The sequence below is a fragment of the Tauraco erythrolophus genome, chromosome 7 (assembly GCF_009769465.1).
Source record: "Tauraco erythrolophus isolate bTauEry1 chromosome 7, bTauEry1.pri, whole genome shotgun sequence".
In the NCBI taxonomy this organism is placed as follows: Eukaryota; Metazoa; Chordata; class Aves; order Musophagiformes; family Musophagidae; genus Tauraco; species Tauraco erythrolophus.
Genome location: NC_141471.1, coordinates 29294169 through 29422555, shown reverse-complemented (window position 1 = coordinate 29422555; position 128387 = coordinate 29294169). Strand labels below are relative to the sequence as shown.

Below are 128387 nucleotides of genomic sequence, written 5' to 3'. Positions count from 1 at the left end.
CTGTTTAATCTAGGGCCTTTAAGCACCTGGTTTAATTCCATTCACTTAAGCAGTACCAAGCATCAATGATACTACGAGCACTCTTTAAATTAGGCACACATTTAAATGTTTTCAGGGTCACAGCTTGTATTCCTGCAGGTACGTGACTGGCTGTGTCTGCAGGTATAGGCATGTACAGCTCTGTAAAATGACTGACAATTGAAACTGTGCACTTGCAGAAGTCTTTACTACAAAAAACTCCATGTTTGGACAAATTACATCATCTTTTCCTGAGGTGCTGTAAAACATAAGATTCCCAACCAAAATTAATTTCACACTATTTACCCTACCCAGCTGCTGAAGTTTCTGTAGTGAATACTTTTGTCTCTTCACGACACTGCACAGACCACTCTGTAAGCCCAAAAGGGAATCTTTCATATCCCAGATTGTCTCTGGTGTCTTCTCACAAAAGGAATGGTGGGTATCCTTCTTAGAACTCTGCTCACCGGGCAAATGTGCTCTGAACAAAATTGTATCTACACTTTGGATTAACTATAGTAGCATCTGGCTTTTATTTATTTACCTATTTACAGAAATCATTAAATCCTCTGTAGAAGTAATTTCCTGGAAAATATAGCCTTTAGGATGTAGCTGCAGGCACAACTAACAGAGTTTTCAGCGTATTTATGTCTGTGACATGACAGTACTTTAACAGACCTTAAACACAGAATTATATAGTGCACAGTGCTTTACTCTCAACTGAGGTGTTCATGTGTTTTAACATTCAGCATACACAGAGATTCTCAAATATCAAACAGCTCATTCTCACAACGAAAACTGAAGCAGAGAAGTTTCATTATACAAGGGAATTGCAAGCTGGAAGACATATGGACTTGAATATACTCTAACCTCAACAGAAAAACAAACTCCAGTTTATTCAACGTAAAGTTATGACTAGCTCCAGCCTCAAGGTTAAACCATCGTTTGTACTTGTTGAAAGCAACTAACCTGGTGCATCATTATGCCAACAGATGCTGCTATAGATCTGATTTCAAAAGTATTTTCTAGGTTTGTGATACAAAGCAAAATGCTTCATATTCTTCACATCCCTCTGTGCACTTTGGCCACGAACCAGGGACATTTACCCTCAGAGAGACTGTTCAGCTGATCCCTCACTCTTAAATAGTGTTATTAGTACAGAAAGCCAAATATACGAAGTGGATCTAGTTTGGCAGTATGTTCATAGCTATCATTTCTGATAGGGATTCATCACACTTAAATGTAGCCACTAAAAATTCAGCCTGTAGACTTAGCTAGCTGTCTAGGCTTCACAGTCAAAGGACCAGAGCAGGAAACTCCAGAGGGAAATTAATCTCGCCTAACTCAGACATGAAGCTTTAGAGCACTTTGACATTTGATTAGCTTCCTGGCACCAATTAGGCAGCTACTTTAGTCAGAGCATATTGCGTTTTGAAGATGCTGTCTTTCTCCATTGGCTGAAGAAGGTGGACAAACATAGGTTATATTCTATTTTTCAAACATAGAGAGAATTCTCTCATAGAGAGAATGAAACCCATTTCTTGTGTCTTCTAACTTGCTGGAATCATTAATTGTGGGTTTTAAATCTATGCAACCCCTTGCCTGACTTTGCTTCCAGATACATCATCCAGACACTAAAATCCTAACCTTAAAGTCTAAACTACTTAATGATCAAAATCAGAAGCTGTTTTGTAAAAAAAAAAAAAAATTGCCTGAGATGCCAATCTGAAATCACCTTGAAAGTCAAACTTTGAAGCCTTTTGCTTTTTCTCCAATACAAATGTTAAGCAGTCACCAGCAGAGGGATAATGTAAAGCTCTTGCTACAGGCATCTACATAATATCACCACATGCATGAAGGGAATGAACCAGGAACATTTACTGTCAGGGAGAAGCAGTTTTTCTCAAACACAGTTGAGGTGCTTTCAGCAGTGGAATTGTTCACATGCTGCTTCAGGTAAACAAGCTGCTTTTTAATAAGCTCCCTTGGACAGAGATCTATTCTGCTGAGAAGCCCACCTCAGCCACCCAGTTAAAAATAAATGAATACGATAATGCATAAAGACTTCAGGGATACCTGAATCTGCCATCCAGAGGGACCTTGACAGGCTTGGGAGGCTGGCCAATGCAAACCTCATGAAGTTCAATGAGATCAAGTGCAAGGACCTGCACATGGGTTGGGGCAATCTCAAGCACAAATACAGGCTGGGTGGAGAATGGATTGAGAGCAGTCCTGAGGAGGACTTGGGGATGTTGGTTGATGAGAAGCTCAATGTGAGCCAGCAACGTGCACTGGCAGCCCAGAAAGCCAACCGTATCCTGGGCTGCATCGAAAAAAGTGTAGCCAGCAGGTCGAGGGTGGTGATTCTGCCCCTCTACTCTGCTCTTGTGAGACTCCACCTGCAGTACTGCCTTCAGCTCTGGGGGCCCCATCATAAGAAGGACATAAAGCTCCTGGAGCCGGTCCAGAGGAGGGCCACGAAGATGACCCGAGGGCTGGAGCACCTCTCCTATGAAGACAGGCTGAGAGAGTCGGGGCTGTTCAGCCTGGAAAAGAGATGGCTCTGGGGAGACCTAAAGGCAGCCTACAAGAAAGCTGGAGAGGGACTTTTTGCCAGGTCATGTAGTAACAGGACAAGGGGCAATGGCTTTAAGCTGAAAGAGGGGAAATTTCAATTAGATCTAAGGAAGAAATTCTCCCCTGTGAGGATGGTTCCATTCTAATTCCAGGCAAAACAATCTCAAATTCAGTTTTTAACACAAAGATTTAAGCAGATGAGTAGTGTAGTCATACATCTACTCTAGATGCCACCTTTGTGCAGCAAAACGGAACCTGGAAATTCCCAAATTCCAGATTTCTGTCTGGGTCCTTTCTTCACTCTCTTAGACTGAGATGCCCTAGTAGGCATCAAAATGAATGGATGGATGCTACGACAAACAGTCTGAATATGGCAAAAATCAGTGTGGTGCAGCAACAACTCAAATTTATGTAGCATTTGGCCTCTTCTAGAAGAGGAATAATAGATCAATAGATTAATAGATTAATATTCACTGTGTAGCTCTGCTGACAATGTTCCCTCCAAGTTTTACTGCTGCCAATAAGCAAACTTATAAATAAAAGACCTGTGTACCATTTGGCTGAGTTATATGCTGTCCGCTTCACTCATCCATTGTCCTCATTAGCAAAGGCCTGAAGAAAAATGACTCCATTTGTATCTATTTCTTATCCAAAATTCCCACTGGATACCCAGCTGTCAGAACATCCCTGTACTTGAAGGCATTCAAGCATTTCTGAACCACGATTTCAGTTTTCTCCTGTGTTAATTACAGGAACAACATGCTGAGCTACTCTTCAATGAGAAATCTCCTTTTTGCCAGAGAAGAATGTGTGACACATAGCTTAAGACTGAAAGGAGAAGTAAGAAGTCCCAGCTGTATTTAGCACACATAAAATTGAATTTGCACTTTCTAGAGGGCATTGCAAAAGAATTTGAAATAATTTCACTAGATTAAATGCTGTAACAATGATCTGCAGTGGTAGCATGATGTTGGCTGAGCTTCACTTGTGCTAACTTTGTGCGAGAATTCTGAATTTCCCAGTGATCTTACTATAGGTACCACTGTGTAGGGGTGAAAGGAAAAGAAAAAAGAGATACAGGACCAGTTCCAAATAAAGAGGTAACAATGCAGCAATGAGATGTGACGTGACACTGTCCTTGCAAGGGAAGAGATTGGAAATGGACGAGGCAAGCGAGATGAAAGCAAGAAATGGTTTATGATTGTAAACAGGCTCATTGTAAAGGGAAGTGAAAAGGTCACTGGACTGGTATCAGTGACTGACAAAGATGAAAGAGAATGCTCTGTGATGAAAGGATTCCTATCATGTATAGCAACAGGTTCTTGAAAATGGAAATACTGTACTACTGTGTATCAGCTGATGCTAGAAAAGCTGCTAGTGAAAGACTGTACGAGAGTGATATTACTCAAGGAGAAACTAAAGGAAAAAAAGAGTGAATGAAAAGACTAGAGCATGTATGGGGTTGCGGTCAAACTGCTTAAAGAAGTAGTGAGTGGCAGGAAAGTGTCTGCCACTGTATGCCCTTATAAAAATATTACCTGTTCATCAGAGCACACTGCAAGAGCAGCCATTGAGAAAGAGCTCCAAGAAAGCTTTGTTTGTTCAGTGTTCCTGACAAACAAGTTATTCAACCCACCACTACTGGTCGGCTAGTCTGTGTGAGGGTATGTGGGGCTTAGCAAGAGATGTGGCTGGATGTGCAGTATGTTGCCAATGATGCTGGTAGTGAGAGAGATGTTGGCTTGGAGTTAGTCATTCTGTGAAACCATGGAAAGAAGGTGTGTCAGGCTACTGAAGAAAGTCAGGGAGCTGGCAGGTGACTGCATGGGTTCAGATGTTGTCCAAAATCTTGTTACAGGGGCTGATACTGAGTTGTCTGCCTGAATTTCACTTCAGTGCTAATCAAAGAGAAGAGCAAGAGTAGTAAGCAGTACGAGAGTGAGTAAGAAAGTAAAAGAGTAAAAAAGATTAGTAAGTAGTAAAAGAAAAACCCTGTAAATGTCTTTGGAATAAGCAAAGTTGTGCAAATGGCAGCGTCACCTCCTAGATAGTGCAGCGGCAAAAATGTGAGGCATTGGTAGGTAAGCTCAATCAAGCAGCTGTGTGAGCAGATGTGTGGGGAAAGGACATGGAAGAGGAACTGCCAGCAAGTGAAATGTTGACTGGAGAAGAGGATACACAGACTGTCTAGGGGAGCCTGCAGATTGCCCTCTTCTCTTGCCTCACTCTGCTCATACCACAGACCTGCAAAGTCTGATCGAAACAACCCCCTCTCCTTTTTCATCCTGCAGGACGGTCTGCCAGAACAGCGGGTGCTTCAGTGCGTGCAGACCCTCTCACTTAGCCATGTCGCTCTTCATGAGTCTAAGTTTGCCTGCATGATCCTGCCCACATAAAACAGGGGAACATGACTCTGAAGACAGTCTTTTGTCTTAGCTAAGCTAAAAGAATGAGAGATGCTAGCTAAAATGATGCCTGAAGGTACAGTGAGATTAGTTCGTAGTGCTGAGTCTCAGCTGGACTCTGGAAGCTGCAGCTGCTGGGTAGTGTGGCTCTGAATAATAATAGGAAGAAAACACAGAAATGTCACTAGTATTTGCACCTTATAGAAAATGTATTAGTTGTGTCAGTTAGCTACTTCTGTGCTGTACTCAAAGGGTGGTGAGACCCTCTCTGTCCTTCACAGGTCTGAAACCTCTGTTTTCCTTTTAATCCCTTAGCTTCCCATGGTGCTTCCAATTAAGAAATGATCTGAAATACCCCTTGGTTAAATTTGCACAGATGCAAGATGTTCTGTCCTGAACACAGTGAGTGTCTGCTTAGTCTTTTCCCTTTGGGTCCAGGCTTCTACAACACAGCATCCTTCCATATTACACCTTCTGATGACAGCACCTGTTTGGCTTCCCCGAGTAGGTGTGTGATTACCTGAGAATGACTAAGTAGCAACAAGTGGCCTATAAAACTCCTAAATAAGCTAATATTTTGTCAATATGCTTCAGCAGACCCATTTTAGAAGGGAATCCTAGTTGTTTCAAGTAAGTGACACTCATATGAACTGACATCTCAGGTTATCCACAGTCCTATTTTAACTTTCTAATTTTTTTATTGATCTTAATCTGAAATTTCTTTTGCCTTTGCAGTACTTTTTTTCTGCATTCTTCATCGAGCGTATAATAAAATATGCATTGCTATAAACTCTTTGTTTGTTAAGTACCATAATGATTTCAGGATGATTGGTTGTGACAAATGCAAGATGCTCTGTGCTACAACTATCTTGAGAGGGCTGTGAGCATTAGCTGGCATTCCCTGAGTGTATTTTTCATTACGTCCCATCATTTTACTGTCTTTCAACAATGATGTCCCTTGTCTTCATTCCAGTGTTGCCTTGGGGATAAAGTAATGAGTCCTCAGACCATTTTCCTCTCTCTGTCTAAAGAGAAGGCAAACAAAGTACCAGACAGAGTAGAAGATAAAGAAGCTCACATAGTAGGCAAGCAGAGAAGGAGATGAGACTATACATCAAAGAAATTGTGAGAAGATTTGATTCACACTGAGTCCAGGCATCACTTGACTAATCTGTAAGAGACATAAGCTTGGTCTATTCTGCAAAATTCCGTTGAAATCATTTTAGGTTTCTCATGCAAACTGACTCCTTTCTCACTGTCTCAGCTGCTGGATTTCGAGTATCCCCTCCGAGCATTAGACCATGGACTCAGAACAAATATTGTATCTATTAGAGAATGGTATGATAGACCTTGGCATTTATGAAATAAAAGGAAAGACAGCTTAGTTAATTTTTTTACACTGCCAACTGGCAGACCTTTCCATGGCTATTGCATTATCATAGATCTCCAGTATATAATATTGGAATTGAATTACGAATAACACACACCATTTTCCACATCTTTAGGCTTCATCTCTTGGCAGACCTGTGAAAACTGCATCTTGGACTCTTTATCATTTTAAACACAGTATCGTCTCTGTTTCAGGGCGCCATCTCTGTTCCTTTCTGTGTGGAGATCAGCATAACCATTCCCTTTCTTCCCCTTCTCTCAGCATATCTCCACCTGCATCTCACTTTGCAGGCAAGGTGAAGGCTTCACTGCTGACCACTGGAAGGTAAGTTGGCCATTGCTTCTCCCAGCTCTGCTTGCCTTGCTGAAGCAGGGTCAGATCTGTTCCTCCCCACTTTCTGCTGCTGCAAGACTGATCTTGGGTTCGGGAAGCTGACAGGGCTGCAGTGGGCACTGCTGTCGTGGCTGCCAGCTGAACGTCCCTCCTCAGAGCAGAGGCTGACTTGGTCGATGTCATTGAGCCTGCATCCTCAGGGGTCTTTATTTTCATCACCCAATGGGTATTTCAGTTCCCACTTCTTTTGATCTGGAAATAAAAAACACTGGCTCTTCTTTGTGTAACTCAGAAATCAATATCTATTTGAAGTCCCCACAGTTATCAGTGCTGTTGTCCTCTTTAAACTGCAGAACATTTTACAGCTTTATGCCCATACAAAGCGAGGCAGACTTCACTGTTTAAAATAATTTCCTCTTGCTGGGAACATGTAGAAGCCGCATGCGTGATACAACACACACCTTCTCACCGTGGTCCCCCGCAGGGCCGCAGACTTCCTAACCTCAGAAGCTCACTGCATGGGGAGGCGTGGAAATGCCTGTAACTTGAGGTGGGAGGCATGAAGGCCGCTCGTATACAGCACAGCAGATTGCCTGGGTTTGCCCAAGGAAGTCAGAAATAAATGCACGATTTATAGAAGAGGTGTGCAGGAAAAGAGGTCATTCCAGCTCTGAATGCAGCTGCTGTGGCTCCTGACTAATCATTTACATTAAAAGACACTTGGTTTCCTTTCAAACTTATTCATAAAGAAAAGGCACAAAGCAGAGTTTCCATAAATGGGTTTCATCTGTTTTTTTTTTCATTTGTCCAAAACACTGCCTTAATGACTTATTGAAGGACTATACCATTCCAAGGTAAAGAAGCCACAAGCACATCCAGACAAAGAAAAGGATACAAGCACACAAATAAGAACAAAACATCCCGCCTCCTCACAAAAATACATCTTGAGTGAAATCCTGATTTTCTCAAAACCAAACACCTCTGGCTGTAATCAGGGCAGGATTTCTTTAGTTGTGTCTGCTCCCCTGCCCCAGCCCACCCCACCCCATGGCCAGCGTTCCAGCCTTCCTTGTCAGACAGGCTCTGCTCGCTGCCAAGGCCATTGGTCTCTCTAACAGCACCAAGGATTTGCCCTGTGGCTGCACCTTCATGATAACTCCCAAAAAAGACAAGTGCAGCACAAACGCAGCAATAGTTTATTCTTTGTCCTCATCTTCCTTCCTTCCAGTTTCTTCCACTTCAATCCAACATGACCAAACTATATATTTTTGTCTCCATTATTGCTACTTCTACTTTTGCTTACACCTTTGGGCCTCTTCAGGGCTATAAAGTGCAATTGCTCATTTTTCCATTCTCAGCTGGACAAGACTGACTGTCTTCCAACCTTGAGAGCAAAAGCCCATTCCCAGATGGGCAGAATCACCCAAATGACCCTAAGAAATCTAAACATTTCTAGTCACTACAGAGCTATGGATAAACAGGCAGCTGTGGGTTGTGGGACTCTAGAGAAAAGGAAAAAATATTTTTTGGTAGCTAACCTTTCCTCTGGCATTATTCTGCAATGGCACTTTCAAACATCTGCTGCATCCTACCACCTTGCACTGTGATACTGTCCTAACTCATCGGCGATGCCCAGGCGGTATTTGCACAGCGAATCTCTAAGGAATATTTAGATTCCTCAGGAAGGGAAAATAGTAATTTGGTAGCTTGCGTTTTCCCCTCTAACACTAATTCTCAGGCTGATATTGCAGGACGATATGAGGAGAGTGACCTGCAGAGGGTTCTGGCTTCCAGGTAAGGTGTAAAACCAAGAGCCTACTACTTGCAGCCACTAAAGATACTGTGCTGCTTTTCTCTGAGGTGTATTATTTCCTCTACTCTGGTGAAATCCCAGCTGTGAACCTTACATTCTGCCTATCTATTTTCTCCTTAAAATTAAATTGGCTAGGATGGTTTTCATTTCCTGTCCCCTCACTTCTTGTGTTGTGTGGCTACAGGCAGTTAAACAACCACAGTGTTTCACCCTGGAGGTGCCTGTATCTCAGTAAAGGGTGAAATAATCCTTTTATGAAAAGATTTACCTGCCTCACAGGAATGTTGTGAAGTTTAAGGCTTTTTCTTTTGTGAAGACGATTGAGATAAAAAGCAGCATGGGTACACAGATGACCTGCGTATTTACAAGGAACTGACAAATTTCAAACACAATTAATGAAGATCATAATTTTTTGAGATTTCAGTTTCCTTCATCATTTTTTGAGAGGAGGAAGTTGGTTTTGATTAACCAAAATGAAAGCAGTTGAAAGACAGGAATCCAGACAGGAGCGAAAAACCAACCACAGTGCTTTTCTTTGAAGGAAATAGCTCTCTCTGCCAGGCGGGATCTCTACAGGATGCATAAAAACTATTGTGAAGGATGGCTGTCATATTACTGCATTTTCAGGTCTTTTCCTGCAGTCACTTTGAAGACATGTGACTCAGCTCTATTCCTTTCTATTCAGCAATACTAGTGCTTGCTTTGAATATCAAAGGCAAAAAAAAAAAAAAAGGAAACACAGAGAGATCTCTGTTAGCAGTCACACAGCCAGTGCAGTTCCTGATGAAAATGATGGCAGATGCTTAGTTTTCATTGGTACCTTGAACTCTCATTCCTATTTCATTGAGTCTTGCAGATCTGGAGACTTGCCATCAGAGAAAAATTAACCCCTTGAAGTGAAACAAGAGAATGTGCTTAAAATCGAGTGTTAACATGGATTTCAACAAACTTTGCAGAGACAGGGAATGTTTAGATGTTATTCCATGCAACCCTGGCAGGGGGAGACATCAGAAACGCCTCTAGTTATTACACTGGAGGATCATCTGCCTTGGAAGGATAATGGCTATTATTAATCCTTGTTTCTGGTAGTGTCCAACATGACTGAGAGACTTTCAAGTAGCAACAAAGACCAGTTTCTAACCTTAATATTCCTAAATTACATACAGAGTCAGAGGTAAGGGAAAGTGGTACAATGTACAGGGTGCTCCTTAAGACAGTCTGAACTAGACGCTGTAAATCAGCCAGGCAGTCTCATAAGTAAGGTAAGGGACTACTTTGAGAATCTTCCAGTCTGTTTTAGTCATACAGTGTTTGTGGAAATGGACTGCTTTATTCTTGATGTGTTTTGTCAAGTACCTCATGTGAAAATAGGTATACACACTGTAGGGAGAAAATTAAGTGCAGTCTATTCTCATTTATTTTCAGGAGAATTTCCCAACTTGCAGTTTAATAAGACTTCACAGAACAAAGCCAAATCTTTCCTATTTAATCTCTCTTTTTAAAGTCTTAACTAACTTTTTTTTTCTTTCCCAAAAGTAAATATACTGACTAAGGGCTGGCCTCAAACACTAATTTACAAATGTTTTACATTAACCAGGTGTTTATTTTGTTTGCATTATCTCATCCCCTTCTTCCCTGGATATCTGAGGATTAGCATATGTTGTGGACGAGATCAAAGAGATCAATTTACAGTTTGTGAGCTTTATAAGGGAATTATTTGATTTTTGCAAACACAAGACAGCTGTTGCTCATGCAAAAATCTACTTACTTAATGGCATGTAAAGAAAAGATTTCTATGGACTATTTTGTTTGACAGAATTCACTCCTCCATCTCATACAAAAATCAATTAAGATGAAAATGAAACTGGACTCTGTGTGTGGGTTGTGGGTTTTTTTAATCAATAGAACCCCATGTCTCCAGATTCTATTGAATTAGGTTTTCAAAGCTCTTTTGTTCTCACCTGTCTACGAAAATTCATTCACAGCATCCTGGATCTCAGCTCACAGTGACTGCCTGAATCCAAAAGGTAAAGCGCTCCATCCCCAGGGAGGGCGCCAGCTGTCCCATTGATTCAGCGTGGCTCTTGGCTGATGCTGCAGTAGCACTGGCATCATTTCCAGAGAGAGGTGTATAATGAGGTAGTGCCATGTTAACCATTACCAGGGAGAAGTAGAACATCTGGTCTGGAAGAAAAGAGGAGTCCAGAGCTGAACTATCAGCATCAAAGCAAGCATTTGAGGGGCAGCTTACGCCAGGATTCACTGCCTAGAAGCAACAGATTTAGGGATGAAATGGGATGTATAAGTAAGAGTATAAATAATAGGGAGAAAACTCCTTTTCCACTATATTTATTTTCTAGGAGTTATGTTCTTGCTGACTTAAAACCAGCACTGTTAAAAGTCTTGTATTCTCAAAAAAGAAAGGATGCTCAGAATAAGCCTCACTTTGTATAAATGCATGGTTATTTCCTCAACATTGTATGTTTTTATCCAGCTGCCTCTATTCCTATCACAGACCAAGCTGCCATTTTGATGTAATCCCACTAAAAGCCCAGCTCGGTACAACATTTTCTGCCCTTTGCAGGTTGCAATTCTACAGCAGAAGTTTGTAAATGCCAGGGAGCTCCCAGTCTGTGGGCTGGGAGCATCTCCTCATGCACTGCTCCCACAATCTGGAGTGATGATGATGTAAACAGTGAAAATTCTTCATCAACAGTTGGTGGAGATGGCGGGGAGTGTTTTAAAAACAGAGACAGAGGGAGAGTAAAGGAAGGAAGTCATCTTAGGCAGCCCTGGCTAGCAGGTGTGTTCACAGCAGGTGCTGGCTCTGCTCTCCACTGGCTTGGTGAAATCCCTGTCTATAGCAGCAGGACGCTGGCAGTTTTTGCAGCGGTATACAAATGCCTGGGTATGTTTTGCTTTATTTTTGTTGGGTTGGTACTTTCAAGAAATCTTGGGTTTATATTAGCAAAATAAAAGGAGGGGGAAAGCGTCTTCCTATCATTTGCACGGGATAAAACGGTCTCTGCATCAGCTTCCAGAGTATGGCTTTCTCGCGGGCTGCACTGTCAGGTACCTGAGCGAGTGTATGGTACCTTCACAGCTCTCTCATCAGCATTCTGGACATCCTTTTTGCTGGGCCGAGTTGTTTCCTAGAGGACCGATGCTAGGGAATCTGGTCAAACACTCATGGTGCCAAGCCCTTGTGGCAGGCACTTCACCATGAAATTCATCACTCTCTTTTACAGTCATGGTGGGGGTGACTGTCCAGAGTTTTGCTGTTTGCTTTGGCAGGGTTAGGATTCCCAGCATTGCTCTGTCTCTTGACTACTTTAGGATTCACTCTCTGACTAACACGAAGACTTGTCCTTTTGCCTGTTCATCTCTCAGCTGGGATCTTTGCAATGAGGTTGATTGTAATTTTCTTACGATGCTAAATATGGAATAGTGAAATATTCCAGGGACTTTTTAATCAATATCTCTACCAATTTTCCTGCTGTCCCATCAGGCTGTTCATAGTATGGATTTGATACAATGTGCTTTAACTGATACAGCAAAGAAAAGCGTGTTGGAACATAAGACTCCCATGACCCCTCTCAACCCCAATCAGGACTCCTGGAACTCCCTTATTTCCCATCACAAGGAGTCAGATGCACAACAGTAAGTTATAAGCTCCTAAACCAGAATACTAATCCTTCATCCTCACCCATTTTCTCCTCTTCTGTTCACAAATTGCTCCAGGTAGTTTTCTACTCTGAACTGCCTATTCTTCCTCTACTCCCCCATCTGTCTCCTCAGAGCAATACATTATCTCCTTTGCTAATCATATTTTCTTATCCTACTTTTAAACTCCAAAATATTCTGTGCCTTTTTGGATTTGCTAGGCCATCTTTTTCTATTAGTGACTCTGCTTACCAACTGTTTCAAGTCCTCCTCCCTTTATAAATATCAGGAAGGCTGTGAGCAGTTTAGCATATATGCTTTATTACCCAATTTAGTGTTATGAGTCTATATCTATATTATCTGTATCTGCAGACGTGAACTCTGCAAAACATATTCTCTCCACATTCCCTGATTGTTCTGATAGGTGGATCTCTTGGTGTAAACTGTGTCCTCTCTTCCAGTCAGTGCATGTGAATATCTTTTTGCATGGACACTGAGGCACAAAGAGAGGGAGGTATTTCTCCTCAGTTTTAGCTCAACAAGGAGCTGGGACACTGCTGATGTGTGCCTCCACAGCCAGGAGCTGCAAAATACTCCCAAATCCTAAGATACAGATATAGCAAAAAAAAAAAAAAAAAAAAAATTCCACTGCATTAGAACACACCATATAAAAAGATTCTTTACAGACCCATCTGTATGAATGTAAGTGGCTGATCCATTTCTCTATAACAATTCTGATATCAGTTGCCTGACAAGTTACTCGGGGGGAAGAAATAACATGTCATCAAAATGAACTCCTTGAGTATTTCCATTTTGGTGCAGAGAACATTTGATAAAAAGAGGCACTTGTCAACTCTTCCTTAAACATAGTCTTCTGCCTCTTTTGTTCAAACCACTAAAAGCTAGATAGTGTATGCACAGGGAGTAAATTCTTCGCAGGCGGGCATCTGGATCAGTATATTGAAATTGAGTCTATTTTTAGGTGACTGATGCTAGCTTCCCCATGAAACTGCATATTCGTAGTTTTCAGGCTCTCTGAAGTGGATTCTTGCCATAAATTGATTGTAAGTCATTTTGAGTGCATGGGAGGAAGGGCCTGCTCCAAAGTCTATTGAAAATACATTAGAGTCTTTGTATTGATTTGAAAAGCTGAAGATCAAGCCAGCAAGGATTCATTCTGTCCATGTAAAATAAGGGCAATTTGCATTAGAAATGCAACATAAATGCATTTCTTATGCAAAATTCAGCTGAACAACATACTTCACTGCCTATCTAGCGAATTCCGCAGCTGGAAATATTGTTCTCTTTTTATATCCTTATTCTTCTTATCCAAGTAGTTAACCAGATATTTGGGGTTTTCTCAATTGTTTCGTTAGGGGGATAAATTGATGAGAGAGTCTGTGATTGCTTTGGTACAACCTATTTTCTTTACCAGGAACAAGCATAAATCCCTGATACAGCAGGAACAAGCAATAGAATGTCTTTTTTTTTTTTCCCTTTCAGCATCCTAAATCTGTCTTTTTAACAATCATTCTGCCCCCAAAGCTGCTTTTTTTCCTTTTGGCTTTCCTTCAGTGGTGCTACACGTATTTCTCTGTCTCCTGTTTCTCTGGTCATTTCTGCTTGGTCTTCTCATGGGTGCTGATTCTCTGCTCTGTTCATTAGATGCTTAGGCTCTGAGAATGCTTTCCAGAAATTTGGGGCTGGTGGGATCTGCTGTCAGCGTTCATAGTAGCAATGCCATTGTGTCAGTTGCAGCTTAATACCTACTATCACTTAACTCTTCTCATTTACCTTAAGAAATAGTGATTGTCATGCCCAGCAATTTCAGTGAGGTCTGTGATCGTTTCTGAATCAAGAAGCTCAGGTCCACGATTAAGTTACAACATGTAAGTAGTGACCTTGCACTAGATGATCTACGGTAAGTGTCCAAATGTCCTTCTTTTAGGCCGTGTCAAAAACATAGGAAATTCATTTAGCCAAGTCCCCAAAGATTGTCATTCAAATCAAAATAGATTTCATATTGACCCACTTAATGTTCTCAGGCCACCAAGGCTCAAAGAAGGCTGTATGTAGATCAATAGGTTCACACGGGGTCAAATGAGAGGAGCATATGGCTTTAAACCTCTTCAGGAAAAATGTGAGCTACCAATCAAGCTGTTCCTCATTTTGTGAACTAGTATTATCTTGAATGATCAGAATGATCACACATTGTGAAGCAACAGATATGTATTAAATTATTACCTTTTGGGAACAATGTAACTTGTCTAAGCCAGAAACTGTTAGAAAAAGAGAAACTCAGTGTCCAATGTAACTCTGTTATATTATTTTTTCTGAAGTATTTTTATTTCTTAAAGTTTTGAAACACATGCAAAGTCAAGACATATTAATAGAACTTATTTTAGCAAATAGGTGCGGTATTTGATCTTGACGGGAGCCAGTAACAGAAATTCCTGGAGTATATTCTAGGGTCAATCACCAATTTACACAGAGTTTTGAAAACTCTTCATATTCTAATTTTTGGTCTTGTGTGATGGCCTGGAAAATATTTGTCAGTAGACTTATGAATTCTCATTAATTTATGAACTCTATTTATATAATATTATTTTCAACGCAGGACAAATTTATGCACAAAGATACCCTGCCTGAGAGACAGAAATGAGTCCTCAGGGCCTTGTACGGCTTCTTCTCCCCAGCAAAACAATGGAAGTCACTGCCTAAGCCATTAACCCTTAATAATTTCAAGCAGCAAATTAAAGAAGGAATGGAAAATGGAAAGAACACAGAGGAAGGACAGGAGGAGGAGATATTAAAAACTGAATTTTGCAAGCAACACTCTAATTAAAGTAGCAAAATAAACCCCTAAAACAGGAAAGAGGATCTGGCAGAGAAAGACTCAGAAGTCCTGAGAAACCTTAACTGTGACATTAATGATCCTTAAAAAAAGTCCTAAATTCCACCAATTTATGTCAGTTATTCATATTACTATTTTGTTTAGATCTACAAATCTTCTTTGTTTTCTATTTCTTTCATTATTGGTATGCTTAAGCTCTTTTGCAAAAGCTGAATGTGTTTAGCTTCAGCTATCACAGAGCTCTGCAGAGTTAAATAGCCTGTCAGAGCTACCTCAGGAGAGCTCTTCTTCTGGGCCTTGTTGAAATCAAAACTATTTCATCAGACTGCGCGTGAGCACAGCAACATTCAAATGTTTCTGGAATCATATTCATATAAAAAGCAATGCTTTTGTATGTAGGTTTTATATGCTGCCTTCCCCTTCCTGCTGAATAGAAAAAGCCTATTTACACCAAAAGTAATAGATTGTGACATCCTGCTCACAGAAAAAGACTATTGAAATTAATGACAAGAAAACCACAGCGTGTCTCTTTCCCACTCATTTTGGGTCTTTGCTAGGCTTTATCAAGACAGAAAGTTCTAAACACCCACACAATCTGTTTACCCAGGTCTTCTACTCCCCGATGGAAGGCTTTCACCTCTCAACCACTATATAAAAGATAGGTACTATTGCTCTGCCTATCCTTTCTCTGTACCTTCAAAGAAGAGAAAGATTTAATTATCTGTTCTAATGAGTTGACATGGAGCCATTAAAAAAACGAATCCCTGCCTGAGGGGCTTAAATTTCCCCATACATTAGGCACCTAACTCAAATTTGTCAACTCCACTCCCTGAACCAGTCTGGTTTCAGATCTGAGCCTGACTATATGTGAAAAGCTAGGTATGAAAGATTTGACCAAGGCCATGAAGAAGTCTGGGATGGAGTGAGGGATTGAAATTATTTCCCTTAAATGGCTTGTTCCCTTCTAGTGCACCTGGAACGGCCCTGAGGACCAAAGCGCTAGCTATTCGTATAATGAATAACTCTTCCACTAAAAACTGCTCTACGCACACTCAGCAACAGGAGCTAGGAGAAGTGGGAGGACTAAGCTAGCTGATAACACTTGGTAAACTATTAACCAGCCCACACATGGGTTTGAAAGGTTTGTATGTGTATATATTAATCTCTTCTGTAAACACACAAAGGACAATTACGGACACAGTGGCTTAAACTGCCAATGTTAATAGATTACTGACCCAACACAATTACTACTGCACAACTCCCACAGATATCTGTCCTTTCTGCTGAGAAGGACATCCTAGCTGAGTCCTTACATCCTGTAGAAATGGATGGAAAAGACAGAAATCAGTTGGGGGGGGGGGAAACGAACAAACAAAAAAAAAAACCCAAAACACAAAATAAGGGAGTGTTTCTGTATATACATATGTGTATAATTGGTGTTTGGTTCGCACTGAGAAATACAAAAAATATCACAGAAAAGCTCTTAGTGACACCCAATACAGAAGACCATCTTGAGAAGTGACTTGTCCTCGCTTGAATCCAGTAACTCCAGCACATACAATGCACGGAGGCTGCAATTTGTTGGCAATGGTTGCATCAGGAGCTTCATCATACTGCTCAGTGGCCCTAGGTTAAAAAGCAGATTCCTTCTCTGTAGACCATTTGTATTCCATCCACCTAAAGCCCAAATACTCAGGCTAGAAAAGCTGAGCAGCTCTCAGTGAGGGTGGTTAAGTAACAAGTATCAAAAAACCTGAACGTACATGAGTATTCATGTATCTGCATTTGAGTACGTCCTGTGTGTCATGGAAGCCCCAAGATCCCAGGAAAACTATACCATCCGGATCCAGTTTCTCTGGGCATTCTGTTTTAATAGTTGTATGATATTGCTGATGACTCCGAAAAAGGTCTCTATTCCACCCCACAAGTACATACATATCAACTCTGAAAAATGTCATTCCTCTTTATATCAAAGCATCTGGCTTCCTTTCGCAATAGAAGGTGCTACATAAGGTGAGATATGACAATCTAAGCAATAAAATTAGAAATCCTAATCTCTCCATGCTGAGTGCAGAGAGAAGTTCATTGAGGCATTGGTTTACTGTAGTATATTATTGACTTGTGATAATGCAGATAAAAAAAGGAATGGAAATAGCAAAGTTATTAAACTAATTGTATCTGCAAGGATATTAATTTAATTTATCTCATTTGATTATTATTGCCATCTAGCTCAAATGCAAATCCTGAAGTGTGAGTTAAATAGATGACTGAATCTAGTTTAGGGGGGTGGGGAAATAAAAGATTAACAATTATAAATGCCACTTCCTTACATGAATTTGAAAAAGAAAATCTTTCTTCTAAGTGATTCTTTGATATGCGTCCTGTTTTCTAGTCTTCTTGTTAGGAATTTTTCAAGCTCTGACTTTAAAGGAACCCATAAAGAGGACTAGAGGACTAGTACGTACAATTTTGCTTTACTGGACATTAATATGTTTGCCTGACATTAGAACTTAATTCTCTGGTGTTTCAGTAGATGCTCAGAAGCATATGGAAATCAGAAGATCTAATGACCTCGAAGAGAAATGTGAATGGTTCTTCTTCTGCCTATAAATAAACAATATGCTCTAATTAGTTTTAAAATTTGTATTAGGTTATTGTGCTGCTAGAATTAAAAGAATTAAAGAATTAAATTGTGAAATATATGTTTTCTGGTTTATGTTTCCATTTCAGTGTATGGGATTCTTTCTTTACAGAAACAGTTAGGGTTGTGTTAGATGTCTTATACTGTACATATTTAAAAGCCCATTTCCAGGGGCTAGCACAATAAACCAGTGTATTCTGATAGATTGAAAGTGAAATTTGGTCTTCTTTTAAAGAAATGGCTAAATTCCAAGGTGTCACCTAAGGTAGAAATACTGGAATCAGAGATTGTTAACCTCATCCTGACTGAGGATATATCTATAATATGTACTACAATTTCAAGTCACCTGCTGAGAGTAATTTAATCTTAGAAAGACTGTTTTATTAGAATGACTGTGGTGCTTCTGGTACGCAAGTAGGCTTGATCAGAGCACTGTGCTCTGGAGATATAACCAGAGACCTGCAGCAGAGCCTTCAGTTATCTACTTAATCTCCCTGTACTTTAGTTTTCTTGTTGACAGAGTGGAAGACAGGTTGGAAGTCAGAGCTGGGGCATAAGATATTAGGTATAATTAACCTTTATAAAGTATTATGAAATTCTTAAATGAAAAGAACTAAGAAACAAATCCACACAGCAAGGAACAAATCTCAAACTTCATTCTGTGAATTCATTCTCCTAGCCCAATTTTACCTTTGCCTCTTTTTATTCCTTGTCCCTATCACTTCTCATCCCTGGAAAAGTATTTATTTCCAGAAATTAGATTGATCATAGGCATAGTCCACAGATATATTTCTTAATACTGGACTGAAATAACTTCAAATAGTCTTGTTTTTATTAGGATTTTCTAAATGGAAAACACCTGCCATCACCACCCCAACATCTTCCAAAAGAAACTGTAGTCAACCCTAGAACCCAATTAAACAATAGAAAAAAGAAACAGTATAGATTATTTGCTACGAATTTGGGTCCTACTGTTGTATTCTCTGGTATTTCTTTCAGGTAACAGGACTACCTTTACACTGCAGTCCTTCCTCGGGCCAAGAAGGAGACATTTCTTTGTCTCCATCCAGCTACATATTTCATAAAGTGTTTGGAAGCTTGTCTTTGGAATTATTGTTTTTCTCTCAAACTGGTTGGAATAGGCTAAGAAATTCATTGGTTATAAGTAGATGAGAGAACGAAACAGTAAAACACACATATTAATCTAGCAATTATTTCATTAGCCTCCTTTCTTTAGGAAACTGAGCTGGACCTGGTTGAAATAACTTCAGATAGTATAAGAAAAAGAAGAATAAACATTCAGAATCATAGGAAGGTTGATTCACCTCTGATAAAAATCAAGCTAAGGTGTATTAGATCAAGTCTTAAAACCTCACTCCTGCAAAACATTTAACATTTATTCCTAAGGTAACGTGTTTAAGATGTACTACATGCTTAAAAGACTTGATAAACTGCAGTCATACTTTGTGCTGAAAGTTAGGATTCAGATCTTATAAATTTAAACTAATAGCTGAGCCAAGGATAGCCAAGGTTTATTATTATAGCTGTGTGCGGCATGGTAATCAAACCCGTGGAAACGTCTGCAGCTGTACTCACAACATCCCTTCTGAAGTGCTTCCTTCACTAAGCTGAGCTCTTGAACTAAACGTGCCTATCATGCAACGTACACAGAAAAAAAAAACCCAGAGAATAGAAGGCAAAATATCACTTTGGCTGCCATATCCTTAAGTTAATAATCATTGTAGGAGCACATGTTGAGTTTTAGTATTAAAACGAAGGGTTTCATATTACAGATTATAGGGAGACTCATGTGAACAAAGTGGCAGATACAGACAATCAAAGTGTCTATTGAGGCATGGAGCTGCAATACAAAAGCAATCAGTGCAGAAAGCAAGGCAGTGACAATACAATTCTAAATCCATTTGATAGGCAAACTATATGTGTTGAAACTTCTCAGAGTGAATGAGTATAAAACTCATTATCAGTATTGCAGCATGTCCCATGACACCACTTTATTTATTCACATGAAGATTGGAGAATGTGAGTAAATACAGTATCCCTGCACTCTAAAAATTCTTTGCAGATAAATCCTTTGCCTATATTTGTTCTTTGTGCACTTTCCATGAGTGTCTTGTGCAATATCCCTGCCCACTGTGGGAAAACAAGCTTTACAGAAAGTACAGGGCATATGCCTGTAAAGTGTATTTACCATTTAGAATGGGCAGTGAACACATTCAGGGTTTTATTGAAACTGGAAAGTACTGAATCCTTAACCTCAGCTTTTATCATTTAATATTCTTGGCTGAGTATCTCAGATGTCTGTGAAGCATCACATGCATCCGTCATGCCTTTAAATAGTGAGAGTTATTTGGCTGGCAGAGTCCATTCAGTCACACTGTGTGGCAACATACTCTGCATCTTGATACAAATGCTTGTTTTTTACTAAGTATTTTTCACATACCAATTTTCCCCTTGGGACTATGGATCCCAAGCAGCCTGCAACCATTTCAATCCATATCACTGGCCAGCACCTTGAATCCTAATGTAAAGGGATCCGTTCTTCTCCTCTCATTTGAACACAAAGAAGTCTCAAAAATTATTAGAAGTATTTGAAATGCACACAATCAATGCCACTTCTACGTTTTTCAAGATGGCAAATTTTAGAGATCACAGTGATAGTGATTGTCAGTGTTTTGGACTGTGATTTTTGACCCCAAATCCAGCACTACCTGACTCGGTATTGCCTGAAGCCTGAGCAGTCCTTTATCATTGATATGTGAGGATCTGTGATTTCCAGTGAGCTTTGCATCAGACTCACATACAATGATTACTATTGTTTGCTCTGCTTTGTAGTGGAAAACTAGTGAAGATTCTGACTGTGCTGCTTCTTTCTTTTTTTCTCTCATCCTTGCTACAATCTCTGTAATTGTCATAATAGCAATCTGAACTACCTTGCTCTTTTCCTTGTTGAGTAATTTGATTTGAAAGCAAATCCTATTCTCAAGTACAGTAACCTTAGGGAAGTGGTGAAACAGAGAGGTCATTCAAAATACAGAGACTATCAAAAAGGTTTAAATAATGGAATCATCAAGATTCTATAACCTCCTCTCCATGACAAAGATGGTAATGAGAAGAGGAAATAGCATACTATGCAATGTATTCTTGGGAAAATTACTGTAATGAAACTTAAGCACAGGAAATAATACAAATGTAGCCTGTTCTCATTATACTCTAAAGATTGACATTTCTGTACCACTTTCTTCCTGTCATTGTTACTCTTGTATGAAAATCAAACTATGCTTTCATCTTAAAAGACACATTTTACTCAACATACAATACAAATGTGTCACAGAAAATTTTGAGACCAGATATGCGGTCAAGCGGTCAGAGTATTTATTTACCATTTATACAATAGAGAAACAAATCTCATACTCAAATCTCAATACAGTATCTATCATTCATTACAACTACATCAACATTTTAAGGTATAGAACAGCCTTTGGAAATATCTAAAATAAGTCTCTATGTGCAAACTCTTCTTGGACCACTAAGGAAATCATCTTCTATGTCAGCAGATACTATTTCTCAAAGTCTACAAAACCCAATACGTTCTGCTAGAAAAATACCTTACAGGTCAATTTATTATTTCCCTGGAGAAGAACTGACAAATAAACAGTCTGCTCAGGGAACAAGGCTATAACTATCGCAGATCCACCTGTTTCAATGCCTGTCACTTAAAAGGTACCATGCATGACACTAAGATTCTTTTAGTACATGAAATTATTTTTTCTTAGTTATTCCACTACACCTTAATTTAAAAATAGAGAAGGCATTTTTCTCCTCAGATATTCCAAAGTCGATTCAATGTCAGCCAAAGCCTAGTTCTGAAATCTTAACCTTCAAAGTTGAACATCTCCAAAAATGATGATCAACTTTGGAAAAAACCTAACTACTATTAAAGGAAACACATCAACTTAAAGGCAGCTGTCACTAGGAATCAAGTTATGTTAATTATTTTCATCCTGTATGATTCCCAAACACTTTAAATATGTAGTGTTCCTCTAAATAGTGAAATGCAGTCAATGGAAGTAAGGGTAGAAAATTCAACAAATGTTTCTTTGCAGTTACCAGTAATTTTTTCTGATTATTTTTGATGAATTTCTATAAAATTCAGTTAAACTGGATTTTGAAGCCATAGAATTCAAAAGGGGTTTTGTCCTGTCAACCTCTTTTTTCATCAGCCTAATTCTGAACCAACAATCAACAACGCCTCAGGTAAATTGAACAGCTTGAGCTTTTCTGATGATAATCCAAATTGGTCTTTCTGTATTGACTAGAGTACAAAGGTCATTACCATAAAAAGCTACAGTCCTGAATTCATCTCTGATCTAAACCAAGGCTCTACGAACCTGTTATATCCTGTTGAGGCACTAAGTCAACTCAGGAGTTTTCCTTAGGAGACTTCCATGCAGATGATTACTCCAGTCAGCCACAATATTCAGGGACTTGGCATCTGCGATGCAAAATGAGTAAGATGTTACTGGTACTTCCACAGCTCACTCTCCTTATTGGCCTTGATCTAAACTCTTTAAATGTCCTATGGTCATGAGCACAGAAGGGAAACAGGCATAGTGGGGCCAAATATTCCCTACCTCATAAAAGATGATATTAACACAGGGAGTCATGTTGTGTTTAACTTTTTCACAATCTTTGTCTAAAAATCGATTAAATGAATTGAAGGCGGCTGTCATCAAAGGTTTCCTTGTGCAGAGGCACTAATGGACTGGAAGAAGATACTACTTCTTATTCTTTAGACTCACCTATAATGATGTGACACTTCACAGCCGGGGATTTCTTTTCTCTTCCCATCTGGCTTGCTTCCTCTGAGCAGAATTCCTGCACTCAGTGCCTGGTGGCCCCTGCATCAATGAACATCCCTATGTTTCTAGTGTTACATCTTCACTTGACATAACAACAAATGCAAGTGTTCTTCTGTATATTCAGTTCTGTTTCACATAGCTTTGGCAGCTGCCAGCTGGAATAGAAAAAGATACTCTGATTTCAATAGTTGACAGAACTGATATGCAGAGAAAGCCAACCTGTGCCAACTGAAAAGAAACAGGACATTACAGAGGACCTGTATGTTAGTACCAAAGTCTAAGGCCAAACAGATCTCTAAATAAAATTCAAACCTCACCCTTTCCTAGCCCCAGCCGTCACCAGGCATCAGAGCTAAACAATCACTATGTTCATGTTTTTCTTCACTGACTCGTAGTGCTCCTATATGTGAGTAGTGCAGTGGCTGTCAAGCACATATCACATAGAATACATTCTAGAAAGAGAGGGGGCAAAATGGCTATAACTCAGCACCCATCTACTTTCTGGATGGGTGTGCAAACTTGGGAACTACTCCACAGGCAATGTGGGGTACCTAATGTACCAATCACACACCTGAGACTTGGGGTCCTTTATATAGTCAGAGCTCCCAGCCACCTCCACACATCGGCTCTCTCAAACACTGCAGTAGGAGAAGGCAGGAGTGAGAATCAAGTGAAAAGACGTGGATGCTCTTCATGGCTTCAGTTGTTCTTCTTTTCTTCTATCCCAGTGATGAAGTCTGTTCCAGTGAAGAAAGGGGAGAAAAGGGAAAGAGGCATGTAAGGAAAATTTTGAGAACTGCTAGTAGAATATACGGAGGGCATATAATATAACATTTCCTAGTGCAAAGTCTTGTCTTACATCAGCATATTATTTTTCCCTATTTGAATTCATGGCCATGACTGCATACATACATTTGTCCCTAGAAGGTGCAGGTGTCACTTTGTAGGCACATCTAAGGATTTGGGGAGTTGGGGTAAGGGCATAGGACTTGTCATGGACATTTTTCCTACCAAAGTCACACATTCTGATCTGAGTGACATAAAAAGGCTCTGTGACTCTAGTAAAACATGCAGAGTTTGCTGCAGATCTCACTTATATTAATTTATCTTTCCTAAAATTTCAGTATAGCAAATTCCAGGGCAAGCTTGTCTAGAGAATTTTAATGTGTGCAGAAACTTCTTGCCAATGCTTCACATGATATTACCAGGCACGTGACAAACCCTGGATGGAGGATTTATGACACCTGACATCTAGAGCATTCACATGGCTTTTCAGTGACAGCTGCTGAGAAGAAATAGCATCCTCCAGCTGCACAACTTTATCCTTCCCTCACTTGTGAATTGAGATGTTTGGCTTTAAAGTGGTACTCGGTACTGTACTCTTAAAATTGCAATTGTCACTTGATGAAAGGAAGCCAAATGCTCCATCAGTGACATCTGACAGCAAATAAAAATCTCCTTCCTAAGGGCATAATGGGCAGGATGTAGCCATATCATTCTTTCCTCTTATTAAATCACACTATCAGTGGGATTAACTATTGGGCAGTAGACACATGGACTCCACAAAAATATACAAAACAGAAGTAGGGTACAAAAGGCAACCGCACACTCCTTCTCAGAACTGAGCAACATGACATTACATGAATAAATTAAGGTGATTACTCCTCCAAAGAAAGCCCAAGGAAAACAGTTGGCACTAATGCAAGGCTAGGTACCTTATCACCTTAAGCTTGGCCTTCACAGTGGGGTGAAACCATGAGGGAGGAAAGAAACAGCAGTTCTTCACTATCTGCATTCTCTTGCAGGATAAACTTGGAAAAAAAACCCACAAGCATATGCACAATAATTGCCAGATAGTTAAACAAGGATGAAAAGCATGACCAGATGAACAAAAAGTCTGAGTTTGTTCATTCTTTCCTCCCACAGCTGCTGTCTGGCCACAATCTCCTTCTCAAGTCTAATTAGCAGGCCAAATGAAGCACTTGTGTTAGTCTGCTCAGTGGAGTTTGCATGTGGCATACATTTGCACTAATACACTACCGCAGAGATTTTGTTAAGTGACTCTCTGCTGGTATTTAGCCTCTGAGGAATCTGGTTTCAGAAAGGGCTGAGTGTCCTGACATCCAGATAGCTTCTCTGTATAAGAACTAAGATGTCAAAGACAATTCAGAGTGAATCAACTTGTTGCAGCTCTAGAGGAGCTAGATCTACTGTGGTCCCTGTATCAGACCTACCAGGCACACATACCCTACAGCATCTTCAATGACACTAGACACCAATGGTTATGAGCATTAAATCCACGTAAGTCAAACAAAGAGATTTTTGGGTTTTATGTATGCTGTATCCAGACACAATGACCGAGAGTTATTTATCATATTTCTTCAGCATAATATACCAAAAATAATGCTGATAATAAATATCAGATTAAATTTTGATTTTTTTTTTTTTTTACTTTTAAATCTTTCCTTTATTTACTCCTATGATGCTATTTTCAAATTATAGCTCAATTCCAAAGGACTCACATGAGACTAGCAAAAAGATCCCCTCTTGAATACAAACAATAGCAAGGTCAAGACCAGAACTCCCTTCTCCTACCCCACCAGGTCAAAGAGGAGCAGCTTAGTTGAGAGACACACTGTGAAAAAAATCTGACTCAAAGACTATCCATGTCCCTGCTACTTCCTCCCTAGAGAAAGGCTGACAATATCTTCTCTTCAGCATAAGCAAGAAAACACAGGAGCCAGCAGAATCTGTCTAGTTTTACCCGTCTTCACTTAGGAGGATAGGAGGAAGGTGTTCTCACCGTGAAAAGCCCTTTTTCCTTTATTTAGTGATACAGCTTGGACCTCTAAGACGCAACGTTTCTGTTTCTCTTTTGCAGAAGGAAGGCCAAATTCCGTGTTGCATGGGATAAGTGATAAGTGGATTTAGGCTTTCCTAGGCAGATATCTAGTGCAGACCTGAAACTAGAAGTGTCTCGCGTAAGAAGGACTTACATGTAGGGCGAGGAAGGAGAGGACAGACATGAGTGCACTTATCTCTAACAGCACAGCAAGCCCAGACCCCGGTGCTCCAGTCAAAGGCACCATGCAAATTACCTTAACTGACCTCACTTATTCACAGGGCATTTTATTCTAGAACATGCATCCTGTGAATCCCTTTGGCAACTAGCTAACAGCCAGCAAAATATTCTCTGGCAAATGCCCATTAAACTTCACATAACGTTCCTACACCAAAGAGGTTTATCTCTAGTTTGTAGTCTCTCTTTTTTTTTTAAAGCATCCTGCAGTACCAGATAAGCTTTTTAAAAAGCTGTTCATTATTTGATGTTTCCTTTGTTCAGAAAAAATTACAACAAATAAATTTTGTGGAAAAAAAAACCAGACACCACTTTGATATTTTCAGTGGTGCTATTGACAAGACAAAGAAAAGATATATTTTTAACATTCTTGCCCAGAATATTAAAGTCTTAGGTTTTGCCAGAGATGATTTGGGTATAGAGAGCTTCATTATCAAAGTCTCAGCAGTTTCTCGTATCTGCACCCTCCCCAGCAGCATCCTGGATGTCACTTTCTGGGAAAGCAATTTTGATCTTCCACAGAAAGCTATTAAAAGTAACCTGGATCTTAGATATAGCACTTTAACCTGATAATTTTAAAAAGCCAGTAGCCCTTCTTAATTATTTAATGAAGATTTAGCACTGAGTATTAGCTCCTGGGCAGAGCTGTATGTCAAGTATATGTCGTATAATTTGTTACTGAAGGATGAACATTAATGTCTGTTGTCACCTCAGGAGACAGGCTCAACCCGGACAATACTTAGCTAATAGTTTGCAGGGTGGGAGGATTTTGAATTTCCATCATTTTTAATGATTCATTTGTGTTTTAATGGGGATCCAGGTTCACTTCACATCCTTGGGCCATTGCAGACATTTTTCCTCCCTGAGTTAATCCTGTGTTCATTCCCCAAAATGAATATTCATACCATTCAAATGCAATTTTTAATTAACTGCACCAGCAGCATTATCATTATTGCACCTGAAAGATCCAAAGCCAGATCAGAGAAATGTTGCCACAATAGAATTCACTAAATTCTGCTCACATTCCCTGCGAAGGCTGATCACCTTTAAAGTAATGAGAATAAACTGTGGGATAATATAAGACAGATCTAATTAAGATAATGAACTAGAGATTATGAACATTGCTACTCTGTGTCTGCAGAATTTTAATATATTAGTTTAACAGAAGGTTAAGAATTTACAAAAGGAAAGATATAGAAATATACAATGTGGGTTTTTTGGACAAAGCTTGAGATTCGGCACCTAAAACGTATAAATAAAAGGGATAAAAGGAAATAGAAGAGTATATTTCAGGAAATACACATCATAATGTCTTTTAATTAATTTACTTCATACTTGCATAGAACATAGGATGAGAGAATTCTCCCTACAAAGTGAGGAATAAAAAGAAAGCAGGCAGAGAAACATTATGACAAGCTGAGAGGCACTTCCATAGCTATACTGTGGAGAGTTTTATCCTAGCTTCCATCTGATATGGCTATTATGGCCTTGGATTAATTTTTCTTGAGGGAGCAGCCTAATTAGCTTGCCAGCAGCAGCAAGGAGAGGAAAGGGAGGGAGGCAGGCAGAGAGGAAAGGGATAAATGAGCTGTTAGGTAAAATAGAGTTGATATCAATAAGACCTACTGTTCGGTTTCTGAGAAGCTTCATCCTCCAAAACAAGGCAGCAGAGATACAAATGTTTGAGGGTGAAACTAGAACTAAACAATTTTCTGTAATCAATAGTGGATTGTCAGAAATCGTCCTTCTCACATTTATAGAGGTACATTCTTCAAAGCAAGTGCCTGGGAACTGCTGCCTTGGAACGCTACCTCCAGCTAATTCACTATAATTATTCTGCTACGGATAAAGTTTCACTCCAGAAAGAATCATTATTACCCTTCTAGAATAGAAACATCAGTTTTTCTAGCACATTCGTTAAGGAGCAAGTAAAATCAGGCCAGGCTGTGTTGGCTCAGTGCTGCGCACGGAGTGCACACCAGCCTCTGGCGAGAGGGAACGTTGGGAAAACTGCAGTCTTGAAGGATAAGTCAACACAGAGGCATGACTACCGCTCAGGTGGGCATAGCCTGCCCATCACTGGCAACGACAGCAGCATGTCTGTAGCAGCACAGCTTCTCTCAGACTGCACTGTCTTGCCTAAAACTGTGGTTAAGTGCTGAGCTGTGAAGCCTCAGTTGCTGTAGAGGGACTATTCCTCATACTCAGCTAGCTAGTGTAATGCCCCAGCCTCAGTGGGCCAGGAGTCTTCATGGTGTGAGGAGCGACACAGCTCCTGGAGAGCCTTTGCTCTGTGATGTATGCTGCTACTGTAGCCTAACAGGTCCTTTGATGTGCCCCAGTACCTGTGGAAGTATACAGATGTCAAAATGCCCTTTGTAGTATTCTGACTCATCACAGACTCCTTCACACAGCTAAGCTAGCATCGCTAGAGGCAACAGGAGGCACTGGACCCTGCACTCAGGTGAGTGCAGAGTCCATAACAGAGACTGGTCACTGGACATGACAGGGGAAGCAGTTGGTGATAGCCAGCCTAAAAAGCCATTTCGTGTTGTGTTGCCATAGCAATACAATATAAGGACAATGGAATCAAATTTTGCCTGATTAAAGACAAGGTTTAGCTTAGAAAATATCCTTTGACAGAAAGAAGTATCTGAGAATACAATGACAGTAATCTCATTCTAGTTCATTTCTACTGCTCCAATACGTAATGGCTCCAAAGTTCTTTTCCAAAAGAACAATTCTCACTGCTGCTTCCTGTCCAATTTTCTTCTCGTTCCAGACACAGAGATTGTACCATAGATAAGCCTAATTGTCATTGGCTTCACTGAAGTAGCAGCGCTATTTCTCTGTATTTAGGAGCATCCACTTTCCTTGGAAATATAGCCATCTATGGATCTGGAGATAGATAAACTCAATTTTTTTGAGCTTTCCTTCAGATTATTCTACTAAAAAAAACCCAAAACCAACCCAAACCCAACAGCTTTTTCTCCCTAAACTAGCAAAGAGATAATATCTATAACGTCTTCTCTACACAGAGTAAAGCCTGTCTGTGAAGTAGACAGGTATTTCCTGGAGGCTTGTTCAATGCTTGGGATAAGCAAGAAAATAAGGACATAACCAGCCTCACTGCTCATACTCTGAACACCAAGCACATTGCTTTCACCCTCACTTCTCTCTTATTAGCACAGTATTAAAAATAATTTCAAATGAAAACATTCGGCTGCGCACACTCATCCCCTCGAGGAGAGGGTGAGAGAACAAACATACACCAGCTGTTCCTCGTGCTGCTCCGTGCTCTGCTGCACGTCACTCTGCTGCTTTGGTCATGAGCTCAATACAAATCCCAAAAGAATAAACTGGAAACGAAGACTGTCCTAATATCACTGAGAAAAGCCTTAAAAGATGAGAATGAGAGCACTGAAGCAATTGCTGATAGGTCTGCTGGCTGTGTACTACACACCAGCACACCAGGAGAGGGCAAATTAAATGAGGAATCTTCATCACTTCTTAAATTTTAAAGTAGACTCAGGGCATGTCTTGAAAAAAATCAGTAGACTTCAGGGGTGGGAAAGCCTGATCTTTTAGAAAAATCTGGTTATTCTGAATGACTTGTACTGATTAAATTGACAATGCACTATTAATATTGCCCTGATTCATACAAATTCAATATGGGCAGGCACTAAATGCAAGATGCTTCCACTAGGATTATGGAGGATTGAAACAATTGGACAACAAGAAACATGGACAGTCAGTGAAAAGACAAGGCACATCTTGGCGAACGCTTGGGTGACGGGAGGTTCACTAGCCCTAGGAGGACTGTCTCAGCCTGCCAGTGAGCCTACAAATTGTCTTCTTTGAACACAGGAAATAAAGTAAGTCTGAATACATAAAAAGTTACTATCTCCTTACCACAAAAAGGCAGCTAGAAACATGTAGGTATGTTTAAGCAGATATTGGCTAGGCGGGGGTTGAACAAGGTAGGTCTGCCTGCCTTTAGGAAAAGGAAACATTATTTCAGTGACTTCTTTTACAATCTTTTTCTCTAACTGCTGTATTCTTACTGCTACTTTGGATTAGAAGTGATCTAATCACTAAACTCAGTCTAGTCACTGTCCACTGGAGGTGAGGACTTAGTCAAAGTGCAGGAGGATCACTTGATTTATTCCCAAGAGTTAAAGGTACAAAAGCTAAAATATGAAATCTGAGAAAGGAGAGAGAACACAGGTAAGTTTGCCTGCCAGATTGTTACAGGCTAGTGAAAAATCTTAGTGAGGAAAAATGTAAAATAATCTTATTTTCCTGTATGATAATTCTGGTAATTTTTCAGACCAGTAATATAATTATATTTTATAAAAATATATATAAAATAGAAATTCAAAAGAAATGTCTAAATATATTTATGAATACATATATAATTTTTCATTTTTTAGTATAGCTCATAATCATTATGGAGAGATGAGACAGCACTTGTCATCCCTGATTTGCAGAGCTGAAGTATTTTTACCAGTATTTACAGATTCGCCCATCCTGTCCAGGATTTGATAGGCTTAAAAAAATAATTTAAAAAAAAAAATCCAAAGTGGTCTTAGTTCACATAGATACTAACTTACCTCTTGAATTTTTTCCTCCATCCTCAAGGAAGACAGAGAATTCCTTCACAGATGGAGAACGAAGACCTATTTGCAGTGTCACTTAGGAAGATGATTTCTTCTGATTAAACTGGAAATGAAGGAAATTATTTGTTGCAAAATCACAATCTCAACTCCGAAATTGTTGATTTACCAATTATTTCTCTTTTGTCATCAGTGTTTATTGTCTTTTCAACACCATTGGATTTCAAGGATACCTTCATTTATAAATATTTTCCTTCCCTAATATTTAAATCAATAGTTCAAAATACTCTTTTATTCTCCATTATCTTTCCAACATTTTTTTGCCCTCAAAACCTATTTCTATCCCATGCATATGCATAGAGATGAAAAGATCAAGAGATATGAGCTCATTCAAATCTCATCATCTGTCTTATATCCAATGTACCGTACATTAATGGAGCATTAAAGTTTTTGAGTTAAATCAAAGTAAAAAATCAGTTATGATGATAAAGGCTGCTATAATCCAGCAATCACAATTTTAACTGCTGCATGAATATATGAGTAGGACATACAATTTGAATGACAATGAGAATATTGACAAATATTGAGTAGCTGTCTGAAAGTGTAACATTTAATATGGTAGCTGTGTTATCGTTAAAAAGTGAAGGGGGACAGACATGTCACCAGGCCAAGGACAAATTCTGATTTTCTCACTACCTATATACTGATCTTTAATTAGCTCTCATACAAGCAAACTCCAGGTGCTGAAGTGTACCTCTTCACAAAAGTTTTAAAGGTCTTTGGTATTGTGCTGTTCTGTTTAAAGTAAACCAACTTAAGGAACAGTTACTTGGCAAAAAGACCAAGAAGTATCCCAACGAGAAGAAGCTAAAAGACTCTGTAACTCTCTTATCACTCCTTTAACTCAGCAGCTGCAAAGGCAACCTGCATCAAAATTACCAGGACGAGGAAGTGCAACTTCAACTTGGCACGAGGAGCGTGGGGAGCGAAGCCTTACCACTCTGTCAAAGGCAGAGAGCTCTTAAGGGAAAGTTTCCATAAGTCTGGACTTACATTGCCACTGCGGTGACATTTCTGGAAGGTGTCCTCACAATCAGAAGTCACCGTAGCAAAATGAGTCATTTGCTGGCCCCTTGTCCTTTCCACTCCCGAAAAGTCAAATGACCTAATACAAAGTCAAGTGTTGCGGTTTTGAATTATTTGTCCTAATTATTTACTCTCCAGCACTGGTAGGAATCCCTAGAAAAAAAATGGGCTCCTCTCTGCTAGGCCCAATGCATGGAATGAAGTTCAAACCTAATCCAAAATCTAAACCCAATCCAAAAAGCTTACAACTTAGGGACAAGTCTCAGGCATCTTATACCTGAAACTTAGAGACATTAAACAGAAAAGCCTCATCTTCACTCTTTTCCATGCAAAAGCAATGTGGAGGCCTAAAGGGGTCCTAAAAATCCCTCACACTGAGTCAGGTTTCTTTAGGAGAGGCACTATGAAAGGACGCAATAAGCCTTATTTCTAACATCCTTTCTCAAGGTCTTGTGTAAGGAGCATGCTACAGTTTGGAGCAGGGACAAGAGGAACAGCATTACGGCTATTTCAGCCATGACATTTCTATTTCATGCAATCCTATTTCACATCCCCATAGGACACTGCAGAGGAATGACAGTTTGAGCTGAACAGATTACGCTAGAGCTTTCACCAGATCCCAGGGCAACTCAAGGTTAAAGGAGCGCAAAAGCGTCTTGAAGTTACTTTAGCCAATCTTCCTTCTGGGTCATGATTTCTATGCTTCTACTCTAGAGACAGGACACAGAATTTCACTCTAATTTGCTCAAAGTTGTTAGTTCCAGAACTGATTTCAGATGTCCTGTGTTCCCAGCCTGCCTGCTCTACACTGCAATAACTGGGACTGCCCAGCCTGGAGAAGAAATGGCTCATTGGGATCTTATCAATATGCAGAAACACCTCGCAGGGAGAAGTAAAGAAGACAGAGACAGACTCTTCGGAGAAGTGCCCAGTGGCAGGATAAGAAGCAATGTGGCACAAACTGAAATACAAGAAATTGCATTTTTAGCACAAGGAAATTTTATTTTTTTTAAATTTTTTTTCTTATGGTGAGGGCTGTCAAACACTGGAACAGAGATGTTGTGAAGTTTCCATCATTGGAGATAATTCAAAACTCAATTGGATATGGCCTGAGCAACCTGCTCCAGCTGACCCTGCTTTGAGCAGTGGCGTGGATGAGACAGTGTCCAGAGGTTCCTCTCAACCTCAGCCATTCTATGATGCTGTGAGTTCAAGAACACTCCTAGACAATAACTTGAGACTCTTTACTGTGAGTAACTGAAAGGTATCAGCATCTGTAACGTTTGCTTCAAAATATTTGCCTCTCTGCTTCTCTGAAGGAATACAGGATGTGCTGACATGAAAGTTCAAACAGAAAAACGCAACTATGAGCTGCTCTGAGAGAATTCAAAACTATTAATTATGAACTGCTAATGCAGAACACAGTGCTGGATGAATTTCTTAAAAGTTAATATTTCTGCCTGCTCTAGCTCCATTCTCAAGGATCTCCGAGTGGAAGAAAGGCTGCAGAAACTTGGAACTAAAGAACTACCATATGCTCCTGGGTCTTTAGTGATCCTTCAGCTTTATGCTTAGTTATATACAGGCTTTCTCAGGAAATTGCGCTCAAGAGACATTCTTCTCCGGATGGGGAAGGGATGACTTGTAGGGTGGGGTTTTCAAAGGCATCTGAGGGATTTAGGAAACCAATTTACACTAGAAATTAGCAACTGGGACATCCTTTTCTTTGGCTGGTGATAAAAAAGCTTCCCATCATATTTATTCCTTGCTGTGTATGATTCCTTGCAATGAGAACTACAATTTCAGTGATGTAAGACCATGTTAGCCTCACATGCTCACACTCCTGTAACAATAATAACCTACTGTGCTTCTCATCACCCCAGATGCTTCTGTCTAGTAGCTATCCACTTTAGGAGTGATAGACATCCAGGCTAGCAGCATGTATCAGGTAAGGAACAGAAATTCTTTGCCAGAAAATAATAAACAACATGGTGAGGCTGTCAGGCTTCCTAAAAGGGTACAGTCCTGCAATGGCAGATGATGAACTTACCAGGATTTTTGCACAGAACCAACAAGACTGGCTTTCTTCTTACCTCCTTTTTTCACAGCCTCTATAGCAGCCTGTACCGCTACCGGTCCCTCACCTTGGCAAGCTGTCACTGAAAATTACACAAATTAGGAAGTCTAACGAAGGCCACACGCTTTGTATCTAGAAATAGGTTCAAATCTTCACAGTGGCTTACCTCCATCCTAACAAAAAATTCTCGCCTTTCACTTTCATCTGAGTCCCTGCCAGAAAAACGTGAATTACATGTAGTACCCACATCCTGGACTCTCAAACCCTAGAAGAGCAGGACCCATGAGACCACTTACATAATCCTACTTTATCACGACACTTGGATCTACGAACTTCAAATGGAAGATGAGGCAGGAATAAAAACACCAAAACCAATGCTGTCTGTCAGGTCTGCCTGTCACAGATAGGAGCTTCTTTGACACTGCTGCAGAGCTAACAAACAGAAGGGACATTCATGGCATGCACACGCTTCTCAGGGCAACCCCCCCCTCCACCGCCTCTCCTCTCTTTGAAAAGCCAGAGCTCTTTGTATCTCTACTGCACACACAGCTTCAATGATGCTCAGTTCCTTTGCTTCCACACTGATATTTCACAGGTTCTTAATAAGCCCTTATTAAACCAAAAAGTGTAATTTCATACACGCTAATGAGAAAAGCATAATGTTAGCTCAAGGAGTGGGAAGTACAGCCCTGCAAGGAAGCACTTCGCCAAAATACCTCAGTATTCACATGGGCAGGTGAAATATCTACTCGGAGACAGAGTAATAACAAAGTCATATTCACATGTGAGGACATCTGAGCGTACATGGCATATAATGAATTTGTGTTTAAACATCTGAACAGAGTGTCTCTGCATAAAATGCTATAAAGGGATTAAGCCAAAAGAGTCATGTGGCAGTAACTCAATAAGAAAGATGATAAAGCACAGTCATTTAGGCCCCAGCTTCCCCCCAAACCTTAGCTTCAGCTGCTCGGGCTTCATTTACATTACCACATCTTGTGCTTCAGCTATTAACAGCATACTACATTGTGACTGGCCTTTTGTGGGGGCATAAAAAGAACGAGTGGTCACAAGGAAACCTTTGTGCCTCTTCCACGGTTGCATAGGAGAGCCAGTCCTTGCAGTCCACAGCTGTATAGGGAGTTTCAGAGTTAATAATGCCAGCAGCAGAACACTTTTCAAAGGAAAGTGGAGCAGAAGGGAGGGCAGTTAAAGCTCTGCTCTCTTTCTCTCACATTAGCTACCAAACTAAACAGAGGGAGTTTATGCTATACCCTTACAAAGGAGACGTACAAACTACTTGCCATTGGAGAAATCCTTTCCATGACACTGACACTCTCCGTCTGCCCTTGAGAGCTGACAGGCACAGCACTTTCAGGAATTACCAGCGCTGCAGTGCACCTGCAGTTCCCCCATGATTTTGCTGTGCCCTTGTTAGTGCCTGGAGAATAGGCATCACACAGGATTTATGTGTGTCCTATTGCTGGATTTATTTATGATACTTTTAAGCACTGGCCATATGTATGATGCTTAATAAGACATAAGCTTCAGATAGGCTCTGCCTGGAAGAGATTAGTTGTTACATATTCATTCATTCTTTGCCTCAAAAATATTGCAAAGAGTATTTTAAAAGGAATATAAAAACCCTTATTCACCCTTGAATCAGAGAGTCCATCAGCATGCCTAACTAGCCAGTCTGCACCACTGATCTATCCTAAACATCAAAATTTATGAATGAGCAATCTGGGAAGTTAGAATCGGAAGCCCTAATTCTGAGTGGTTTTGCTAAGGATAAGCTTACGTTTTGTAATATGTGCTATAAGCCCTACAAAAGAACTGTTCACAGCTTGTAGAAAAAAAAGGATAAAATAAGAAATAGGGGACAATGCTAGAAAACCAAAACTCTCCTGATGCAGAGAGAATTAAAAAGACTATTTCAAATAAAGCTAGATGTGTCCCACATGCAGAAAACGCATTTATGTCAGAGAGAAAGAGCCGGCAGGTGTCAGCCTTGGTTTATACAACCAGCCTCTCCCTGGCTCGCAAGCAAATTCTTGCAAATTTGTTTGATCTGGTTATTAATATTGACAGTAATTTTATTCTGAGGAGTAACAGTTACACAAGTTAACTATGTTATCAAAGAAGTCTCCATCCAGCAATATTTATATAGGTTAAAATGTTGAAACAGCTGTTACCATAGCAACTGCTGCATCAGATGGATTATAACTAGGTGAATAAGGAGACTGGAACAACTTCCTGATGAGAAATTCAATTAATATGTCAGTATTTGTAGGCAGCAGCTAAATAGCAATTCCTCTGAGTTGGCAGTCACATTTTACATGTGATGCTTTTCTCCAAAAGGGAAATGGTGTCCATAACACCATTATGCTTCCTTCACGTTTATATGTACACCTGTTTTCAATGCATTCACTTGAGCACAACATTTATTTTCCTCATACTGAATTCTAACCGATGAAATGATGTGTAGGCTTTCATTCACCATATCCACATCGCACAGGTAGCATTTTTAATGCCAGTGATCATTCTGCTGTGTCACAACATGCAAATAAAATATATAGTGTTTCCTTTATTAAAAATGCATGGAATGTGATTTTTAAGACTTTATAAAGACAAAGTGCTGTAAGTCACTCTATATGCTAAGGGTGAAAAAAGCCCAGTCCTTGTGCAATTTAGTTTCTGAAAGACTCCTTATCTCCTGCTATGCTGTAATTTCCACAGCACTCTGAATTCCCGGGGACGCTGTCAGTCTCTCTGACGAGTGCAGCACCCAACCCTGTTTATTTTTGATGTTCTTTTCTGATGATCTTTTAAACCCACTCTTCTAACTCCCTGCTACAGTCTAACCCGCAGGAAGCACCTGTAGGAAACAGAGTAAAAATGTGTCTATGGAAGACTTCTGACTCTTCATTCTTTTATCAGCTTTCAGTCATTTCAAATTTGATGTAGGGACTTGTAGTCATCTCTTCTGAGATGCCCAAATCATTTTTCAGCCTATCCTCATATGAAAATGTCCTTTGGGTCCCATACTTGAAAACCCTTTAATCTGCCTTTTCAACCAGAAAAACCTCCAAATGTTAGTTAATACCTCAAGCCATCTTGTTTCCATTTGAAAAAGAAATATAGTACAAGACTCAGATTATTTCCATGGTCTCATCGCTTTTATAATTAATGCATACAAAGAACATAAACAAATTTCTCAGAAGCCAGTATGAAAATATATTGGAGGGTTTCCACCTATAAACTTCAAAGTTTAGCTTTCCACCTAATCATCTGCTCAAAATAAGCTGCTGCTTCTCTCACGGGACTTCCACCCAGGACTATATTCACAGTTACCCTCATTTTCTAGTTATTTTTATTTTCCATTCCTATTTATCTTCAGGCAGACAACTGCACGATATTGATGCATTAGTCTCTGAACTTGTGGTCAATTTTGAGGCAAGTCCCTTTGGCTGCCCAGCTAAAAATCTACCTGGGCCTTGTTCAGCCTAACACTAGTATCTACAGCTTCATCAGTCATTAAAGAGAGGGGAATTCAATGGCTTCCTCATTTAGAATAAGCAGAAACAGTGTAGTAATACACACCTGACAATACTTTTTAGACCAGTCAACAAGCACCATCATCAAGCAGAGCTACACCCTGTGTCACGCAGGATATGGTCATAGTAGATGTTCATAGTAAGCACATACTCATTATGAAGCTTGATACTGTGTCATGAGTAAGTCAGTATCAGCATTGTCTATATGACCTCCGAAAAACATGCTTTTCTTTGAGCCTGTGTATTAGTGCTTCCTTATTACCACAGTTTTGCAAATTTGGAAGGTTTTCTGTGCAACCACAAGTACTAAAAATAGCCTTTAACATTGATCTGTTAAATTTTGATTGCTGGGTATTGCAGTTAGGTGGGATCAAGAAGTATGTGAGAGACAGATTAAACTAATGAACAAGCCACTGGACTGAGACTCAGCTGGCTGAGGCTCGAGAGACTTGTCTTCTTGTTTTCAGCCTTCTCACTTATGTATGATGGGACCACAGATAAGTCACTTCCTCTCGCTGTAATTCTGTTTATTTTCTGTTATCCCTCTTCTGTCTTGCCTGTTAAGATTATTTAGAGACAGAGATTGACTTCCATTTTATTTGCACCATGTTTACACAGAAGAGACCATATATTGTCAGAATGTCTGAGTGCTCAAGCAATGTAGTTATTCTGCTAACAATTACAACATTATTAATAAACCATGCATACCATGGCAAATCTCAACTCACTGAGAACAGCTTTACAATTCTGGTCATATAACCAAGGCCATCCATCTCGTGCTGTATTGATCTTTTAATTATTTGTTTTACAATGTTATAGCGAACATTTCCTGAATCAGACAATTTTGTCCAAGTTTCCTTTTCAGTTCCCTTTGTGTAATGAAAGAACCAGGTAAAAATATGTTTATTTTTTAAAGATATAATATCAAAATCGAGTCATATTGAGATTTCATGCAAGGAATTGCTGTTTGTATGTTAGAATGCAATAAAGGAGTTAATTATTTGTCATATTTTAACGTCAATGTAGTTTCACCACATCTAAATTTATGCACCTTAGACGTAAAAGACATTGATTTCAATGACACTAATGACATACGTGCATTTCTTATTATGCAGGTTATTATGAACCAAATTATATATGTAATTTGATTTGGATTTTTACATGATATAAGACCAGAATAGACGAAAGTTTAATCACATCAAATAGGTGATACTGGCGAAGATAAAATATTTTTCTATCATGCTGGCAACCATACTAATGAAACAATAGAGGATAAATGTGTACATTCTAAGTACTCTTTGGGCATATTTACCATGCAGTCAGAAGACTGTGAACAGAGGCAGCAGCATAGCTAAGTAGCAAGGGAACCTAAGCAGTACCAAGATGCTGTCAAAACGCTGCCTCTGTATTAACTTGCCCTCTTTTATTAGCTTGGAAGCAAGGCCATGCCTACAGGATGACAGCACAGTCAGACATCACCAAATATCTCTCAACTTGGAGCACTAGACAGAGTTTGCACACAAGCAGAGGCCAGTATGAGACCAGGCACTGCTAGTAAGCTCCACTGTGCTTTCTAGACATATCCAAAGAAACTGGTTTTGCTGGGCTGATGCTACGGAGTACCAGCTTAACAAATACAAACAGACAATTACTAGCACTTCCCCTGTTCACCAAAAGAAAAATCAAAGTCGCCGTCTTACCTCGCTTGTTCTTGTCAGCTGAAAATGCTTGACATAATATAAAACAGAAGGTCTAGAGAAATTCAGGTACTTGCTAACTTTAACCAGGTGCTTAGAGATCTTTGCTACATCATTTCAGGCCAAAGATCTTTCATAATCTGCTGCCATTTCCTGTGCTGTAATTATGAATCTTACATCTTGACACAATCTACTGCTCCAGGTCTCCCTCTTCACTTTTTTTTTTTTTAAGATGTTTTTCAAGACTTAGTTTGCAGAAATACGCTGGTATCTATGGATCAGGCTTTTCAGCTTGTGTAAAGTTATATAGGTATGGGGCTTTTTCAATAACACAAATTGCAGTGAGCCTTAGATTTGTCCTGGGAGCTGGTTACCTAACTGTCCTTTGTGCCTTTGAAAATGTCCTGTGGGGCCCCATATTTACTTTTCTAATTATTTTAAACAGTTTGGTCCTGAGGCAACAAGGTTCATTAAGAGGCACTCAGCCAGGTTCTTCATGTAAATTTCAAATGTCTTTATAAACGCAAAGCTTGCAAGAGCAAAGACAATGTTAAGAAACCAGGTTTCCTTTGGACTAGTCACAATGTCCTCTGAATTAAAAAATTCCAACAAGAAATGGAATACAGCTAATTATTTTATAACATCATTTCCATTTCTCTTTGTGGTATGTTGCGAAAGAGAATCCAAAGCACTGTGCTAAAACTTAATATTCCTCTATGACTCTCCGGTCAATCTAAAAATTACACAGGTTTTACATTTTGGAAACACAGTTACGATTAATGAAGTCCAGAGTAGTTGATGTGGGAGTTTAAGGAATTCTGACCAAAGTAGACAAATGGGTACTCTTACAGTACAATGTTAACAAACGTAATATAGGCAGAAGTGACTTTTATGATAAAGGTAAAAAGGTAAGCTTCTGTTTAATGTGCATCTATTCTCACAAAAACAGACAAACTGGCAGGTGGTGTGAGGAAATGGCTAGAGAAAAATCAGAATTCTGTTAGATAAGCTGCAGAAATAGCCCTCTGTGTTGGGTATGCATCTGATCACACACAGCATCTCAAGAAGACTACTGCAGAATTACAGAGATTCAGAGAAGAATGAAAAAAAATAAAAGAGAGAAGGAGTTTTACAAAGGGAGACTGAATATACTGATACTGCTTTTCTTAGAAATGAAACTAACAAAAGAGTTACAGTAAAGGCACTTCAATTCTACCCCATTGTAATTCTAATCCTAATCATGTCTACATACTAGTGATATCAGGGTTATAATGGTCACTATGAGTAACAAACAGGTATAAGTAAGAAAACTTCATGGTTATGGTCTTGAATTGAGGGATCAGGGATCATGCTGAGATCTATATGTGACCAGCAACTAGCTTCTGTACAGCTTTTTGCATCTTCCCCTAGTGCTGGCCATGGTTAGACACAGGACAGCATACAGGCCCTGTCCAGTACTGCCATTTCTTTGCTCCTTTAGCCAAGGGACACAGTTTATGAAAATGTGAGAATGGGCATATTCCCAAGGCTATAAACTGGAATCATTAAAATGAGGAAATAGCAGTTACAACACTACTCAAGTCTGACTGACTTTCATATCTGAAAAACAGAACTTAAAAGTCATTCATAATGCATCCTGCTTTCCCTGTTCTGTGCAGTCATTCCTTCTAGCTCTTTATCTCGAAAATATCTTGGATAAATCCTGCAGGAACTAAAATAACAGTATTAGCTCATCACCACACTCTGGTCAATGAGTTGAGTAATGCAGACCTTATGAAAATGTACGTTGAGAGCTCTTTCAGATGAGCTGCATAACACAAGCCATTAAACACAACTCTATTGATCTAATTTCATTATTTTCAGCAGATTGGAGTTTAGAAATTATGAGCTCCACTAATGAATATCAACCACAGGAGAAAATGCCTAAAATTTATTAAATCGTTCTTGAAAACACCTATGATGAGATAATTATAGATAAAGGTTTACTATAACATAAGTCTATGTTGATGCAAAATACTCATAGCTTACTTTTGTTTGAAGAGCCAACATGCAGAAAATTGAGTAATTATTTCACACTGACATACTATTGCTTTCTAGTGATAGAGTTAGAGAATGATATCTTTCTGGGAAAGTATACAAGATAATAAGTTTAAACAAGTCCAGAATATTAAGTTCATATTTGTATGCTGAAAGAGAAAGCAGCACTTTTATATCTTGCAATTAAATAAGCCATTTTTTTCAGAAGTGGAGAGAACTAGCCATACAAAGCAATCATTTGCTCACTATAAAAGAGTATTTTTCTTCTTGGCAACAAGGGCCTTACGGGGCTTCCTTCCACAGTCGTGGAAGTTCATTTGGAACAAATGAAAATTCATGTTACAACAATACGCTGGCTGTAGTGCCACAACAGACCACCTAATCTTACCTCCCATCCATGACAAATACCAGGACTTTTTTCAATCGATTCCTACTGAACTTGAGTATAAGCTTTACAAAAGAAAGACCTACTGCCCTCTTTGTGATTCTCCACATAACAGCCACACTTGCTTGACACATTAAAGATCACTGAATGTCTTCTGACTGTTTCGTTGGTTGATTATTCTAGCTTCATGGGTCAAATTCTGGCTTCAGTTAGAAACATTTACCTGAAACTCTTAAGTCCATTCATTTCACATTTATAGCAATGTAATAGAAGAATCTGGCTTTGATGTGATGAAAGAGAAAGCAAGTAGCAGTGTTTATGTATTTCTACATCACTGAAATATATATATTTTTATGATAAAGTTTGTTCTGTGCTTTTGAACAACATGATATAAGGTAAATTTGTGTTATTTTCTCCAGAAGCTGTACCCATTTGACATGATTGTACCATTAGAAGTAAAATCCTGGCATGACTGAAGTTGGTGGAAAGACATTCACATTACTGCTCTTTGGAAACCTGTCTATCAAATCTGACTATACCTGCATGCAGCACAGCCATTTTAGAATGCATTATGTGGTAGGTGTTCTGCTTCATATCTTGAGTGCCAGGCAGAGCATAGTGGTGTTCAGAGATTTGAACCATGTCACCGATTAATAGTTCTATTAAACAGGAGTAATGTTCCTACACTTAAACCACTTCATCATAATTAAGTCATACTGCAGAATAGATAGACACTCCTTCCTCCAGTCTTTCAAAATGCTCCTATATGGCAACTTTGCCCTCAAGTGTATCAGCTATTTCCTCTAATTTGGTGGCAGACATGAACTTGCTGAGGGTGTTCCACCCCATCATGCAGGCTATTAATGAAGACACTAAAACAATGTTAGCCCAGGATCAATCTCAGAAGAGCTACACTAGTGGCTACATGAACTTCAATCACTTTAAACCACTAGCTCTTTGAGCCTAGTGATTAAGTCAGTTTTCCAATCGCCTTGTAATCTATCCATCTCTCTAATTTGGCTATAACGATGCTAGGATAGACTTTGACATAAGCTTACTGAAGTAAAGGCATGCAACATCCATTGTTCTCTCCCAGGTACTAACGGGGTCAGTTATTTCATCACAAAAAGCTATCAAATTTCTCAGGGATGATTTATCCCTGGCAAATCCATGCTGGTTATTTCCTTATGACATTCTTTTCCTTCAAGTGCCTGGAAACGGCCTCCAGAAGGATTTGCTCTACAGTCTTTCTAGAGACTGAGGCCAGGCTGAGCAGGCTGCACCTGCACCATCACAGGTGTGATGTTTGCCTTTTTCCCATCATCAGAAGTCTCCTCCAGTCATCACAGCCTCTCTGGGATGATAGTTAGCACCCTCTCCATGACATCAGCCAGCATCCCATCCTGTCCAATGAACTTGTGTATGTTCAGCATTCCTAAGTGGTCCTTAACTTAGCATTTCTCTACCATGGGTAGTACTTCCTTCCCCATGATTCTGCCACAAGGCATAGGTACTTGGGAGACCTGCAAGCAGATCTTGTCAACAAATACCAATAAAGATACTTATGATTGTACACATTCCTCTGTAGCTCTGAAAAAAAGTTTTATAAAGGTATTTATAAAACCAATAAGAAGGGAGGAGGTTTTTAATTGATTTTTTTTTTATTTGCCATATTTTGTAGTGCATGTTTGTTGTGGCTAGAGCTCAATGTTTTCAACATTACTCAACTTGAATATTTGGTTCTGTATTGTTCTTCCTGGTTAAAAAGAGAAATGTTAACCTGAGAGATGAGGTTATAGACATCATAAATGTATCTTGGTTTAGTCTGAGTCACAGTATTCATATTTGGTTTACATCATTTAGATTGCATTCATTTCGATTTTAAGGAACTTGTGAAAAAAACCTTGCCAAGGGATTGAACTGAGCTCCCTGGGTCTGAGATTATAAAATTACATAAACAGAAGGACTACAGGAGCTTGAACCACCAGTCATTCAAGGAACCGAGACTTTGGATTGGACCTGTAGCTCCTGAAGACAATGTTTAAGGGGCTCAAACTCTACATTTTTACTTAGCCGCAACGAATCTATTCAGTAAAATTTTGCACTGTGCTATTACTTGCTCATCCCTGTAACACATACTGTTGAACAGAAAAAATATATAGCTAGGTGAAAAATTTTTAACTGCATTTTCAAAAATGAAAGATAACATTGGGGTTGTGTTCCTCTATCAGAGCAGCTTGGTGTGTAAAAGGTTTGCCTTTGTACCAATGAGCAGGCTGCTTAGATCTTGTATTCTAGTAGACAGAAATAGCAAATATCACATTTTCCACCACTCAGATTCATTGGGAAGGAGAATAGATAGAGCTCTCTCTTCTTTATATAGTACAGGAACAATCTCTTATAGGGGAAGTTAAAATGAGCTGTTGGTGTAGACCAGAGAGAAGCAAGACCATAATATACCAGAGAAGAGTGTCTCAAAGGCACAATGTCTTCGAGCTGCACAAACTGCACATCATTCGTGGATCAAGGCTGTGTGAAAGGAATGTCTAGCCCTGAATATTTTATTTTCCAGAATTCAGCCTAATGAATTCTTTTGCTGTAGAGGCAATAGATTAGAAATAGAGCTGTGAGAATATGACATATTTTGCATTTCCAAATTCAAATTTAAAACTACCAATAATACGTATTATAAGCCAAGTTTTATCCCGATGGGAATTGAAATGAATGAATTAGGATTCTCTCCAAAAATGGATGTGATAATGGAAAAACTGACAGATCTTTCACTGTAGTAGCTTAGCACAGTAAATTATTGTGGTACAAATCACTGAGCTGATCATGAGAAAATGGCAAATTTTAGCAGGCTTTATCTCTGAAAGTATTAAGATGATCCACATTTTTGATAACTCAAAATGACAAATAATCAATCTGATCTGCTTTCACAATAAATAAATTATTATTATTTCTCAAAAATTACGATTATATTTTAAGTCTTCTTACTAACAGTATCTGTGGACTTCAAGAGCCTTTTCGAACCCTGCACTAGGAGGGAAGCTGACTCTCAAGATTTATTTTAATGTATATTTCAAGTAAACGTTGATCTTTCTTCAGCGGGAATGAACTGAGCTACATCAACCTAGTGAGCAAAATGGTTTAATTGCCCACATTTTCACTTTTGTTAAATGTTCTGAGGATATCAAAACACTTCTCACAGAATCAGACTGAAGATAATCTCAAGAGCAACATGCAGGAAACCTACTCGTCCTTAGTTGTGTGGACTACACATATATGTGATAGAAAAACAGAACAGCACAAACAGAAAATCCAGACTCTCTGTGAGAGTAAAGCTTGTCTCCTGGGACGAATAATCCATGCTGTTCCCAAAAGAGGAGTGGAAAACAATCATTGATGAATGAGAGATGCAGCAGTAATTTGAAGAACAAATACTTCCTCTATTTAAAAGAACACTTCAACCTTTTTTTCTCAGTTCAGCTCAACAATATACTTATGGTGAGGTGAAATGCTTTTCAAAAGCATAGTATGAAAATGATTGGAAAATAGAATTTTCAACAGTAATTTCTATTTCCCATCACTTAAAAAAGAAAAAATCTGCCTCATACTTCAGAAAATCAAGTGGTTTGTTTTTCAAATGCAAAGATGTACCGAAGTTGGACTAAGCAGTATTTTCACAACAGCAGCCTCCACAACTCCTGTTGGAGCAGTTAAAAAAAAAAAAAAAAGGGAAAACAATTGGTAAAGATATTTCTCTCAGATAGCAGATCTCAGGATATTAGAAGATGAAACTTCACCAATGTTCTGTTCCTTGATTTCAAGCAATGCCACATATTTTCTATTAGATTGTAAAAATAACATGAAGTCTTTAGGTCATAAGAAACCCAAAAATATCTTCAGTTTCAATGTGCTTATTTTGGGACAACCAGATCAGACTGCCTCGGAGGGCAAAGAGATTATACAGCACTGGAGGATCTGATTCAACCTGTCGAAATCGCAGAGATTATTTAAACCGTTTTACTTGGGTTTTCTTACATAGAATCATAGAATCATAGAATGGTTAGGGCTGGAAGGGACCTTCAAAGGTCATCTAGTCCAACCCCCCTGCAAGGAACAGGGATATCTCCAACTAGATCAGGTTGCTCAGGGCCTTGTCCAACCTGGCCTTGAACGTCTCCAGGGATGGAGCATCCACCACCTCTCTGGGCAACCTGTTCCAGTGTTCTACCACTCTCATGGTAAAAAATTTTTTCCTAATATCCAACCTGAACCTACCTCCCTCTATTTTAAAACCGTTACCCCTTGTCCTATCATAACTGGCCCTCCTGAACAGCCTCTCCCCATCTTTCCTGTAGGCCCCCTTGAGGTACTGGAAGACCGCTATAAGGTCACCCCGGAGCCTCCTCTTCTCCAGGCTGAAGAGCCCCAACTCTTTCAGCCTGTCCTCATAGGAAAGGTGCTCCAGCCCTCTTATCATCTTCGTGGCCCTCCTCTGGACCCTCTCCAACTGGTCCATGTCCTTCTTATGTTGGGGACTCCAGAACTGGACGCAGTACTCCAAGTGAGATCTCACGAGGGCAGAGTAGAGGGGGAGAATCACCTCCCTCGACCTGCTGGCCACGCTCCTCTTGATGCAGCCCAGGACGCGGTTGGCCTTCTGGGCCGCAAGAGCACATTGCCGGCTCATATTGAGCTTCTCGTCCACCAGTACTCCCAAGTCCTTCTCCTCAGGGCTGCTGTCGATCCATTCACCACCCAGTCTGTATTTATGCCTGGGATTGCCACGACCCAGATGTAGGACCTTGCACTTGGCCTGGTTAAACTTCATGAGGTTGGTACGGGCCCACCTCTCCAGCCTGTCGAGGTCCCTCTGGATGGCATCCCTCCCTTCCAGCGTGTCGACGGCACCACACAGCTTGGTGTCATCGGCGAACTTGCTGAGGGTGCACTCCATGCCACTGTCCACGTCACCGACAAAGATGTTGAAGAGGGCCGGGCCCAACACGGACCCCTGAGGGACGCCACTCGTGACCGGTCTCCACTTGGACATTGAGCCGTTGACCACTACTCTCTGAGTGCGGCCATTGAGCCAATTCCTTATCCACCGAGTGGTCCATCCATCAAACCCATGACTCTCTAGTTTAGAGAGAAGAATGTCGTGCGGGACAGTGTCAAAAGCTTTGCACAAGTCCAAGTAGATGACATCCGTTGGTCGACCCTTGTCCACCGATGTTGTCACCCCATCATAAAAGGCCACCAAGTTGGTCAGGCACGATCTGCCTTTGGTGAAGCCATGTTGGCTGTCACCCACCACCTCCTTGCTCTCCATGTGCCTTAGCATGGTTCCCAGGAGAATCTGCTCCATGACCTTGCCAGGCACAGAGGTGAGGCTGACCGGTCTGTAGTTGCCCGGGTCCTCCTTGTTCCCCTTTTTAAAAATGGGGGTTATGTTCCCTCTCTTCCAGTCATCGGGGACCTCGCCAGACCGCCACGACTTCTCGAATACAATAGCCAGTGGCTTGGCAGTGGCATTTTATCACTAAGAATTCTTTGGCATATGTGATAAAGTTTATCAAGTACAGTGACTTCATTTTAGTTTCTTTTCAAGCAAATACCAAAATACTTTACAAAACTGAACATTAACATGTTTTGGAAAAAAAAAATGAAATATTTTAAATTATCCGTAGCTTGGATTGTTGAGGATGCTCAATAGGAACCTGAGATACCAAGCCATAGTATTACTTGGTAACAACTATTAAGAATCATACCTTCAGAAAATTCAGTAAGTACACATTTTAATATAGAAGTGTTCATATGATACAAGTGGTTGAAAGTAAATCAATCTCCACAGTTGCTTGCAATAGTTAATGTCCCCAACACAAGAAGGACATGGAGCTGCTGGAGCAAGTCCAGAGGAGGGCCATGAAGATGATCAGAGGGCTGGAGCACCTCTCCTATGAAGACAGGCTGAGAGAGCTGGGGTTGTTCAGCCTGGAGAAGAGAAGGCTCCGGGGTGACCTTATTGCAGCCTTCCACTACTTAAAGGGGGCCTACAGGAAAGCTGGAGAGGGACTTTTTACAAGGGCATATAGTGATAGGACAAGGGGCAATGGATTTAAATTGAAAGAGGGCAGATTTAGATTAGATATAAGGAAGAAATTCTTCACTCTGAGGGTGGTGAGGCACTGGAAGAGGTTGCCCAGAGAAGTTGTGGAGGCCTCATCCCTGGAAGTGTTCAGGCCAGGTTGGATGAGGCTTTGAGGAACCTGGTGTAGTGGAGTGTATCCCTGCCCATGGCAGGGGGGTTGGAACTAGATGATCTTTGAGGTCCCTTCCAACCCTAACCATTCTATGATTCTATGATTCTGTGTGCTACAAGATTTATTTTTGAAGTAGTAGAATTATTCTCACACTTCTGAGAATAAGCAGGATCTACAGCTCACAGCATAACAGCTGTTAGTTTTTTTAATAGACTTTCATCCTCCTAACACATGAAACGTCTCCAAGAGAGCTTCAAAAATAAGGTGACTCATATTCTTAATAGAAGAATATTTTAATAATATAATTGCTTCAAGATTTTCTTTTTTAGATGGAACAACTCTCATGAACACATCAAAGATAACATAGTTATCTTCTCTCTTCCAGAGAGTTGTACTTAATAGAAAATGTGCCATTCAGTTTATATTACTACCATGCAAATCTATTCAATGAAGAACTATTTTGTTGATACAACCTTCTCCCAAGAAGTTTTATTTATTAGATATAGTTTCTGTTAGTACCCTGCTCCCTTCTCCTCTCCAACCTTGTGAAAAGGCAAGCACACATTATGAATTTCTAGCCTCTGAAATTACTGGAAGGAAGATGGGTTGGTTAAAGATCGTGGTAAATCAATGTAAGAACCTTTGGCCAGCTCTGCCATAGGCTTTTTTGACAAATCATTGTATCTGTGTCTCAATTTCTCATTTACGAAGAGGAAACAATGATCCTTGTTGTCTCTCTCCCATTTTGCCTTTTCTTTCATACTGTAAGCCTCTTTGGGAAAGAAATTACTACTTGCAACATGTATGTATAGTGGCCAAAACGATAGGGGTTTTTTTTTGCGCTGGGATTATTTTGTAATGCTGTTACAGACTATAATAAAATAAATTCCTAGCATACTGTAGGGGCTGGATTGCTTACCCAAGGCCACAGTAGATGAAGATAACCTCAATTCAAGTATATTTGCATTTCAGAATACAACTGATGACTTCAAGTTGTGTATAAGTTTAATATTTTCAAGTAAGTACTTAAAAAGGATATATTTTTAAAAATTATTATTCTTCTCAGATGGAAATCAGTACAAATTGCCACCATGCCAGTTCTCATGCCCCATCCCTGGAAGTGTTCAAGGCCAGGTTGGATGAGGTGTTGAGCAATCTGGTGCAGTGGAGGGGTTCCCTGCCCATGGCAGGGGGTTTGGAACTAGATGATCTTTGAAGTCCCTTCCAACCCAAACCATTCTATGATTCTATGATTCTATGATTCCTACCACCTACTGTCTTTATTAAGGATAAACTTGGTTCTTGAATGCCTCGTTACTTCTCTGGTGAATTTCCGCCAACACCAACTCCATTACATAAACAACAGATTAAATAACACAGCTCTTTTGATTCAAAATGTCAAGTATGAAAAATAGATGGCCGCTACACATACTCCATCCCTGCCATTCAAATGAAAAGTATTTGACAGGGAAGAGTACTTTGTGTGCTGTTTGCAAGACTATCCAAGGAGTTTGATAATGACAATAAGGGAGGGCAATAGTGTAGGAAAGTGGAAGAAAGAACAAAAACAACAATGTTCAGTGTCAACCAGACAAGAGGAAAGAGAAGTATTGCACAGCTGACTGATCATGATTTGCCAAAAAGAGTATATTAACCTCCACTTGGACAGCAACATTAAAAGTCAGGAGTTTGGACAACATCTAGAGTGAAACCAATCCTGCACACAAAAAAAATCCAGCAAAGTCTTTGTGCTCACAACTGTTTCATTTTAAGTCTGCAGTATAGGAGAGTAATGCTAACTAAACATCATGAAAGCCACTATTACAGGATGACTCCTATTTGGCAAAGCTTTGGTCCTGCCTTGATGGTCAGAGATGCTGGTACCACTCCAATCTGCAGCCCTCTAATTCTAACCTTGGCTGCCATTTCAGCAGCTTCACTATCCTAGTACATATTTTCCAGCCTACAAAAGCAGAAACGAATGATTAATTAATTAAATTTCTGAAGCTGCCAATAGGCTAAACGTTTTCAGCAGATTGCTAAGCTGGAATCGTGTTTATTAGAGACACAAGTGGCCAAGCAGTCCTTACATTAACATAATTTCCTCAACTGATGACTAGAATTGGTCTACAGTAGCCTTTCACTAATCTGCTTGTAGGAATATAACACTCTCTAGAGTCTGCTCCATTCTGTATGGATTGGCTCCTTCAGTTCATAATGTTAATGCCCAAAAGAATATGCTCTACTTTCCACTGGCCTTTCATCTACAGATCTGTCACACAAACAATACAAACTAAATATCTTATAAAACTAAATTATCCAACTATAGCAATAAATACAAAACGGCAGAAGATGAACTGAAGAATTAAACAACATTAAACTAGACAGATAATTTTGCTAAGAAATTTAAAATCAGATTAAAGATTGAAAAAACATTTATAAACTGCAATGGTGTTTCAGACACTGAGAGCATTGTAGCAAGAAAAATAGAAGACCAGCAGATGGATTAGAGAGGACAGAAAAGACTGAAAATATTGATATAAGGGACTGGAGGAAGTTTGACGGGAGCATAATTTCCCTCCCCTTAATTTCCAAATTTTGAGCAGAAACTCAAACAGGCAATGACTGTGTCCACAGAACACAGCATGAAATATTTGTACTTCCTTACATGGATGAGAAACAGACAGTAAGTGGAGTGTTATGGGAAGATTTAAAAATACATTAATGTGTGCAAGTTCAACCTTCAACTAATAATAATAATAATGTTACAGTCTAGGGAAGATGAGAAACCTTCACTGTTGTCTGGGATATCTGATACTATGTTACTTTCTGAACTAAGTAATTCACAGATACACCTAAACGGCGGATAGAATTTAAGCACATGGAAATCTTGAGAAATCTTAAGATATAATATACAAAAGGAAAATTATCACTCCTATGGCTTCAATTGACAAACAGCTCACTATCACTGGGCTTCCAAAATACTTGAATTTCCAGCTTACTCTCTCCGCCTTCTAATGGTGTTCCATTTTCTTATTTGAATTTCTGCCTTATTACTTAAAATGCAATATCCTTGGTTTGGGGAGGAAAAAAAAGCACACACGTTTGTTGAGATTATGTTAGACAGACAGCATGGAATGCAGGAGAATGTACCAAATTAAGTGACAAGAGAAGCATATCCTATAGTATGCTGTAGCAGCCATGTGATACAGTAAACACAACTGGAAGGTGAGTCTCACAGAGTCAACATGTGATTCCAATCTTTATTTGTCCTGTTACAAATCAAATGCAGCTGGGGCAAAGTGAAACACAAAGTTCAGTTGCAGAAAAGATCTTACAAGAAAAGGGCTAATATTTATTCCTAGCTCACCCTTTCAAAAGCTCTAGGATAGTGTGATTGAGGGCTTGGAAAGTCAGTTCTCTGCCCATAAAATGTGACATTTCCAACTGTGGTGTGGTTAACAGTTACATCTCAGAGGGCTATACTTTATTTTTACTTGAATCTTACAGCAATTTTGATGATGTCATCCAAAGAATCTCAGTTTGCAAGAGCATGGGAGTTCTATAAAGCAGCAAAAATGGACTTTTTTAAGGTCTGTGGATCGATTGGTTAGTTGATTTAAGCAACTACTTTGCCCAAATGGGTGAAAAAAGGTTAGTAACAGGATGAATATAGCACCGTGTTTCAGGGTGTTTCATGCATCCAGTCAGCCTTGCCAAAGAACTAAGTAGTATGTACACCTTATTTCAGGCATCACTTGCAATGACTGCTTTCTGTAGTTACATTTCTGTATTTCTGCTACACTAAAAATATCTCCATGGGAGATAAGAGAGGTGCTAGAACAACCAGATGGAACTTGCTTGTATTTATAACTTTCATGTCTGGTGATAAACTATATGAAACAGGATAAAAGATTAAGAAATACCCACACTATAGCAAGGAATAAAGGCTTAAAACTAATTTTTTGAGGTTATACAGTAATCTCAGCTCACACTTTTAGTGTTGTCCAGCTTAATGCCTTAAAGTTGTCTGTAACTTGAAGAATGTTGGCCTCATGAAAACTAGAGATGAGCTAGCCTAAGTCCCTGATTCTAGGTATATTCACACACATATGTAACTGTTGGCATAAAAATAGTTCAATGATCACAAAAGTATGTTTTTTTCATAATCAAGGCTTATTCAGGACTATCTGCCCTCCTAACTAACCCTGATGCAACTAGGAAAAGTAGTATTTTTAAATTTACCAAATAAAGTCCCCCTTTGAGTCTTGGTTCTCCTCCTGCAATGGTTAAAGTTCTTCCTTCACATGCTGTGAGATTTTCTTTTTTTCGCCTTCCTCCAGGGGATCTGCACACATAAATCCCATAAAAGACAGAATGAGTTCTTCAGGTTCCCTTATGAAGGGAAACTAGCAAATACCAGCGTCAGACCAGGCTCAAGGGATCTCAGGTCCTCATCCACTGCAGAGACACCTTTTATTACTTATAACACTTCCTTTTGGAAAGGTAAGAAGTAACTCCATGAACATTTTTCTCTCAAAAACAGTAATACCTGTAATGCAAAGTACTTTACACCTAAGCCTGTTACTCTTTCATTATTAAGGTAACTTGTGTACAGGGGGTGATTAATCTCACAAATAAATCAGATAAACCACACCTTAAATTGTGTCTTTTTCTATTTGCTCTAAAAAGAGCTCTAGATGACCAGCACAACTTAACAGTGTCTACAGTATAACATCTGAAAGTAAATGAGATATCTAAAATCAGATTTCCTGCATGCCAAATTTTCAGCTGCTGAAGTGTTATAGCTTTTTCTTCAAGACTAAGGACTCCATGAAGAGATTTGTCTCCCATTAAAACATTTGCGCACTGTTGCTGTGCCTAAACACAAAGACTATCCTATTAGTGTCTCTGCACTTGTGGAAAGCAATCCAGTATTTCTTGCCATAAACCTATTTTAGTTTGTCAGCACATTGGCTGTGCTATGTACACCACACTCAGCTATGACCTGCTGTTAGTGGTCACATCAGTGTCAAATAGGGAAATTATACAATCTCCCAACTCTTACCTGGAGCTCCTCGGGTTATACAGCTGTTAATTAAATTATCCCTTTTGACTTCTTTAGTGGCCTGGGAGCGTATGTTTAGCCACCTACTCATTCGGATCCCAAGTGTTTCAAGAGCTATCATCCCTGTTGCTGTAAACATCTTGTATTTTCACTCCCCCATTTCTCCTTTTACCTCCCAATTAACCAACAGATCATTTCAAATGCCACCTGTGAACTTCTCCCCTTATTTCAAGCTCTGAAATCAGCTTAAAACCCACCTCTAGTATTTTACCCAAAACACCTATCATAAAATCCCAAATAGCCTATTTCTGACCAGAGCTCAAGATGTCTTCTGATCCCCTTCAACGTCGTCACCTGCCTGCTAAGACAAAGGGTTTTTTTCTCTCCAAGTTTCCACTTCCTTGATGCTGTGAGAAACAAGCCCACATAAATAGTTTTCACGTATTTTATTCGGGGACAAAGTCAGTGGAGCAAAGATGACAGCATTGGGTGCGTGACCGTAGCCAGAGGTGCGCCGACACAATCGTCAGTGGGTGATTTATACTATAATCTGTTACATACTCATAAATGCTATTACATATTTATTATGATTTCGGGGACAGGGAGGAGATATTACAATTAGTCCTGGGAACTTATTTACATAAGTCTGCCTTACACCCCCTCCCACCAGTCATGTGCAGTTGGTCCTGGTGGTTGTCCTGTTGTGGATGAAGTCAGGAGTCTTCATCAGTGTGAACTTTTCACCATGGATGAAGTCAGGAGTCTTCATCAAGTCTTCATCAGCATGAACTTCCCGCTCCTCTGGTCCTAGCTGGCTTCAGTCCGTCAGTTTCTTATCTCGGGAGTTACTTCTACCTATGCTCAAAGATTTTCAATGTACTTTCAACCGCTCTCAGGGATTATGTATATTTCCTTTTGTTTTGTTTTTTTTTTTTTTTAAACCATAAGCGTCCTTGTTATGCCTCCTTAATTAACCCTAGGTGAAAGCAAAATTTTATTAACCACTTCCTTACTTCTCATGATGCCAACTGCCTACCCACAGCAGCCAAAACATTTTAATATTTCCTTGACGCTCCTCGTGGGACACCTGCGGTTTTGGTCGAGAGGGGAAGGGGAGCCCAGGAAGCGCCCAAAACCGGGCAGACTTTCCCACCGCTTACCCCTCTGTCCTCCCTCACAGCGCAGCCGGAGAAGGAGAAGAAAACGCGTCCCGGCCGAGGCCAACGCCAACGCCAACGCCAGGAAGCGACGGACGGCGGTGGCGGCGGACCCGCCAGGCAGCGCCCTCCTGCCTCGGGGGCTGGGCGGGCGGCGGCGGCTCCGCCCCGCTGCGGGGCCGCCCGCGCCAGCAGAAGCGACTCCGTTCGCCGCTGTGACGCCAGCGGCGCTGGAACACCTGGAGGGGCGGCGGCGCCTCTGGCTCGGCCCTTCCCTCTCCTCTCCTCTGCCGCGGGCGAGGTAAGTACGGCAAGGGGGGACCCGGTAGGCTCCGTGCCGGAGCCCGCCGGGGAAAACGGGTTCTACCAGCAGCTGCTGCGACCGGTGTCGGGCAGCCCCGGGTGGGCGCCGCCTCCCCCGCAGGCTGCCCGCCCGCCTCTCGACGGGAAGGAGGCGGCGCGGCGGCCGGGCCTGAGGCGCTGGTGCCCGTCAGGGCTTCGAGCCGGGTCCGGACTTGCCCAGGGGTGAAATTTCTGAGGCACAAGATGGCATCTGCCCCTCCTTTTTGCCTTCTGTTCCCCCTGTCGCCTTCCCTCCTTCTCACTGTGCTGTTATCTCGCCATGATTATTGCATTTACCCGTTTCTGCCTCCCTTCCTTCCTCCCATACGTCCTCTCTGGCTCCCTGCCCGCTGGAAGCGGGGAGGATGGGGAGGAAAACGGCCGCTTCTCCTCAGCGGTTTCCGGCGGGGCTGCCAGGCGCCGGGCTGAGGCGCAGGTTGTCGGGCTGCGGTGCGCGGCGCGCCCCGGGGCGGCGGCGGCGGCCCTTGTTTTCACCTGAGGGCCTCAGGCCGGCTGGGTCGTGGGGGGCGGCAGGGCTTCTGCTGGCTCAGCGGTGAAACCAGGCACCGAGGCTTTAACAGCTAGTGAAATCTGGCATAAAAAAAGCCGAACTTCCGACATAAAGCTTGTATGTTGTAAAAGGTTGATCTTGATGCTCAGATTTGATCTGCATCCCTCCACCTGGCACATGAATGTTGTTTATCTGCTCTAGTCGTTTAGAAGAAGGAAAAAAAAAAATTGCTTGTGACGTCAGGACAGTTTTTAGTAAGAGGAAAGGGTGAAGGGCACAGTGCTCTTTTATTCATGGGTATCCTTGTGTACCAAATGTAAATAAGTCTCCTGTTCCATGCTGATTTCCCTAGTGCTGATAGCCTCAAAGTCCTGCATGGGCTCTCTTAAAACAGTAATTCGGTCTTGCCTCAGTTCAAATTTATAACTGTGAAACTGAGTTGGATAATCTTAGGAGTACATCATTTAATCCTCTATTCCTAAATTACATCGTGTGGATATTATGGAAGCTTGGTATTGGAGTCATTCTTCTGTTTGGTTGTAATATTTTGCCCCTGCCTGCAAGCCTTGCTTTAAACAAAGGTGACAGTTTATTTCCAGGAAGCATCTGTTTGTTGTGGGTTTTTTTTCCCCTCATGTTTCATTCTTTTAGCCTCTTTCTTTCAGTTTCTGGATGGATTTTATTTAATTTGGGTCTCAGAAAGCAGCTGTGGCTTTTGTTTTAGAGCAGACTTCTTGGAATAAGTTGTTCTCAGGTTTTGGTCTGGCAAGACTGTTGGCATAAGGAAAAAACTGTATTTGATCACTTTTCCAAAATGTTGGGAAGAGAAAATGGCGGGCTGGGTTTGGGGGTCTGCAGTGCAGGCTGTGTTTGGTGTTATGGTCTTTGATCAAATTTTTCTGGTGATATACTCTTTTCCCACTTCGTCTATCCCGGCTTCCCAAAGAGTGAGTGGAAGTACCACTTGACAGTGCTATCCACCTGGCACTGATCTAGGAGTTGCATTTTAGTGGTACTTAGCATGAAGTCCAGAAAAATCTTATTTGTATATTAACAATTTTTTTACACTGCTCTTTGAATAGCCTATTGTTTTAAACTGAGTAACTTTGTGATTTAAGATTTGTGTTAATACCACTGAAGAAGAATTTTAGCGTAAAGCCACAGAGATCTTTTGTGAAGTAAACTGCTATAACTGGTATAACCAGTCACACTTTTCCCGTGACAAGCTCTACTGGAAGATGATGTGGCAGTTAAATGCTGCCAAACCTTGGTCTAAATGAGCTTCTAAAGTTTCTTGACTGTCAAAACTTCATGTGTGAAACGTTGTTATTTCCAGAAAGGTTTAAACAACACTGTACTCAAGAGTTAGATGCTGGTAATTGGAATTTGCTGCCTTCTTAATTGAGAAAGAATTAAGTGCTTTTTAGATAATGGTGATTTCTTCCACTGTGTCTGTGGGAACTGATATTCAAATAGGCACATTACTGAGGGTTTGCAGGTTCAAGAATACCAGTTATAACTGTGTGGAAGTGGGAAGGTTTCTTGAACCTTCATTTTCACCAGATTGTATTATTGAGATGTGGAGGGAATCACATAGTGGGAAGTAAAATTCCTGTTGAACCCTACTACAGGTTTGGGATTTTTCCCCTTTGTAGGGTTTCAAGCCTACCCATGTTGCCTATTCTTATGCATACTCTACAGGGCTGCCAAATTGTTCTGATGAATTCCCAAATAACCTTTTCTGGAATAAATGAATGTTAACAGCTCTTTTCACTCTTAAACTAGTGTTGGTACGAGTTGGCAGGAAAAAAATGTGCTAATATCTCAGCTAAGCTAAAAGTCAAGAAAAATCCTCAAAGACTCTTTAATACTTTTTTCAAAGTCTCCTACAACAGTGTTGCTTTGGAGTCATCAATTCTTCAAGATGTTTTGCCACTTCTCAGCCATAAAATCACTCTAGAGACAAAAATCATGCCACATGATGCAGAAACATTAGAAATACAGAAGCCTGGAGAGCGAAGAATGTTAAACAAAGAACCCAGCAATCAAGAACAGTAGAAGCATTTGACCTTTTATGTTTTGCTAATAATAATAGTCTTACAGTAGTTTCTCCTGTGGCTATTGTTCGCCATGGCAAACCGAGGGGCGTTTTGACCGGTTATGCAATTGCTTACATCAATGTTGGGAACTGTCTGTTTTGAGTCACTGAAACAGTACTGAGGTCCATCTTGTGAGTAGCTTCATGGAGACCACCACTGCTCTAGTAACAGTCGGCCGTGCCAGGATCTGAGAACAGTATTACAAAAGTTGAGTGGACTGTACATCCTCTCAAGAATATACAGGCTGTATTGATCATGGTGTTTACTCAAAGGGCAGTGAAAGAAGATCACCATGTATTGTTGTTGCTGTGCATGCTACAACTGTTTCGTTAATCAAATCTCTTACCCATGGATGTGAAATGATCTCCTGAGGGAATCCAGAGAAAATTATTTTCCCCTGTTCCCTCCTTGGCCTTGTTTCTCCTCGGGTATAAAGGCATTGCTTCCTGGCTTGTGCGTGTGTGAAAAGGGAGGAGGGAGACAGAGACTTGAGAGTGTTGACTGTGTCAGCAAATAGAGTATCTAAAGAAGAGAGAGTGCCATTAGTCTGAACTTCTAAAACCATGTTTGTTTGTATTTATTATGGTATACATGTGAAAAAAAGTCTTTTTTTGTTTGTTTGTTTTGTACATCCACTGCTTTTCTCATGGGTTCTAAAAAGGGAAGGTTTCCTGAAATTAAGACTGTAGACTGATTATGAGTAGAATATGTCACAAAAAACATCTTCATGTTGTCTTCTATAATCTATGCACAGCAGGTGTTCCATATGGCATTTTTTTAATAGCATTCAGCTACTAAGTTTAAAAGTAACTTTTTTTTAAACTAAGAGAACAAATGTGTACTACAAAACAATTTGATAGTCGTTTCAGAGAAATGAAGCAAGTCTGCATTTAGAATGAGATTCAATATTGGATGGCATATATCCCTAGCTTTGCTCATTTGCAGAACGAGGTTAGACCTGCCACTCTGACTTATATTCAAATTGTTCTTCCATGAAACACACACAGTACTTACGATATTTACCTGGTGCTTTCCTAAGGACGTCCGCTCAGTGTTCTTCACAAATGTAAGTGGAAAACTAGTAGTCAAGTAAAAGATGTTATGTGAGGGCAAACTGATACTATGTGCTGTTCTTATATTATTTCACAATAAGCAGCTGAAAAATCAATATAATCTGAAAAAGAAATTTAAAATTAATTTTATGTGTAATTAAATATCTGTGTCTTTATGTAAATGATGCAAGTTAACTTACCTGGAAAGGCCTTTTATTTGATTGTTATTCTTCCAACTGTGAGTCTACCAGCATGTATTTGAAATATTTTGTTCCGAGACTACATGTACTATGTCATGGCTACATGTGCCATTCTTATCAGTGTTTTTGAGATAAACCACTGGTTTTAGGAATTCGTCATTCAACTGTTTAAAAAACAAACAAAAACCCCAGCTCTAAGTGTCATTTCAATACATGTTATGCTCTAGAAAGGAGGAGATCACTTATGCCTATAAGTTTGTGACTTGATAGTCTTTGGAATAGTATGACAGGCATATAGTACCAAATAGGCATAACATTGTTTTTTAGAGAGGAATACTAACGGTTGACTTGGTCCTTGCACTTTGTGGGAGCAAAAACAGGTTTTGAAAAATAGTGACATAGCACCAAATTTCTGCTTTTTCACATTGACTAGAACTTACCTCTAACCACTCAAGTACTGAAAACCAGTGCATTTTAGATGGATTGATACTCTTAAGTTCTAGGTATAAGTGAGCAAGGTATTTCCAATGTGCAGATTTGCTCTGTTTATCTGCCACTGTCTTCTATTAACTTGTACATATCAGAGTTGAGAATAGAAAAATAAAAGACTAAATGATAGTATAAGAAACAGGGCTATAGATACCATCTTCTGTTTAGACTACACCAGGAAATTAAGCAGAATAATTTCCTATGTTAATTGTGTATTTTGAAATAATTATTCCACATTAGGGGCATGCTAATTGTTTTTGGAATAAAGTAACTCTGGACAGTACTCTCTACCGTAGCTACTGGTCATCTGCCCTGCGTAGAGAGTATTAAGAGTGTACAATTCAGTGAAAGGCAGATCATTATATACTTAATGTCAATAGTACTACTTATTTTGTTGGATTTGCTGTTTGCAGACAGGAGCCTAGGTAGTTCTACAAAATGACAGAGGGAAGACCCAAAACATCCAGATTTCTTTATACCTTGTACGTGGTTTCTAATGGTGCAAGTCCTTAATCACACAACCTCAGTCATTTAAGATACCTGCCTATGTTACAGTGGTTTGTTCTCAATGTAATTTACTAGCTTGAAAAGAAGGGAAAGGGAGTGTTATTTTGTCTCAGACTACCTCCTTGAAACAAAGACTCCAAATTCTCTGATACTAATGTTGAAAGAAATGTTAGTTCCAGAAGTGCTTGCAATGAAAGAAAAATTTGTTTCCAGTGGGCTTATGGGATATGGCTGTGTCTCAAGCACGTTGTGTTTGATTCCCGCCACCTCCCCCCAGTAATTCAACAAACCACCGTGAAATCCCAGTTTTAAGAGAAGTGGAGTAGAGAAGTGCTCTTGTTGCATGATTTAGCCATGTAGTTCAGGTGCTTTATGCGGAAACCATCATTTCTGTTGTGCTTATAGAGGACCATGGTGCTCTTTGGAGGTTCTATTCACTATCTGTACAGGGGCTTAGAATTGAGAGGCTTGTATGGTAATTTAAGCACCACAGTTAGATAATTGGGGTCAAACGGCATGAATTTCTTTCCCCCTCAGCACCTCGCAGGTGTGTGGATATAGCAGGATTCCCTCTCTGTTTAACAGATGCCATTTCCCCCATGCTGTTTCTAAGAATGTACGCGTCATGCCAGCTTCTGAAATAGGTGGAAAGAGTAATTCTGTTGATATAACTCCCTTACAAGATTGCAGTATTTTCTTCTCCTGAGAAGCTGTGGATAATTTGTAAGGTATATGCTTCCCAGGATAAGTAGCAAAGCTGTGGATCTGTCTGAGGCAAAGGAATAGACAAAAAGTTGCAGTACATGGAAGGAACTGCTAATGCAGCACTTGCAGACCAATTCTACAAACTTTTTGAGTTAATAAAAAAGTGCATCAATGAGTAGTTGAACAGAGTGAAAATACTCCTGGATTTAAAGCTAAGCGCGGATGATTCTGCAGGATTAGAACATCAGTGATGAGTGTTAAGGGTTTTAGAGGAAAAATTAATCTTGCTATTTGTCATATTGATATAACTTAAACTCTAGATTCCTTTTTGCTGAATTGCAGTGGTAGCTGTTCATGTAGTTAGAGTAAGAATACTTGTAAGTCAGTGTATAATCTTGGTGCAAAATGCTTATATGGACCCAGACTTCAGTTTTCCGTCTTTTCCTGCATTGACAATATGGATAATTCAGACCAATAGGCAGCTGCTCTGTTCTATTTTGCTTGGGAAGGCGAAATGAAATGCAGTTTACATCTCCTGACTCATTGGATCTGCGTGTTTGTAGACAGACCAGAGAAGATATAACTGTGCCCTGCCTCATCCTCATCTTGGAATGAGACTGCTGCTTATTTGAAGGCCCATTTACTTGATTCAGTTTGATCACTGCTCCTAGGGAGCAGAGTGGGGGAAACAGGTTGTCAGCCAAGAGCTGTTGAAGAGGCACAGATGGCATTGATCACTCACCTAAGTACGTTTTCTTCCCTTCAGAGTATTTTCACATAAATGAAACCATCACTCTTACCTTTTCAGATAGAACTCCTTAAAATTCTCCTTATTTTTTGTTACTTAGTACCACTCTACTATTATCGTATTAAAAGTTTCTGGGAAGATTATTCTTTGTAATAACACTGTTATATTAAGTAAATTGACTGCACTGCACGATTCTGCCATATTGGAAGTTGTAAGTTGCAGGATTTTTAAGACGCAGAAAGTTTATTGGGGTTTGAAGGACCTCAGAATGTATTAGCTGCTTTTAAAGGACAGTAAACTGCAAGAACAGTGCTGTGGGTGAAAGCGCAGACTCATCTGTGTCTTTTTTTGATGAACACATTGCTTTCACAGAAGGCTTGCTGAATTCTTCTCTGCCTCTCATTCAGTTCCCTTTTGTTTCTGGATGCGTCTCAGAAGAATGTGTTGTTGAATCTACTGCCTTCCTACGTAACTATGATAGGTCATCTTTGGATGTTAAATTTGACCTGTAGATCAGCATTTGTAACATTTTTTGCAAAGATTTCAGCTCATTTCTTGGTTCTGAGAAGTTGTGATTAGACCAACAGTTTAGTTTAGATACAGTCTTCACAGTTGTAAAAATTCCTGTTTGCTGTTGATTGTTTCCTTCTTTATTCTGTAAGATCTATTGTCTAAGCTATTAAGAGCACAGTAAGAGCTGTGTAACCAGTGCTTCACCAAGGACAGATATTTGAATCAGGGGAAAAGATTTTTTTTTTTTTTTGAGTTCCCCATAATCTAGGAGAGCATTAAGATCTGAATTTCACCTTGCCATATGACTCTTCTTATATTTACACGTGTTGGAAAAGAATTATGAGTGACATTGATATACAGAGTTATTATCAATTTAGCTGTTGGAGAGAAGGCACTCATACTGGCTTTTTCTTATGAATGATCTTCAGATGCTGCTTGTGTAAAGTTGTTCAGCTCTTGGGAAACCAGTCAACTTATGCTGCAAAAAAGTATAATATAATAAAAAGCTACAAAAGAGAAGCAAGTGTGTACAAATGTCATACAGAACACGAGCTGGGAGGTAATGTAAGCCTAGGTTATGCTGGAGTTTAAATCACTCAAAACACCATGATAGCATTTTCCTGTTTGCACTGAAAAATTTAGATGGTCTATCCAAATGGTCTTGGAGAATATAGAGAATCAGAGCATTTTCCACAGGAATAAAAATGCCATTTGCCAGTGAGGTTGCCCTCCCATCAAGTTTCATTCCAGCATCATGGCTAATAAAATATGTCGGTAGAAAAACAAGGTGATGCAGTATGCCAGAAAAATTATGAAGTTCTGTGTGCATTCCAGCTATTTTGCCTACTTGTGGAAATAATTTGTGGGTGAATAGCCTACAACCCAGATAAACTCTGCCACAGGTGCAGAGGTGCCATAGTTGGGTGTTTGCAGGGCCATCTTGGTTTCAGCGTGTCTCGTTAGCTGTGGCAGAGCACTGAATGAATGCAGCTGTTCCGCTTCTGAAGCCAGGCTGAGTCAAGAAAGTTTGTCTGTATTTCACAGTGCCCAGGCTGATAGGCTGTGCCAGTCCTCTCATGTCCATCTGTGAACAGGGAGGTTTGTGGAACATGGTACTGAGGCTTCTTGGTGGCACCTCAGAGGGCCAGATCAGGATTTTCAAAGTTTCGGCAGGTTTATGAACCCAGCTGGTTCCGTATGGAAACGGCTGTTTCAGCGCTGGTCCCTTGTGTTCTGCGCCAGCTCAGGCTTAATGCTGAGACCGAGGTAACATCTGTTTGTCTCAAAACAGTGGGAAGCACTTGCAAAATTACTGGAGCTATGTGTGGACTTTGTCAGGAAACCTCAGATCCAGCACTGTGCAGCAGTAAATGTGGATTTGTGTACAGTCGGCTGTAATGTAGCCCTGCTTTCAGTAGCGCACTAAAGCACCTATGTTTGCCTTTTTTTTTTTTTCTTTTCCTCCCCATATGTTATCTAGAGTATCCCTGCCTTTTGTTAGCTGAGATAAAGGCTGTCATGGAGATCACAAGTGTTGCATAACTCTTTATCATAAAACATAATGGAAACTTTCTGATACAAATGCTTTCCGATGGGGTGGTGAATGCTTTTTTTTTTTTTAATCAGTGTCAGCATAATATTATTTCTTGAAACTTTTTAAAGTCTGAATACATTGGGAAGAAAAAAGAAAGAAGTCCCTTACATCAGTTCCTTGTGGCAGATCAAGCTTGTTTCTATATATAAAACTGTGTGATAACATAGGTTAATTTTGACTGCAGTTTTTGGGGTAGGTATTGGTGGACTCTGGGTAGTGTCATGTGCTTCCATTGTAGTCAGCTTTGGCAGAGCAACTCTCCTGTTACTTCTGTTCGGGACATTTATGTCTTGTTCTTTGAAAGCATAACTGAGTTCAAAACCTAAAGTCAGCAAAGGTTATGTGTTCATTTCTTGGTCTCTCTCTGCAGCCTCAGGACTAGTGTTTCACGACTAGGAATTCTTTGTTACATGGTTATGAAGTGTTCCTTTTAATTCCTCACTACTTCCCTGGGCTGTTTCTAGTCCCCTTTTGTTAGCATCTCTCACTCTTTGAGGCTCCGCTTAGGACTTGATGATTTCTGTTAAAATTCTCACTGCTTTCAGCTATCCCAGATACTTTTAATAATGTCCTTCGTTACAGTTGAACCGATATCTTAACCCTCTTTGGATCCTGGACTTGGAATAGACAGTAACAAGACCTGAAGTTAGAGATCATATAAAAAATAAATTATAGCTCTGTTAAATGACTGCAGGGACAATTTACGTTGTACGTGTAGCAATATCTGAAGAATTAATATTAAAAGTTTCAGCTATGAATGAAAATAAACAATATGACTAAAAGCTGAAAATATTGTAGATAACTCTTAAAAAGAAAACTTGCTATACTTTGTTTTTTTTTGTTTGTTTTTGTGTAGCTACATTGGTCATGGTGCAACATTACTCTGCTCTCCACTTACACCATTCTTGTGGAAAGTCTTCTGTATTATACAGATGGTAGCAGCAAACGTGCTGCTTTCCAATCTCCTCATCTTCTACATTGTACAGATTTTCACAGAATCACATAGGGTGGAAGGGGGCATTGGAAATTACATAGTCCAGCCTCCTACTCAACCAGGCCCAGTTAGAGCAGGTTGCCCAGGGCCATGTCACTAGAGTCTTTAGTGTCAGGGGGGTTGGAACTAGATGATCTTTGAGGTCCCTTCCAACTCTAACCATTCTATGATTTTATGATCTTCAGGAATATTAAAGACTTGAACAAGCTGCCTCACCTGGCAGCTTGTTCCAGTGCTTGACCATCCTCATGATGAAAATTTTCCTGCTTATATAAAGTTGGAATTTCACATGTTCCTACTTGTGTTCATGGCCACTTGTCCTTCTTTCTGGTGTGCGTCTTTGAGAAGAGTTTGACTGTTTGCTCTACGTCCTCTCATTAGGTAGCTGTAGACAACAATAAGGCCTCCTGTTAGCCTGGTGGTCTTATAGCTGAACAAGTATGTTACGGAGTCCAGACGCGGACCGATGGACCCACTCCAGTATGCCAATGTTTTTCTTGTATGGAGAGCGCAAAACTGGACGCTACTCCAGGTGTGGTCCCATAAGAGGCTGTAAGGGTTCTATGGGACACCATGACAAAGGCATTGCTAAAATCAGCATACAACATCCACTGTTCTCCCTTCATTGACCAGAGGCAGTCCTCTCGTAGTAGAAGGCAGTCAGGTTAGCGTGGTATGATTTGTCCTTAATAAATCCCTGGTGGCTGTTCCCACTCGCTTTTTTGTCTTTCATGGGGCTGGGAATGGTTTCCAGGAGGGTTTTCACTATGATCTTTCCAGGAACTGAGGGTGAAGTGGAAGGCCTGAAGTTTCGCTGATGTCTTTTCTATGTTTTTTGAAGATGGATATGGTGTTTGTCTTTTTCCAGTCGTCAGCCACCTCTTCTGATCACCGTAATCACCAAGAGAACAAAGAGAACTTGTTGCAATGATGTAAGCCAGCTCCTGTGGCACTCCCAAGTGTATATCCAAATGGCTTAGCTACCTCTTAACTCAGTCTTTCTGTAATATGGGTAATGATACGTACTCACAGACCCTGACAATAGGCTTGGAGAACTAGACAGCCACAGTGCAGACCTTCCAGTGAAAACCACGGTAAAAATGTACCTCTGCCTTTCCATATTTTTTGTCATGCAGTGGGCCTATGTCTTCCTTAGCCTGCTTTTTGGTGCTACTGTTTTTACAGAGAACTTCTTGTTGCTCTTTGTGTCCCTTCTTAGGTTCAACCCCATCATGGCTTTAACTTTCCTAAGTCCACTCAATCCGTACATACTCAGGCAATGCTTTTGCATTCTCTCCTGTCCCTGCCTCTGTCTTCTACATGCATCAGTTTTGCATTTGAGTTCATTACAATTAATCTATCCTGGCCTTCTGTCACAGGTGCTCAACTTTCTTCCACATAGAAATGGGCTGTTTATGTGCTTTGAGGAAGTTGACCTTGAAGATCACACAGTTCTCCTGGGCTTCTCCTGAAAGCCCAGTTAAGGATATGATCATCTAGTAAGACTGGATGTTTCTTAAAAATAAAATTCTAACATGAAAGCTAAAATTGATACATTCTCAGTAGAACTCAGATACACACATGAGAATTCCTGTAACAGCACGTCAACTACATTCAGCTCAAATAAATATTCCTTTATTATGTTCTTCTACCTTTGTTTCTGATTTTAATATCTATGTTAATATGCACTGTTTCCATTTTAGTAGAGCTTAACTATGATGCTGAAACATGAAATGTGAAATAGTTTACAGTGCTGCAGATCTTACCCAAGTGTATCTAACTTGAAACAAGGTCTGTGTGAATGGAAATCATTTAGGGTGCCATTGAGATCAGTGAGACTCAAACCAAAGGCACATTTGTGGTCTAAATTAACAGCTGAAAGAATGGCATAGTAGTATGGGACATTCAGGTTTTCCAAAGTGTTCTCAGTCACTGAGAAAGGTGAAACTCGGCTGAGACTTCTAGGGCATAACTGGTTTCTTTATGAAAGTTCCTCAAACAGCATCTGGAATGAATAGGATCCAGGAACATTTTTGATGGAAATTGTAGGTGAAATACTGCAAGCCTTATCAAAAGTCATTTGATTCTTTTTGAGCAACCGCATTTCTGTTTACTCAATGCCAGTGCTTACGAAGCTGTCTTTGTGCAAACTGAATTCTCATTTAGGATCAAAAGCTAGCTCTGTACTGGAAATAAAATGGGCCCAGGGTCGAGCTTGATCACTGGACTGCTTCTTGTTCATGCTATTTAAATTGCTGCAGTCTCCCTGGCATGGTTTTTGTCTATACCACCTAGAGCTCTCTGGGACCTTCCTCTCTCCTGGCATGTTTTGGGTGCTGCCACATGCCAGGAGCCATTTCCAGAGGTAGGTGTAGGTAAGGCTCCGCTTTTGTTTCCTTCCACCCTATATGGCTATACAACATTATCGCAGCATGCCTCGTAGCCTCAGACACCTCAGATGCCATCGAGTCACACAGTGGGATATGTTCTTGTTTTCATACCATGAAAACACTGTCCTAATGGCTGTGGTACAGTCCTCACTTTGAACTAAAAACCAACGCAAATAATATCTGAGGGACATAGGGATACTATGTATGTTATACTCAGAGGAGTAGAACTAAGATGACCCTAGAATCAAAATATAAGGTTAGATGTTTAGGAAGAAAGAGTGTGAGCTATGCTTGCAAATGAGAACTGTTTCACCATGACCCCGATATCATCTTATTTTCTTTTTTTCGGGACACTGGTTTCCAGGAGAGTCAGGTAGACATGTACGGTCTGTAAGGTCAGTGCCTTAAACATGTTCCCTGTATTGGTTGTTTACACTTTGTTCCACATAATGTGCGTGTTATTCCATCTAGATAGACTATTTTTTGCTTCCTGTCAAACCAAGTGTGCTGCTGAATAACTTGAGTCATGGATGTGTATACAAGCTAAATCCTGTGTTCTTATCTCTCTCTCACACACCCACAGTTGACTTAAGGAGGACCAGTATTAAAACAGTGAAGTCAAGCATAAAGGTGTTAGAAAACTGGAGTATGTTGCCTGTGCCTTATGGCTCTAGAAACTACAGCAAAGCTATGATCGATGCTGTCTGTTCTGTATATTGTCTGACTGAATGGTGCTGTAACACAAACAACAATCTGAAACAGCCCTTTCTTCCTCTTTGTTTGTTTTTTGGCTGTTGGCTTTTACATTCGAACTCTGCTCTGAAGACAGTTACAAATTTTCTCGTGGTCTCTCCTGCAGTGCTTATGAGCACTTTTTTTTCACAAAAATTCCAGTTCGGGAAGATTTCCAGCTCTGATATAATCTTGCAGCATCTGACAGAACTTTGCCAGGAAGCTTCACAGATACTGACAGCAGAGAGGTTAGAATTGGAAATCTGGAATTTGGCTCGATTTGGCTCCTAATGGAAGTGTGCGTGCTTCACGGTTGCAGGAAGCACTCAGGTTGTTTGCATTCCCTTCTTCGGGTCCCTGCGATCTGTTCCAGTCCCTTTGCCATTCTAGTGCTAACCATACTGTCTGTAAGCAGCACCATGCTAGATACGTCACATCTCCCAATTGCAGCCCCTTTTCTCTCTTGCTCAGATTTGTGCTAAAGCTCAGTTTCAGCACTGTACCTTCCTAGCTGCTTTTCCCATTAATGTTTTCTCAGTCAATCAGCTTCATATCTTAGTGCAGCCTGTTGGTGTGTTCCTTCTGTGCCTGGTCTTAACAATGGCCGTTCCCCGGCAGCACCATCTGACTGGCTCCTATTTGATCTCATTTATGATCAAGCTGCAATGCCTCTGTTCGCATGCTGGCTGTATGCTGGAGAACGGAGTCCTCCTCTCTGAACGCAGCAGAGGAGAAGGCAGGTGCTTGTTGTTTATAAGGAGAGTCTGGCTCCGCTTGTAAATTTGGCCTGGAAGGAGTGTGCTCAGTTACTGGTGGGAAGAGATATGCGTGCCATCTGGTCAGCTCAAAATATAGTGGGAGACTTGAGTATCCAAGATGGAGATTCTAGCTTATAAACTCTAAAGTCCAAATACATACAAATCATACTCCATCCTCAGGAACTGTGGTGTCCCTCCTAGAAAAACCACTTGGTAGTTAAATTTTGCACCCATGGCTCAAGACATGACGTAGCTAGTGTTTTTTAAAAATAAATCAGTGGGACATGGGCTAAAAAAGTGGCTGAACAGTGTTATGGCTAAAACTTTGGGGAAAAAGACTTGACTGAGTAAGATGCCTAGCACGGACAATTTTGGCTTGCCTTGTAAAAAGTCACTGAACTTATGCCAAGTAAATTTGCTTTTGCCTGGAAAAATTGCTGACGTATCATAATTGCCAACATCAGCGACACCACTTAAATGTGTTTGTCATGAATGTAAGCGAGAATTGGGTGTTACAGGAGGAAAGCATTTGTCCACAGATTGGAAAGTTTTCTGTTGTAACAGAAAACAAGTGTAAACAATATGCTACAACATAGTAATTTTCTGTGTGAAAAGGTAGACGTTTTCTAGTGTCAAACTTGAAAATGATGTTTTAAAGATGTTTGTATTAACTGATAATTTCTCATTTTATTTAAGTGTCTGAAGAAAGCAAGAAACATGGAAGGTCACAAATAGTAAGTACCTTGGTCATTTTTTTCTTATTATAAAGAGCTGATGGTATTTGGTATGTTGATTTGTCACTGCCTGAGCCTAACCACACATTATGTTCTGGCATCTAGTGTTTAGATGATGTCACTGATAGGCATTCTGTTTCAAAAGAATAAAAATAAAAAATGAAAAACTGCTGAAGAATGGAAAAACAAGTGAATTGACTAGATAGAAAAATAGCATGTATTATCAATTTCCTGCTTCACAGAAAGAAGTGTGTGAACTGTCGTGTTCCAAGAGGTTTATCCATGGTCGTCAACTTCAGAATAAAGTACATCCTTCTTTTAGTTATGTTTTCTGATTGTTTAACAAAACCTAAATATGTCCATGATTGCTTGATACAAAATCCATTTCAAAAGGTATTCCCAGGTGTCTAACAGTAAAAATAGTCCACCGGATATTTCAGTAATGTGATTATAAATCTTCCATTATCTTAAGCATAAGCAGGAGCCAGTAAATTCTCCAGATGAAATGAGAAGCTGAATTTGTCTGTAGTGGTGAAAGATTGTATTGCTCTTTTTCCTTCAATTGGTTTACCAGTCTCAAATTCAGGAATCTGTATTAATCCCAGTTTGGTGTTTTTTGTGACCTCATATTAATAACTCACTTTTATTCCTTGCGCCATGCCCCCAGAATTTCTAGCGACCTCAAATGAGGTAGATATCAAGGCTGGTTGACATCAGATGAATTATGGTGTTTTCTTCACTTGACCACTGAACTGAGATATCAGTTATTTGCACAGCTGTAGCCAAAGTTAAAGCACACAACTACCAGACAGCTAGAGTCTTTATACTGCCTTGTGAGTGGTTGGATTTTTTATTATTATTATTGTTATTATTATTTTTAAAGTAATGCTATTTTTATTAAACTCTCATGTTCTGTTTCCTTGTAATGCAGGGAGATCTTCTTGTTATTTATTAGAGATTGTAGATTTGGTCTTTTAGAAGTGCAGCATGTATCAGGTCAATATAGACTTCACCTAACTTGATAGACTCTCAGTTGTCAGAGTGCGTAATGGTTAATTTGTGCAGAATTCCACCTGAAAAGTTTTGCAGGTGTTGTTTATTTTGTGCTGTAGCACCAAAAAGGCCTTTATTTTAATTTCAACGAAATTCATAAATTAAACTCTTGGAACTAATCCTTGAATAGAATTAAATGGGTGAATATCTTTGCTTTTAAAGTTTGGGGAAGAGGCCAAGAAGTTCTGTGTATAAGTGCATTTTGAATTTTGTCCTTGCTCTCTTACTAATCTCTTCGGTTTAATCTCCGTCTCTTTGGTGATTAAGGCGCTGTCTCCTAACTCACTGATTTAAAATAACTAAAGCAAATAACAAATCCCAGTGAAATAAACTTCCTTTTCAGATTAAACTGTGCCACTAGTAACCATGTAGAGCAGATGTGCCACCGTTTTGGGGAGCACGTGTAACAATGCTTTGTTGTTTCAGAATGGCCGTGGTATTTCATAGCAAGCATATATATATGTGTGTGTGTATGTGTCAATGCATGACTTGATGCATGTGTTGAGTCTGAAGACCTCTTAGACAGCTTAGGGATGCTACTCCATGTGTTGTGAGCAGAGCTAGTTAGCAATATCTCAGTAACGAACCACAGTTTGTCACTCCAGGGGTGTTTTCAAAATAAACCCAGCCTCTTTAATTTTCCTGGAGTGTTTAACATAGCAAGGTTTACGTGCCTGCAGTTTTCGTGTGGTCATTGCATAAAGAAAGAAGTGACCTATCCGTCTTGCAGATAGCATGCTTGAAAGATATAAGTATTCTTCTAATTTTTTATTATTCAGTTGCAAAAAATGGGAGGAAAAGTAGTCGAATTCCATTCATAAAATGAACTTTGTGAAATCCTGACACTGACAAAATTGCATGAAAATTACTATCTGCTCAAGCAACTCTGCCAGTTCACTTGAAACTCTCTTATTAATTACATAAGAATTCAATTCCATGGACTATAAATCATTCCATAATGCATTTGGAAGAATTCTTTGTAGCTGATTATTTGGCAATACTATGTGCTAAAGACATTCAAATTGAAAGCAGTATATTGTTTTCCGAAGTAGGATGGGAAATATTTGTGGAAATATAGTGCTATTTTAAATTGCTTTGTTATTAATGCGTAATGAGGGAACACGTGTTAGAATACATATCTACATGCAAACACAGTGTTCTTGATGGAAGTGTATTAATCTGGCTCGTTCGACTTATTTTTTTAAGCATCCTATTGAAGTTTTATAATTTTGTTTCTTAATATTTTAGCAATTATCCAAGGGAATTTTACGACCAATATGCTCAAAGCCAAGAAAAATCCGTGGTCAATAAAATGCAGCAGAAATACTGGAAAACGAAACAAACCCTTATAAAAGTCACAGGCAAAAAGGAAGATGAACATGTTGTGGCTTCAGATGCAGACCTGGATGCAAAACTAGAGGTTTGTAATATCTACATAATGCATATTCTTTCTTTGTCAATCTTTAAAATGTTTTCATTTCCATCAAGCCTCCAAGATGTGTGTGTATACATATTATATATAATATATGTACATTTTTATCATTATTTTCTTATAGTATACTTTCCAATTTTTAACAGAAGTACCTGTGTAAATACAGGGAGTGGAGTGGCGCTTAGTAATACAAAAGCCCATGTCCCTCAAACTTTATTTGGAACCTAACATCTTTCCTGGAGGGAGCAGGAGATCATCCTTTGTGCTTATATCAGTCATCCTTGTCCTTTGGTAATACTGGTTTAAAACATGTTTTTTAAGTAGTGCTCTATAGTATATACAAATGACATTCTTTTCTGCAGTGATAAAATGCCACATATACCAGAAAAACATGAAATACACAAAGAAGGAGCAAAGTGCATAGTGAAGTCTTTTTTCTGGAACTTTTGTGCAGTTTACTGGTTTTTGACACGACCAAAGACAGCTTCTAAAAGCCTGTAAAGTATAACCAAGAGAAGGAGTCCTGCTGGGCAGCAAATACACTCCTGCTGTCAGCATTGTCAACCCCACGGGGAAAAAAAATTAAAGTTCTATAAATTGAAGAGCTTGAGCACCTTTGACACAAAGCAAAAGATAGAGAATGAACTTCTAAAGTGTGATAACCAAGTTAGCGTCCAGCTGAGTTTTATCAGTATTGTTTTGTGACATAGGGGTAAATGTTTTGCCTTACTGTTTTTCTTCATCTTCTTAGAAAATTGTTAAGATTCTCAGTTTATTTGCGTTTTAGCTGAAATACAAGAGGTTGTTTTACAACAAACAAATCTTTGTGATTCTAGCTGTAATAGTGATAACTTACAAGGTGACAATTCTAGCTATGGAGTCTTCATGATGGGTTATAAACCAAGAGTATGGTTGTAAAACAAGCTATAGGGATGGAAACAATATTTTATAAATATATACCTGAGTTTCTACCATGCTTACTGTGTTGCAAATTCATCAGTAAGGATGCTCCGTTAGTTCGGGTGGGATTGGAAATAGGGAAACTTGTGTTTACCAGATAGAAAAGTGTAAGCATGTTTTCACTTGTACAACTTCTCAGCTGCAAGTCACGCTCTCAGTTTAAACGACAAGACCCATGTAAATACATAGGAAGTCAAGCAGATGCGAAGGAAGACAGTTACTGTGCCAGCAGTCCGTTTTGCTTATATTTGTGTAGTGCTTGATACAGTGGAGTTCTGGTTTAAGTTACAGATTGGAGGTTTTAGATGGACAGGCAGAAAGAGTAATAATTTTTCTATTTCTTAGAATCTGCCTTCAAACTTAGTGAAGACTTACTTTTTTTTTTTTTCTCCTCTACTTGATTTGGAAACTGCTGCTTTATAAATCTGGTTAGAAAACCAGAGCTATGCCAGTAAAAAGTCTGGTTTAAATCAATAACTTTCTATGTTGACATACCCATACAAGTTTGTTCCACTAGACTTTATGGTATTAAAATTCCATATGCATGTTGTCACTTAACACTTGATAAACATGGTAGACATTTTGATAAGTTTTTGCTCTGGTGTGGGTTTTTTAGAAACAAAGATTTTTACTTCTTCATGTTTATCCAAAGATATCAATAACAAAAAAAATCATGAGTAGTTTGGTTAACTATCAGAATGTTTCAAAAATATTTTTGTCTTTGTTTTTCTTTGTATCTTATGAATGGTCTGTCTGTAGTTGCAGTGGACAACTTAATTGGAAGGAAACCACAATTGGTCAGGAAAAATTACTTTCAAGCCAGAAAGATTTCTCATTGTTTAAGAAGGAAATAGTGATCCCTAATAATTTCTACAAAAAGTTGAGCTTTTTCTTGTATTTTAGTCATCAGTGTATCTTGCATATGCTTACAAATTTTTTGTGTATTCTGTTTCCATATCAGCTTTTCCATTCTATTCAGAGAACATGTATGGAGTTGCTGAAAGCAATTGAACTGTATCAAAAAAGGATTTGTTGTAAGTATGATCAAATACAGTAGTTAAAATGGTAAGGTCTGCAATATGATATCGTTGAAAAAGTGAAAGAGTAAATATAAGAATGTGGAGCTACTAGTTTCATCCTAGTTAAAAATAGAGATAACATTCCTTGCAGACAGCTAAAGGCAAATTTGCTTATTTGCTTGAAGATCTCCTAGTTCTTAAGTTTTATATTTGATAATATTTAGTGATAGGTAGCAATAAATATGGGAGAAAGCTTACTTTTTAAGGGTGGTTGGTTTTCTTCCATTACTTGCTTGACCTGTCTAAATAGAAAAGGGTCTTGTCTTAGAAGTTCTAACTCCATTCTGAACTGCTTTATTTTTGTATCATAGAATCATAGAATGGCATAGGCTGGATGGTATCAGGATTGACTGAAGAAAACTGGACTTATTGTTAGTTTTATAATTAAATAATCCATGCTATTATGATAAATTTCATAATGCTGACTTGGCTGTAACAGGTGTACAGTAATTAGTGGCAGTCATTAGTGGGAGAGAGGAACCTCATTTGGGAAGTTTCCAACAGCCGGTTGTATTAAATGACCTCTGAGGCTTCTCCCCAATCAATATTGTTTGATTCTCTGCTGCTCTGATTTCTGGCCTGGAGGAGAATCCGGTTTTGGAGGCACCTTTTAATTCACTTTGTTTTGTTGAATGTTATGCATATTTTCTCAGTCGTTCCTTTTTCTCTTGCCTATTCAAAGAGAGTCAGCGATAATGTTTCAAGATATGGAGATAAAATACAGAGTAGTAGTGTATTGAGTTCAAGAAGCATTGCACAGTAGCAGGTGAAATCTGTGATGTGAAGATGTGCATGCAGCATATTCAACCAGAGTATGCTATGAGTTTGCATTGGATTTGACTGTCAACATTTGGAAAAATGACAAGAGAACTTCAGAAGATCTTCTTTTATTATATTAGGCCATTATCCCTGTTGGTAGTGGGAAGAAACAGACAGCCACTTTGGAAGATGAGTAGATTAGGCCATAATGAAATATATTTGGGTGTGAGATTGTGAGGACCCCTGGTCCCAATTTGGAAATAATCAACAAGTCACCATAAAAAACACTTTTGGTTTTTCTTCATGTTCTTATTTAAAAACAATCACTTAATTTGAAATTCAAATTAAAAAATAGTGTTTGAATTGTGTATAACGTGTTGCTTAGTTGCCAACTGGCATTAAACCACGGCACCAACTTAATTCTTTTGTTCAAGAAAGGAAAAGCGTGTTTCTCCTGTTGTGTTTTAGCATTGATGAAATTTTGTGTTTCTTGAAACATTTGTTGATGGGTTTGCTGTACTTAAGTGAATAACATCTTCTGTTTAATACAGGAATTCCATGAAATTATTTTTTTTCCGTGCTGCTTGGATTTGGAGGGACTTAACCTGTTTGATGTTAGGCTAGTTTTAAAGCTGTTTAGAATCTATTAACGCATTTGACCACTCATTTATTTTTCGTTAGTTCTATCTCAGGAAGAAAATGAATTGGGGAAATTTCTTCGATCACAGGGTTGTCAGGATAAAACGAGAGCAGGAAAAATGATGCAAGCCACAGGAAAGGCTCTCTGCTTTTCTTCTCAGCAAAGGTATATACGTAAGAATTACTATCTCATTTATAAAATATGTGGGATAATGGTAGTTGATTCACTATTGACATAATTCTTTTTGCCATTTGAAATGTGTGAGGAATTAAATGATATGAAAGTTATTACTGACCAAAACTGCTGTAGTATTCTTCATATTACTGGCTTGCTCTGTGTAGTTTTGCCTGATGCTGTTACTTGTCCTGTGGACCTGCTATGTCTGTGTCTATCTACAGACTCTCCACCCGTGCCTGTTCAGCTCAGCAGTTCTAAGGCCGTACAGGTGCATCTGCAGAGCCTCTCTAGCAGTGGGGTTGTAAAGGAGCTGATGTCAGGTCCCTCTCCTGCTTGATGGCACTTCTCACTCTGCAGAGAAATGCTACAGCAGGCCTGTGGTGGAGGTTTCTGGGTCCTGGGAGGGCAGGTAAATGGGTAAGGGAATGCCTTTTTCTGGGCTATGGAGTCTCATATCAAAAGTAGACAGAGGAGAACAGAATTTAAATGCTGTTCTCTGCTTTAACCATGAAGTCCTCCAGGAGATCACCACTAAGCTCATGTAGGTTGGGTAGGAGCAAATCAGTAAAAGGTAAGGAATACAGAGGGACACACATACGCACAAACACATGCTGTTACCCAGAGCCCTTAATGTCTCACTGACCCTGTGTTTGCTCAAAGAGTTTAAAAGTAACAGTATTTCGTGGCATTATGAGTATTATGATACTTTTTTTTTTTTTGACAGTATTGGGACTATAGAAGTTTAAAATTCACCATCATTTGCAAGGGAAAATGCTATTCCATTATATTTTACAGGACTTTTTGGGGGCTGTGAACTACTGTGATACTTTCCAGCTTTAGCTTAACAGTGCAGCTATTTGGCTTAAAATAAAACATTGCATACAGAGCACTGAGAATTTCAGCCATGAGTGGGATCTTTAAAACACGTGAGGCATCTTTGAGCAAAAACCCTGATGATTTGCTTCTTTATAAAACTTAACTGTTTATAGAAATACCACTGTATGACATGTCTACAAAAACTGAATTTTCCTTTGATTGGCTAGGAAAGTATTTGTAGAATGAGGAAAAAATAAGGGAGGGGAGTCACAATAAGAAGCTCACGTTTTATTGCATCTCTTACTCAATGCATTTTAAGGCATCTTTTTTTAAATAAACTCACAAAAATAAAACCAGTTGTTTCTCTTTCTTCTCTTGAGCCATCTTCAAGCTTGTGTTGAAGTTGGAGCTGCTCTTATTTACTGCCAATAGCTAGCTCAGTAGCTGGAGATCAAGAAGACATAATTTGCTGGTTACTGGAACTGAAATTAGAAATTCTCTTATGCCTAGAAAGTCCCTGAGTAGCACATTAAACTAACTCTGCACTGGTGTGGAGCTGATTGAACCCATTCCAGTGAGGTGGCTGCTGGCAGTCAAGAGGAAAGCAGAAGCAGCAGGAGGAAGCAAAGAGAAAGTTAGAGTAATTCTGTCTACTTCTGAGATCTCATTAGGCGCTGAAGTGATGGCATAGGGAAGACAACAGTGTCCCCTACTGCCTTTCCAAAGTGTAGTGACTGGAAGAAGTATTTAAAAAAAATGCCTAAATTCTTCCAAAAGATGAATGTTCTTCAAAGGAATTGTTCATATTCCTTAAAAAAAAAAAAAAAAAAAAAAAGGTGGGGGTAAATCAGATAATTATCTACTTGACAGATGACTTCTTTATTTACATATACATTCGAAGATTAAAAGGCTAACAGAATTACTTTTTCTGAGGCTTAACATGACAATCCTGATACATCTGCAGTATCTTTCCAGTAATAAATTACCTTGAGTACCTTTTTGGAGTTGTTAAATGCAACTTGTGAAGAGGAATGTTAATAGGACACACACAAGCAGCCTGGCTAACAAAAATACATACATGCATTAGAAAAGGTTCCTTTTCCGCTCATGTGTAAGTGAAGGGTCACTACTTGAATAGGAAGATTGCAAACACAATATTAATGCAAAATTACCCTGTTCATGTGTACCTTCAACCAAGTTGTAGAACCATCTGAACATACAGTAGCAGTTAATTGAACTGTTTGGCTGTGTATGTTTTTTTGATTGCTAATAAAGTGTTAGTAGTTGTATTAATCTGTCTGCCCTTGTGGAACAACTTCTTTAACATGTTCATCTCCTTCCTTTCTTTCCTTCATGCCTTCTGCCAGATTAGCACTGCGTGCTCCTTTGAGTAGATTATATCAAGAAGTGGAGACTTTCAGATATAGGGCCATCTCAGACACATGGCTGACAGTAAACCGAATGGAACAGTGTCGGACTGAATACAGAGGGGCTCTACTCTGGATGAAAGACGTGTCTCAGGAGCTGGATCCAGATCTTTATAAGCAGATGGAAAAGTTCAGGAAGGTATGTAGTTTCCTAGAAGGGAATGCCTGGTGAATGGCAATGAAGCATGGTTTTGATTCTTCTCAGGAAGACATAATTCAGCAGCACTAAGGATGCCATTTATCATAACTAATCTTTCCTGTGTGACAGAACTCCAATTAATCTGATATGGAATACAGTATCTGTCACAGAGTAAGCTATAAGGAAAGATACAGTATTAAGAAACAGCATTTTTCAGTAGTCTATTCAACTTCAGCCTAAATTTTTATAATTTGAATAATATATTTTTTTAAAAAGGTTATCTAATTTTAAATACTTAGCTGTGATGCCTGAATAACTAATGGAAGAAGACATGCCTGCTGTCAGCCAGGGAAGGGAGAGTCGATTTTTGCAACTAAAAAGTACAAAATAATTATGTAGTATCTGCTGCTTAATTTTTGGGTGCAGTTCAAGACCAACATTTTCAAAACTGAATGTTGTTGGATTTTGGGGAGGGGTTGCAAATTTAGAATTTCTTTTTAATTGGTTCATGCAGTTCAGCATGACTCTGAGGCAACTGTGAAGAATGCACTCTCCATAAATCATCTTCATTCGGTGTCACTGAAGTTTGCCATACTGTTCCCCTCCCAAAGGGCTCTCAAAAATCCCAAGTTCTAAGTAGTAGTCTGCAGATTTGCTACAAATTGAGAGTATAGAATTTATTTGGACTGATCTTGTCCCAGTCGGTTCGGGAATGCTCATGAGAGCTTCACATTTGCTAGTGAGGCTTTAGAGACAATTTTGTTAAGAGACAATAATGTTCAGTTTGCTGGTTATAAATCTTGATGATTAGGAGGAATTAGGATCCTATGTATAACACAGTGGCTTGTGCTTCAACTAAAGGCAGGAAAAAAATTTACAGAAATCGTGTGACAATTGAAAACAGGCCTAATAACAGAAATTATAGTACAATGTACGTCCATATATACATGTGCATGTGGCCCAGAGATGGGTAATGTGCAAAAGAGAATCCCTGTTCTTCAATGGCTTAAGCAGTCTGTGACCAAAAGTGTTTGGAGGCGGAAGATACTTAATTTGGGATTTTAAAAGCTTGAATGAACCATCCAAGCGGGAAAGGAGTGGCATGCATCTAGACTATGCCATTTTTTGTAAACTGCAGTGGTCACAGTAGCAATTAAGGAAGGGGTGGAACAAATGAAACCCCAGCTAGTCATCTAATGTTTATTTAATGCTTCAATACAGTATATTCCTGTAAGTCTTGTGGCACCAGACATGTATTTTATTATGCCTTGTGGGAAATGTTTACAATGGCAAGTTCTTGCAGGTAAAATAATTGGTACGGTCTTGGCCTCAGCGAATTGCTTATGTATAATGTTTGATTTATTAGAAAAACACTTAAAAAATGGAATGTTAGAATGAATAAAACAGTACTGGTAATGGTCATACAAAATTGATTTATAGCTTTCTTGCAAAACAAATGCTATGGAAGGTATAAATTATATAAATGGCAAAGTAATTAAAATAACGTATGCTTTGTGCAACAAGCTGCTGTAGTTAAAAAGATGTGAAATTTCTACCATCTTGGGTTGCTGTGCTTCAAAGTCAGAAAAAATAAGATGTTTGGTTTTTTAAAGCTCTCACAAAACTTAGGAGTGGAAATACTAAGTATTTTGAAATATTCCTAGGTCTGAAATGAGTTACATTCTGATGTAAAGGGATAATGAATGTAGATTCTAGAATTTTAATGTTACCTCAAATAGTTTAAAAAAACCCACCAAAACTTGGAGAAGGTCTTTTGAATCCTTCTTTCCTCTGACTGGCTGTCAGCTGAAAACCTTTTCAGTGTAATGCAGAGAACAAAAAGGTCTGTATTTTGTAGCCAAGAAAGTAAAGAAATGCCCTTGTTTTCCACCTAGCTGCATATCCCATCTGTGCAGCAGGCATATCAAGCTAGTCTTTGAAGATTTTAACACTTGCAGAAAGTACACTTTTTCTTTTTTCATTTTGGGAAAAAAAAAATTACAAAAATAAAATCCTCAAGCATAATGTACCTACATAGCTGTTGCTGAAAAAGACACAACAGTTTCTTTTTAGTGCTTTAAAAATGTAGTAGGCAAACAAAACTAATGGTGAATACTGTAATCCTAAATAATTAAAGTGAAGTTATTTTTGTTACCTTTGTGTTCTATTCTTGCTTGCAGATCTTAATTGTGCCATAGTGTGGCAGTGTAATGCTGAGATTTTAAGACTTATTTTGAATCTTTAACAATTTAAGAAATCATGCTAGTTTTGTGTTGAGAAATGTATCGTAATTACTGATGTAATGTTTTTGATTCTAAAAATATTCCATCACTGGAAAGAAGTGTTTGACCAGTCTAGAGCTGCATATCTAGCCACACACCAGCAAGCAGTTAGTGAAGCTGATCCTGTCAGAGCACTTGAAAAAAAGTTTTCTTCAGACTTCTAGTTGTAAAAGTCCTGGGTATTACTTTAGTAAACATCTTTTTTTATTTCAAGTAAGCAGTGTTGGTTTAGTGATCTTTAATGTACCTAAGTGCATCAGCAGTATTTATATCACTTGGTTGTAGGATTGTTTTTCAAGTATGTAGCCTTTTATAATGTAATCCTAAATGTATCGTTATGTATACAGATATGGTGCTTGTTTTTGAAGACCAAAGCTAAATCAATCCAGATGGTTTTTCATACCTTCTCTCAGAATAGCTCAGGCTAAAAGATCAATAGTTGAGTTGGTATTTTCAGAGCTGATAAAATCTGTGTTAAAACATTGGAATTTTTGTAGCTCTCTTTCAAAACAATGAGGTACTTGACAGAACTTTTTAATGCTGTTCTCAAGGCATCAGTCTAAATATGCGAGACCCAGCAATGATGCCACTTTCCGAGTGTCCCAGAACACTGCAGAGCTGCCTTTTAACATTCTTATTTGAAGATATCCATGTGATTGTAGCTTACTTGAGTCAAAGCGAGGAAACAGATGAAGTATTTACTTTTCCCTGCAGAGTTCTATAAATGCTATGAACCTTCATTCTTTTTTTTTTTTCCCCCCATATTAACGGATTTTATGGATACTCCAGTGCTGTTCTAGGTATAGAAGTCTTCCATCTCAAGTTAAGGGTTTGAAGTGTTGCTTGAGAGAATTTAAACAGCACCTTGGCAACACTGTGATATTTAAAAGAATTTGAATGCACGAATACCCCTTTACCAAATTCTCCACTGCTGATCAGATTTTTAAGGTTCTTAAATCCAGGCTGTTTTATCTGTCTAGTGACTGTACACTATAGTATGAGCTCTGCTATGGTGTTGTAAAAACATAGACCAAATTACCCAAGTGCTGATAGTCCCCCAGTGTCCTTCCTCCACCTCTGAAACAGTTAAGCTTTTCCATGCATTTCCTGAGAAGGAATATGCCAATGTGCAGAGTAATAGGCTATGCCACCAGGCAACACCCTCCCATGTGCAGCCTATAGGAACACCAAAGAGGCTGTGCTGTTCAATTTTACTTGCTAAGCTATCTCAGATGCTTATACAGTGCAATATAGACTTTCTCATCAAACCTAGACATTACAGTGCCACCCATAACAAGTAAAAAGTGAGAGCTGAAAAAATTACTATGCTGACCTTTAGGCTAACTATAGGAAAAATTATATCTGTGACATGGCAGGATATATATCACGCTATGCTGATAGAGCAAATGAATCCTTTCTATATTTATTTTTTGCTTCCATCATTCTTCTACTCCTCTGCTTCCCCTTCATTCTGAGGCTTGAACCAAATCTGAAATAGCTTTGCAAATACCCAGAGGCCACGGTGGGATCCCCGAGACAAACTGCATTGCAGCAGTGTACTGAGAACTGGGTACCTGAAGGGTTGGGCTCTGCTTCTCCCTGTTGTCTAGTCCTCTCTGCTTTGTGAAAGCTGCTTTCCTAGAAGCTCTGTTTCTGTATGAACCAAGTGGAGCTCAGATGGGAGAAAGACTAGGTTGAAGCTGTGTAAGGCTAAGGAGTGATGCATGGGCTAGTTGCAGCACGGCTTTATAAATGCGATGAGATTCATCTGCTTGGAATACAGTGCAAGTCCTGTATCTATCTTTATAGTACTTGGATATTACAGCAATAAATATCTGAGTTTCTAAACCAGTATGTATTAGATAGGGTACTGTCTGGAAAAAGAGTTGGAGTTTGATCAATATATTTGCATGGAATACGTGGGGGAAACAAGCAGCAGCATGGTTTGTGCTGGGCCTCCTTGTTCTGGAAGATTAGAAAGGCCCTACTCCACAGTGCAGAGCCTTGAACTGCTTCAATGGTGTTATAGAAGTGCCATAGATCCTACCACAGAAGATGATTGTCGGAGTATTCCCCAAAAGATCCTAACAATTTTAGGACCCTTAATGCCTAGCTGTAACTTTGTGTGCAGCTGTTGAAAAACTTGCAATCTTGCAGCTGAGTCGTATGCGCACAGTTTATCTCAGGTTGTTCTTAGTCGTGGCACTTGAAACAAATCTAGTTCCCTTACATTACACTTTAAAGATAAATCTGGCAAGAGAAAAAGGAAAGTTCTACAAGAAGAACTCGTAATGATACAGCAATAGCTTAAACTGTTGTTTTAATATATGCACTAATGTAGGGGAGTGGTTGATTTATGCCTTTATGCCTGGTTTATACCTTTTAAGAAGTAGAAGTTAAAGCTTGTGTTGACAGCTATGAAATAATGAAGATCTAAATAAATCCATTGATTAAAAGGTCAGAAGGGAAATGCTGAAGTATATGTATTTATTGTAAAGATCTCGGCAAGTATGGATGAGATACATCTGCTGCAGACTTACAGGGAAGACTCAGGACCTATATCTCTGTTCTCCTGCTGCCTACTAACACTGCCTGCTAGGATTGCATTTTGGCTTGTCTGATGCTGAAGAGGCTGTACCATGTTACAGCATCATCTGCTACTCCTTCTACTCACCTGTCTGTTAACATGAGCTGCAAACAGCCCTGCAAACCTGGAGGCGCTGTGGAAATGTGCTGGAGGATTATTTTTTCTTAATTTTCTGTTACGTTTGAAAACTCTTGGAGAACTGAGAAAATGCAAAAAGTCTGGGGAGGGAGAAAAAACAAGTATGACTCTGATCTTTGAAATAAGAACGGACTTGGCGGTTGCCATCCTTGTAAACTTAATTTCAGTTCCTAGTAAAAAAAAAAAAAAAAGGAAAACTGTAGCATTTAGAGGCTAACAAACTGAAGAGTAAGTAAACAACACAGGTTTATAAATAGCATTACAGGTTTTCCTTTTTTGTTATTTTGCATTTTTAATCAAATTATTAAATTAGTAGGAAAATAAATGCAAATCTGGATTGTTGCTGTTCCTTGTGAGTGATTACTGGAAAAATGAGTTTAACTTTGCTAGAAAAATAAGAGCTCTCAGGAACTGAGAGTTTAGAATATTGGCTGAGGGACACCAAACAAAGTTTCAGAGGATCGTAGAATATAAAGATGGAAAATACCTTAAAGATCAACTAAACTCTCCTCTTGCCAGGACAAAATTGTGCATTTTTAATATATTTTCCAAGTGTTTTTCTACGTCTAATAAATGTAATTCAGTTGCGAGTGACACGCTTAGACGTTTTATGGGTATTGGTGGTGTTCTAGTTCAATTATTAAAAAGGCAACCAAAAGAAAATGTGCTAATGATAATTACATCTGCAGACTGTATTGAGCTGGTTTGGTTTTCCAAGCAGCAAAGTATACAGCGTCTCACAGAAAAATTTCTTTGGCTATTGCATTCACAGTGGTGTAATCAATAGACTCTCAGCTGCTATGGTTACAAATAGCAGTGTAAGCGATTGATGTTTAGAACCAGCTATTGTAGTCACCATTTACTAACTTTGTTTTTAAAAAAATAAAGAAAAAAGTTATAGACAGCAGTTGTCTCTTTTTTTAGGTGATACTTCCGCATTAAATTCAAAGGTTAACGTCATCTGGAAAACTTAGAGCGCATTTGCCTTTAGATGACAAAAACATGGGCCTTCGCATGTGAGAGAGCAGATGACAATTGTAGTGCTCTGGAAATGTCAGAAAGATCTAAGTAGCTTTAGCAGACCACACATTAGATATGAGATGTGTAGCACTGTAATGTAAAAAAATAATGCTGGCTTTCGTAATACCTATTAGGAATATGAGATGGTAAAATTATTGCTTCGATAATCCATCTTTATCACTCTTGATTCAAAATCTTCCTTTAAAAAAAAAAAAAAAAAAGCAGCCCCCCCCCCCCAGTCTGTTTGCTGATTTGGATTCCTGCTGCTGATTAGATGAATAGGTGAGATTCCAGGATACTCGCCACAAGATCGCTGCGTACTCTGATATTAGTGAGGCAGAGTCGCACTGCACTAGTGAGGTGCACGTTTTAGCAGAGCAAAGTGATGGCACAGAGGAAGAGATAACGGCGTGTTCTTACAGTATGATGATAAGCGACACCTGCACTTAGCACTTCTTGTGGTGTGCCTGTGCCACCAAGAGTTTGTTTGGTTTCATTCTGGTAGGGAATAGCAGTAAGAACATAGGTTTTTTTTACATGTTTTTTTAATATGAAAGCATATGGTGTTGGAAATGTTAAATTTAGTAATTATGGTAGTGAAAAACAAAACCACAAAGAAGTGCTCTTTATACAAAATTGTAGATTTTGCTTTGTCATTATTATATCTCCTTTTAAAAGCAGATGTAGTTTCAGTGCTGAGCATGTTTAGTCTGTGCAGTTTCTGCTGTAATGTTTTTTCCGGGTTCTCCAATGTCAAATTCAGTAACATTAAGTGGAGAAACCAAAGCATTCCAAGATGCTTTACATACAAAAGGCTCAAGTATTTTAAGGCAGTTGCAAAAGATGCATCTCTTTTGAAAACCTGACCTTAAGCAGGAATGTTCTTTACAGTATAAGCATTTTATAGTCTTATAACTTTAAATTAGCATGTCAAGTACAATTTGTAATAATCAAGGTAGACAATAAGATAAAATCCATGATTTTCTGAAGCCATTTCATGTGTATTAAATATCACTGATGATTGTTACTGGGTTAAAAGCAAAGTAACAATCTGTGATGAAGATGCCCTTTTAAAAGCATACTAAGAGTATGCCACTTAAAAATAGAAACAGGCTTCCTGGAACAGATTACATCATCTTAAGAGGTATTGCATGTAGAATATAGTTGCTCCCAGAGACTGATGCTTGTCCTTGAGAAGCAGTTCATCATCTGTTCAGTTATTTTTAAGAAAGAAGAGTCTGAGATGAGACTCAGCAAAATGGCTGTAAAATAGAATAAAATGAAGTGCTAGACTGCAGATAATATATATATTTTTTTAACAACCTTTTTTGAGTTAACCTAGCTGAAACCAAAAAATGGTAGACAGTTTCGTTGTTGTTTAATTCAGACTTCTATTTATTTCAAGAAAAGACAGGCAGACACATCCTAAATTCTGTTTACATAATTAGCAGAACATACAATGTTTCAACAGAATACAACAATGTATAAAAAACGTCAGTGATTTAAATCAGAAGTAATGTTGTCCAACTCTAATATAATAATTGTTATTAGCCCCAATATTAAAAAGGTACTCAAATATGAAGTGACAAAAATTAAACACCAGTAATTTTCTCATGTCTAGTAATTATAGAAATGTGTAAGAATTAAATGTAATATTGATTTTTTTTTTAAAAAAAAAGGAAATAAACAACTGAGCACTCTTTTCACATAATTATTCTGCTGTGTTTGGTCTTAAAATCAGAAAAAGATACTTGCCTAGATAATTTCTGTTCCTCACATGAAGACTCTAACCCTGCAAACTGGTCTGTGTGGGCAAAGCCAGCCCCTAACCCATGTGGATCATTATGTGAATTCAGAACCTAAATGAAGTGTAAAAATGTAAACAGAGTAGGTCGTGAAAGAAGAAATGAGATTTGGAAAATTCCCTTAGCCTTAGTAATCTGAAAAGGCGAGGAGGATAGCTAAAGAAATATTTTTTAAAAATAAATGAACTGCAGATGTGACCGAACCGAAAGAATTCTGCAGGAGAGAAGAATAAACAGGAAAGGGAATACAGCTGTTAGGGAAAACATTGTTTACACTAGAGAAACAAGTTTTTCTATGGTCACCACTGCCCAGGAATTCTTCTTAGACTTTCCTAAAATGCCTGGGCACGTACACAATGTAGTCCATCTGCTTTTCCTTCATAAGGCCTTTGCTGTTCAGTTATGTGCTACACAGGCTCTGAATGATTACAAAGATGCTATGTTGGATTTTTCTCCTTCACTTAGTGAAACCAAACTGAATATAGGTTTAAAAAACCCAAAAACCAAAAGGTACTGTTCTAACTAGAAACAGGGCTAATATGCCATTTCATCTCTGTTTTAGGGATATTCTACATGAACTATGCTTAGGTTTCAAATGTTGTTTCTTCTGTGATAGCACAATATGAAGTCTGAAGAGCACTTTAGAAAGATTTGAGGGTGTTTTTTTGTAAGTACAATCTTTGAGTTTGTATCTGGACAAAATATAATTAAATTGTTTTGAGGGAAATAAGGCATACGTATTAACGTGTATTAAATGCCAACCAGGAAACTTACTAATCATAGTGTATTTATTTTCATATCTAATAACATTTTCAGTTCAGGTAATATAACTTAGTTGTGTTTATCACAGTCAAACTAAAGCAATAACAAGGCACAGGATTATGTACAGCTGACATTGTGTTACAAATGAATCATGGTTATTAGTGGATGCCATTTCATATTCTGTGCTGAAAGAGTTTAAATACAAAACAAAACTCAAAACTTCAACTATAGGACTTCTGCACCTCCGTGAGCACTTGTAGACAGCATGGCTTTGCGCTCAGGACAGTGAGGACATTTGAGGACTAAATATTAAAGGCAACTTGGTCATGGTGATCTTGTTACAGGTATCTTTCTTGCAGTGTTTGTGTAACATCCAGCTAGGATTTGCACTGTGTGTGTCAGTGGCGTTCCTTGGCACTTCGTACATCCACCCATCCCACCACTCTTTGCAGTAGCCAAGATGATCTTGCAGGCCAGCTTACTGTTTTATAGTGCTTTCACTGGGGAAGATGTTACTTTATCTGAACTTGAGCTTTTCACATCCCTTTACCTAAATCCAGCTTATCTGCATCTGCCTACATAGAAGGGATCAGAGTCAAGTAAAAGTCTTGCTTAGGCGCTGAAGAATTTAATTTGGATGAAAGAAATGAAAAATATAAATGACATTTTTCTAAGAACGTTCTACATAAAGGATTCAGGAAGACCTCCAAAATATCTTCAGTAAATGAGATAAACTGGACTGTGTAATTACTAGATGAATAAAATTATGGACATAGTAGAGAGATTAGTTTTATGTGATACTACGATTTTCTTTACATCACCCCTCTGGTCTTCCAGTGTTCAAAGGTAGTAATTACCTGTCTTCATTTCCTGCAGGAGCTAAGTCTCTAATTGCTCTCCACTTGCCTCCCTGCACCACGTATGCCAACTGTTCTTTGCTCTCAGGTTGTCTAATATGATTAACACATTGAGTTATGCTGAACTCGGAGCAATTCTCAGCACTTCTAATTCTAAGTCCAGACTACTTCTGATTTAGAGCTGAACATGATCTTTCAGATCTGAAAGCTTGTATCTTTGCTTTTGCCATTTATTTTGGTCAGCCTGCTTCTTGATACAAATCTTTGCCATTTTTGGCAGCTTGTACTCTTTCATCATATTAACAAAATGTGACTCTTTGTTTTCAGACTACGTAAAATTATTTGCATCTGTGCAAAGAACTGTTGGATTTCGTCAACTTCCTCGTAGTCGTCTGTGCAGAGGAGACATTCTAAGTTGTCAGGACCGAACTCTCCCCTAAAGAGGATATATGTTCATGCACAAAAATTTGCACCTATTTTCACTTTAGCATAGTATATGCCCAAGCACATTGTTGTGATAATTACAACTGCAGGCTGACAGATGTGTGCTCACTGCTAGAACTACATTTGGGGCTCGTAATGTGGAAGTCTATCCCAAAACTCTGAAGTAATGCCACTTAGATGAATGTTGTCCTGGTTGCTATTTGAGTCTCCTGGTCAGAAGAATAGAAAAATCATTGCTAATTATTTTCTTTGTATGTCCTTGCTTCAAGGTTGGTATTAGTGTCAACTTGTTTTTTTTCCTTTCAGCCTAGTAAAGCACACATCCTGGGTTTGACTAATACTGAAACTTATTACCCACAGAAAGTTAAACCATGTATCTAGGCTTCTTGTAGTAGAAAAAAGCAGACCTTCCAGCAAGGCTAGAAGCTATATATTTATTGCCTTCTCTTCATTTAAATTGTCATTTTATGTTTGTTCCCTTTTTAAAGTAATTTGCATTTTTATCCAAGCTGTAAAAATTAATACAATTATTGTGAGAAACCTTTCCATCTTAATACCTTGAGGAGCACATTATGTTCTATTCTGGCTGATAATCAGAGAGTAGCCAAAAAGTGTAAGCTCTGAGGGGTAGAGCTGCTCCCATACACAATTTATTTCTGTAAAGACCCAATGCGGATTAGTCAGGAGGAGAGGCTGCGTGCACTCTATCTCTCAGCTGTCACATCTGTCTGTATGACAACTCCCTCCTCTGATACAGTCTGAAGTTAAACAGATTAACCATAAGTAGTTTGTCTTTGTGCTGGAGAAAAAGAGAGAGGCCTCACACAGCCAGCAGTGATGTCAGCTGGGATGTAGCTGCTGACTGTCCTCTGCTTCCCCCCGTACCCTCCTTTGGAGCAAGAGCTACAGCACTTTGGGTCAAAGCTGCCGAGGTCGGGCCCTACCCTGCATGCAGTGTGAATGCGTTCATTTGGAGCTGGTTTCTTTCTGCATAGGCAGGAGAGAGGGAAGTTGGTAGGTAACATGTAAGGAGTATGGGGCGCTGTATTTGAAGAGTGGAAGAAGATGATTTTTGGAAAAGGAAGGGCTAGGAGTACACATAGTCCTTTTTCCAGGGAAGGTGAATGACTATGCAGAAGTGCTGCTTTTCTGAAAAGCGGTGCCTGAATGAAGCTGAAGCCGATGCAGAACTTGTGTAAACACTCACTGCATTTTGAAAGTAGCATCTATCAGTTTAGCTTAAAAATGTATTTTCCCCAGCTTAAATTCAAGTAAAAAATTCTTAATTTGAAATGTTTTTTGTAAACACATTTAGCATCTGTTTAATTCAAAATCAGTTTTAAAACAGTTTAGTTAAGCTGCAGAAAAGCAATATACCCTCTCCATTTCTAGGACTGTGGGCTTAGAGGGCCTTTAATCTTTTAAGATGGAGAAACTCGATGACATTTTTTTTGTTTTGCCTGATTTTTTTATGCTGTACTGTGATCTTAATTTCAATAATGACTTTGAGTCTGGTTCTGAAAAATTGAAGACTGGCTCCTTTTATCTTCTTAAATTTAACAAACTTTCCTTCGTTTTACAGTAAATAGTAGTTAGAGTTATGAAAGTGATCCACATCTTATATTTGAGAGTTGATTGCATGCTGTATTTGGTAGAAACTTTTTAAAAAGGTGATATACTGTATTTTCTGTGTCCATTCTATTTTGTGTTTTGTTGTAATGAACTCATTGCTGGTAGAGCAATTCAATTAATATTCTGGAACTGCACTGTGCTGCTCTGTTCATGAAAGCTGTTGTAAGGCTTAAAGTTAAAAAAAGTTTGTTGTCTGATTTTTGGCTGGATGAACTTGCTGGATTGTGCTGAGAAATGTAACTTCGATCAGGGCTGTGTCCAGCTGCTGGATAAGTGGAAAGGATTCTACAGAGGCTGTGCTCTCACCAAGTGACGTGCTGTGTCTGCCTGCACTAGGCCATGCTAGAGGGGCAGAAATCAGGAAGGAGGAGGAAAATATATTATTAATTCCTGGTAATTCCTTAGAAAAAAAGCTTCAGAGGTTTTCTGTTGCTGTTGGGCTGTACCTTTCAACATTTTTTTCTTCCTGTGAAGGGACTAAATTATTTTTTAATAATGGAGGAGGAAGTGTAATCCTCTTGCTGCAGGGCAGCTGTTCAAAAGTTGTTATTTAGCACAAAGAGCAATATTACTTGTTGTGGATAGTTTTCATGTCTTGGAAAAATTTGATTTGGATGTAACAAAACTTTGCTGCTACAAAGACATGTTTGGATCCATGTCTTTGCAGTACCATGGTATTGATAGTAGGCAGAAAAAAATGTCAAATTCAAGTCAAAACAGTTAAACACACAAGGGAAAAAGCACATTCTCTTGAGACATCTTAATTTAGAACACCTTGTTGATTGAATAGCAGGAAGACTTTTGGCATATGAATTTAGGGTATTTTTATTTGATGGGTCTGTTATGATTAACTATCTAGTAGGACTGCTCCAACAAAATTCACTTTTAGCAAATTAGCTTCTTAAAAATAAAAAAGAGGAAAAAAAATTACCTACATGTACTCTTTCCCAGAGGATTCATGTAGACAATAATACTGCTCAGTGCGCTGCTCCCCTCTTAAATATCATGAGTAAAAGTTTCACTCAGCAGACAACCCTCTAGGACTTGACCAAGGAGAGAGGAGTGTTGCCTGCGTGCTTGGGCAGTGGATGCTGGAAGATAAGCTAGGCCTCTCTGAGTAGATCCTGTAGATTTTGGCAGTCCACTTGCAAAATTCAAACCCCAGGTCTTAAAATATACGTGGACTTGTGTATGAGAGGGTGCACAATTTTATGAAAGTAAAATACTGAGATCTGAGCTTCTCACTGTGCTGCAGTTATAATTTGTTGGAGCATCTCAAAATTGCCCCCACCCCTTCTCCAAATGAATCTGTGAGGCATTTGTACGTGCTCTCTGTTATTTAGGCATGTTTGGGCATAGGCAGTGCTTGAATACACTCTGGCAATTGAAACCGAGCACTCTTACAGTTATTAAAGGTATATAACTCAACATGCTTTTGAATGTTGATAATGGAAAATGTGCTGTTACACAGGTGTTAGAGATTACAGCCTTGTTGGTAAAGCTCACGTAAAGTATCTGTGCTGCCTTAGACCACAAAACAGAGAGTTCTCCCACCATGAGAAGGCAGAGATAGTCTGAATCCAGCATAGCAAACTCACAAACCCGCCTTGACCTGCAAACGTACCTCAGGGTTACGTTATTCTTAAGGATGGACACATTAGCTCAAAGAAATCCACTGTCCATCATCTGTCTGCATTGATGACCAATGCCAGCAACCAGGGAGTTGCACTGAGCAAATACACAGTGGTGTTTTCTTGTAGTGCTGTGACCAGTGGAGGCATCAGAAGACCTAGTGTTTGGTTTTTTGCTGTAAAATTGTCCAGCTGACTTCTGAACCAGTGTAAGTTCTGGCCATCACAACAGATCGCGGTAATCAGAGAGCAGTGCTACTGACAGAGATGTTGTGTAAAGATCCACTGTCCTCATGTTGAGTTCAGATGGCTTGTTTGGTGTAGTGCCCTCTGGTTCCCATGTTGGCTGAAGTCTGATCTTTTACAACTTTTGTATGTGTGGTATGATGGACTTCCATCATACTCCTCCTTAGTCATCTCTCTTTTCTGGGCTGGAAAATCCTGATCTATCATTCTTTTTACAGAACTGAATTTACATCTTTGATCATACATTTCGTTCTTGCCTGCTTTTTTTCCCCTATTTCTAAGCCTGAACTGATCTGCTGTTGCAGAACCAGCTTGGCTTTGGGTGGAAGGAAAATATAGAGTGAAAAAAAAAATCTTCATGTCACTGTATAATATTATTTATGGAATCACATGCATAATGTGTGAGGAGGTTGTCATTTTTCCCCATCTCTAAAGAGAACAAGAGAGTTGGAAAAGGTACGTTATAAAACAGCAGGAATAAAAATAGGGCAGGCAGAGAAGTGAGGCAGTAGAAAAAAAAGAGAGAAAGGAGTAAGATAAATGGGTATGTGTTTGTATAAAGGAGAGGGGGAAAGCTACTTGGTAGGATTCAATTTCTGTGATAGCCATCATTGAATATATCAGAAGATGGTGCAACCAACCTTTGTTTTTTGGAGGGGAAAAAAAAAGAAGCGTGTTCAAGCCTGTCACAACCTTATATTCTCACAGGGGTCAGAGCATTGCTCACATCTGCTGATTGTCAGTGATTATGAAGTAAGCAGTTTTGACCATGGCTTACGCATTACTGCCAGGCTGGAGTTACGTGGCATGGGAGCTAACAGACTTGAGGCACTAAAATTTTTACAGGCTGAGTACTGAAAAACTTGAGAAAAGTGTGGCATAAATGTGGCGTAAAGAGCACATTTCATGTTCTACTGAAGAAAATCCAAAAAGAAGTCATGGTACATGTCCATGACCTAGCTGTTTGGTAAATACAATATTTGTACAACATCTTTTAGGAAAAAATCCTCTCTTGGGGTTTAAAATAGCAATAGTTAATTCAGTGTACCTAACGACATCTTTTCTTACCTTATATTTTTATATTGCTGTTAAAGAAAAAAGAAAAGCAGCAATGCTCATTAAGCACTTTGCTCTTTAACATTATATCCTCATTGACCCAGAACCACAGACATGGATTTCAAACCAGGAAGAAAAAGGCAGGCATCCAACCCAAAGTGCTGAGAGGATAAGGACAGGGCTAGAAATAGGACAAAGCTACATAGGCAGGAGAAAAGAAAAGCATGAGGCTCTGTGGTTGAAGAAGAGAACAAAGAATGGAAGTATTTGGGATGTATTTGTATCCCGAGTGCAACGGCCAAATCTTCAGTGACTGGAGATACACGCAACATCACGGTGTAAGTTTGGACTTGCAGATTAAGAAGCTCTTTTGTATATTTAATCACAATTTCATCTCTCTTATGTATTTAATTCTTTTCTCCTCCCAAGCAGCAAATTGCTAATTGCAGCTCTGCAACTACATTTGCAAGGTTTCTGCAACGGTTTTTGTGAAGATCTTCTGATGTAGCTTAGCTGTCAGCCAGTGGCAGGAGTCTCTCGATACAGTTTGAGTGAGCACAAATCGCAGTCCACATCTTTGGCTTGAAAAACTGGAGGAGGAGAATATCAAAAAGTGTAAGATGTAACTTGAGGAGCAGGGGAAATTACTTAAGACAAGGTGTTTCTAAGTCAATCTGTCTCATTTAACAAAGAGAAGATGCAGAGTTGGCTTGACCATGGTATGTAAGTTGCTGAGGCTCCTCAATCGTCAGCAGTTTATCAAGAATCATGGCTTGGAAACTTATGCTAGATGAATTCAAATGGTAAATAAGGCACATATTTAAATACTTAAGGTTATTATTAGCAATAAAGGAATTTATTTTTTTTTCCTGGATGTCACTTAGGTTAAGATTTATCAAACCGAACTTCAGACATCTGCTGAGTAGATGCCTGCATTTAAACTAATCAACAAGAGCTCCCTTTATAGTCCAGTGAAGAGAAGCAGGTTTTTTTAGGGTAACATGAGCCAGACTCTGGTCTCAATTGTGTTGGCCAGATCTCCATCCACTAAACAGATCACGGCGTAACAATTTAGATGTCAACATCTGAGCTAGGCACACCCAGTGTGTCTTTCTCAAAGACATGCCTTAGGGTAATTGCAGGAGTTGTATTTTGTGATGTTAATCTACTGATTTGTTCTGGCCCTAAACTTTCTAGCCAAATACATGGCAATGAATGACCAAGGGGTCACAGGACAAATTCTGGCAAAAACTGAGCAAAAATATGGGAGTTATAATGCTTTCCTCAAAGAACTGCTGAAATAGGCCTTGTCCTATTAGGAAGTGTTGAAAATCACAGAATCAGAGAAAATAAATGATTCCTTTTGGTGCTTCCTGGAGTTTAAAACTTTGTTACCTGCAGATCCCTGAATGGTTCCAATAAAGTGTTTTTAACATACTTTAAAAAATAAATAAAGTATAAATTTGTTTTATTTAAAATAGAATGAAAAATTACGGTATTTTTAAAAAGTACTAGTTCAACTAGAACTGATGACATCTGAAGTGTTTTTAAAACTGTGAAAACTTAATCTAATGCAAATATACTAAACTTTCCCTGTTACATGATTACATTGTTTTCTAGGTGGATAAGGTTTTAGAAGTTGTAATTTCTATACAGATTTAAAGTACAGAACATTATCATCCAACCTTAAATTTCAGATTGTTCTGTTCAATTCTGGGAGATGATACTCTAATGATAAATTATATATATATAATTATATATATATATACGAATGGCAGCAGGGCATGTTAGAGGCAGAAATAAGATCACTTTCCTGATGGAAAAATAATTAACCTCCCAGTTGTTCTATAGCATAATACGGCATCACAGGCACAGACAGGGAGTAGAACACAAAAACTGTTCTTTTATTTCATTTATTTTCATGGACTTGGGACATTCTGTTGTATTACCAGTAGCATGCTCCATACTAATTGAGAGCTGTGCGTTGTTTCAAAGCTGTCATGTGTTGGTGTAAAGTGTCCATGTGAAATTTAGTTCTGTCATACAATCCTTTCCCTGCCTGGTACGCAAATATTCTCCTGTCTATAACATCTTTATTAACCCTTCCTGAGGGGTACAGCAGGAAAAGGGAGAGAGGAGTTTAAAATCCTACAGCCTTACCCATGAGAAATCACAAAAAAAGCCCTCCTCAAAACTTGGAATTTTTATAGAAGAGTTCAATTTTATCTTCACATTGTTCAGAATATGTTTATATTTCCATTAGAAATCAGTATAAGTAGAAATAAAAAACCTCCAAGACCTTCAAACTCTCCAGATTCTCAGATCAGGAGCACAGCTGGAGGCTAAAGTTTGCTTGAATGCATTGTATCCAGACACCCAGTGGCAGCTCTAATGTTCTTTAGCCGGTAGATGTTGCAATAAAAAGTTGGTAGCAGACCTGTGCGTGTATCCATATGCATATGTGTATATGAAGATTGAAGTGAACTGTACCACACAAATGACGGAATGGTGCAGGCTATTCATGGTCATGTTTTCAAGATGGGGGGCTTTAGTTGGTTTATTTTGTAAAATGGAACAAGTGGCTGCTGTAACATGTAATGTTCTGGTGAGCAGGCTCCACTATCCTGGGGGCAAGAGTCACTCACCCCTGTAGATACCCAGCAAGGGCTTGTTTTTCCAGCGTGATCCTAATTAAGACCCATGTCCTTCAAACACTTGGGCTTGTGCTTAAATATTCCATAACTCTCGGGCAGACCTGTAATTTATTCAGCGCTTTTTAGTGTTGAGGACAATGGGACCCAGTCTCATTGAAACCTTCAGGAACTGCTGTGATACAAATGTTAAATAATAATGAGCAATACTATTGAAATCAAAGGGAATAGTTACATATTCAAATGAAAATGTGAATTATCATCAGAGGCTATTGTTGTCATGTGTGAATTAAAACTATTACAGCTGTTATTTTGTCTCCCATTCTGATTGCAGAGGTAGATGACGAGTCCTGGTTTTGACTAAACTCATTTTTCGAGAAGGAAAACTAAGTGTAAGAATGATTCTATCATGCAAATTCAAATAGGGTAGGGTTGTGAAAATAGCTAAAATGTAGCAGGTTTTAATGACAAAGTTTGCATGAAAGCCTACTGGGTTTGGGGGAATAACATTTCGGTTATAATGTGACTTTTTACTACTTCTTTTCTCTATACCGCTTTGTCATAGTGCAAGGAGAGCAAAATACATGTTAAAATCATGGAGGTTTGATTGTTCTGTCTAGAAACAGAAATGTTGTGATTAAAGGAGAAAACCTTTTTACCAGCATATGATGACTTTATGGTTCTGTTTGTAGACAGTCAATGTTTCAGATTGAGTTGTTTGGCAGAGAAACATGATTGTTCTTGGTCCCAGTAAATATAGCGAATGCTGCTACTGCTACACTAATCCATATCAAGCTGCATCTCTCCGTCTTACGTTACTGAGTGGTATAGCGTTGCTTCTGCCTTCTTTTTTTGCTGTACTTTGCATTCTTCCTCTCTTGCTTACATTCACTTCCAGGACTATCATGAACATGCTGCAGCCTCCAGTGAGAAATATGAACAGGTGAATTAGATGCTTCAATGAAATCTAAAATTTCTGGGTGATTATTATAAGTATTTGCTAGTAGATATTTGCAATTATTAGAGTAGGTATTGATTTCATCGGATTATGTTGGCTATCCCTGTGTTTCAGTTGACTATTTAGGTTCTTACCATGAATGTTTCAGCCACTAGAAAAATGGTCTTCGGTGGCTGAAAAGTCTTTGTGCTGTATTGTATATTGTGGTAGACTTGCCTTGATCAAGTCTGTATATAAGAGAGTTTTCTACCACTTTAGGATACCAGAAAGTGGTGCCAGTTTCTTTTCCAGAATCTTTATCTCTAACAATGCAACTAGCCTAATACGTGTTTAATTTGGCTTTCACTTATCTACTGTCTTTCCAGATGAATTTTCCGATACAGTTAAACTGCCTTGACACAGGACGTGTATATTTTCGACAACCATTTCAAAGTGCTATTTGCTCGTACTGCTGTAGTGACTGTGAATGTGAGTCATAGGCAGAAGCTCCGCTCTGCGAGTCTTGCATAGGAAAAGAGAAAAAAGGCAGTCTGTACGGCAGGTGTACCTGCAGTTTTCCCTCCTCACACAGACATAACTTCTCTTTCAAAGCTGACATATCGGTTATTCTTTTATGGCAGAAAGGCAGACAGTAATTTTTGTTGCTTCTCAGAGTGAGACAGGTAGACATGCAATGGTAATTAAGTCCTTTATATGAATTGCGACATGATTGCAAATTGGCTTAATCAGGCTTAATAGGATGAGGTGCATGGAGATGCGCGCGCAGGCGGACGATCGTAATGAAGTCCAAAATGGCAAATTTGAGAAACGTATCATTGGAACTCATTATGCACTCTCAGTTACCTAAATTCATATCTCAAGAATAGTTTCATTCTTTGAATAAATCTGATGTACATCTGCTCGGCTTCAGACCTAAAAGATATTATTTGGATCTATTATACTGTCCAAGTAGCTTTCCCTTTTAGCTAGGCATTTCTCACTTTATAAATTTCATTTCCTAAAATTCATTTTTTATCAGTGTTTCTCATCACATCATAAATGAAGATTTTAATAAACAAGACTGAAGCAGATGAACAGAAGTATGCTACCTCTTCTTCTTTAACCATTGTTCTTATGTGTTATTCCCACAAGTTGATGGAGCAGAGATTAATGAATGCATTAAATACTATTCCAACGCAAAGGAACACTTGAGTCAAAGTATAGTCTGCAAAATGCAGAACATACCAAAGCACAGGAAATCAGGTTTAGTACTGTGTAAGACGTTGGAAGCCTCTGCATTGCACATGGAAAAGTTTAGTTACAGACATTATTTTGTATAAAATGTTATCTTTTCTGTTCTATGACTACCCAGCATCAATCTTGAATTAAAAATAAAAAAAAGGACAAAAAAAATCAGTGAGTGCTTATATATGCTCCTGTAAAAGTGTAATGGGTGTTCCTTGTCATAACACCACTCAAGCTATGAAGTTATTACAGTTTTGTGGGAACTGGGAATCTAGTTTCTTATGTTTTCTGTGCTATATGCAGAAATGTTTTAAGATACGCTATATGCTAAATACTTTGTGCTCAAACTACATCCTACTTCAGTTTGCATGTAGTTTTATGTAGTCTTTACAACGATCAGGTACGCCAGAAGGTGCTGTATTTATTTAATGCAGAGATTCGTACTGATTCCATCTGCTGGTAGAGTTTACCCAGAGTCCCCAGCAGGAAGGTTTGCTATATTCCAGGCGTTTTTCTCTCTTGATTTACTTACCCCCTCCTTCCAGCCTATACATACGCTGTGCATGTTTTCAGATCAAGTGAGTGAGAGGCTGGGTGTCAAATTAGGCTGAAAGCGTCTGTTTCTGCTTCTAGGCTGGAAATGCTGAGACAAAAATATACCGTATGTAAAGTGAGTTAATGCATTTATCCAGCATTTCAAGTCCATTTTGGAGATGATGCTTCACTAGCTGAATTGTCCCTGAAATTGGGCTACTACTGAAGATAAATTTTGTATTTTGTGGTAGACTAAAAGAAAGTAATAACACAGGTGTACCATAGAGGACATAAAGATTAATTGAAAATACATGACAATTCCATATTTTAGTAACAGAACATACTGAATAGGGGTTTTTAGCTGGGTCTGGACATTGGGTTTTTTTTAATGCTATCGCTCTTGGAAGATTGAGACTTTTCTGTTTGAATACAGTTTTAGGAACCTGTATTAGCAAATACTTGTCCTTACAATCAAGCATTCCAGAATCTGACTTTCAAGCCCCTAGGATTTAGGATTTTAACATTTATTTATTTACTTACTTATCTTAATATTTTGAAATTATTTCAGTTTTATCTGACATTGTATAGTTTATCAAGTTATTAATCTAATAAGACATTACTTTCCAAATTTATCTTTTCTTATGTGCTCTCTTTAAAGAATTCTATTCCATAAATATTGTACTTAGATGTTTGCATTGGGAAATTAACAGCAGGTTCCTCCAGGTTGCTGCTTAGAAAAAGATGAAGAGTAACAATCTTTTTTATGTCAGTAGTACCATAAGATATTCTTGTGCAGCATAAACCTCACAACTAGTACCCACAGTCTCATATACTTAGGTGCTCTTCCGTAGTAAGGTATCCTAGTTGCATTTGGTTCGATGCAGTTCTCTTACAGTCAGTAAAATCCTAACACTTTTCAGAGAAGAATTCTGAAGAAATGTTGCATGTTTAGCTTTAATGAAGTTAAATGTATGAATAAAAATTTGCAGGACTGAGACCACAATGAGGTCCTGTTTCTCTTGTCTTAGAGAGGAATTGCAGAGAAAGGAGAAGATTGGTATGTATTATATGAGCTTTCCCTTGACTAGAAAACCAAAGGTTCATTCTGATAACTTCTGTGGTATTAAGTAGATTATGCTTTGTAAGCACTAAGGTTTTATACCTAATTCCTGAAGCCACAAGTAATCTTAAAAGATGTCTAATAATAATTTGAATTGAAAATGCGTTTATTGGCACACGCAAAAGGTCATGCTGATGTAGTATGCATTCTTTCTTGGGTCTCCTGCACTGCTGCTGCAAAATGCTTCAAATGAGTACTTGTGCTTAATAAGCTTTCAGTATACCAAAAATCCTAAAAGCATCCTTATTTAATAGTTCTCATAGTATCGCATCTTCCCTGGTTGACAAGAGAAATGTGTGACATTTGGTAACACAACATGAAGGATTTTAAATCATCTGTATGAGCCTGTCAAACGTTTGGGTTTGTATTCCACGTTGTGTTGTGGATCACCTCTTTCTCTGTATGAATGCTCTAGCTTTTAATTACATGTTCAGTTAAGATAAATGCTGACATTGTTTCTTGCTAAATGTTCCTGAAGACTATATGCAGGAAAACTACAACTCAAACTTTACAGGTTTTTTGTTTTCTGGATTTTTTTATCTTCTTTTAAGGAGTTGGAGACGTGAGGTAGACCCAAATCCCAGTCTGTTGTATAAAATCTTCGTGCAGGCTTGAAGTTGTAGAAATTAATAATTACATTTAGTAAGACTTTTTTTTTTTCTTGTGGCCCACCATCTCTGACACAGTATTCATTTTCCCAAGAACTAACTTTCTTTGCTCACTTGGACTATCAGTCTACAAAGCCACAGCTGTTCTTACTGTGTTTTCAACGGTGGTGTGATATATTGAATAGGAAACGGATTCTGATCTCAGCTGCACCATTGTAAAATATAGTTTTATATGTGACACTTTTCCACTGACATCGGTTGAATTTCTCTGGATTTTTATGGCTGTAACTGACATCAGAATTTAGTCTCAAGTCTCACTAAGTTTTTCCAAGCCCTACAACATCTCTTACTTAAATACCATCCTGTTGCAGCGATTCTTGCTGGGAAAAGATGCAGGTAATCTCATGTTTGGATTTCAGTTAAAAGTTCCTTTTTGCACAGGCCTATGAGTTGCTTCACAATCTCCTTTTTAGACTGAAGTTGTAAATACATGCTTTCAGACACTCGCAGCTAAAGCAAGTAAAGGATTTGAGGACCTAATGTAGGACGTAGGTGTTTTATCCAGCACTGGATAAAGCTTCCACACTCCTCCTGTCACTGTTCCCATCCTCTGTTGCTGCTTAATTTTGAAGGCTCTCTACCCACCTTCTATTTTCACTAGACAACTGTGCATGGGATGGCACTCCTGACATGGATAGCATGGTGCCTCACTTGGGCTTCCACCTGGGACAAGCTAAAAGAAGTAAAGTCCCTCAAGGATTCCAAACTGACAGACAGCCTCAGCTCATGCCGCTGTAGGTCCGAGTGGGTGAGGCTTTTCAGAAAATACCGTACTTTGTAGGGAGATATCTTGGCAGTAGCTGCTCCTTGCTTTTTGTATCACAGCTTAGTGTTTGTCATGCTTGCCTAAGGAGTGGAAGCGAAGGGAGCAATTTCCTCCTTCAAATCTGTATCCACTTCACCAAAACATCTCCCAACTACCCAAGAACTCTTCCAGCTCTGGACACCCCTCTTTGGTTTGAAATTCTTCAGTATGCAAAAACAGCAAAGCAAGTCATCAGTAAGATGCTGGAGTCTGTGGTTAGAGCACTGGATCAGGACAGAAGTTTGAGATATTGTAATTACCAGAACTCAAGATGTATTCATTGATTGCTTGGTGTAATTATATGGAGTTATCCTGGAAGAGTCATCCTTGTAGATGAATGCACTAACCACAAAGCTATTTTATAAAGGTAGAGTATCACTGCTGTTTCGTTTGGTGTGGTTTTTTTTTTAAAAAAAGTACTTTTTTCCTAGACATCATCTTTTTCTACCATTAGAATCTCACCTGTGAGATGCTGCATTTATCAGAAATTTTGAATTATGATAGCTTCTTCATTATGAATATATCAAGTCTATGATATGTGCAACCCTATTATGTTACTTATGCAGAGCCGATCTGATTGGTGAAAAAAATTGCACGTCTCCAGCAACCCAAGTTCCACAATTTGTGTGAGTAGGTCATGTGATGAATTTGTGATGCAGATCTTTTGCTGCTTTTCCAGCTGATTGGAAGTCTCGCATACTCTAAGTGAGTTTGGGAAAATAAAGTTAGAAATATGATAACCCTAATGTTTCAGGTTGCATTGTGAAGTATGTATTTGTCCTTTTGACACAAGGAGCACAGGCACTTGCTGCAAGGTTCTAGATTCACTTCTGAAGATCAAGAGCTTACAAGTTTGTCAGATCTTGTTTGATTGAGTCTGTGGATTCTAAACTAAATCAGTTTACCCTCCAAGTTAGGCCAATAAAAAAATGCATGGGTTTTTTCCACTGTGAAGATTTTTTTTGGTAAATATTATATTGTAACTGTGAAAGAGTTACAGGAAAATCATTATGTTTTGTGGTTTGTTTGTTTCTCATTTCCTTGGAAGAAAACTAAATTTTGTATATAAATTTTGTTATCAACAAATCTGTTTTGTAAATATAGTATTAGGGTGGTGTACAAAGCTGTCGTAAAAATGGGGGATCCTGGGTACAAAATCCCTACATCAACTTTCTACCCTGATACCTGATCATGAGAATACCGGTATTGTTCTCAGACATGAAGCTTGTGTAACAGAGGGTGTCTTGTATGTACTTAGCAGACAGTAGAAGAGTAATTTGAAAAACTAAAGCCCTTTGGATCTGAAATTGCTTGCTTCTAAGAAAGGAGGCCTTGATATTTTTCTTACAGGAATAACAGGAGAAGTAGTCCATTTTAGAAGGAAAACCGTAATGAGTGAAATTTTTACAGCAGTTCAAAGTTATTGAAGTGTTCTATTGTCAACAAGAGTTGCAGATCGACATTAAAGTTTGTCAGTGTAATTTGTCTCCTACTACAGGCACATGGAGACGTCTCTGCCTTTGCGCCTGTATATTGTGTAGTGAACTCTTAGTTCCGAATTTGTTAGTCAGGCTTTGAATTGGTATTTCTGTAAAGAGATACCAAAATCAGTATGTTTTCCAATTATTATCTTCTCAGTATATATTTAATACTAATATCCATCTTATAAACGGGTTAGAAAACAAAATTTCTTCACTGAATATAGTAGAAAAATAGTAACATAGAATATAATAAGAGCCGTATTTTAGCATATGTCAGTCTGGCGTATTTTAATTTTAGTGAGATTGATGCTATTATAAAGTTCTATATAAATTTTAATTGAGTCTGTTTGGTTGTCTGATTTCCCTAAAAGTTGTATTAGTTTGCTCTTTCATGAATAATGGAGAAAAAATTCACTACATAAACAATTGTCCCTTTGAAGGTTCAAGCTCAAGTACGACATGCAAAATTGAACTTTGACAAACTGAAGACTGATGTCTGTCAAAAAGTGGATCTTTTGGGAGCGAGCAGATGCAACCTACTTTCTCATGTGTTAACAACATATCAGGTATCCAAAGAAAATGTTGACCTCCAAAAGAAAGATTTCCTGTTAATGTATGGGTTTTTTTTAAGAGGTTACCATGGTGATGTTTAACTATAAGTATATGTAAATAGTATTGGAGGGGAGATGTGAAATTTGCACTGAAAGAAGATTGATGTTAAAGCTAACATTGTGTCGAAATTTTATCCTGCCTTACAGACAACACTTCTTCATTTTTGGGAAAAAACTTCACACACGATGGCAGCCATCCATGAAAGTTTCAAAGGTTATCAACCATATGAATTCACTATGTTAAAGGTAAGGTATGCTTGTTTGCCCGATGATAACGCGTAAGAGATCATACAAGGATGTAGAAAGCACACATTCATATTTTGTCTGTATATTGTCTGACAATTTTATCCCTGTCCTGTCTTTTCATTTAAACATGGGTTTTCTGTTTAATGCACTTCTGGCTAATAGGATCAAAAACTGCATGTAGAGTGCAATGACTAAAGAATACTTCAAAGGAAGACATTATTCAGGGCTGCATTTAAGAATGTGTTCAAGTGCTAACTGGGATTGTGTTTGATTATTCCTAAAGAATCATAAATTCCAGCAGAATTAGGGATTTATGTTGCTCTCCAAAATCCCGCAAGTGAATTAATACTATTTTGCCTTTGCATCTGTTTTTAAATAAAAACTCAGACTCTTTAAGGAGGCCTTATCGGACTAAGTATGAGTACCTGGCTGCTCAAGGTTCCCACTGTACTGTACTGCCTGTACTCAATCCTTAGTTGCTCTGGGAAATACTGTTTTGCTTGACTAGTATTTGCTGATCCTTTGTAATCTTTAAATATGGAATATGTGCAATATCTAACTGAAGTCTGAGTTCAGAGTTTCACCACATATCTAAAAATAATCACTCAGCATTGTGTATTTTCCTGGTCATGCCTGCTACTGTATATGAAGTTGCTTTGCCCATTGCAATTCAAGGTTCAGTAAAAGAACAGGAAAACTGAAAAAATTTGTTAACTTTCCCGTTATCCCTGTAGATGTCTTTGTCCTGTAGTTATTTTGTGCAACATAATAAATATGTGATTGACTGCTCCTGTTTGCATGGGAGAAAAATAATGTTTGTCTGAAGGAGATCTGAGAGAAGGGTTACCATTGGGAGGAAGGCGAGGAATGAACAGCTTGCGGCAAAGCCACTGTTTGCTTGGAGAGACAACCAAGTTTGAAAACGATTACAAGTCATAGCCTCAATCCATGGAACGCTTGTGCATATGACATGTAGAAGTGGAATTTGGGCTGCATTATGCTATATAGCCTGTGGCTACCCCAGAGCTCCTGGCAAAGAAGCACCTGAAGATATGAGGTTTAATTCACTTCAGATTACCAAACTTGTCTGTACATGACTATGCTATATTTAAAGTTGTTTTCTAGAATGTGGGTTGGGAAGGAGCAGTTTCTGAACTTTGAAGTGCATAAAGAGCCTGTGGAGACTGTTACTCCTGCAGCTTGAAACATCACAACAGACCAAGCAGACAAATTTCAAGCTCAATCTCTCCTGACTAAGGACAAAAAATAAACTGTTTCATCTTACTCAGCCTCTGAAGAATCTTGTCTTGCAGGACAAGTCCTCATTTGCTGTGGAGTTAACATAACTCTAAGCTTTTTTCTTGCATGGTCCACGTCATGGAAGATAGGTTTTAGCCAGAGCTTATGTCCGGATTTCAGCAGGAGATAGTTGGGCTTAGTTATCTTGACGTTGCTAGTAATTGCCTACAGACTTGCCAATTAAACTCCAAACCGGAAAAGAAAGTCCCCTTTGTTTCCCCACCATTGCCTCCCATTGCAACGAGGTCTAGTTCACAGCCTGGGTTTAGGATGGACAGAGTCCTGCTCAGGAGCCTGGGTACCACGCTGGTGGCCTGTTCTCATAACTTCCCGGTGTTAGAAGGTTTCTGAGGAATCTTTTATCTTTGCTTTGATACAAACCAAGTTCAGTCTAAATTGTGTAGGTAGCCTATGTTGTTGCTGGGTCTTGATTCTTTATTCTCTTTTATGTCTAAAGATGTGATTATTTGAACAAGACATATGTTTCAAAATGTGTATTAACATTGGGACACCTCGGAGACAAATCTGTAAAGAAAATGCACCCGTTCTGGCATTTGAGGTATCTTCATGATGATAGAGATTTGGGGATGCTTGTTATCTTTCTAACTTCCTCTTGTGAAAGATTTCAGTATATCTAAATTTGAAACTAGGTTGGGAATCGATGATGAAGAAATACAATCTATATTGAGTCCACACGTGTAATAAGCACTCCCTTTAAGCAAAATATGACTGTAAAAATGGTTGTGAATATTGCAGTGTGTTTAGGACGCAGCCTAACTTTGTTTTGAGAACCACAACCATTTTTATTGCTGGCCTCCTGCACTGGAAAGAGGCGATTTCCTGTTTTTGCAGTGATATGTATACTGAGAAATGATACTAATCAGGAGGTAGTTTTATACTACAAAATTTCGTGAAAGTCTGTGCTCTCAGAAAACAGCTGCTTGGGAATAAGACTATGTTACTGCCTTTTAGTATCAGTTCTTTCTTTCTTTCAGTCTCTAGAGTGGGGATTATTTTCTATACCAAAGTCTCTTCCATGATCTCTTTTCCCTTAATTAGTAGTTTCTGTTTGCTTACATTAAATGATTGCTAAGGAGATTAAATCAAAATCTGGTGGTTGCATCAGGTGATTCTGTTGCCTAAGAGAATAGATGTCCGCTGCTACTTCAGGTGCCTTATGAGAGTAAGTCACCTCACCTTTACTTGTCATTTCTGAAGGGTGTGGGACTCCCATGAGTCCTGTGTCTCCTCTGCTACACCTAGGTGTGGAGTAACAATAGACATTTATGGTTAGGGAACTGATCCCTACCAGTCATATCAAATGTTCATGCCAGAGTAGCTATATTTTAAGAAGGAGCTGCAAGCTAATTCTACATTGGGATTACATGAGATTATTTTTTTTATGAAGTATAATAAATGACTATAGCTAATCTAGGGTAAGTATAGTTTCTGATGGAGAAACTTTTGGTCTAAAAATGTGCCTAATGAAGATGCTGCATCTGCTGTTGACTTTATGTATTAAAAGGATACAATCAGAATATATGATTGCTTAAAACGTACGTACAATATTTCAGTGTGCCCGTTTCTACATTTAATCGAGAGGTACCCCTTTTAGAATATTTTTCCCTGTCTTATATCTTAAAAAGGAACTTTCCTAAAAGAAAATTTTGAATTTAGTGCTTGCAAATCATTTTTGTCTTTTATGATTCCAGTTCTGATACTAGCAACTTAATTTTGCTCGTACAAGTGATCCTTCTGAATTAAACTAAGCATACATGTATGTTGGATTAGTGTTTACTTTAAGACAAGAAGCTAAAGGATCTGTTAATATTTGACTTAGATGTAGATTGTCTTACTGAAAAATTAGAAGGTGCTGTGTACTGGAAAATTACTATTTGTATTCTGTGGTATGAATATATTCATGCACCAGGTTTACCTCAGGAAAGAGACTCTTAAAACGCCTCTCGGGATTGTTTCTGGAAAGAAAACATCGTCTTTAGAGATGTTTGCCAAACTCCCTTAATGAAAAGCAGCCCATTTGTTTTCTTTGCTTCAGGGTATGTGCTGAGAGTAGTATAATTGTGCTATTGCAGCTGTATTTCCTAACTGTGAGTTTTATGCTTGATGAAAGATGATTATTAATGTGCTAACAACTCTATGTATCGTGATGTAAAAGTATCCATTACTGTAATATTAAAGATGATGGGCTGCTGTTTTGGTAAAGCCTTTAAAGTTTCATTGTCTTGAAATTACCATATATCAAATGAATTCAAATTCAGGGGCTACTTTTCATGAATAATACCTTTTTCTAATTTCTGTCACTGTTTATTTCCCTTAGTTACATAATGAATATTTAGTTGCATTATTTACATTTTAATGCTATAATACCAAAATTCCTCAAGGGTTTGTATGAGCCTATAAATGATAGCCCTGATAAAGGAGTCAAAAGGTATAAATCTCAGTGTATCGATTCATTTCCGTGCAAAGTGGAGGGCTGCTGCTTGTTCTCCTTAATGCAGTTTGGAGAAACTCTGTCCAAACAAGTGCTACAACACCATTGTCTTCTGCTGACCTCTGCTGCAGTCTGATATCCTTTCTTGTTTCTGTTGGTTGCACCATGACTTTACTCATAGGCAAGACTGCATATAATTTTATATCTCTAGGGGTTTTGTGGGGGCTTTTGGGTTGTTTGTTTTTTTTTTTTTTCCTGACGAATCTTCATTCTGAGACTATCTGCTTTTCCTCTTCTCTTTCAGCTCTCTCCCCAAATGAAACATATCCAAGTTTTTCTTTCCTCAGTGGTGTTGCACTTCATGTGTGTTGTGATGTTCTGGGATTTATCTCTGGCTCTTGGACCTGCCCTTAACTGTGTTGCTTTGATTCTTTCTCAGTGAAGAGGAAGTGCATTTATTGTGCAGGGCACTTGGGCGGGAACGGTGGGCGAGCTGAATGTGTTGTCAACACTTTGGTGATTTAACTGCAGAGGGCAGGTTTTGTGTGCAGTCCAGGTGATCTTGGCTTGACTTGAAAGCAGCCCAGATGCAGGTGAAAGAATTTTGCGAGTGAGTAGCAGTCAGCCTCAGAATGGTGCCTGAGCTGGAACCAGAGTTAACCCTACAGCGGAGGAACCTCTTGTTGGCTTGGCGATTAGTCTGAGTACTGGGAGCAAGCAAAATACCATGGAGTGTGCTTTTGGTTGTAGAGAGAGACATAGGCAGAGTGAATGACTGTGAACTTGCTCTGCTAGTGTGTATGATCTTACCCTGATTTTTAAATTAAAAGAGAAATAACGAAGCTAGGAAGATAGCTTTCTAAACATGCAGGGATCCCACCTTAAGCCACATACTGGTGTAGCTTCCAACAAAGTCTGTGTGAGTCCACAGGAGCACCCAGAAGAGTCTGGTAAAGTTGTGCATTTGTCTGCTCTGAGCCAGCGAAGTCAGGGACACTTCATACCACCCCCGTGAAGTCTGCTTGCTTTTGTCTGAACTCAGTCTGGATCTTTACAGCCTTGTTTATTCACTACACTTTCTAGACGATGAGACTTCTTCCCTTCTTCTGGTGTAACTTGAAACAATTAAGATAATACCATAGTTTGATTTCTACTCATGCTGACAGTAGTGATCACATTACCATGGGTTCATGTTTAGAAAACACTTGAGAATGGCTTTTTAAAACTCAGTTTTATTTCATACCCATTCTCTAGCTTTTTAAAATCTGTTTGAAAAGATATCTCAGTTTGTAGTGCACATCAAGATGTGGAGTAGAGGGTGACAGGGGAAAGGAGAATAATTTCATTATTTGCTATCAGAATTTGAGGGAATATTGCCTGAATTAAATTGTTACATTGAATTGTTGCATTAAAATACAGCTGCTGATTTTTAACAGTTTTTATCATAATCTCCATTAAAACTGAAGATACATTTCAGAGCTATGTTTAGTTTTCTAATACAGGAAATAGTAACTGTCATTATTATCGTGCTGTTTCCTTCCCAAGGTACTTGTGAACTCCATTTCTATATGCTGTTTCCGTGGTTTGATCACAGTCCTTTAAATATGGATTTCCTGAAACCCTCATGAAAGAAGCATCATAAAATACAGTTCCTTAAAGAAGGATGCTGATTTCTCTGTATTTTTCTTGGTGAAGATGCAGAAGATTTTACTTCTGACAATTTTTCTTGAACTCGTATAATTAGACAGTGGTTAAAGTAGTTATGTTTGTTGTTCATAACCATTACATCCTTCTTGGGGCAGGCTCTGTGCTGCTATACTTAAGTGACAGGCAGAGCACCACAATTGTTGCACCATCGCTTCCTTATTACAGTGGACTGTGTGTCCTACTGTGAACGTGTCCAAGATGGTTCAAGTGCTTGAAGTAGTACAGTCCCCGTAATGCAAAGCTCTGCTGTCTTTCTCTGCCCTGCACTTTTGTGCAAGTATAGTGTGTATTCTTACTTAGAGTTTTTGAACTGTAGTCTAGGTCCTCTTGGAGTCAATGGAATCATTCCGGTCTGTTTTAATAGTCCAAGAAGTGCAGTCTAATCAATATCCAGTACAAATGCAGCTAAAGGGTGCCATATTCGTTCATAGGTGATCTAGCTGAGGTGGCTAGTGTCCATTATTCAAAATCTAAGACATACACTTACATGTGATTCTAATTAGCACTGGTTTCTATTTAGCACTTAGTGTCAAAAAAAAAAATAAAATGAAGTGGCAACCATAGAATAAGGTAGATTTTTTTAATGCCTCTGTATTTATTATTGCTGCTCTTGCGGTCCCTCATCTTTTGATACATGGTGTCTGCCATGTAAAGGTGCTTGTGACAAATGACTCTGTGGTTCTAGATAGAAGAATTAACTTAAAAAAAAAATGCAACTGCAGTATACAACAGATCTATTAGTTTGATTTCTAAAACATCGAAGTATATATTTTCTCCTACAGACAAGTACTGAGCCCAGCAGAAACTGGAATGCCCCTTCTTGGGACTCATGTGCCCTGGTTAACCGGGCACGGCAAACAAGACTTGCCACATGCCTTTTGTTGTGACAGATGGGCTGGAGACTCTTAACTCTTATTCAATAGATGAGATGGACTTAACAGCCACATTTTTTTCTTTGGTTTACTATTCTGATGAAACATACTACCATTTTGTTAAAACTCCAGACGCAAAACCACTACATATTTCTATTTTTTAAGTTTTGCACAAAAGGTGGCTTATTTGTTTTAGCCTCAGCTTTTTGAGGGGCGGGGGGAGGGTGAGATAAGCTGCTATGAATATCGGTGAGACATATATAAATTTAATGACAAGTGGTCAGGACTATTCACATGAAACCTGGTTTTATTTTTTGGAAACTGAGTTGGACTTCGGAAAGAGGAATGTTTTCACCTTCACAGCAAAACCACTTGATAAAGCCAAATACTCACATTGCTAACATCTGCAATTATTTGGTTACTATCTTCAGTTATTTAATTTTTCGTATAGAAATCCTAATTAATGCACAACAGAAACAGCCAGTAGTATATTTACCACTTCAAAGCATCAGTTTCTAATGCTTTATGTGTTGTCTTGTTCACAAGTCCAAATCTTGGTTACAAAAATGCTGACCATGAAACTGCACAGTATCTTGTAGCATGATCTCTCAGATTGCAAAGGGACAGTATGGTTTTGTAATACCACCCCTGGCCTCTATCTAGCTAATCATTCAAGATTTTAACCCTTGTTTTCAGATTCAAGATACAAGTAGTACCTTCCCACTACACTGCAGTTGCCAAGGTTATGTGAATAGTTGTGTCAGGGAAAAAGAGAATAAAGCAGTAAAGAAGCAGTATGAGGAACAAACATGTAAAGAATGAATTTTTCTCATCTTTAAAAAAAAAAAAAAAAGAGAAAAAAAGAGTCAAACCCCCAAAATGGCAAAGAGACATGCTGTCAGTGCCTGCTTTCCCCATGGTGTAGATGATTTTACTTAGAAATATTGGAAACAGAACGTGAGTTTAGAAGTAGCCAAGAGTCACCTTCTTATATAAAGTGTGTTCATGTGACTCAATTTGAATTATTATCTTCTAACATTTTTTAATTTTGCTTCTTTGAGACAGATATAGTTTTGATACAGCTCAGAACCATTCTTGCTTAATTTATGTAGGTTTTATAGTCTGGTTTGGCCTTAAAGGACGCACTTTTGCTTCCCTGATTCTATTTTGTTTTCTTCTCTTTGTTTAAATTATGGTTATGATCTAGAGCTTACAAGATCCTGTGAATAAACTAACAGAAAAAGCAGAAAAAGAGGACCTGCAGACTGAGAGCACCAAATCAGTACAGGATCAGCAGAGTCAGTAAGTCACATGGCCTGTATATTAAAATAGCAAGTATTTTTGTCCATAATCTGTTTTCTGGTGTCTAAAGTCATCATACATTTATAAAAAGAAATATAACACAGCTAGTCTGATCACACTAGCTAACAGTAAGCTTAATACAAGAATTCCTGAAATGTTGTAATGTGTACATGAAAACTAATAAACTTTATGGTGAAATTAAGAGCTTTAAAAAGGCCCATTAAATCTTTATGTATAGTTTCTCATCTTTCCTAGCCTTCTCTTTATTTTTTAGCTTTTGCTTCATTTTATCTTTAGTAAAAGAAAGGTAAACAACTACACATGGGAGAAGATATATGAGCATTGTATTTCTCCTTTCAGAAGCATCTCCTTTCACCTGGGAATAGGATATGGATTCCTGATTGCTTTGAGCAGCGATTAGTTTTTGTAATGTATACAGCATCGGTTAGTAATCCAATGAAGCAGTAGGTACTTAGTAAAAAGTACATCTAAGTGAGCTGATGCCATCAAGGTTTGAGTTACCTGTTTGAGCTCTGAGGTGAGAGAGACTTATGAATGGGCTGCAATGGGGAGAGGAGAACAGGAGAACGAGATGTGATCCCTCCCTTATGCGACCATCAGGATTTGGTTGCGAGGAGATGCAGTGTTGATATAATCCTACTGCCACCTGTTGTTTTGACTATCCCTGGTTAAATGAAGCACCCAGCAAAGGATCAGTTGTCAAAAAGCAGAGAACAGCTTGGCTGCTTAGTGGATTTTGCTTGGCTATTTATAATAATGGATTTTTAAATAGTTTAGTTTTCCAGTTCTTTTCCTTGTTTAGATTCAGAACCACTGACCAAAACCAGTTTATAAATTGATCAGGTTTGGTGCTATTCAGATTAGAAAGGACTTGGCCAAGTACCATTTGGCAGGTGATCATCTCCACAGCACTTCCTTGAATCTACTGCATCTCGTGACAACAATAAAGAATTTCATGAACAATTGTTTTCCTTAATGTAGAATATAAAGTTCTAGAATGAATGCATGACTTATGCAAGATGTGTGCATTGGCACCTGTGAGCAAATGCATCAGATGCCATGTCATGGTTGTATTTGTTTTTACTGATGGATTATCTTTTTTCTTGTCCCTCATAAAACTGAGGGGAAAAAATGTCACCATTTTGCTGTATAAAACAAACCATAAGCAAACATCTAAGATTCTAGAAGAATGTCACAAAACAAAGCTTTTAAAATCCTCATTAACTTCCCATTCACAGTAAACATTCATTATACTAGAATTTTGCCTGAATCTAATTTTCTTCTGCTCTGCCACAAGCCTATCCTCAAGAGCAGGGAGGTGGTTCCTCCTGTCCAGTCACTAGAGGATGAGGAGAATGTGCCTACACAGTCCTCTTCACCACCACGTCGGCCCTGTGACTGCTTCATTCCCTACTGGTCGAATGGCTTTGCACAAAGTAATAGCAGTTAGAAAGTATATATTCTTCATTGAAGAGATTACCTTTGTATAAGAATTGCGTGTAAACCACAGCTTTTTTTTTCTATCAAGCTTTTTTTCATCAACACCGCTGATCTGGCTTTTTGGAAATCTGCTGACATGGGACAAAAGTCACCTGACTATTGATTTGTAATTAGTTGCTGTTAGGAGTGCAAAGTGGTTGGTTTGGGAGTTGGTTGGTTTTCCTTGGAACACTTGCACCTCCTTCATGATAGTTATGAAAGACCAAATCTGGAAAAGAAAAATAATGCTCTACTTTTCATTACAGAGATTTAGTTAGGTTAAAAATGGAAGGGTGGTAGGTTTTAATAGTTGGTCTTCAATCTAATTTTGGTTTTCAACAGACGTCTGCCAATGAAACAAAAGCTAACAACAGACCAGCATATACAGCAAATGCAAGAGTTTGTCTGAATTACTGTTTATTTGTTATTGATACGGTTCTATAATGATGAGACCAAAAAGAGAAAAAATTACTATTATTCTATAGTTTTAGAATTATTTTCTCATTTTTTTTCTTATTCTTTCAAATTAAGGTTGATTTCATTAGATGAGGAGAGCCATACCAAGGAATCGAACTATTCAGGTATTTTATTTCATGTTATCATAACTTTGTAAGTGCTGTAATACATGTGGGTTTTTTGTTTTTGTTCATTTCCTATATGTTCAGCTTCATCCAGCAAATCTCTACAAATGCATAAAACTTACAGCCAGGAAGATTGGTTAAAACTAATCTCTTACATGTTATATCCCACTGCATTTCATTCAATTACTCTCAAGTAGGTCAAATATCTTGTCTTCCAAAGCATAATTCTTACATTGGGCATATCTTCAAGGAAAGAATCTACAGATCAGTAGGCGTGGAGATGATGAAAGTATATGGCTTAGCTTGCTAGTTGGTTCCAGTGATTAAACATGTACTCTGTTAAAAACTTGATGAATTCAGTGGAACTTCTGCCCAAAAGCTAGACAAAGTCATATTCAGCCACTGCAAATGACCTGATGGGTTGTTACTACCCAGTGACACAGCCAGGCTCTAATTGGAGGTGTACAGTGAAAGAATGGGAGGCAACAGACAGAAATGACAGGAAGGGAAATTCTGATTACATGCTAGGGAGAAAAGTGTTTATGGTGAGGGTGGTGAATTGCTGGGAGAATCGCCTGGAGGGTCTGTGAATTTTTCATCCCTGGAGATCTTCAAGACTTGACAGGATATGTCCCTATGCAACCTGATCTAACTTCATAGCTGACCCTACTCTGACAAGGGTCTTGGACAAGGTGACCCTAAGAGGTCCTTCCAGCCTAAATAATGCCATGGCTTGTAATATCTGTTTTTCTACTAAATTAATAAAGAATCATTTTAGTATGTGATATTTTATCATCCACGAAGATACTAAAACAGGTATTACCTTAAAATCAAAACTCCTCTCAAATCTTCAATTCAGTAGGCGACCCATATTGATATCTTGAAGGCATCTTCTCCACTCCTTTATTTTTGAAGTCTTTGTTTCTGTTCCACTTCACAACATCCCTTTTAAAATGCGAAATATATAACTGGACAAGATATTTCTGATGTTGGTCTCTCCTGTCATGTTTCTAGAAGGTAAAATCATATTCCTGTTTCTGTATCCAAGAAGGATATCTCATTTTGCTGCAACATCAAGTTAGAAGCTCATATTTGAATTTGTTGTTTATCAAGACTCAGTTCCTTTTGATCACACCTTTCCAGGACTCATTCTTCCTTTCTGCAGCATGACTTATATTCTTTATTCCTCAAGATATAACTTAGGACCTAGTGGTATTAAATTCTCCCAGCTCTGACTACAGAAATTGAATGACTGGCCTGAATGACCACCTCTAACAGTCTGTTAGTTGTTTGCACACTTTTTTCAAGAGTGATTTTGTATTTACTTCCAGATGACTGCTAAAGCCATTGAATAGCAATGGATATAACATTAAACCTTGCAGATCTAAACTAGAAACACTTCTACTTTGCAATTATTTCTCCTAATAACGGTTTTGACATCTGTTAGTTGTCGTGTTCCTAATCTATTCAATATGTTCATTATAGTTATTATGCAGTGCTAACTTTTTAGCTGGAAGGCTATACAGTGCAAAGTCAAGTTGTTTCTGACTAAATATCTTTACCAAAGAAAGCTCATAGTTTTATCAAAGAATGAAATTAGTTGGGTTTTTTAAATAGGTCTGCTTTCCATAAAAACACCTTTTATTGTAGGAGCATTTATTATGCTCGTATTTTTTTGCTGAATCCCATACTGAAAGGGACTCAGTTAATGTTTTGCCTAGGAGTAATGGTGAGCTACCAGCCCATGGTTACCTACAATTACTTGAGTCACTGTGTTAATTATTTTTGTTGTTTGGGTGGGTTTTTTTGTAATAATGACACAATATTAAGAGTTTTCCAGTGTTTTGAAGTTTCGCGCATTTTACAATTAATTAGATCAGATATCTCTTTGATGAGATATTTTAATATTCTTGGATACAAAATCTGACTCATATTTTCTTAGCAGATGTTTTCTAGAATCTCAGTTACTTACAGGCTGTAAAATATTTCACCACCATCCATAATGTAAATACCTTGTTCTGTCTCTTTCCCCATCACCCCTAAAGGGAACTGAAATATTTTGGAATACTTCTTCCTGCTCTGCTAAACTTTTCCATCTCCATACACTAGTGGGTCTGTGCCATTGCTAAGATTTTTATTTTTTTTTCCTTAAAGTACTGTGTATGTACTAAAGTAATATAGACAGTGCTACAGTGATGGAGCTATGTTTCTTCTTAGTTTTCCTCATCAACTACTTCTCCTTCATAACTTCCAATTTTTTATCATTTGCTCTGCATTTTCCCTTAATATACTATGGGTGTTTTTAAGATTGGCTCCATCATGTTTACCACTGAACTAAGGCAGGCTTTCAGCAACAGTTGTACTTTTTCATTACAGAATTGTGGCCATCCATGTCCCACCTTTCATGAACTTCTCTTTCTGATTTTTTTTCATTCCCCTCTGCCAGTCAGTGTAGGGTTGGGTTTTTCCCCTTTAGCTTTATGCATTGACCTTTTATGGAAGCATCATGTATATTTGTCCATGCATGTTTATGTCTCTCCTATCTGTATTTATATAGAGTGTAATCAGATGTAATCGTGGGTCCTTAAATGACCAGCTGATTCTAGTGCTGGTAGCACTTTTCTATTATTGTCCTAGCAAAAACTTGTTAAAATAATATGATTCAAACAGCAAGCTGTTCTGTTTCATTTAGTTCTGAACATACCTTGGAAGTTTCTCTTGAAAGGGTTTGGCATTCAATTTTTATTCTCCTATAGAGAATTTTATTTCTCCTTTCTAGCCTCAAGTTTGAGGCTTCCAGCAGACCTGCCTTCCAATTCTGGTAATGCTGTGACCAACCCTTTCATTTGCCTTTAGAGCTAGACACTCAGTTGTCTAGAAGCTAGATTTCCTCAACAGTTAATGGGAAGAGAAAGGCATGTCCAGCAGGTAACCCATCCCTCCTGTTTTGCTACATATCTTCAATGGGATTAATCACCAGAGGGAGGTGTCTTTCTCTTCACTAATAGACGGGATTTAGATGATTGTTTTGATTCCATGTCTAATCTATAAGAAACTTACTCAGAACTTAAGGCGTGGTGGTGGTTTTTCACATCTGATAGTGTATGACCCTCAGCTATACATTTTCCCTCCTGTTGGTCTTAGCCTATTTATTCTCCTGCAGGAGAAGAGGTGCTGTTACTTATATCCTGACCTGGGGTACTTTTGGGGAACATTCCTTTTCCCCGTTCCCAGAGTTGGTGTCATGAGGAAGAACATACTGTCAAGGAAGGTGATGTAGGGGGTGATGAGGTCCTGGCACTTTTGTGCTCTCTCCTGGCCTGTGTAAGTACAAGCTTCTAAAAGAAGTGTCTGCTTCTGGAGGACAGCAGAGACCTGTCTGATTCTTGCAGTTGCCTCAGTTGGGTGCACTCAACTTGGATATGGGCTAGTGTGGCAAAGGCAGATCTCCCCGCAGGTTATTTTTCAGAAAATTGCATCACTTCTTAGAAATGCTTGTATCTTGAGTTTTTCATCCATTGTGACCAGGTTCATTTTAAACATGAATACCAACAACTGTTGCATGTTTATCTTATAGTGACATTGTTTATAATCATGGTCTTGTGCCAAATGCAATTTGACATGTTTATGGATCTTGATTACAGCTGATGATGGCAAGGATGTCATATCCACGTTACAAGGAAATTGTAACCACAAGCACAACTCAGGTGAAGAGACTTAAGAAAACTACCTTTAGATGTATACATACTGATTGTCAGTGTATTGCATGTCTTCCTTTGTTGCTTTTCTTTTTCCTTTTTCTCTTTTTTTTTTACTTTTTTTTTGCTTTCAGGTGCCATAGATGATTTATTAGACCTGCAACCTCAAGAAAATGGTATGAAACATTTCTGCATGTCTGTTTCATCTGCTTTTCAATTACAGGCACCAAGTGTAATTTTAGTCTTAGATCTTAATTGTTTTCATATTCTGAAAGCTGAATTAAATTATTCAGCTGCAGTATTTAAATAGAGTTAAAGAAAACTCAACTTCATATACATTCAGAGTCACTATTCCCGATGTTGTAGTATGAAGTAAACCTTAGTGGGGATAAAACACATTGTAACAGGTGATTCAAGGTTAGGTATACCAGACTATAGTACTACTTCAGACCACTGAAGTAGGATCCACTGTAAAACTTACCCCTCCTATAACATTTCACAAACTTTTCTTTTTGGTTCTTTAGTTGTTGCATTGCAACCCTTGGCAATACGCTAGTAACCACAAGATTTTATATCAGAAATGTATGTATCAGAAACAAATGATTTAGTCCTCTTAAAACCATATAAGAACTGGTGACTTCTTTGAGCCAGATAGTTAATTAAATCTGCTCTGCTGTTCCCATACACACGAGAAAGCAATCTTTCATTGCAGGCTCTGCTCTGTCCTTACACTTTAGTTAGATCTGTGGCAGCTCAAGGGGAATGTGCTGTTTTTTTCCAAAGGGTTTAGCCGTGTAACATGAAGGATCTGTCTAAAAGTTTTATATTGAATTTTCGTATGCAGTAAGAGTATTGTCTATAATTTCTCATTTGCTTTTCATGCATATCTCAGAAGAATGAATAAAAAAAAATCAGCAACAACAAAAACAACTGTAGCAACTCAAAAAAGAAGCAAAGAAAAAAGATCCCTTTGTGCAGTTTAGTCAGTCAGACTGAGAGTGTAATTTGGGGTGCTGAAGGCACTGCCTTCATGGTAGGTAACGAAGAGAGCACTTGCAAATACCTCCACTTTGGATTTACCATGGGCAGTTTCTTACACTGTGGGGAAATCACCCGTGTGGGGAATCACCCATGAAGGCAGAAACAGGGAAAGTTCCTCAGCTGTCTGTGCAGAAGCAGCCCTAATCTGTGAATAGATAAGGTAGTGATGACTTCTTTTCTGTGGTTAATAAAAAAGGTCAGTGCCTGTCTGATAGTGGCCTCTTTTCTTCTGTTTTCCCTCTTACTCAGTTCCGTTCCTTGTTGGACCTTCTTAGTGGAGATCAGATAATGCATACAATTATCAGTCATACAAGTTTAGCTATGTCAGAAGGCTATTTTTTTGCAATTTAGTCAAATAGTTAAATCAATATGAAAACAGTTGTGGGACAGCTACATCAGATAAGGATGGTTATGTTAATGTTACAGTATCAACCATTTACCCTGATTTTACACACTAGCTAGCTTTAGGCTAATGAGTATTGTATTATTTTAAGTGAAGCAGTATAGTTAGAGGTATGCTTTCATGTGTATTTCAGAAGGAAGTCTTTATCCTGTGTTTCCAATCATGTATCGTTGTAAATATTTTTAGTTTCTCTTCTCATTTGTTTTTAAATACCAGCAAAATGAGGCATGTTTGCAAAGGAATGAGCGTTGCTAGAGGCTTATTCAAACAACTACAAAAAGAAAGAATACAGTGATTGTTTTTGCAGTGTTTTATTGGGAGTTTTGGGTGGGTTTTGATGGACATTTTTAAGGTTAGGGGCAGCATATGCAGACAAAAAGTGGATTTTGACTGTGAAAACGGACAGTGAAAACAGAAACTGGAAAAGAAGGAATAGAAGACTTACGGGTGAGGTGAGAAAGTCCCTATCATTCTAGCAATCTAGCAGAGATACCGCATAGTAATATCTCGATAAGCAAGACCGGTTTCAAGATAACCTTCTTTGCAAACAAAAGTAGAACTTACTGCTGCTTTCTCAAGGTATCCTGAACATCAGCATCACCCTATTCTCCCCTGCCCTGGCTGTGTTGTCCCCACAGGAAGATGAGAAAGACTGCTGAGACAAAAAAATGTGTCACTCTAACTTCTGGTGGTCGTACATACTACAGCAAGACTTAACTGCTCTTCAGATGTAAAACTATATGTTGTACTTTCTCCCTCAGTAAAAATGGGACTACTGCAATGGGATACCCAGATGAAGCAGAGCTTTGCTCTGAGCTGTGTTGCTGCAAAGCTTTTGTTCCATTATAGGAAATGTCGTTTGTGGTTAGGTACAGTGTTGAAGGTATGTCTGTCTTAGCAGATCTGTTGCTAACGATGCTCCCTTTGCATCTCCCCCTGCAAGCCTTCCAAGTTCATGAAGGGGCCTCCTGAAAGCAGCTTTGAGATGGTGATGCCCTGTAGAGATCAGAGTTCTTTAAGTGCCTTTGAAATTGCAGGTGTGTTTCCCCTACGGAAGGATTTACCCCTCTGCCTCACCTGCTGAATAGCTTGGGGGAATTGTAGGTGCTTGGACAACATTAACATTCTTTGCTGTTTATCTGAAGATGGGAAAGCAGCCTGAAAATTCATGAGAACAAATTGTTTTCTGTGGTATTTTAGTTATCGTCTAGTGGGAACATCAGGAGAATTGACGTGGTTTTAATGTTTCTGTTTCTAATTTTTGAGCCTTGTCAGGGAGTACAGAGGTATATAAAAATGTGAATTAGAAAGGAGCTGAATCTCAGAGCTGACTTCAGTAATGAATAAAATCCTCATGTGTTGGTTTATTTGTTTCTTAGTATGTAGGTGTGTATGCTGACTCATCAGCCTATTTTAAAACAGTTTTGTTTTGCGGTTTTTTTCTTCTCTGACTCAACTTCAGCCATTTCATTATAAATTATTGCAACTATTGAAAGGAAACTTTCCTGAGAAGGCTGTTTCATTTAAATAAAACAGCCTATTGCAACCACTTTGCTACTATCAATCTTTTATCTCAACCCAAAAGGGTTAAAAACATCTTTGCAAGTTGTATGCAACTTGGAGAGCTCAGCTGATATACCTAAACTTTGGAAAACTGAAGTTGCTTCTGTGCCTTACCAGAAGTTTGAAACAAGCATAATTGAGATAAACTGATCTGAGTTTCAGTAATGTAACATTATCAACGTTGTTAACCACCGCTTTTGTACTCTGCATACTCCCACAGTGGAGCTCTAAATGTTTCCAAGTAAAATAACACTTGGGGTTCCTTGATAGTTCTTTCACTTTCCAAATATTTTGTAAGCTAGAGAAACGGATTGTGATCCTGGTTACAAGTTTCATGTATTTTATATGACTGTTTAACATTTCTAAAGTAGGAGAAAACATTTTGAAGGAGTAATGGCTTAAGTGATCTAAGAGCTTCTTCAGCTGTAGTTCTGGTGCTTGAAAAACTGGGAAGGGGAATCAGAAGGAAAGCGGCCCCAGTTATTTCTCAGCAGCCTAAGAGAGGGGAAGAGAGTTACTGCAGCATTGAACAGTGTGGAAGTCTCAGTCTGTGTAGAGTAACCTGTTCTCGTGGGGAAATACCTCAATAATTCAAGCATTGGCCAGAAGGTCATAAAGGTGATCTTAAATATGTTCTCACAAAACTCTAGAATAATTCCTAACTCTTACTTATTTTTGATTTATACCAATCTCTTTTTTTTTTTTTTTTGACAGTTTCATATAATGCTTCGAAAAGCAAGATAAAAGTAGTCTTGCCTAATGCTTTAAATATGATTTTGGTGTGGTTAATAGATTTTTAAGCATATTTGTAGTATTGTTTTTAATGAGAAATGAGTCTTAAGAGCAGTGAGGTTATCTAAGATAATCAAGGAATTTGTTGCATCATCTACAAGCGCAGATATCCAAGAGAATTGGGTCTAAAAGAGAAAACAACAAACATGCATGCAAAAATATTCCATCTCCCTTAACATACAAAACCTTGATTGGATATTTTAGAAAGGTTCCTTCTTTTCTTTGACTAAAAAATTATTTCTCTTGTGTCTATTGTTCTGAGACAGCTTCAAAGGATCAGTTTGTGAGATCCTTGGAGTCAGAGCCTGGTGATAAGGATGACATGGTATTACTGAATGAGATCCTCAACGCTTCCTCCCTGGACGACGGGGAATTCAGCAAAGAGTGGACAGCTGTTTTTGGACAGGTTGCACTTGCTGATCTCACCATGAACTCTTCAGCTGGAGATCCAGAGATCACTTCATCATCTGTGGCACCAACACCATCAGGCTACTTGCCTTCACAGCTTTTAGACCAAAACATGAATGACTTGCAGTCATCTTTACATGGTGAGAGCTCATCTTGTTCTGTTAGCGTTTTGGGGTTTAGATTTTAGAGTACAGTTTTCTGCTGTGTAGAAGTGTGGTGACAGCTTATGTTGTGCCATAGCTGCAAAACCCCTGAAGTTAAAGCAGAGGGTGGCCTGGAGAAAAGCCCAAGTAGCATATTTGTTTTCTAGCCCTGCTTGTTCATTGTTTGTGAATGAAGTACCCTAAAACCTAAAGTCAAAATTACTGTCTTGAATATTTTCATTGAGCTTCCTGAAATGTTCTGTAGGCCTTTGAGATACATTATTTTTTGTTATTATTTTTTTTCTGTAACATAAAATCAGTTTGCATGGATTTTAATGTTTACATCACAACTGTTGTCCCTGCTAAGAGGCCAAAGGACCAAAACTGATTACTGTATTTTGTCTGGGAATACTGTTTTTAAACAACTTAGTGAAAATCAATTGCATTCATTTTGTTTTCTTCAAAGCATCCCATACTGTTGCATGTAAGGATCTGGGTAAGGTAGAATGGATTGTCTCATCCTAATAACCATAAAGGTGGATTCCTCTTGTAGGCTGGTTATCTACTGATACAACTCTTTCTCTCCCCTTATCTTCTATGCAGCTCATTTTCTTGGATTTTCCAAGTTGCTGATGGGGGAAAGGAAAAAGGGGAACTAGGGCAGAGTTTTCCTGCTGCTGCTTTCGCCTTGAGGAAGGGAGGGAGAAAGGCAGGCTGGTGATAACCAGCCAACAGTAACTACCTTCGTCCTCCTCACAGTCTGGCTAGATTTCTCCTAGGCCTGCGCAAGCTGGAGGAGGATCTTGCCTTTTTGGGCTCTGTCCCAAGTCACTTAAATGTCATTTGGGGAAAAGTGATGTAGAAACAACTAGGTGACTGATTCCATCCTGAAGAACCTTTTTCCATCCTTCTTGGAACCCATGCAACTGGTGCAATCATACATGATGTAAAACGACCTTGACATTTTGGCAAGAATAAGAAAGTCAGATTTACCTTATAATTAATACAGTTACCACTGCCACCCCTAAAGCAAGATATTTGGGTTCACTGACTTCCAGTGCTTGGCTGGAAACTGGGGAAGTGACATTTGCAATGCTGCACAGTTTTCGATGTATTTTTATGATGAGGTACATGCATATATGAGTATGATTGATAGGGTGAAGAGGGACTGGAATAGTGTAGGATTTGACCTTGTAAAATACAAGGTGTAGTCATTGCATTGTCAAATTAAACAGTTTGTGACCAGAAGCAGACATAGTATCTATTGGAAAAGGAGAAAGGAACAATGAAAAACACTTTTCCTGATACAGAGACATAAACAGATTTAATGCAAATTACTGAGAATAGCAACAGAAATATTATGGGATTGATTTTTTTTCCCCCAGAGTTTTTACGTATTTTTAGATGTAAATTTGTTTTTGAAGAAAAAATATTTTTGAGGTGTCAATGGCAAACAGGGCTGGGTGTCCTTTCTGAGGCTGTTGTTATCACTCTCATTTGCACAAGGCGGCATTGGCTGTGCTGTTAGCACTTCCAATTCAGAACTCAGGTAGTATGTTGTGTTCAAGGAACACTGTAAATGGAAAATCCATTCCAGTCATCATGGCACCCCAAAATCTTTCAGAATAAGAAAAAGAATAAATCTATATTGGAAGAATAAAATACGGTTATGTTTTCAAATGGATTTTCAAGGTTTTGGCAGAAGATCGTGGTAATTGATCTACTGACATTTGAAGTCAGGGCTAATCAGCTGAATGACTATATCTGATAATCATGATCCCAGCTGACTCACGTTGCCAAGTAAAATGCATTATTTAAACTAACTTTCCTAGACTGTTTCTTTTTAAGTTTTTTGTTTCATATTTTTTAACAAGGTGAAATTCTGTCCGTTTTATATCTTGTGAAATCTCATATTTGATCTTAAACTGCATTTCATTCCACTTCACAGCACCTCTTTCATAATTTGACCGTATTAATAAATTTGGGAGATATTTTTTTTTAAAAAACCAAAATACTAACTGCAGTATAAACATATCTAAACCAACAAGTTGATATGAGTTATGGATATTTTTACAGAGGGCTTGTGATGCATCTCCTACATGTTTTTTTCCCTCTAATTGGCAGGATTGCTTAATAATTATTCAGTGTGAGGTGCCACACTGGAGCCTCGATGTTGCATACTTCCTGTGTGAATTTGGCCTTAAGACCATAAAGATTCTTAAAACTCACATGCTTAACTTTAAGCACATTAACTTTTCTATTAACTTCAGTGGGATTACTTACTTATTTTACGTTAAGCACGCTCATAAATCTTTGGGGCTTTGTTTTCTTTCTGCCTCAGATCTTAATCTGTAAAACAGGCACAATGCTATGCAGGTTATAAACCGTTACGGTCAGGAATTCCCAGCTCAGAGTTTTCTCCGGCTGTATTTATAGGCAGGATCTAGCACAATGGGACTTTGAATTACTACGGGACTACCAGGTGCTGGTTTGAAATACATATAAATGTGCATGTGTGTAAATATATTTTTGGGGATTTTTTAATATATACATAAAAGAAACAAAGCATGCTCCTAACAAATCTTTTAGATTCTCCTCCAGATACAGCTTTGTAGTTTGGTTGCCTTTCCACTTTTCAGAGAGAGCGTTGGCTTTCTCTTTCATTACGTTTATGGCCCCATTTACTTATTCATACCACTAAGGGCTCCTCTTTATCTTCCCTATGTGTGCATATATTCTAGTTGATAAGGAAATGTGCAGTTCACCATTTCCATTTCTAAATTTAATTGTGGTAACATTTGTGAAGATACTAGCTGAAAAGCAAGCTGTATGGTTTCCTTGCTGTGTCGGCAATAATCTTTTGTCTAGTCGCGTAACAAAACCAACCTGTGAACAGGCAAACCAGAACAGGCTTAGGGACGACAACTGCTTTCAAATTGATAGGCTGCCGTTTGTTTTTGAAAGGCAAAGTTGTTCTCTGTGAGCTCACTGTGAGTAGACCCTAAAAACATAATTCTTGAAAGTATTTAATAAAAATTCCGTGTCAGTCTTTCCCTATACACGCACAGATGGGTAAGTTCTTTACGAAAGTATCACATATTTTTCTGGAGCATTTTTGTTTGGATGTTTTTGTTGCTGTTGTTAGGTTCTTTTTATTTCCTGAGTGGTACTCGAGCTACCTGCTTTTCAGTGAACAGAGAATCAGACCGCAGCATCTCTCACATATGTGCTCTTACCAAGCCTTATTCCAGGGCCTCTTAAAACGAGGACTCCAAAGGATTTAACTGGTCTGCAGTGTTTCGCTCTGTGGTCTGTCAGTCACAGCAGTGTAAACAAAACATCAGTGAGGTCTCAGCAAGCCAATTCCTGATCTCACTGAAGTCACTGGGACTTGCACAGAAAGTTTCCAGGCAACACTCCCATTCGTTTCTGTGAAATTGGGATTTGGCCCTGTTTGCTTAAGCCGCTCAATTTATCCACGGCCATCCATTGACATATTAAAACACTTTCTTGCAATACATCTCCAAACAAACAAAAGCATTACAGTTTTCTGTAGTTGTGTGTAATGTCTTCTACCATTCTCCTCTTTGGTAACACGAGCAGAGAAAATGCCTGGAAAAGTGTGTCATTCTGAAGTGTTAATGCTATACTTTTCATTTTTTCCATTTCAGATTTGCTTATTTGAAGGATTAAACTCTCAAATCTCATTTTCATGAGGCTAGTTCATAAGCCTTTATCACCTTTGCCTAGAACAAATACATGTGAGCACTCTGCATCCAGATTTGGAAGAAGGTTTTGATTTGTTTCCTTAGAGATACAGAGGATGTTTGTAGCTTTAAATTTGCTTCCTAATTCATGTGATTTTATAGAAACACACTTCTTGCCTCTTTTTAATAACACAGCTTGGACTTCAGACCTTTTATAGTCAAGATCAGATAGTGATGAAAATAATCTATTAGAGAGAGGAAGGGTTTATGTGACTTACGTGGCTTTTACAGTAGCTGTCAGGACACTGGGTACCAATATGTTAGAGGGGTCTCAAAAGAGGAGGAAGGACAAAGAGAGTAGAAAAAGATGTGAGAGCATGAACTTGCAGAAAAAAGGGACTGAATAAGGAAATGCTAACTGTATGGACAGATGAGTATCCTGTTTGTGATACTGCAGAATTAGATATACTAGATCCCTGAGATGGATGGATGGATAATCGATCGGGCCACACTTAAAGGAGATGTTATTGAAATTAGAAGTATGACCTCCAGGGCTCTAAAAGTGATAAAGCATAAGAATTTTAAGTATCTTAAGCCAGGAGCAATAATGCTCTGTTTCTTCTTGATATGTTTCTGTGCTCCGCCATTCCTAGTTCATTTTGCCAGCCTAGCTCACCTGGCCTCATTAACTGTATTTATCATTACTCTTTTGTGGCTGTGGAATATGCACATAAGAAAAAAAGTTGTGAATACCCAGTTTCACTTTTTTTATGCATAGTTACTCTCTCCCTGCTGAGAAGATCCTTTCAAATGAAGAACAAAAAAATACTCCACTAAAACCTAGTTTTAAGGTAACTCAGAGTAGTGCATCTTGAATTTAATTCTTCAAAGTGTTTTGCAATAAATTATTTTTTTCAGAATTAATAATTTCAAAATTAACTAAAAAGCCTAGGGTCTCTAAATGTGTTTTTTTCTGGAATAGTTCATGAAATGAAAGTTTTTAGAACTGTAAAAGTAAAGAAAGGTGGAAAAAATGTGTGATACTGTCACCTAAACATAAGTGATATTCTTCTCCCTACAGCTATGCTTGACTTGATTACTGTACTGGCCTTTCTGTGAACAATGATTAACTGTGATTGGGTAAAAGAAACAAGAAAAAAAACTTTTTTAGCCAAGTTAAAGGTTAGAAAAGAGTCCAGTTGCCTGAATCTGGAGATGATGAAACTGATGCACAGACATTCTTTTCTCAAGGATGTTGCTTGTGTGCAGCATCTGACTGCTCATTTCTTGTGTACGAGGAAAAATACAAATGGCCATAACCATAAACATAATATTCTGCTCCATCATCTGGTGGGAGCATTGTGCTGCCAGACAGTGGGATGTCTGAGTTAACAAAGTAATTCTTCACACTAATGCTGCTTATTGTTGAATTTTAGGATGGGCAGCTAACAGCGTGAGCCCACCGTCTATACCACAGCCAGCACAGAAACCAAACAGCCTGAACATGAACGCTAACAAGACGCCTGTGAAAGGTGATACAGTCATATATTTTTTCAGTCATATATTATTTGCTCTGCTTTTCCTTTTTAGCTCTGACTGTCATATCTTTCCAGTCTTCTCAGTTACTCTCTCATAATAAAACCTATTTTTGTAGTAGCTACAGGTCAAGAATCATGTGCTCACTAATGAATTACTCTGTTTCACATTGATTATGTGCATGATATGTATGTGTATGGTTTTGGTAGGCTTCAGTGCTAGTAGTATGTCAAAAGAGTAATTTACTATATAATGAGGGAGCTGAAAAACTACAGTTTCTTTTACTACTTTAATTTTGAGTCACACAGAATGGCATCTGCATGCGCTTTGTCTAAGCTAAGCAGTGTTTTGAACCTCTGGGAGGACATGTGGCTAAAATACAGGCTACTGATAAGGCAGAAGAGCCCTAATTACAAATTTTGTTGATCACATACATCATATCAGAAATGATCTGTTTGAAACTTAATTCACTTCTTGCAACTGAGCCAAGAGTGCACATCTACTGAGACAAAGCCCCGCTGGTTTTGACTGGGGTTTTCTGGATAAGTGAACCAGAAATATGTTGAGTCTTTATTGCCAGTTTGCAGCCTATTCTGTGTATTCGCATTCAAACAGAACCTAGGCCAAAGATGTTCAGTGCAGAAAAAAGGAGCAATGTGTATTCCTTCCCCTGCCTTGTAGGACTGATGTGATTCAGCCCAGCAGAAAAAGAGGGTTATAATGTTTCAGAAACTGTTTTAGAAATGAGCGTGATGCTACAGCTACTGTACCTTCACCAGAAAAAGGAACAGCCTTCAGCTACTTTAAAATCTGTGTTTATGAAAGTGGCAGATACTCCAGCCTTGCAGACACCAAGATGAAAGTCATGCCAGGTGGAGCCTATTTTGTCCATAAATTCCTTGTTTCACAGAGCGCTTTCAAGCAATATTTTCTCTCTGAGTAGAAGAGCACATCTTATTTCACTGTCAATATAATACCTATTAAGCATGGAGTCACAAGAAACAAAGCAAGTGGTGATGTACCTTGTTTATAGCAGCCAAAGTTACCTCCTCTTTAACTTCAACATCTACCCTTTCGGAATAAGAAAAGGTGGGAGGCCCTTGTGACATCTATGTGTCAGTACAGACAGATAGATGCAATAGTCCACCTGCTGTTGGAACATATTACTGGTTCATGGTTTTTTTATATCCATCAAAAAATGTACTCTAATACTAGAAGCTGTACTTGGGACTGGCTATGAAATGTACCTCCCCTCTCTCCAGCCAGTACCTTCCTGTTAAAACTTCATTCCAGATGAGTAATGACCTTGCGTGGTCATATACAAGGGGGACAGAACAGTCACATGAACTGGATTTAGGCAAAGGAATTTAGTCCTGTAAGAGAGGTTGAAAGTAAAATTTGCTTGTGCTTTCCTTTTCTGCAGGCGTGCAGGTGCACACACAAGTAAAACACCTTTCATGAAACAAAGATAGACAGAGTGAGATTGTTTCTATTTTTAATTAAAGTGTTCCTGTACTTATCATGGCAGGAGCCATATAAAATACACAGGCAGACAGATGTAAAACATTCATTCTTTAAAGTTCCATATTCTGTTAAAGGTAGTGTTTTAAAATGCCATCACTCATTCCGATTTTCTTGTCAGAAGTGCCCTTAGTAATAAATTAAACAATAGCCTGGCGTTTGTTTGACCTCAGGCAAACATTCAGTCAGTTTTGTTTTAAAATAGCTGACAAGTCTGTACTTTTCTTTTTTCTTTCTTTTTTTTTTTTTTTTTTTCCCAGAACCTACAAAGAATCCTAAAGACTTGACTGCCTGGTTCAGTCTCTTTGCTGACCTTGACCCGTTATCCAATCCTGATGCTATTGGGAAAACTGATAAAGAACATGAATTGCTTAATGCATGACTCAGCCTATGGTAACTCACATTCTTCCATTCGTCAACACTATTTTGGGGTTTAAAAAAAACTAAATTAAAATCAGTATGCTGTTGTGAAACTATAAAGTATGTGCCATGATAATAAAATTAAGGGAATGAATCCCCTTTTATATAGGTACAGTTATTTGCTCTTGTTTTGTATAAAGAGTTCGCATTTATTTTCTACGTGGATTTACAAAAATGAGGTTAAGAATTAGGGCAGATTTCTTGCCAAATTAGATTATCTGCTGAAACACTGTCTTTGCCTGAGGTGATGCGGAGCTAACGCTGGAGTGAAACACAAATTGCAAACCTATTTTTTTATAATGTTTCTTGAGTAAATAAAAAAAATAAAATCATGTAACTGAGGAGGCTGCATGAGTCAAACATTATCATGTATATAATATATATATTACTGCTATGTTAAGATGTCAACTAAATTTGTTTTATTAGTATTCACAGTGAAAAATCTGTGCTGGGGCTAATTATTGAAGAAATCCATTGGGCTCTGTGCAGCCATGGAAATTGTGCCCTTTCTGTTTTAACTTATTAGACAAACTGCACTACAGAAGCAGAAGTCATGCCCAGCAGGCTTCTTTTGTGAGGTTTTTCTCCACTGGACCAACAGAATTTGCACCTGTTGCAGAAGTTTCTTGCAACTAATGCTTTACCATGCCTTCAAACGGTTCATATTTCTGTTTGGAGTCTCTTTCATCCAGTTTATTTCTGAAGCATGTGTTATTCTGAGCTTGTTGTGACATTAACTCTTTAATAAAATGATTTTGACAAAAACGACCTTTTATTCCCACTGGAGTCCTGCTGTGCTGTTGAATTGGTACGTAACAAGCATCTGAAGATAAAACATATGACCAGTTTTTAGCCAGTACCTAAATAATTCATACCATTACCTCATGCTGTTTCTGAATAGTAATCCTGTAGGACAGTAAGAAAATTTGAACTCACTCAGTGTCCTTTGTCTCCGCACTCTCCTTTTACAGCAGAGGAAGGTAAAAAAAACACATCAGCCCTCACTTAAGATCATAAGTTCTGTGTATTTGCTTGGTGTGCTGTATAAGACCTGCTTTGCGACTTGGCCTTTTTTAATTCAGTTTAATTTTCCTTTTACGTTGAAGTTTTTCGCTACCAGTTAACTGTACGCTCCATTAGTTCATCCTCGCTTCATGGTCTACTGGATAACTAAGTACCTGCACTGGAACCTGAAAATAACTATAAAAATACAGAAGTTAACCAGACTGACCTGCTTCTTCCCAAATGCAGAAGAACACCATTCGACCGCCACAATGAGCAGCATTAATATGCCTTTGATACCTCCTAGGTAAAAAGCTGTGTGCTATCGGTGGATGGGGGTGTCAGACTGACTGGAGTTTATCTGACTGAATCCTCTGCCCGAAACTATAGTGTTCAAAATCCCACCCCATAAGCCTGGAAGTCCCAAGCTACTTCAGTTTTTGCCAGAGAAGTTCTTCAGATGTTTAGCAGTATATTTTCACGTATAATGGGAAAGGAGGGTCTGGTCTTCTTTTTGCAGAGTACCCAGCCCACCCAAGTCCCCAGCACTGAGGCTGGTAGTTAAGACCTGGAAGCTGATGTAGATGCCTAACTGTTTCTAAAGGTAAAGCGTAATTCCTTCCACAGTATTTCCTACTGTTTGGTACTGGCAGCTCCTTGCTCAATAAGCCCTCTTGTTCTGAGATAACTTTCTTGAGCAATAGGGAGGAGCCTGAACTCCTGACTTTGGCCTGTAGTCTCTGGCAGTAAATAAGGCATCTACAAAGCGGATTAACTGGGAAATACCTAAGGTTTACGCTGGGGCACACTTAAATTTAGGAGTGCTAGTTTGCACTCATAACACAGGATGTTTGCCCAAAATCCTCTTCATCTCAAACTGTAATTATCTGCAATGCCAAAAATGTTAGGAGCTCGAGGGATAGACAGGCTGCCTTTCAGCCCAACTTGGTTACCACTGAAATTGTTAAACAGATTCTTGCAACTTTAAGCAAGTCTGTGGTTGCTAAACTTGCTCTGGATTATGTTTGTCTGGATAGTTGCTAAAACACTTGTGGACAATTCACTCTAGCATTTTTAGTAGCTAAAGCAATTGGTGAGTTAGGATAAAAGCAAAGAGGAGGCCATAGTGACTTCAAAACAGCTAATTAACTGTTGTTTAAGATTCAGAAAAATGTTTGGGTTTTAGGTCACAGATTCTAGACTTCCAGGATTAAAAAGAAAAAAAGCCTC

The 128387-nt window shown here is 38.8% G+C and overlaps 1 protein-coding gene across 3 annotated transcripts; it reads left to right on the top strand.

Annotated features, from left to right (window-relative positions):
• The first annotated feature begins 66129 nt into the window (after nucleotides 1-66129).
• Nucleotides 66130-126117, top strand: ICA1 (islet cell autoantigen 1). Of its 3 annotated transcripts, none has more exons than XM_086614509.1 (15): nucleotides 66130-66141; nucleotides 67933-67970; nucleotides 70272-70443; nucleotides 72377-72449; nucleotides 73935-74058; nucleotides 76254-76452; nucleotides 100794-100919; nucleotides 101112-101210; nucleotides 108748-108842; nucleotides 110874-110923; nucleotides 114568-114630; nucleotides 114756-114797; nucleotides 118687-118968; nucleotides 124115-124210; nucleotides 125996-126117. In XM_086614509.1, exons 2-15 carry the CDS (start codon nucleotides 67954-67956, stop codon nucleotides 126115-126117), a joined length of 1560 nt encoding a protein of 519 aa, XP_086470635.1. In that variant the 5' UTR covers nucleotides 66130-66141; nucleotides 67933-67953. The 3 variants fall into 3 exon arrangements, with proteins under 3 accessions (XP_086470635.1, XP_086470632.1, XP_086470633.1); XM_086614506.1 differs by lacking the exon at nucleotides 66130-66141 and adding an exon at nucleotides 90565-90609 and having other exon boundaries at nucleotides 67954-67970; XM_086614507.1 differs by lacking the exon at nucleotides 66130-66141 and having other exon boundaries at nucleotides 67954-67970; nucleotides 114562-114630.
• The last annotated feature ends 2270 nt before the right edge of the window (nucleotides 126118-128387 follow it).

Coding starts and splice junctions, on each gene's coding strand:
- ICA1 (XM_086614506.1), top strand. Junction 101,211..108,747: donor ATGAATTCACTATGTTAAAG/GTAAGGTATGCT, acceptor GTTATGATCTAG/AGCTTACAAGATCCTGTGAA. Junction 108,843..110,873: donor GTACAGGATCAGCAGAGTCA/GTAAGTCACATG, acceptor TTTCAAATTAAG/GTTGATTTCATTAGATGAGG.